This window comes from Pezoporus occidentalis, unplaced genomic scaffold, assembly GCF_034315485.1.
Source record: "Pezoporus occidentalis ecotype Australia unplaced genomic scaffold, CSIRO_AGI_Poc_V1 ctg86, whole genome shotgun sequence".
Lineage (NCBI taxonomy): Eukaryota > Metazoa > Chordata > Aves > Psittaciformes > Psittacidae > Pezoporus > Pezoporus occidentalis.
Genome location: NW_026916220.1, coordinates 881,377 through 1,025,555, shown reverse-complemented (window position 1 = coordinate 1,025,555; position 144,179 = coordinate 881,377). Strand labels below are relative to the sequence as shown.

The window sequence follows — 144,179 nt, the reverse complement described above, 5'->3', positions numbered from 1 at the left end:
ATCAGTGCAATGACTCTGTCATAGAAGGCCACTAGATTATTAGGCATGATTTGCTCTTGGTGAAGCCATCCTAGCTCTCTTCTCATCACCTCCCTGTTATCCGTATGCCTTGACAAAGAGATCCAGGAGGATCTGTTCCATTTTCCCTAAGTCAAGTCTGTTTTCGTCATGATGGTACTTGGTAAGTGATTGACCTGTCTTTATCTCAACTTACAAGCTTTTCTCTCTTTTTCTCGCTGGCCTGGTGAGGAGGGGGAGTGCGAGAGAAGCTGGGTGGGCATCTGGCAGCCAACCAAGTTTAACCCATGACAGCACCGTATTACAGAAAAATAAGGATTTTCTCATCATTTGAGAAGTAATGGAGAAATGGCTGTTTATTTTTACAACATTTTAGAATACTGAAAGCATAGAAAAATAGCCCACAAGAAATGTACGTGGTACCATAGTTTCATAGTAATTCAGTGTCTGTGAGATAAAACTGCAGGAACCCAGTACGTATTTCTATTAATGCCATCAGTACAGACTGTAGTGTATTAAGTTGAAACTGGTTTTTAGCTCCAACTTTAAGGCTAAACATTTGGGAGCACAGCTTATATTATATATGGACACTTTTTTATAAATAGCATATTTAGTGCATTTTGCTCTCTGGATATCCAGTTTTAAAAAAAATGGTCATGATTTTTTGTAGTATTGCAAGCTTATAGCTATCACCGATTCCAGTCGATATTGTTCAACTACCCACAATCCAAAAACTTTTGAAAATACATGCCTGAATTGCCTTACCTTTAAAAAGGAAACAAAGTTAGGTAACTATTCACATTGTACAGGCAATTGTGCATAAATTTACTAGGAGATATTATTTTTTACTTGTTTGGTATTTGCCGCAGAAAATATATGGACTCAGTCAGAGATCAATAGGATCAGACAAAAAGCTGTTTATTACAAAGCCTTAACCCCTTAAATACTATTTCTTACACGCACTTACAGTGATTTGGCATATTATGATTGGATACATGTCCTGAAGACCGTTTGCATCTAGCATATAACTGGTTAAGCACAGGTGTGGGAACTTGACCTCGAAAGCTTGCCAACAGTCCACAGTTCTCATTAACTCCGTGAAATCCAGCTTCTTCTTATCTTGCTTGTTTAGGCTTCTTCGGGCCTCTCATGACCTCATGTATCTTTCAGGATTTTCAGAGTTTATGTACCAATTATACATTCTCCTGTGAGAACACTGTCTCCGCATCTCCCCCTTTTTGTTTTATATATGGTTTGGATGACTCTACTTGAACAGGTGATTTGGCCTAGATCGTATCTCCAATATATGCCGACTACAGGCTGCTGGGCCTGCCCCTTTTTTCTGCTGTATGGCTCTCTGGTAACAGGGGAGGCCATCCTTCACATCAAGGTCTGGCATGGCATGTGTCCCCACTGCTCCATGCCTGCTGGGTTGCAGCCAACAGCGGAGCTAAAGGTTCTTGGTGGCAAACACAGAGGCCAACCCAGTCTTGCCCTTGATTGTGGTAGCAGGCATTTTGTTAGCCTCAGTCTTTGCACCTTGTTGTCAATGCAGAGTTTCACCTGCTTCATCCAGTAACAAGTCGCTACTACAGCAAGGCACACACAAATTTACATTAGCAGAGTAACTATTACAGGGTGCAGCAGCATGTTGAAGATGCTGATGGCAGTGAGGGACTAGCCAAAGAAATTTCTTATCAGAGGAATTCTCCCCCCTCTTAACTTGTTCCATTACCTGCTTTATAACACTACCATTGTATTAAAATCTTTCTAGCTTTTGCCTTAGCATTTTCTAGCAGCTACTGCAAATTTCCATACTCTAACATCTCTTTTACAAGTGACAAATCTATACAATACAAGGTGTAGTTTCTTATTAGCAACTAGCTAGTAAATACAGGTGGTTTTATACACAAAATCACAGCCTCTAATAATAGCTACTTTACAAGCACACACATTCAGGATGTTACTTTTCAGTTGTCCCCAAGTGATGTTTTGCAGTTATTTGTTTTTTCTCTTCCTCTATTGTAAGCGGCGAGGAGAAGCAGACAGGCCAACCCAATATGGGTGATAAGCAACTTCTACTTTATTTGTGACGCAGTTCACACATATATAGGAGTGGTATTCAGCCACTCCTTCTTGGCATAACAGTATTGGTTAGCCCCCACAGCTTCCTCCACATTCTCCTCCCAGGTCCGGTCTCCGGCCACCTGTGGGGGCCACCCCCTGCCTTGCTTGCACAGTCCTCCAGAACTCTATGGTTCTGCTCTTAGAGTCATTCTGCAACACTCTATCTCATTCTGCTTGGGGTATTCACGGTCAGCTCCTGTAGCTGAGGCATTAGATTTATCCATTCGTCTGTCCAGCTCATGGCAAGGCTTGACAGGCAATCGCCATGGACCTGTAGGCAGGAGGACACAAATATACCCCTCCTCCAGGTTATCAGTTCTTGAGAAGCAGACAGGTTAAACTGCACATTGTTAACTGTCGTGGAGTTTGCTGCATCTACTCTTTCCCCCCCCCCCTTTTTTTTTTTTTGATCCCTTCAAAAGCCTGCCTGCTCGGCAGCAGCTACTACAGCTGCCTGCCTGCTTCAGCAGCAACTATAAATACCTGCCGGCAGCCGCACTTTTACATTAACTCTTTCATGCCTGAAATGTTAAACAGCTACCCATTAAAAACTTTTACATGAACCCAACAATACGCAAAACACCGATTGCCCTCAACACCCACACACACACGTGTGGGATACCACAAGCACACTCCACACAACTACAGTATCTGAAGCACAAAATCCAGACAATCATTACTCCCACTACAGTCCCACGTACAGAACGTGGCATAAGGACCCTGTGGAGACTAACAGAAAAACAGCTTCTGTTAGCGTCGAGACAAACACATAACCACCGGGATGGTTATATGAGGTGCTTTTATTGAGGTGCCGGGAACCAGGGGTACGCACCCAAGTCTGATTCCGACTCCCATAATAGCGTGTTCGCAATTTATACACTAAAAATTTCGTAACTAATACATATTCAACACAGATTACATCGTTGACTAATAGATATGCATCAAGGATTGCTACATCAGTCTATTAGGACATCAGCCTCTTTTGCGCTTGCGCAGCCCCCTCTGGTGGTTGCCCTGATGAAGTAAGGAGTCTTCCTCAGATGAAGTAAGAAGTCTTCCTCAGGTTGTCCTCTTCACCTTTTCTCTACTTGGATAGGTCCCAGTCGTCTTGTGGACGTTAGCATTCTCTTATCTTCACCAGGATGCTTCTGGTATGCCCTTTTTGGCTATCTTAAAAGTTCTGCTTGGGTAGAGTTTTACAATACATACTTCCCTAAATACACCCATACTCCCCTCACCATATATAGTTATGTTAGCTCTTGCTACCAAGGCTACCATTGTAACATTTAGTTATAGAGTAACTATGATACAAAACGGCAAAGTTGCAATGTCTTCCAATATGCAAAGCTTCACTATTGATTTATAAATGTCTCAAATATCATTTTACTATTTTATATGATTATTTTATTGTAAAAACTTCACCATTTTCTAACACTCCGAGAAGCATCATTGCAGTGCAAGGTGGCAGGCTCAACCTTAGCGGGCGTCCCCGCAGAGGCTCTGCCTCCCCCACAGCGCATGAGGCTTGGGCTTTTATACTGACTAAATGCACACTCATTCCGACACAGGTGGCCAGCCTATGTTGGGAGAAGTGGCCAGCAATATCTACAAAGGTCTCCAAAGGTTGATAGAAACCTGGACATACTTATTTTTACCAACTTCTAGTTCATGAGTATCATAGAGAGACTGTATTAAATGAGTCACAGTATGCCCAATACCCCTGATAAGAACATATGAAAGACCTTCCCACCACCGAAAACGCACACAATATGCCTGTATCTCGTGTTTGTCTCGCTGTAGGTTCGGGAGGGTGGGTGGGGGGTGGTGGATTTTTTTTTTTGTTTTTTTTTGTTTGTTTTTTTTTTGTTTTTTACTTTAACATAAAAATGATTGCTCTCTTCACTATAAAAAGGACTGAAAAGATCCATAAAACAGAAGTCCTAAGCTGAAATTTCAATTAATTCAATCACTGACAAGGGGGGTTGTCCTGGGGTAGTACTGACTCTTTCCAGGGTTTCACCCATTGAGCTGGCATCCACCGCAGACCGGAATCTGTAATTATACACATATAACCTCAACCAGTTAGTTTTACTTCTGCAGGACCTTTCCAAATGCCGGTTTCCAAATCCTTGTACTGGACCAGAATACCCGGAGTTTTAGTCATATAACGTGAACCTAATGCCTGACCATGTATTATAGCAGGGGGGTCATTAAAGTCTCCTGTCAATTGCACAAAATTCATAACATATACAGCTTTCTGTATCCTTGCTACCGGTGTACATCCTTCTTCTCCCGTTTTTTGTTTTTCCAACAACTGTTTCAAAGTTTGATGTGTTCGTTCAATAACAGCTTGTCCTGTAAGAGAATAGTGTCAATAGTAACATGGACATATTTCAATTTCCCAAAAGAGGGTACATTAGTCACATCCATTTGCCAAAGCTGGAGGCCTCGAGGGTTGACTCCAAGGCCTATACCTACTGCTTGGCCTTGACAATCGGGACAAGACTAGTGATTTTTGTCATGATGTGATCTAAGGCCTCATACTGAGCTTTTGATAGAACTCTTTTGTTCTGTCTTTGACCCTTTAAAAGGGGCATGAGATTGGTCAGATCATCATTTGAGATTTGAGCTATTTTTGAATTTTCAGGGATGTTGACCGGAGGAGCATGTGTTTGCACCATGATCCCAATATTTCCAGTATAGTCAGCATCAATTACACCGGGTAATACAAAGATTCCTTTCCTTGATGTTGATGATCGTCCCAGTAGCAAAGCACATAACCCATGACCAAGAGGCCCATTTAATTTAGGTGGAATACAATGAACAGAAGTATCAGTTACGGTAAAATCTATTGCTGTTGCTGCGTCCACTCCGGCACTCCCTGCGGTGTTGGAGGGGATGCAGTCCAGACACCCTGATTTTGTGTCATCGCGCAGGGTGGCATTGCACTCACATTCAAGTTTCCCAACGGGGTTCTTTTTTAAACTTTGAACGACATTCAATTGTCTTGTGGCCAAATTTGTCACATTTAATACATTTGTCTGCAAAATCAGTAACACCACACTGAGGGGGGCAGGTTGCTGAACTGATTTTCTTTACAGTACACTGCTTTTTAAAATGCTCCATCCCTCCACAATTATAACATCTCATACCTTTACTACCCCCACGATCACCCTGACCTTGTTGTAGAAGGGGTTTAACAGCAGTGGCAAAGGCAGTAGCCATGTATCCAGCCTTTTCCTCTGCTGTGCCCACTTTAGAACATGCATCCATATTTCTTGAAGACAGCAGATTTTGGCAAAACCTACAAAATACGCTTACAAGCTGGGTTAGCATTTTCCATAGCCAGAGACATAAGCATGGATTCTTTAGCATTAGATGCCAGATCAATATTCTTTTCGATAGCCTCTGTCAATCTGTCAATAAATTGCATATATATGGCTCAGTAGGTCCCTGCTTTACTGATGTATATGAAGGATTAGGTTTTCCCACTTCCGGCACAGCTTTCAGAGCAGCTAAAGCCAATTGCTGTGCTTGCTGTAAAACTTCAGTTTTCATACAAGCTTGTACTCCATCAGGGTGAAACTGTCCCTTTCCCAGTAACATTTCAGATGAAACACTGTGATGTGGTTATGAGGATTACACTCTGAATTCTCATCTGCAGCTCTTGCAGCAAGCTCCTCAAACCCACTTTTAAAATGTAGGAGCTGTGAAGGAGTTAATAAAATTGCAGCCACTCTGAGACAATCATCTGGAGTTAGACTGTACTGTGCGCTAGTTTTTGGCCAGAATGTTTTATGCCTGAAGCAGACGACACTACCATGGCTGTAGCACCGGGAGCTGAATCTAATGTAGGTGCCGAGCCCTGCTGTTGTGAAGGCGAGTCAGAGAGAGCTGTAAAAATGGATTTTGCCGCCTGTTTCTCAGCCTTCATTGCGGCTAGAGTCCCTTTTAGTAGTAACCAGGGGGCAGCAAGAGACTTCGCCTCCTTAAACCCACAAGTAACTTGATCCCACAGGCGTGCCCCAATTTTTTTCCAAGTCCCGAGATCAAAAGCTTCATTAACCCCCTTGATCAGCTCTTTTTCTTTACTCCAGAGCAACAATCTTTTTAGCAGATTATCGTCATATTCTATCCCTCTCACTGAGAGGATATGCTGGAAGAGCTTAAGGATGACCATTTTTTCTTTACTTAATTGATTCCCCATCCTAACCCTCTTCCAGACCCCGTCGGCTGTTACCTTATTTGCATTGCGCAGTGTCTTCCGGGCTCACTAGGCTCCATTCCGAGGCGACTACCTCCCGATCCTGGTCCTGCCAGATCGAACCCAGCCGACGTCCCTGCGGCTCCGCGTTTTCCACTTTCTTCAGTGCCACGCGCTTTAATTCCTTCAGTTTCAATATGAAAAATATGGGGGGTCCCTGCTCGGGCGCCATTTGCCACAGAAAATATATGGACTCAGTCAGAGATCAATAGGATCAGACAAAAAGCCATTTATTACAAAGCCTTAACCCCTTAAATACTATTTCTTACACGCACTTACAGTGATTTGGCATATTATGATTGGATACATGTCCTGAAGACCCTTTGCATCTAGCATATAACTGGTTAAGCACAGGTGTGGGAACTTGACCTCGAAAGCTTGCCAACAGTCCACAGTTCTCATTAACTCCGTGAAATCCAGCTTCTTCTTATCTTGCTTGTTTAGGCTTCTTCGGGCCTCTCATGGCCTTGCTGTATCTTTCAGGATTTTCAGAGTTTATGTACCAATTATCCATTCCCCTGTGAGAACACTGTCTCCGCAGGTATTGTAATTGTTCCTAATGCCTTTTTGGATTGCTCATTTTCATATTTTGTATTATGCTGTCTTACACTACATCCATCTATGATGTGGCTGGAAGGATTTCTTCCCAGTAGTCTTAAGAGAAGGTTTCTAAAATTATGGTCCAACATTAGCTAAATTTGTAGGAATTGTTCCTAATATCACCCATGAATGGTGTTGCATTACAGCACTAGTTGTAACTGATTCAGAGGGTAAAGTATAATACATAATGAATAACCATTGAGATATCATTTTGTATTTGCATTTTTTTTCTGACATGTTTAAAAAAATCTGGCAATATGATCCTGCCTGAGGCTTAAAACAGTTCTATGTGGCACATCCTTCCTCACCAGTAAGGCAGAATTAAAGGCTTTCACCCTACTGAGGGACATGGAAGGAGGTAAGGAGGGAAGGAAGGAAGGGAGGAGGGAAGGAGGGAGAGAGGGAGGGAGGGGGGAGGGGAAGGAAGGAGGGAAGGAAGGAAAAAGGGAAGGAAGGATGGAAGGAAGGGAGGAAGGGAGGGAAGGAAAGAAGGAAGGAGGGAGGGAGGGAGGGAGGATGGAAGGAAGGAGGGAGGGATGGAGGGAGGGAGAGAAGGGGAGGGAGGGAGTGAAGGAGGGAGGGAGGGGAGAGCAGGAAGGAAGGAGGGAGGGAGGGAAGGAGGGAGAGGGAGGGGAAGGAAGGGAGGAAGGAAGGAGGGAGAGAAGGAGGGAGGGAGGGAGGCAAGGAAGGGAAGGAAGGGGAGGGAAGGGAGGAAGGAAGGAGGGAGGGAAGGAAAGAGGGAGGGAGGGAAGGAGTGAAGGAGGAAGGGGAGGGAGGGAAGGAAGGACGGAGGGAGGGAGGGAAGGAAGGACGGAGGGAGGGAAGGAAGGAGGGAGGGAAGGAAAGGGAGGGAGATGATTGATGAGAAGCTCAATATGAGCCAGCCTCAGTGTGTGCTTTCAGCCCAGAAAGTCAACAGTATGCTCGACTGCATCAACAGGAACATGGCCAGCAGGTCAATGGAGGTGATTTCCCTTTTCTAGTCATCTCTGGAGTACTGTGTTCAGCTCTGGGGCTCCTAACATAAGAAGGATGTGGACCTGTTGAAATGAGTCCAGAGGAGGGCCATGAAGATGACCAGAAGGCTGAAGCACCTCTGCTATGAAGAGAGGCTGAGAGAGTTGGGCTTGTTCAGCCTGGAGAAGACTCAGGGGAGACCTTAGAGCAGGCTGCTGTGATTTAAGGCGAGCCCGTAACTCAGAACCATGCAGCTGCTCACTCACTCCTCCTTCCTTCCTCCCCCTGCTCCCGCAGGGATGGGGAGGACAATTGAAAGAATGTAACTCCCACGGGTTGAGATAAGAACAGTCCAGTAACTAAGGTATAATACAAAACCACTACTGCTACAACCAATAACAATAATAAGGGAAATAACAAGGGGAGAGAATACAACCACTCACCACCCGCTGACCAATATCCAGCTTGACCTGGGCAGTGATCTAACCCTTCCAGGTAACTGCCCCCAGTTTATGTACTGGGCATGATGTGCTGTGGTATGGAATACCCCTCTGGCTAGTTTGGGTCAGGTGTCCTGTCTCTGCTTCCTCCTGGCTTCCTCTCCTCCCTGGCAGAGCATGAGACTCAGAACGTCCTTGGTCAGAGTAAACATTACTGAGCAACAACTAAAAGCATCAGTGTTATCAGTGTTGTTCCCAGGCTGAAAGTGAAAAACACAGCACTGCACCAGCTACTAAGAAGCAGAAAAATGACTGCTATAGCTGAACACAGGACACAGACTTCCAGTACCTAAAGGGTGTCTGCATGAAGGCTGCAGTGGGACTTTTTACAAGGGTATGTGGTAGTCAAACAAAAGGGGATGGACAGGGGTAGATTTAGATGGGATCTTATGAAAAGGTTCATTACTATGAGGGTAGTGAAGCATTGGAACATGTTGTCCAGAGAAGTCATGGATGCCCCATCCATGCAAGTGTTTAAGGACAGGTTGGATGGAGCTCTGAGCTACCTGGGGGTTGGAACTAGATGATCTTTAAGGTCACTTCCAACCAAAACCATTCTATGACTCTATGATTCCATGACTTGTAATGGTTTAATTATATGATTTAAAGGGTTATTTCCTCAGCTGTACTAAAATAGATTTTGATGCAGTTCAGACAAGGCACCAGTGAAGATATACATGTCCTCCTTCTGCTTTTTTTTGTGCAACTGATTTCCACCAGCTTTTAAAAACTCCTTATTGTCCATTAGCATAGAAGAGATCAGCCTGATCATAGCAGTTTTTCACATCTTTGCTGACACAACAGTATTCCTCTCAGGTTACAAGCAGTTCTGAGGAGACTGCTGAGAAGTCAGCTCAACTGACAACTTTGGATTAAGGAAACAAAGTAGTATATTTGTATGTGGGTCAGATTGCATAAACAGCCAAAGCCTGTGTTTGCTTTTTTATTTAAAGTAATGACATTCTGCCAACTTCCTGAAGTTTTATGATGTATAAGGATGATGTATTACAGGGATTCTCAAACTGGGCACGGTTTTTGCTGTCACGATAGAAATGACAGTACTACACATGCAATCACACAAGTTCCTGATTCTTTGCTGAGCCCCAGTCAAGCACAGCAGAAGACAATCCCCACCTTTCTCTCTCATGGTCTTAACAAGTCCAGGTTCTTTGCTGCCCTCTCTACATTCAGAAGAAAACTATAAAAGGCTCCTTGTGGTCCTGAAATTTTCGAACCTACAAGTGTACCTCAACCCCAATCTGCAATCTGCAAAGTGCAGCCAAGTAAGGCTTTCTCCTTCACAAACAGTGTGTGTTGCCAAGCTGCATGAACTTTAGAACAAATGAAAAATAACCAGTGTTGTTTATTTTCTCTGTTTGTAGGCACACATTTAAGGCAGCCAGGAATAGACTCTCTCCACTGCCTCTCCACACAGGGCTAAAAGTTTGCTAAACGCTGACTTATGATTCTATAGTTTAGTATTCTGCAATAATTTTTGTATCATACACTGGGAACTCTTGGTCTAGAACAAAAATATTAAGGTAGTCAAAATTCATTTTGGTGATCCAGAAGAAAGAATTTACTGCAGCAGCTTATATTGCTGCCTGTTTAGTTCTATTTTTAGGTGTTGAGATCTTCTTAGGCATGTGGATTAATTTACAGGATCCTGAATGGCAGAAATCTGAAAGGATTGTGCTCAAGATACCACAGTGAGAGCAATCATTATAAATGAGCTTGACTGGCTTAAGTCATATGACAGTGGAAAAAAGACCAATATCTAGAACTGAATATGAGTTTAAAACATCTAATGTTAGGAGGAATTCTATGATTATTTCTTCCACATGTGCAAAAAGAACAAAGATCTTAACAAACTGGAAGATGTTTTTAAGGGAAATCTGAACTGTAATACATAAAAAGCAGAAGTCATGCCTGTGGGGGTTTTTAGTGCAAGTTCTTAATTTACTAGTATCTAGTAATTAAATATATTAATATGGCATGGAGGAATGAGTTCAACGGGAAACACTGCATAAATGAAAATGTGTAGGCTTCTGTAAATGGCTTTTGAAATCTCAGTGCAAAATGATGAAAGTTGTAATTTTACAGGGAATGAAATATCTTGTCAATGTTATCAGAAAATGCTTCCTAAAAATAAAGAACTTTGAAAAGTTAAGAAGCATGGTATCTAGCAAGCTGTTATTTTGCTGTGTGTGCAGGAATTTTCAAAGGAGTCCATGACAGCAATAATGCTCAGTCCAGGATTAAACATTTGAAGTACTTTTTCCTCCATTTGGAACAGCATTCATGCATGTAGACTGCAGGGTACATCACATTTGTGCTGGTTTTGGCTGGGGCAGAGTTAATTTTCTTCATAGTAGCTAGTTACAGATTTCTGCTGAAAACAGTGTTGATAATACAGGGGTGGTTTTGTTATTGCTAAGTAGTGCTTACTTAGCGTACTTCAGCTTCTCACATCCCCTACCAGCAAGCAGACTGGAGGTGCAGAAGAAGCCTGGGGGAACAGCCAGGACAGCTGACCCTACACCATATGGTGTCCTGCTCAGCATATAAAGCAGGGGGAGGAAGAAGGAAGGCAGATATTCAAAGTGAGGTTGTTTGTCTACCCAAGTCACCATTACACATGATGGAGCACCACTTTCCCAGAGATGGCTAAACACCTGCCTGCCCATGAGAAGTGGTGAATGAATTCCTGGTTTTGCTTTGATTGCATGCACAGCTTTTGCTTCACTTACTGACCCACAAGTTTTCTCACTTTTCTGATTCTCTCCCTCATCCCACTAAGAGGTGGGCTAGGGGAGCAGCTCTGTGGGGCTTAGTTGCCAGCTGGGGTTAAACCACATTATAAAATCAAAGCCACCACACTGATTTTTTTGTTTTATGTACCTGACATACAGCATTGCTTATCTGTGTTGCTCACAATGAATAAGAGTAGAAACACATTTTACATGTAGCAGTCACCCACTTTCTTCACCACTGCAGCCTTCTCAGCACCCCAGAGATGCACTTTTTGTTTAAAATTCTGAGATTTGGAAGACATCTTTCAATTGTGCCTTATGTTCTTTACCTAAATCCTAGAATGATAGGTTATTAAGTAATCTGTTGAGCTGAACTAAAGGCCAAGGAATTGAATTTTTTTTTTTTAAAAAGTCAGAAACCATAACTTAACTGGAAAAATACCCTCCAGCTTTTATATAAAAGTAAGTCTCCACTTGTTATTATATTATGACTGCCTGTTTAGAAAAGGTTGAGGAAAGCATATGAGTATAATGAGAAAGAGTCCATTTCTGATTAAACTTGACAGAAAATTTGTCAACAGATTCTACAAATCTGGAACTGTAGTAATGCAAGACTTGTTTTTCTCTCTGCTTAATTGCTTGTAAAGGTGGATTGCTTATGTGTCTCACAGGATACTGCAATACTAATTGGAATTAAGTATATGCTTACTCTTTGATGAAACCACCTGCTACAGAGGGAAAACTTTAATGCAAAACAACACAAACCTGTCTGCATTGTTCCTACAACTTCCCACAAGGTCCTACAACTGGGTCGGGGCAATCCCAAGCACAGCTACAGGTTGGGCAGAGAAGTGCTTCAGAGCAGCTCTGGTTCTCCCAGGACTTGGGGATGTTGGTTGATGAGAAACGTAACATGACCCGGTTTCAGTGTGCACTCACAGCTCAGATATCAAACGTGTGCAGGGCTGCATCAAAAGGAGTGTGACCAGCAGATCAAAGAAGTTGATCCTACCCCTGCATTTTGCTTTCATGAGACCCCACTTGCAGTACTGTGTACAGTTCTAGTGTCTTCAACATAAGGAGGACATGGAGCTGTTGGAACAAGTCCAGAGGAGGGCCATGAGGATGATCAGGGACTGGAGCACCTCCTGTATGAAGAAAGGATGAGAGGATGAGAAAGTTGGGGCTGCTCAGCCTGGAGAAGAAAAGGCTGTGTGGAGAACAGCAGCGTTCCAGTACATGAAGGGGGCCTACAAGGATGTCAGAGAGGGACCCTGCATCAGGGACTGTAGCAACAGGACAAGAGGCAATAGGTTAAAATTTAAAAATGGGAGTCTTAGGTTAGCTATAAGGAAGAAGTTCTTTACTCTGAGGGTGGTGAGGCAATGGAACAGGCTGTCCAGGGAACATGTGGCTACCCCATCCCTGGAACTGTACAAGGCCAGGTTGGACAGGGCTTTCAGGAATCTGGTCTAGTGTGAGGTGTTCCTGCTTTAGTGGCCATGCTCTGGGCATAGCCTGCGGGGCTCTCTCCTGTGACGCTGTCCAACAGGCTGCCAGTGGCATCTCAGCAGGACCAAGAGTCCGGTCGCAGCCTGACCCTGGCAGGGGTTTCTCCTTCTGCACCATGACCAGCCAGGGGCTGGTCAGCTGAGGGCAGCGCTGCCTGTGCTCTCAACTTGGAGGAGTCCAGCGGACCCCTTTCTCCCTACGGCCAAGAGAGGGTCCCGCAGCCAGGGCTCAAGCACTCCTGCAAGCCATCCAAGGACTCCTGTGGGCAGAGGACGTCAGCCAAAGCCTTGGCAGTGTACAAGGCCAGGTTGAACAGGGCCTTGAGCAACCTGGTCTAGTGGGAGGTCTGCCCATGATCTTAAGGTCCTTTCCAACCCTAACCATTCTACAATTCTATGAAGTCCTTGCAGTCATCCCTGCTCTGCTCATCCCTTTTACAGAACCACAGAATCATTAAGATTGGAAAAGACTTTTACAATTGCCTAAAGGCAATTATCAGTAGGTTTAAGTAACAAGATTACCTTTAAAGATAAGCATATCTTTTTTAATGGGAGTATCATAGCACAGGCTGCCCATAGAGATTTTATGGCAAAAGTAATTAAATTTCAATTGAGACTAGGAAATACGTGTAGGAAAAACAGACTGAGAGAATGACTTCTGTAAAATCTCTTGTGGCTATATTAATACTTTGTCCTGGAAAGATTTCTAGAAAGCTCTGGAAAGATGCAAACTTTCATTAAAAAAATTATTTGGACAACCAATACTTAAATCTGTCAGAAGCTCCACGTTATTCTTTTCATGCTCTCCTCTGTATTTATAATCAGTGTAGAAACAAAGAGAAAAAAGCTGTTAATAAACTTTTAAAACTATTTTTAAGCTTTCGACTGGAACAGAAAAAAAAAACCAACCAAAAAAGCCAACCCACCCTTAAACCTTAGATCCTCAGTATATTAAATGCTACTCTTCCCTGCCCAGAGAACTACAAGATGTGTAACAGCATTGCTGAGAAACTACCAAACGTGAGCATTCCGGCACGGAAGGGTACTGGCGTTCAAAAGACTAGTGGAGAGGACATCAGAGGACTGTTTCCAGACGCACCAGCCTTTCCTCTACAAGGGAGTCAGCCGCGCCCGGTCACACGGCAGACTCTATACGCCGTTCCCACTTTAACCAGCTACCTTTGCCCCTGCTGAGGAGAGCGGCAAAGTGCAGCAGCTCACCGATGCTTAAGGAAAGGGACACGAACAGCTGCGGCGGGAAGACTCAGCGTGCGCCTCCTCTGGAAACGGACCTCGCAGTTGTGGGTGGACCAGCGAATCGACCGGCTGCGACGAGCTGCCTAAACCACAACCCCGACCCAAGGAGCACCCCAACTCCACCGCCACCGCGGACGTACTCCGGGTGCAAAGCGACCGTTACCCGTCCCTCCGCCCTAAGGCGGCACCCACCAGCCACACCGCCACGCCCGGCCTCTCCCTCATTGGTTACCTCCTCTGCCCACCAGCAAGCTCTGCCCTCTCCCGAGGCCTGGCCTGTGCTTCTCGCCTTCTGATTGGCCAGAATGATCTGTCAATCTCTCGCGAGAAGGGCTGGAGGCGCCGGTGGTTCTGGGCCTCATGATCCCCCTCCTCTCTCTCAGGAAGGCCCCGCCCACGCACACACGCGCCCCTCAGTATGCGGGCTGTAGCCGCGGTTGCCCCCTACCTAGGCGCGGCCCTCAGGGTGTGCTTTATCCGCAGGACCCATCTCTGAGCTCTGACGTTAGGGTAGGGAGCGGTGCCCACTCTGTGGCCGGACACAGAGGCCACCGAACCTCATCCCCGCCGTACGGTGCAGCCGGCTCCTCACGCTCCGCCATAGCAGTTGCCGGTAGGTCGCTGTCCTGGGCCGCCTTTCGGAGGGGCGTTGATCGCAGCATCCCCTTCAGCTGAGGCCTTTTAACTGGATCCCTTCCCCTCGCTTCGCTAGCCGGACTGGGGGCAGAGCCCCGTGTGTGCGGGCTGGTCTGAAGGACTGGCGAGGTGGCAGGAACGGCGCCGGCTGTACCGGAGCCAGCGCGAGTCCTCGCTGCACCCACTCCTTTAGGTGGGAGGACACTGGGTGAGTCGGCCGGGGGCACCGCCTCAGCGTGGGCCGTGACTGGCGGCGCGGAGCAGGGTGACAGCTCGCTGCGGGCGGTGGAACGGCTCCCCGCGTTCGTGTCGCTTCTCTCCTGGGTGGCTTCGGCTGCCTTCCCCTGAGGGAGTGTTGATCGCGGCGGGTTCGGTTTTTTGGCTGAAAGCCGATTTCGTCGCTGCTGACGGTGGTTAGTTCCACCAAGCAGTTAGTGGCGGTGTAGGTTCGTTTCACCGTTCTGCAGAAGCAGGTTGCTGGAGTGCATTTGTACTGGCTTGATTAGCAGATTAGAGGCAAACTAAGCTGCCAGTGCTTATTTATCTAAGTGTTATTTACAAACGCATTCTGAATATATGTTAGTTTTTAAAAATCTCAAGAGTGTTGTTTCAGGTGGTTTGCAATGAAACTTTTAGAAAGCTTATTTTCAGGCTTCCCTGGCAAACCCTTAATGGGTCTTAAAGTGATATGCTGTGTGTAAAGGGAGCTGAAATATAATCGAAGTTTTTTTTTCTTATACACATTTTGCATGTAAGATTTTTTGTAAATACATATTTGGTTAGAAATGTACACTGTGCGAAATTATGCTTTATTTTGGATGTTCTTAAGCGCGATCAGAAGTGAGGCACACTGTTAAGTGTATTAGGTGTTGCTACCTGCATTATGACTACTTGCAGGGGTAAGCAATTTATCTGGCCTGTACACTCACACGCCTTTTCTGAACGCTAATAAATTCCTGGCAGGCATATTTCATCCTGAACAGCGCTGGGATGTGATATTTCCTTTCAGAAGGAAAAGATGAGATTGAGGTTTCTTTGTGAACTATATTTCAGGAGAAGCCTTCTGCTGACCTAAGCATCCTTTTGTCAGTTTCTTTTGAACGGAGAAGTTTCAACAAGTGAAACAGTATTTGCAGTGGAAGTAAGAGGTATTTTATTGTGCTGGCCTGAATTAGAGGAATTATTTGGCCAACAGTAGACAAATTCATCAGCTGAAAATGACTTTCAGCTAATGAAATGAATCTTTTTGTCTTGTACTGTACTGTTATAAACAAATGCTTATAAAATGTAAATTAATTCCAGAATCTAGAATGCCAGATACATCATGTATCCTGAAGCGCTTTTTCCTGTATGATCAAGATAAAGGTATTCAAGGTTAGTTGATAAGATCCAACCTGTTTGGAAGACCTGTAGGCCCTGTATTAATGTTTTTTTGAAGATGTTATTCTCTTAAAAGTCCCTGAACCTGCAAGCAACATTTCCTCATCCAGTCTACTCATGTACAACTAGCAAGATTGAATTTACTTCTTGTCATTTTTCACTTTTTAATAGTCTTGTAACTAGATTAAATACATTTTTAAAGCTGACGCAGGGTATCAAAGTTTAGTGTCTCACTTGCATCTGCAGAGTGTCCCCTATGACAATAGGATTGTTTATGCTTCAGTTGTGACTATACTAAGTTGTTTCTGTGATTAGAAGTATCAAAGTTACATGTATTTGTAACATCTTTACTTTTGTCTTAAAATTGTGTTTTAATAAAATTTTAGGGAGTCTCCTGGTGTCATATCAAAGTCATAACTAAACGATACATTAAATATGAAGAAAAGGGAAGTGTCAGTAGTTCTTTTTTCCCAGTATCTTGTAGTTACATAAAAATTGACTATCTGAAGGAAAGGGTACTGATAGCTGTATTAACTAAGTTGTTTTGGTTTTTGTTTTTTCTTTTTAATAACTCATACTAGCTAATCAGTTTTTTTCAGTCTGTTGCAGACCAAACATATAGCTACTTCTTGATCCTTAGGTTTTTCTTTTTGATTTTAACTGATTGCTTTGGAATGGCATACACAAAAATAATAATGCGGTTAAAGGCACACAGAAAACGCAGGAAGAATGGAGTTGTAAACGAGTCTGGGTTGCTGCTGATTTACAGTTTCACTGATTCAACTGGAAACTAATAGCAAGAGTTTTCAGTCAGTCTTGTGTACCCCACCCCCAGCTGTTTGAGCAAAAGAGCTGTCAGTGTGCTTAGGGGAAGAGTGGGATAATGCTTTTCACGAGGAGGCTGTGGTTAGGTGATCTTAAACTGATTGTGATATCTAGAGGTTATTTATCAATGAAAATGGGATGATATACTCCCAAGGAGCAACTAATGTACCCTGTAAGAGTTGGCGAAAGTGTAAGAATTACATGTTTGCTTTGCTTCTGGACCTTTAACATTCTTTCAGAAATGTTTTGAGACTTCTATATAATTATTTTATCTAATCTATTAAAAAGTAAAAAAAGTAACTTATCTAATTGTCATATACTTTCTGGCAATCCTTAATTTGGTTATTTATTTTTTTTAATGCAGGCATTTTAATGCTTCCTCAATGCTGCTGCAGAACCAGTGCAGTGAAATTAAGCCTGCTGCTGTTGAGCTTCTGAGTGTAGTTCTGTGAGGCCTTCTAGACATTGTCACTGGGGCTCTAGGGTTTTATGGGGCCACAGCTGAAATAGTGCAGTGCACGTATGTATTTAAGCTAAGCAGTTATAAATAAAAGCACATTAGGAAGAAAGTAGTTACAAGCAAGACTGATGATCACAGATAAGACAGTGACTGGAACATCTGTCCCTCCCCTTGACCTTAGGTAAGCTGCTTGTAATTTCATGTCTCCTCTTCTGCACATGGAGAATATAGAAGAGGAAACATTACACACTGGTCTATGCTGTAGAACTGGTTTGCACTTTGGTTACTTAGCTTTTCAAAGCAGTACTTTCAAAGGAAATTCTGAAACTCTTAGTAAGTAATACTCAGCTTTGTTAAAAAAATACAGGTTAATTTGTTTTGATCAGATTTAGCTCACCTGTGTATTTAGTTCTAGGGTTCAATAGATATGTTCATTACCTTAAATGAATGAGTAGGTGGAGTCTAAGAAGATATGAAGAGAATATTTGTGAATATTATATGCAACACTTTCAGAATATTACACATCTGTGTTTATTAGTGCATTCTCCTAATGTACTTACTGAACTGCATTATCCTTTATCTGTTGCACAAAGCGACACATTTGAACTCATTTCATGGTACACGGTTCCCATTTCACATTTACCTTTCATCCACTCTTGTCCTCTTGTCTCCCTTATTTATTCCTTTAGCTGTTTTTGAGTGTATCTACATGTGAAAAAAAAGCTTAGCATGCAGTTTAGGAAACCTTTTTAATACAAGATAGATAATATCCACTTTTGGCTTTTTGGCTGTTCAGATAGGGGTATTTTATTCAATATTTGTGTACCCTATAAGTATGGAAAGATGACAATTTTTTTTTTTTTTTTTTTTTTTTGTTTGTGTGCCTATATCTTATTGCTGCCTTGTGCAGTGTAGTTAGGAATAGGAGAAGGCATATTGATCAGTTAGAACTGTCTTTGCAAAAAGCATTTACTCAGATAACTGTAGATCTTAGAAGACCATAACAGACATACAAATAAGACTTATATATTTCAGGTAGGTTTGAAGTATGGAATCAGACTCTACAACTCAGAGTTATAAAGCAGGTATGTTTACTACAGCGCCGGCTGCAAGGGGGATCGCGCCTCCTAACTTGCACACTGAGGAGTTAAGCAAGCAGATATTTATTACACAGAAACAGGCATATTCATTAGGTTCCCGAGAGATCGGCGGGGATATTACAATTAGCTTAGGTACTCATTATCGTAAGTCTTCTCCCTTTTGATGCTTGTGCACTGCCTTCCGATGGTCGTGGGCAGGGGTCTTCAGGATGAAGTAAGTAGTCTTCTCACAAATTAACTGAAACCAATCGTATCTGCAAGTTCCTGATAGATGGCAAAGATTTAGAAACAGTGTGACCTTCGTACAAAATTTATTGCAAGCAGAGCAGGATGGGCAGACAAGGAGTATCCTAAGCTAACAGATGTTTGGGAGTCACTGTCTCCAAACTAACTGATAATTAGAAGGATGGTAAGAAATAATTCACTCATTAGAAGGATGGAAAGAAAGAATTCATTTTTGTTAGTAAGACTGCTAAATTCTGTTATCACACACGTGGAATTTTCTCTGGGGGGAAAGAAGAAAAAAGGTGTTTTTTAGGGAGATAGATTTTTGTATCTGCAGGTCTCTCATCTGCTGCCTATACAAATGTGGAACATACTGGGCAGTTTTAACCAAGCTTAGATTTTTATGCCTCTGAAAATATGTACCTATAAGCTTCATAAAACCCAATTTAGGTTGTAGCAGATACTTGTCAACTATCCACAGTGAAGGATGGATGTTACCTTTTCTGTGGGTTAGTAGCTTGACAGCTGTTCAGCTTCCAACTTGTGATACTGGGCAAACTATAGTACATATCTCTTCTTTGCTGAAAGTGAAAGTAAGAATTTTATTGTGGGGGAAAAAGAGGGGTTTTGCAAAAAATAATGGTCAAGATGTAACACAGGGAGGCCTGGGAATTCTGTGGAAACATGGAAGATACCCAACAGGCTGAAGTTGCTGCAGTGAAGCTCTGTGGGTGTTGAACACTAATCTGTGGAGAGCTAAACTGTCCTAATGTTGCTTTTGAGAAACGATTTTCTTACTCTTCTGTTTCAGTCTCCCTAAGTAGTTAAATTAGGAGTTTAACTACACTGCCCTCATCAAGACACAGACATTTTCTCATTTTAGTGCATGGAAATTTTGTTTTAAATTAAAATTGGTGTAACTAGCTAATTTCTGTCAGACCCTGGCAAAACTGGAATCAGTAGAATAGAGGTTGTTTTGTTCTTGGAACTTTTAATTTACACCAGATATTTTCATGTTCAGTATTTTTTGTTTTTTGTAGAAAACTTTGCTAGACTTTTTTTTTTCCTCCCTCTCCACTCCCCCCCGATTTTGTAGGAAGTGATTCAGGAACAGTTGAGAGGGCAAGTAGGTTTTGATAAGATCAGGATGAGGAAAAGCAGAGGTACAAAAACATGTTTTCAGTAGTTCTGTGTTGTCAAAGCCTGTGAAATTTCAGTATATCCCTCTGGAGGTCTGGCCTCATAAAAAGGAATAATATTCAATACTGCTGGTATTACCATGACACATTCGTAGAATCATAGAATAGTTAGGGTTGGAAAGGATCTTAAGATCATCTAGTTCCAACCCCTCTGCTGTGGGCAGGGACACTTCACACTAAACCATGTCACCCAAGGCTCTTTCCAACCTGGCCTTGAACACTGCCAGGGATGGAGCATTCACAACTTCCCTGGGCAACCCATTCCAGTGCCTCACCAGCCTCACAGTAAAGAACTTCCTCCTTATATCTAATCTAAACTTCCCCTGTTTAAGTTTTAACCCATTACCCCTTGTTCTATCACTACAGTCCCTAATGAAGAGTCCCTTCCCAGCATTCTTATAGGTCCCATTCAGATACTGGAAGGCTGCTATGAGGTCTCCACGCAGCCTTCTCTTCTCCAGGCTGAACAGCTCCAACTTTCTCAGCCTGGCTGTGCTCCAGTCCTGTGATCATCCTCGTGGCTCTTCTCTGGACTTGTTCCAACAGTTCCATGTCCTTTTTATGTTGAGGACACCAGAACTGCACACAACATTCCAAATGAGGTCTCACAAGAGCAGAGTAGAGAGGCAGGATCACTTCCTTCGACCTGCTGGTCATGCTCCTTTTAATGCAGCCCAGGATACGGTTGGCTTTCTGGGCTGCAAGCGCACACTGCCGGCATTAAGTTTCTCATTGACTAACATCCCCAGGCCCTTCTCCTCAGGGCTGCTCTGAATCTCTTCTTTGCCCAACCTGTAGCTGTGCCTGGGATTGCTGTGACCCAGGTGTAGTACCTTGCACTTGGCATGGTTAAACTTCATGAGGTTGGCATCAGCCCACTTCACAAGTGTGTCAAGGTCCCCTGGATGGCATTCCTTCCCTCCAGCTTATCAATCGAACCACACAGCTTGGTGTCATCGGCAAACTTGCTGAGGCTGCATCAATCCCACTGTCCATGTCACCGACAAAGATGTTGAACAAGACTGCTCCCTAACACTGACCCCTGAGGGACACCACTCATTACTGGTCTCCAGCTGGATACTGAGCCATTGAGCACAACTCTTTGTGTGCGGCCATCCAGTCAGTTCATGGGATCCCATCATGATCTGTCAGGCATGAGTATGTGATGTCTTGTTTTCTATGCTTGTTTTTCAGGAGTGTAGCAGCATGGTAGTTAATGTGTGATGTGATTGAAGTTGCAAGTTGGAAGATTCCAGAGTTAAAATAACTTAACTTGAATTTGTCACTTCTTTAAATTCTTACAGTAGGATGTGACCATGTATTTAAAGATAAAGGTGAGAAAGAATTCATCTCAGTGAATTAAATATACTTTTAATTTTGAAAACTGGTGTTTACAATCACTTTGGAATGCTGAAGTGCACAATATATCTTATCCTGTCTAAATTCTAACCTGGAAACAGAATTATTGTCTTTTGCACTTTCAGATTTTTTTTTTTTTCTTTTTTTCTGCCATATAGTGCTGGAATGCTTCACTATTGTGCTTAATTTTGTCTTCAAACGTAATTGTGGTGTTAGATGGAATCTCATGCCATCCTTGCTTTGTTTTCTAACTTTCAGATGGGTTCAACTTTACAGTTTCTTTGGCCTAGCTTTAAGCTGATCTACACCTTTCAGTTGTTCTGCTATAACAGTTGAGTGCTGATGGTACAACGCTTAATGTAGAAAATTGAAGCATCCATTACGTAGTATTAGCTAGTACAGCATTAGCTTTGTGTCAGCTGCATACAGCATAGCCCGTTTCAGTGTGTGGGGGGTGGTGTCGGAGAAGTGAAAAAAATTACTGGAATGCTGCTTAATCATCGGTAACCTCCTTTCTGTGCTCTGTAGGAATTAAGCTTTAATGCTGTCATTATTAGATTTGTAAAAAGATATTGTGTTATACCATGCCTTTCTGAAAACTAACATTCAACTGTACTCTGAAGTGATGATTATGTGATCCTGTGAGAAGAATGCGTGCACAAAAATATGAACCATGTAAGTTCATTTGCTTGTGTGGAGTCCTAAATTGAAGTTGGTGGGATTTTGTGTTGAAAGCCTATAATGAAGTGTGATTTGTGGATTACGGCCAAACTTTTCTTCTAGGTTCATGAGAAAATATGAATATGTATGTACTGAACAGAAAATAGCAGTCTTCAGTTGTTAATACGTTTATAGAGATGAAGAGATTGCTCAGGGATCTTAGTTGTTACTTTGTAAGTTTGGTCTGTCATTTGGGGAAGAATTGTATTGAGGTAGGGTGACCTGAGTGCTGTACATGTCATAATGATGTGACAGTATTTTCACCAGAACTAGCAGCTGGGTTATGGAGAAGGCTGCATTACTGTTGGTTAGGTAGTAGTCATTTGAGTGGCAAAATTAAATGTACAGATCAGATGCTAAAGTTTGGATATTGATAGCTCTCAAATTTCTTCATGTGACTTTAAACTTGGTACAAGGAAAAATTACAGTACCTTGACTAGAATGGACTTTTTAAACAAGTTTCAATAAAGATGCGATGCATCTTGGTTAGTTTTTATAGTGTGGGAGAGTTTTTTAAATGTGTCAATAAAGGTGTTCTGTTCGATGTTGTGTAGTAAAGAAGGATTATACGTGGTCATATCATTGCTGATGAACTTTCTCTAGGGAAATAGCTATGTATGTGCAAATTTAAAAGTTTATTCTAGACTCTTGAACTAATTATGGACATTGAAAATAATTATGGCAGTTGATGCTGTAGAAGAGAAATGTAATTTTGGATTTTTTTAATATATACAGAACTTGACAGGAAAACCTGACTTTTTAGAAGGTTTGCTTCTGTAAATTTTCATTCATGAATAAATCATTTGGACTTACCTTTTCAATTATGCTGCTTCTTTGTGTGAACTCTCATTTATGTGTGTGTGTGGACTGAGGCTTGTGTATGTAGAATTTCATTCAATGCATGAAACTTAATGTTGTATGGGGAGAATTTTTCAAATCTGTAAAAGTGAACAAATAGATTTTTTTTAAAACACTGATCATTTTCAGGAATGCTGATAATCTCATTTGTATGCCCAAATTCATGAATTCTGTTCTTTTGCTTTGCAAAACTGTTCTGTTAATCTAAAATGGGTTAATATTATAGAAGGCTTGAGGGGTGAGAAAATCCTATGTATGAAAGTGGTAGGAGCCTGGGTGATTTTTTCTTAAATGCATTGTGCTTAAACCAGAGGTGTTTCTTTACCATCTTTCCTTTTGTTTCATGAATCTTTTCTTGTGCTACTGTATGCTTTTTCTAAAACTAGAGAAAAATGTTAGTATACTGATACTAGCAGTGATGTGGGATCTTGTAGTTAATGTGACTGATACTTAGGGGAGCAGTTACAGTTGCATGTTTCATTTAACTTTGTCACTTCTGGACAGTGGGATATTTTATTTAGCACATTTAACGTTGTCCTAATAGTTTTATTTCAAAGTAAATCTGGAACATGAAAGAGGAATGAAGTAGCTACTAAGTTTTTATTTTAAAGGTGACTTGCACATTAGAATGTTAATGTCAGAATATATAAACTTGCACATAATTACAGTGGTGGTGCTGCTGCAGGCTCAGTCATTTCAGAGTTGTATTAATAAGGTGCTTAAATGAGTTAATATTTTATCCTTACTTATATTGGGTTCTAGAAAATCTTCATCACACATCAGCAGAGTAGGGTGCTTATGTGGCATATGATCTGGTAGTGTTAATTGGGACGTTTTCAGCTGATGTCCAGAGAGAAGTGTAGATAGGTATCTTTGTATTTTAGAGATGTCTAAAATGTTACCTAGGTGGTGCTGCTTCCTGTGTGCCAATATTAGAATCTGAAATTTAGCAGCCTGCTGTTTTCTGGCAATAATCTTTGACTGTAAAGGAAACTTTGAAGGGAATATTTGTACATGAGTGTGGCTGTGCAAGAAATATGAGATACTGGTGTGCTGATAAAAGTAAACAGTGCTTTAAAATTGCCAGCCCAAATGGGGCTTTTTTTGTTTTTTTTTTTCACCAGCACATGTGAAAGTTTGTGTTTGAGTGGATAAGTATGATCTTTGGTAGTGATGCAACCTAAAGAACTGGCAGTTGTTACCAGGGCACTTGAAAAAGGAAAACTTTAATACAAATATGATTAGAAAATGTGATAGAACTTTCGGGACTTTTTGTAATTACCCTATTTTCTTATAGTTGGTGTTGCACTGCTCTGTTAGGTTTTGAATACTGAATCAAGGAGGAAAAGATTAAGAAGATTCAAAGGAAAATTTCTCCAGTGTCAGTTTAGGTAAAGATAGTTTTGCTTCATGGATTTTCTATAGCAGCATATGTTTCCTAAGTATATAATTTGTTCTTTTGGGTGATGTGTGAATTTGGAGCAATAGCAGCAAAGCTGTTGAATGTATGGAGTGTATAATAGAACAGAAAACAGAATAGAACCTGAATACGTTTTTCTCACCCATTTATTCACGATGTAGATAATATTACATTGTTTTTGTTAGTTCCTTCAGGCAGTTTTCCTTAGTTGTTTAAGTAAATATTCTTCAAGTATAAATCATTCAGAGATCATAATCTATTTGCTAGAGGAAAAAAAAAACTTAATTTTTCCTACAGTGAAATCATTTGGCAGAGAGATATTTGCTTGATTTTAATTTCTGTATGTTTAGTTCTGTATGTATTCTTACAGAGTTTTCAGTGTTCTGAGTTCTTCAGAATTACACAACTGCACAACATCAGTTTACACAAAAAATAGAGTATGGTGGTGAATTGAAAGATTGTTTTTGTTTACACACCTGTATAATTCCATTAAAACTCATTCGTCATGTAGAATTTTATGCAGCAGAGAGAGTACAAAACAAGCATTTCAAACAGGCTGGATTTTCCCAGTTGGAGTCTCCTCATCTATTAAGAAGGCAAGCTTCGTGTGCAAATTATTGATATGTAAAACCTGTTCTGTAGAGTAAAAATGTCCCTTCAAAGAAGTAGCTGTCCTTCTGTCTTCAAATATCACTAAATTGCTTATCAAACCATTATACAGTCTTAAGGGAATGGTCCCTTAAGTCCTTGCCTTGGCTTTGTTGAAGAAGTATCTAATCACTTATTGCAGTGCAGAATGAACATTAATGAAGTTGTGAGGTCAAGTGCACAAAAGTTTGAAAGGGGTAATGCTTGTAGGTTAATTATAGCATGTTCATTTAATGGAGCAGAGAACTGAGCAAACCCTGCTGAGCTAGGAGTAACTACTGTATTTCCAGAGGTAGCAGTTCAGTTACACCAATGTGTTGGTGAATCCAAGCTGGTAAGTTTTGCCTTTGACTTCTGTTGTGGTTTAAACCCAGCCAGACAGCTCGTTCACTCACTCCTCCCCCTTTTCCTTCCTCTTTCTTTCCTCCTGCCCCCCCCCCCCCCTTCCCTGCTCCTGGAGGGATGGGGAGGAGAATCGAAAGAATGTAACTCTCATGGGTTGAGACAAGAGCAGTCCAGCAACCAATGTACAACACAAATCACCACCACTACCACCACCGACAATGATAAGAGAAAATAACAAGGGAAGAGAATACGATACCACCCACTGAAAAACGAGTCCCACCCAGAAGACCCCGTGTCCTTCTGGGTAACTCCCAGTTACCCCCACAGGCATGACGTGTTGTGGTATGGAATACCTGTTTGGCTAGTTTGGGTCAGGTGTCGTGTCTCTGCTTCCTTGCGGCTTCCCCTCTTCCCTGGCAGAGCATGAGACTCACAAAGTCCAGGGTAAACATTACTTAGCAACAGCTAAAAACGTTGGTGTTATCAGCACTGTTCCCAGGCTGAAAGTCAAAACACAACGCTGCACCAGCTACCAAGAAGGAGAAAATTGACTGCTCCTGCTAAACCCAGGACAACTTCTTACATCAAATGTGGTAAAGCCAGTACTGGCAGAAATAGTTAATTCTGTATGGACCCAACAAATGCAGTTGTCCTCACATACTTCATTGCAAATTGGGAATTTGTTTTGGGATGGTATTACTATAGTCCTGTGGATAAGATTATATTTGTTTGGTTAATTTGGCTATATGTTCTGTATTTAAGTCATGTGTTGATGTGAACCAGTAGCCTGGCTGTCTTTTGTCATTGATTTTCATTTATATTTCTAAAACTGAGCAGGTGTTAGGTGCATAACTGCTCTAAGTCAACTGAAACATGTGTCTAGCTAATGTCTTCGCTCTTGCTCGTCTTCACCGGTCCTCTCCTTGCTTTTCAGGTAGTGTCTCTACAGTGGTTAGGAAAGTCTATTAAATTCCATCAAATAAGTAACACCTCTATTAGCTGCTGTTGATTTTTGCATCTCAGTTACTCTCACTGCTTCCTTGTGGCTCTTCTAGTCTGTTTCATCTTTTATCCTCAACCTATATGGGTTGTAGATCTAATTTCTAATTAAGATCTAATTACTTTTCTGGCTATGTAATCCAATAGTCTGCTTTTCCTCTAGAATATGACCATTATGGTGAAGAAAAGATACTGCCATCAACAGTATAACTCTGTCATAGGTAAGTGCAGTGTAAATAAATAAAACCATGAATGCCTTTGGTATTTCTAAAGTAAATACTTCATAAAATGTTGTACAGGAGCTGTACAGGAATATGAAGGCAGTCTTATGTGCTCTTGTAAGCTAAAATGCTAAGTTGTAAATGAAAACCTCTTCGTTAATTGTAAGCTAAGATGTTAGGTTGTAAATTGGGACAGCTCTGTTGATGAGCAAGATGGTAGGTTGTAAACTGGGACCGCTCTATTGAGAGCAAGATGAGCTGGTGCAGCCGTGCGGTATGAATAAAACAAGGGTAGCCTTTGAAGATAAGGAAGGAGTAACCAAGACAAATGGGGCCAGTTCACCCCCCTGTAGTAAGTGGGTGTGAAGATAAGAAAGGAATGACTAAGACAGATGGGGCCAGTTCCTTAAGATAAAGAAAGAAGGAGCAAATCAGAACAAACTGACCTAAAATGCAGACACAGATGTTAAGTAATTCACAAGAGTCTTTTCCACATGCACAAACACAGAGGTCAGTCAGTGGACACAGTGAGGAAGACTATCAGCAACCACCAAAGACCCCTCAAGACCACCACTCAGCAAGAAAGTGCATGTGTAATTAAAATGCACATGCACATTAAAATTAGTTCCAGGAAATCTAGTGAATATATAAAGCATTTCCTGGAAAGGTTGTAAATATGCATAAGTTCATTGGATATATGGATGCTACTTGTAGACTCCAGGCGTGCTCACCTTTGCAAAATGATTTTTGTGAGTGCCCAGCGCTGCAATAAAGAACGCCTGCTTTCTAGAACTCCAGATTGAGTCTCAGAGAGTATCTTCAACAGTCTGTTGCAGTAGTGCTCTAATTATTTCAAGTCGCTGGAGGTTATTTTGTTAGGAAGTATTGTAAAAGAATATTTGTGTCTTGGAGAAACTTGTGACAGCAATACTTGTGTGGCTTCTGACATGTAGCGTATGAAAAATACACTGTGCTTACAATGTTTGTTTAGCAGGAACGTGATAGAAGGTGCGAAGTTCAGTGCATATAAGAAAGCATACCTGTAGTGTAATTGATATATCTGTTGATTCAGCAGCAAAAGTGGGGAGGCATAGGTTACCATAAGCAGATTTGTCCATGTAATAGGTGCATTTTTGGAAACTGAAATGTACATTTTTAAGGTATTTGGTTTTATGCAGTGTAGTCTTAAATTTAAGTGAAGCAGTCAATAAAGTGGTACTTAAACAGATTTTTTTTTTTTAAAGAATTCAGTAATGAGTTTATTTACTACTTACTCTAAAGTATTTTATTGGGTTTTATTAGGGTGTTTTTTTCTGCTTTGTGGTTTGCTCTCAAAATGATAGTATTATTTGCAAAACTAAGCTACTTAGTGAATACTGAAGCTAATGCTTATGTTTATCCCTTGAATGCATTATAACATCTTTTCTATTACTGCATTCTCAGTTTTTAAAGTGCCACTTGGCTAGCAGCTTGTGATGGGTCTGAGTGCAGACACAAAAGTCCTGGAAGCAGTGGATACTTAAATTGAAAAGTGCATGGTAGGTTATTTCTTCTAAGGAAAGCACTTGTGGCTTTCAAAGAGCAGTTACAGGTTTTGAAACTTTACAAATTTGAAAGACGTGAGTTGTGAGTTTGTAAATCCATCAGCTGTCTGCACCCAGGTGCTGGTAGCGGGGCTTGCAGTGGCATCTGTGAGGAGAGGCCAGGGCTGTCCTGTGCTGGACATGCTGCAGGGCACAGCTAAGCCCAGGAGTGAAGGTGGTGGCATCTGCAGAAAAACATTTAAGAAAGGGTAAAAAAGGCTGCACAGCAGCTGGGAGAGAAAAGGTCCTGCAGACGCCAAGGCCAGTGCAGGAGAGGAAGAAGTGCTCCAGGCATGAGAGAAGAGATTCCCCTGCAGCCCATGGTGCAGACTATGGTGAAGCAGGCTGTATCCCTGCAGCCCATGGTGTTCCACGGTGGAGCAGATATTCACACTGCAGCCCATGGAGGACCCCACGCCAGAACAGGTGGATAGATCCTGAAGGAAGCTGCAGGCCATGGAAAGTCCCTGCCAGAGCAGCCTCCTGGCAGGAGCTATGGCTTGTGGAGAAGAGCCCACACTGAGCAGGTTTTCTGGTAGGAATTGTGCTGCATGGTGAGGACCCATGCTGAAGCAATTCTTGAAGGACTGTCTCCTGTGGAGGGACCCCAGGCTGGTGCAGGGGAACAGCATGAGGAGGAAGGAGCAGCAGAGAGGTGCTGTTATGGACTGACCATAACCTCCCATTTCCTGTCCCCTCTGCTACTTATAGAAGGGGATGTGGGTGTAGAGGAGTGGGAAATGAAGGAGTGAAGGGGAGCCAGGGAAGAAGGGGTGTGGGGAAAGGTGCTTTCAAACCTTTTTGTTTCTTACTATCTTACCTGATTTTAATTGGCAGTAAATGTTATCCAAGTCTAATCTGTTTTGCCTGTGACTAATTGGTGGGTGATCTCCCTGTCTTGATCTTGACCATGAGCTCTTTCATCTTATTTTCTTCTCTTTTTGAGGAGGTGGAATATCTTACTGGTTCTCCAGTGAGAAGGAGGAGTGAGAAAATGTCTGGATGGACACCTCACTAAAGATAAAGATTAAACAAAAGTGGGGGAAGTGCAAAAAGAGATTTGTCATAACTGAGCTCAGTTTTTGAAACTAAAACTTCCCTGCTGTATCTTCTGATTCAGAATGAAGACTGGAATTAAAAAAATACTGGCAATAGTTTCTTAGGATTCTGTTCCAAATTGGCTGTTTCAATTAATAAATTATCTTACCTTTTTCCACAATACAACAATTTGTATTTGAGTGTGCATGTAGGGTATTTTTAAAATGAAGATTCTAAATGTATTGCAAGTCTTCATCTCTGTCAACTTAATACTATTAAGGGGTGGGCTTGGTTATGGTTCATACTTTAGAAATTAAAGCTCTATGATTATAGATAGGTAAAAAAAAACTTGCGCAAATTAATATCTTACTGGCAAAGCTTCAGTGTCTTGACTGCTAGGGTTCTTCTGGACAGGCATGCACACGGAGCAGCTAATAATGCTTTGGATAAATACTAAATAATCTGGCCTTGAGTTTCTAGCTTGGCTACGTGAGCTGAAATAGTGTGAGATTGGAAGCTTTTCCAATGATAATAGACTTTCTCTGGTTTACAACTGCTTTAAGAGATCACTACTGCCTTAGTGCTGCTACTGGATTTCTCATGCCCTTTGTCCTCATGTTGCCTGTTTGCTAGTCCATGTTACTGATGACTTCTCAGCACCCTCAGCACCCAGCCTGTTATAGCAGTTGTCTGCTCAGTGAGCTACATGCTATGCTCAGGTGATAGTTAAATACAAAGACCAAAAGGGGAAATCTGAAATAAATGAGAAAACTAGGACTGTGTTATGCTTCTACGATGAAGTTGTTATGTGTTAGAAGAATACAGTTTTAAATTCATTTGGCATGTGATATTGTATATGTGCTTTCAGGTAAGCTAAGGAAAACTTAAAAGCTAAGAATCCTATTAGCTCACCCAGCCACCTCTGTAGTCCTTGTGTTCTGTTGTGGAGCCCATTGGTATGAACTCTTAGAGCCTTTCACTGTTCCAATGTGTCTTTCATTGTTTGGTGTTACGAAGATTTTGGTATGTGGAAAATAGTGACAGTTTGGCCTTCGACTGCTCCTGAGGTTACCAAAGCATTGTGTTAGTAACTCTGCTTTTTTTACCCTTTGGTGATGACACTAATATGCTGTGTTTAGATGCATTGCTTCTATTTGCCATGAAGCCTGTGTATTGGCACTAAAAATTCTAGGGTTGTGTACGTTGTTATTTCTCCCTGGAGAGCCAGTCAGATACAGAACATAAGTCTATTTTCTTTGGTACTTTGTGCATTCTGATGCATCAAAGGTACTGGCCTTCTTTCTAAGTACTAAATGGTGCTCTTGAAGTCCTACCTTAACACACTCCATTTCTAGTTTTCCTATTTCTTTCTTAGATTTTGTAGCATAGTGAATGAGAAAAAATTGCCTATTACCTCCCCCTGAGTATATTCGTCTAAGATCAGTGGTTTGGAAGGGGATTTTAGGGTATCTAGTGGTGGTGCTTGAACTGTCAAGATTGTGTTGTAGCCAAACATGCTTGTATTTTTATCTTAAATGCCTCTGTCTACACCATACCACACCACACCACTACATTTATGACTCTCTGCTGAAATCCTTTCCTTTGGATTAAGTCTGCTTGGGCTGGAACCTGTAATTATGTTTTTCAGTTGATTTCAAACCAAGTTTTAATTGTACAGGTTATATGTTGGTCGGCTGTTGATTTAGTGGTTTTAAAATATTGCCTAGTTATGACCCTGCTGTGAATATTAATGATTCAGAAGATGCAATTATTTTTATGGTTGTTCATATTCTTTGGTATCTTTGCTTTTTTTTAAATGTTGTAATAAATAAGCTATGATGGGAGTAATGACTTTATGAGAAATGGATTTAAGAAATGAAGGGGTCTTAAGATCAAAGGGTTTAAAATATGCTGCTGATTACTATCTTTAAAATAGGCATCACACAAATTACATTATTTTTAGAGGATTTTTTTTTTTTTTTACTGCAGTGTATTCTTGACATTGAAGCAAATGTAGCAAAATAGTTATGAACAGATATTTAACTTACCCTGAAATTTTGCCCATCTAGTAGCCAACTGTCTTCTTAATTTGGGGGTTTTAAACCACTGTTGGCAAATAGAAAGCAATATCTACTATTGTTATGGATAACACAAAAATAAAAGCTTTCTTGGGATTTCTTGGCATTCTTTATTGAAGTAGTAAGCTGATACTATGCTTTTGCTGAAATCTGTGTTGGAATTAGTGTCTAGGCAATGATGCCAAATGATGGACAAGGGGAGTGGGGAAGCAAATATATGACTTAATTAAGGGGGGCAAAGGACTGTAGGAGTTACTGAAAGAACTGAAATGTCCTTGTCATGAGTTCATAAATTGGGCATCTCCAAAATTATAATTCAGAAAAGATAGTGGAATTGCTTGAAGTTAGAATATCTTTCTGTATCTTCAATAACTGTGCAGCTTGAGCATTTCCTTAGATCAACAGATACTACTTGGGCAGGGGGAGGAACAAGAGATAAAATGCTTTCTTTCGTGGAGCTGGCATAAGATGTGATGAGTGTCTACATGTCAATTTTAAGTGTGTTTACTTACTCAGGAGGTAGTTTTGTAGGGTTTGTGTTTTATCATGGGGTTTTTCTTTGTGGTTTTATTTCATTTTTTTTCAATTGTTTCAGTAAGCCTTGAGAATTTTTAGTTCTCTTCAGTTATGCTAGTAGCTCTTGCTAGAAAGGTGGAGACTGTACATCAGGGATCAGAGACTTTAACCTTACAATAGTGCTTTTCATGAAGGATCTTCATACTTTTCATGAAGGTAAAGCAAATGGGTTATAGCTCAATTGTATGATTAGTTGAAGGGAGGTGTAATTTGTACAAGATTCTTACTGTACTGAACAACTGTGTTTTTCTTTTAACAGAATTCCTCTAAAAACTAGTAAATATTGCTGGTGGTGTGCATTCTGGAGATATGTTTTTAGTACAGATACTACCAAAGTTTTGTGAATGGGATGAGCACACTGCCTTTGACTGCTTACTGCCAGTAATCAGCTGGGCACTTCACATTAATCCTCACGTTGTCCAACCGCACTTTGCTTATACTGATTTTTAAAAGGAAGAAGAAATCAAGGTGGAGTGCCGTAAACTTGGCATGGACAATAAAAAGAAAGACAAGGACAAGCCAGATGAACGAATGGCACGGCCTGGTGGGAGATTAGGCCACAATTCACGTGGAACTGGTTCTTCGAATTCTGGAGTGTTAATGGTTGGCCCAAACTTCAGAGTTGGTAAAAAAATTGGATGTGGTAATTTTGGAGAACTACGGTTAGGTAAGATTCTTTTTTCTTTATTTCAGTTTACATTATTTGAGACCATTTTATGCAGTCCAGGCATGAAAATGTCTACATGAATACACCATATAGCTCTTCAAGCTACTTTCAGGCTTCAGATAGGTTAAATTTGCCTTGCAGATCTTTTCTGGCTTGACCTTGGCAAGGGCAAGTTCTATCACATAAGAATCTCTGTAGTGGTAGAATTTCTGGGACTAAAAATCTTCTGTAAATACGTGCTATGCTATTCTAAATTCAGTCAATTGCCTTTTTCAAGATGCTGGAAATTACTTCATGGTTAATGTGTTTTGCTACCTTTCCTGGCTCCTGAAGCAGTTTGTTTAGGTGTAGTTGGAGCTAGGTGTATGTGAAACACGTCCTCCTCCTGCAGGTCTCGCTTACAGAACTGTGGTTTGGAGGTCTCATGTAGGAGCTGCTACAGTGTTTTTAATAGCAGCAGGCATATGGATTGCTTGATTTCCTTTCCATCAGCAGCACTGTAGTGAGTCTGCAGAATGAGCTGCTGTTACACAGGGGTTCTGAGAATCCGTCTGTAGAGAGAATCTGGGAGATAGGTAATTCAGGCATTTAGTTCCCCATTGATTGATAAAATAGAGACTACATAGTGGGTGTGTGCTTTTGGAAGACTATATATTTAGTTTGGGGGGCTTAAATTCACATATGTTAGTATGATTAGCCAGGGTTTTCAAGAGCTGGGATTCTGGATGTGTTAGCAGATGTAACTTGACACTTAATGGAATAAATTTATTCCAGTATTCCTGGAAGTCTTGATTTAGTGCACTGCTTCAAGCTTTAAAGAGAGATGGATTAGAAAGTAGGGTGGAGGGGTGTGTAGCTGTTGTGTTTTTGTTGATTTTTCTGCTCTGGTAGAACTACTACTCATTGTCCTTCAGACAATGTTTTTAGTATAGTGCTTGCATAAAATGTAACGTGTTTTTAGTATAGTGCTTTCTGGGGGCCTTATCAAGTCTGACTCAGAATGTAAGCAAGTTTAGCTTATTAATACTGTAGAGAAGTGAAAGATAACATTGCTGGAGCTCTGACTGAGGACAGTGAATTTAACACAGTCTCAGTAAGAGGTACTCTTGTTATTCCTATTAATAGTTAAACAAGATTGATATATTTTGACCTTTACAGTGTTACGTGCCACTGTAGGTCACAAGTCAAGCTGAAATTGCCTTCAGCTTTCCCTAAACTTTTCTAAACCAGCTTTGAATGATAATTTTTCTTTTAAACCACTCCATAGACTAAACCAGTAATGTCACATTTACTACTGAAGGCAACTGTAAACTAATGAAGTTAAATTTTTTCCTGTCTGTTATCTTGGTCACAATGTACATGTGCAGAGTTGACTATCTATTTCAGATCAATATCAGATTAACTCATTTGCTTGCAGCAGATACAGTGAAATAATCTATTTCATTCTAAATACAATATTGAAGTAGTTAAGACTTAAAGGCTAATAGTACTGAAATAAAGTATGACAAACAAGTAAAAGAAATAGGAGGAAACTAATAGTGTAGTGTACTGTCCTGCATCAGCTACCAGGACAAGTGCAGCCTTTCTTTTTTTAATGTCTGCTTTATTTGCATATATAGTAGATATTTCAAATATGTACTGTTACTTGTGGGGCAAAATGTTTTAAATGTAAGTTTATGAAAGCAGGAGTTAAAATTGGTATTACAGATTCTGATTTAAGTTTATTTTTGCATTTACATTACTGTAGCAAGTAACTTAGAGTGGGCATCCTTCCTACAGAGATGTACACAAGCGCTTTGTTTTATGTACTCCAGCAAACAGGAGTATGTTTTGAGCATGTATTTTAGGGTTGAATCTTAAAAACTTAAAGGAGGAATAAAGTTGTAAAGCAGTGAAGATGTGCTTCAGACAAAGCACACTTTTTGTCGAAAATATAACTCAAATGACTATAAGAAATAGCTGAAGATGTCTGGATTGCCACTTGAGTCCGTGGGTAGGTCTTGGAATTATCCATGCTTTCAGTGGTCAGATTAGGGCATGCTGCCTATGCTGATACTGATGCGCGGATTGACTCCACAGCTCATTAAAGTTGTAAAGTAGGTATGCTTTTTATTCAGCGCTGAGACGCACGGGGATAATTCCTCAAAGTCATGCGTACCTCAGTGTTGTTTCCCTGTACATTTATTCTATAAAGTTATATATATTCATAAGGTTGCACAATACGCCTATACATATTCATGTCCTATCCCCGCTTCGTATTATAATGAGCCAGAAGGTCCTCTGCGCCTGCGCAGTGCCCCCTCTGGTCATGGGCAGGGGTCTCAAGATGAAGTAAATGAGTCTTCCTCCTCTGGGTAGGGGTCTTCAAGATGAAGTAAATGAGTCTTCCTCTTTTTGCACTTTTCACCTTTTTAGTCTTTATGTGTGGCCTTAGAGTTTGGTCAGTGTCCCAGCCGTAAATCCTCTACTTCTCCCCTTTATCAGTAGAGTTTGATCAGTGTCCCAGCCGTAAATCCTCTGCTTCTCCCCTTTATCAGTAGATTCAGGCGTCTGCTTATTAACAGGACCGGAGGTCTCTGTTCTGCTTAGCAGGCTTTTACAACAGATAGTCCTTTTGTTTAAACAAATTCCTTAACCCCCTTGTACAACCCCCCTGTACAACCCCCCTGTACAATGGTCAACCCTCTGTATCAATACTAAGTTTATTATTGTAGAGCCCTCAGGTAACTTTTGACTCAACCTGTAATGCCCCGTGAAGACAACCATCTAGTTATTCTTAGGATATTGCTCATTTACTATTGTTGGGTAAGCTGAGCCAGGGTTCTCAGCTGTGGGTACATCGAATTAGCATAATCAGAGAGACTCATACAACACATTCCATCAAACTCTTCACATCCATGTCCCTGTTCCAACAACAAAAGGTTCTGCAGTGTTGCATGTCTTACAGAGTCAACATTAAAACAAATCAGGAATTGCCTTCGATGTAGAATTGTCTGCTTAGCAACTCAGCAACCCAGTCTGCTTAGTTGAGCTGAAGCACTTACAGTGATTTGGCATATTATGATTGGATACATGTTTTGAAGACCCTTAGTGACTAACATATAATTGGTTAAACACAGGTGTGGGAACTCAACCTTGAAAGCTTGCCAACAGTCCACAGTTCTTATTAACTTGGTGAATTCCAGCCTCTTATCTTGCTTGCTTAAGCTTCTTCAGGCCTCCCATGGCCTTGCTGTATCTTTCAGGACTATTCAAAGTTTATGTACCAATTATGCATTCTCCTGTGAGAACACTGTCTCCACATCTCCCCCCTTTTGTTTTATCCAGTAACAAGTCGCTACTACAGCAAGGCACACACACATTTACATTAGCAGAGTAACTATTACAGGGTGCAGCAGCATGTTGAAGATGCTGATGGCAGTGAAGGACTAGCCAAAGAAATTTCTTACCAGTGGAATTCTCCCCCCCTCTTAAATTTGTTCCATCACCTGCTTTATAACACTACCATTGTATTAAAATCTTTCTAGCTTTTGCCTTAGCATTTGCTAGCAGCTACTGCAAATTTCCATACTCTAACATCTCTTTTACAAGTGACAAATCTATACAATACAAGGTGCAGTTTCTTAACTAGCTAGTAAATACAGGTGGTTTTATACACAAAATCACAGCCTCTAATCAGAGCTACTTTACAAGCACACATATTCAGGATGTTACTTTTCAGTTGCCCCCAAGTGATGTTTTGCAGTCATTCGTTTTTCTCTATCTCAGTCTGCTTGGGGTATTCACAGTCAGCTCCTGTAGCTGAGGCATTAGGTTTATCCATTCGTCTGTCCAGCTCATGGCAAGGCTTGACAAACTTTGCAGGCAGTCACCATGGACCTGTAGGCAGGACGACACAAATATACCCCCTCCCCCAGGTTATCAGTTCTTCAGTTCTTGAGAAGTAGACAGGTTAGGCAGGTTAAGTGCAGCATCATTACTCTCTCCCTCCCCCCCCCGCCCATTTTTTTTTTTTTTTTTTTTTTTTTTTTTTTAGACCCTGCAGAAGCCATCATTACTCCCACTACAGTCCCACGTACAGAATGTGGCACAAGGACCCTGTGGAGACTAACAGCAAACCAGCTCCGAGAAGCATCATTGCAGTGCGAGGTGGCAGGCTCAACCTTAGCGGGCGTCCCCGCAGAGGCTCTGCCTCCCCCACATCGTATGAGGCTTGGGCTTTTATACTGACCAAAATGCACACTCATTCCGACACAGGTGGCCAGCCTGTGCTGGAAGAAGTGGCCAGCAGTATCTACAGAGGTCTCCAAGGGTTGATAGAAACCTGGACATACTTTTATTTACCAACTTCTAATACATGAGTATCACAGAGAAACTGTATGGGCTCTCCCTGTCAATTGCAAGAAAAAATCATAACATATACAGCTTGAGTATAAGAGGATTTTAACGCATACGTGGTCACTGTTTGTCAGGCCTCCTTAACTATTTTGAGATCAAGAGCTTCCCACTCTTTAGCCCCCTGCTGTGTAGTAAACACAGGATATGCAGAGATGCCCATTGCAGAAAATTCCCCAGTAATGATCACATATTTGGTTACCCATTGTTACATCTGAGCGTCTCCAGGGCCAGTAAGTCTGAGCAGACCGACCCGGGAGACGAAGAGTCAGGGTCTGGAAGCAGAGGATATAAATCTGGCTCGGATTCAGGGGATTCGGGGGCTGATCCTGCGCCGAACTCAGGGTCTCCGTTGCTCGCAGCTGTGTCCTTCTTATCAGATGTATCTCTTTCGGTATGTAGCCATCTGCAGACCTGGCTCCTCCGTGACTGAGTTAAAAATTTTTTCACTCTAGGGCATAGTGGGTTGGAGAGGCTCGCGGTTCCTTTAAATCTCCCGCTCGCGCATGATCCCTATTTTCTACTGCGTGCTTCAAAGTGGTGCCGCAATCGATCCGGCGCCGAGGCACCGCCCGCTTTCTTTCGGATTTCTCGACATTTATCATGCGTATACCTTCTAATATACTTTCTCTGTCCTTTTCAAAGTCCCTACTTTCGGAACTGGGGTGGTGGGGGAGCAGGGGGTTACACCTCCTCCGCGGCATCTTCTGATGGAGGGGGAGAAAAGGGAGGGGGAGAAAAGGAAGGGGGGGGGGGGGGGGCAAAACCCTGTGCTCCCGCGAGTTGGGGAAGGGGTGAACGAGTTGTAATCTTCCCCCAGTTTCAAGCGACCGGGGACGTCTGTTCCTAGTTTCTCTGTTGCTACCGCGGCAGTTTTCTTTTCTGCCTTGTATCTTTTTATACAGTTCATTACTTCCCTCCGTGGTTTACCGAGTTTCTTTGCCTTTTTATAATCATTAAGCACTGAGTCAAATAGGTCATCACCAAACTTTCGCCACTCACTCTCCTCAAATATTGTATTAGGATCTGCAAAAAATCCCTTAGCCTTCCCTAGCCACTAGACCTGCTAGCTGCTTTAGAGTCTCAGGCTCAATTCCCCGCTTTTATAAAAAGCACTGTAAAAAGTTCAGGGCTCAGTTCCCCGCTTTTATAAAAAGCACTGTAATAAGTCCAGGGCTACCTCTCGGTCCATTTTCATGGCCAGCCTTTTCCGGATCGTCTTCTTCTGGGTCGTCCTGTAACCTCGGTCTCCGGATCGGCCTCCCGACGCAGCAGTGTCTGGTTCGCCCCAGCGGCGGATTCCTTTCGGTTAGTCCAAGCACCCGGGTCCGTCACGCCACCGCAGCAGCATTGACCGCGCTTCCCGGCCGCTGCCGCCGGCGCCGTTCACTCGCCGTTCCGGGTCCCCGTCGACCGGGGCCCTGTATCCGGGTCCCCGTTAAACCGGGGCCCTGTATCCCAGGTCCCCGTTAAACCGGGGCCCTGTATCCGGGTCCCCGTTAAACCGGGGCCCTGTATTCCGGGTCCCCGTTAAACCGGGGCCCTGTATCCGGGTCCCCGCTAGTCGGGGCCCTGTATTCCGGGTTCCCGCTAGTCGGAGCCCTGTAATCCGGGTCCCCAGCGACTAGGGCCCTGTAGTCCACGCCCCACGTTGGGCGCCATTTGTAAGCGGCGAGGAGAAGCAGACAGGCCAACCCAATATGGGTGATAAGCAAACTTCTACCTTATTTGTGACGCAGTTCACACATATATAGGAGTGGTATTCAGCCACTCCTTCTTGGCATAACAGTATTGGTTAGCCCCCACAGCTTCCTCCACATTCTCCTCCCAGGTCCGGTCTCCGGCCACCTGTGGGGGCCACCCCTTGCCTTGCTTGCACAGTCCTCCAGAACTCTATGGTCCTGCTCTTAGAGTCATTCTGCAACATATAGGAGGTTCCATGTGAACATCAGGAAACATTTCTTTACTGTGAGAGTGACAGATCACTGGAACAGGTTGCCCAGGGGGGTTGTGGAGTCTCCTACGTTGGAGATATTCAAGGCCTGCCTGGACAAGTTCCTGTGTGATGTACTCTAGGTTACCCTGCCCTTGCAGGAGGGTTGGACTAGATGATCTTTTGAGGTCCCTTCCAACCCTTAGGATTCTGTGATTCTGTGAAAAGTGTTAGAAGTGACAACTTATTTTTTTCTTTGCCTGCTGTTTGTTAATTCTGCACCTGTAAAGCTTGTGTGATACTTAGTCAGTGCATACAATTTGAAGTAATGCTTGTTGAAATATGCTTATCCAGTTACAGAATCACTTTAGGATCAGAAGATGCATTTTCCAAATGGTATAAGCATTTAACTCATTAATACCCTTGTCCTGTTTGTTGTAACTTTAAGCTTATTAAATACCAGAATTGAGGGAAAAAAAGAATCCTAGTTAATTCTAACTTTAATCAGTGTCTGGTGTTCCAAAACCATATGATAATTTAAAAATAAATGTTAAAACAGTTTTCAGCAATAAATATGGAAATGTAGAATATCACATTCTACTTATAGTAGTTTACCAATTTTCAACTCTTCTAGTGTATAAAAATTTTGCAAACTTTATGAAATAGCTGAAACTGCCACTTTTTACACTATTCAAGAATAAAGTTCTCTTCAAAGTATGGTATCTGGCTAATAAAGCCACATTTTTTTTTTTAAATCACTAGCAGGACACCTAGCACCTTCAATCAAAAATATTTCAAAGGCTTTCTCAAGGTTTTAGTGGCATTTTACTTGAAAAGGAAAGCCAATGTCTCACATTTTTGTTTTTTGTTCTTTTTTTTCAAGGAAAAAATCTATACACAAATGAATATGTGGCAATTAAAATGGTAAGTTTGTTTTTTTTATTTTTTTTTAAGTATTTCAGATAAGAAACTAATCATAATTTTCCTTTCATATTTAGTGGTTTGATTTCTTTAATTGAAATCCTTAATAGTCTTGTATGTTTTCAATTGACTAGATGAAAGCAGTTAATGATAGAAATTATATTCTTGGTCCACATTGAATAAAACCAGTGTTAATTGTCACTGTTCTCACAGCTATGTCTGTATTTGTGAAGTTGATGATTAACTGCTGCATCAAGGATGAGCTCAGCAGGTGTCTTAGTAGATTTCTTTTCTATGCAACAAGTAGAGGAACACCAAATTTAACGTGAATCTGACTAACTTCAGGTGACTACAGAGAAGCTCTGGAAATTCTGCAGACTGCCTGTTATTTTAATACCCTTATTCCTGCCCCAAAATATTTTTAATTTGTAATCACTGGAATTGTACATCTGTTTTGGTAGACATGTTTTATTTGCAATGATGGGTAAAATGCTTTCTTCACTTAAAGTCATGGTAAATATGAATACTTTGTTAATACGTCATTGTTCTTTTTATTCCGATGCTTTCATCCAGACTACTCAGTTTACTTCATGTTTTGCTCCTGGTTACTTTTTAACGTCTTGGTAAACGACTTTTTTTTTTGTAACCAATGTATTTCAGGGTGAAATTCAGTTGTTTACTTTCTGTTATTGAATGACTTTTAGGTCTCCCATTAATTTCCTTTTGCTGCAATAGAACAGAAAATTTTGCATAGAACAGTATGGTGAATTTCAGGTTCCATAAAGTGAGAGGTAAACTATGGAAACAGAAATACATGGCTTTAGATGGGGAATCTGAAAAGTGTTACAAATACATACCACAAACTCCTGAAAAATATTTGTAAATATTTTTCCAAGCAAGTGTAGCAATATCAGTTTTTATTTCAAAAGTAGTTAACAGATTTCAAGGCATTCAAGTTTACAGTTTGAAGGAGAAACAGTGGGTGCAGTTTTGAGGACGTGTATGTATGTGTTACACCAGATTTAAATTAATTTTGGTTTAAAATATCTTGAACTTATTCTGTATGTTTAGTAAAACTTGAAAATGGACTGAAAATTCTTCCAGTTAAAGGCTGTTTACTATAAAGCACATTCAGGCATAGTTTGCAAGGTAGTGATTTTTATTTAATCACTAATTACCTCCTTATGTGGAGCAAGAGAACTTTGGTCAGTGGGTTTTGGCGAAACCATTTCATTATATATGTAACTATTAAAAAACTCGGCTACTATTTCAACCCCTTTAAACATTCAAAGATGCTTTTCAGCTTTTACTTTGTTTTCAAACTACTCAATCTTGGAACTGTAGAAAAAGCTTGATGCATCATTATTGAATAATTTACTTCAAAGTCACTAAAGAACCAGTGTAGTAAAGTATGTCTGCAATTTATTACTAGTGCTTGAACTCTGAATATGTAGTTAATTTTTTGAGTTATCCTCTTACATTAGTGGCATGAAAAGCTGTAGTGTCTTTGCAATAAACAACAGATGGAAGGGATCACAGTGAAAATCATAGAATCATAGAATTGTTAGGGTTGGAAAGGACCTTAAGATCATCTAGTTCCAACCCCCCTGCCATGGGCAGGGACACCTTATGCTAAATCATATCACCCAAGGCCTCGTCCAGCCTGGCCTTGAACCCTGGCAGGGATGGAGCATTCACAACCTCCCTGGGCAGCCCATTCCAGTGCCTCACCACCCTAACAGGAAAGAATTTCCTTCTTGTATCCAACCTAAACTTCCCCTGTTTAAGTTTTAACCCGTTACCCCTTGTCCTGTCACTACAGTCTCTAATGAAGAGTCCCTCTCCAGCATCCCTATAGGCCCCCTTCAGATACTGGAAGGCTGCTATGAGTTCTCCACGCAGCCTTCTCTTCTCCAGGCTGAACAGCTCCAACTTTCTCAGCCTGGCTTCATACAGGAGGTGCTCCAGTCCCCTGATCATCCTCGTGGCCCTCCTCTGAACTTGTTCCAACAGTTCCATGTCCTTTTTATGTTGAGGACACCAGAACTGCACACAATACTCCAGGTGAGGTCTCACAAGAGCAGAGTAGAGGGGCAGGATCATCTCCTTCGACCTGCTGGTCACACTCCTTTTAATGCAGCCCAGGATACGGTTGGCTTTTTGGGCTGCAAGCGCACACTGCCGGCTCATGTTCATTTTCTCATCGACCAGCACCCCCAAGTCCTTCTCTGCAGGGCTGCTCTGAATCTCTTCTGTGCTCAACCTGTAGCTGTGCCTGGGATTGCTCCGACCCAGGTGTAGGACCTTGCATTTGCCATGGTTAAACCTCATGAGGTTGGCATCAGCCCACCTCACAAGTGTGTCAAGGTCACTCTGGATGGCATTCCCTCCCTCCAGGGTATCAACTGACCCACACAGCTTGGTGTCATCAGCAAACTTGCTGAGGGCACACTCAATCCCACTGTCCATGTCAGCGACAAAGATGTTAAACAAGACCGGTCCCAACACCGGTCCCTGAGGGACACCACTCGTTACTGATCTCCAGCCGGACATTGAGCCATTGATGACAAGTCTTTGTGTGCGGCCATCCAGCCAATTCTTTATCCACCGAGTGGTCCATCCATCAAATTGATGTCGCTCCAATTTAGAGACAAGGATGTCATGTGGGACAGTGTCGAATGCTTTGCACAAGTCCAGGTAGATGGCATCAGCTGCTCTACCCTGTCCATCAGTTCCATAGCCCCATCATAGAAGGCCACCAAATTGGTCAGGCAGGACTTCCCCTTAGTGAAGCCATGCTGGCTGTCACCAAGCACCTTGTTGATTTTCATGTGCCTTAGCATGCCTTCCAGGAGAATCTGCTCCACGATTTTGCCAGGCACAGAGCAAAATCAACACTGGAGCTTGCATCATCATTGTAAGTTAAAAATACATTTGCTAGCAGGTAGAACTAGTGGGTTCTTTTAATATGGTTCTTCCTCCTCTTTTTTTTTTTTTCTTTTTCTTATATCTTTCATCTCTACAAGGTTCAGCCTGTTAAAGGGAGCTGCATCAAATTGTAGGATTTAGTTGAATTTTGCTTTTTTTGCTGTTTTTTTTTTTTTTTCTCTCCTATTGGAGACAGTGCCAAGACTTTTTACTAACAGGTAGGTAGGTTGCATTTGCTTGTGGTGTACAGTCCTCTCCCTTTTAAAATGTAATCCTGGGCTTATTCCCTTTGTGCTTTGAGAGTAGTTAGGCCTATGTTCAATATTTGTTATTCTAAATGAGTCACTCTTAATTTCCTCTGTTCTATACCTCTATAGTTCAGGTTTAGACCTCTTGAATCGGTTACTTGAATTATGTATGTATTCTAGCTTGCAGAGTTACCCTTGGCATGTATGGCTGTGGTAATATCTGTCCTGCAGCATCCTAAAATAATATTCATCATGGTAGCATTCCATTGCCGACTTACTGTTTTCTTGTGAGCAGCAAGACATTTCCTATGCCAGATGTTTTGTGTATAAATGGTAACAGTGTAGTGCAGGAGGATTGTACAGGTTTCTCTCAAGAGCATGAGTTATAATGACTACATTTATACAGCATCTTGCAGGAGTGCTTCTGACGTTAAATGTAAGTGGGTTTTATAACTACTCTTTTGACTTAAACTTTACATTCTGTTAATATTTCCCCTATGGACAAATTATACCTGTGTGTTCCTGTTTATAATGCTTATGGCAACTTCATGACCTACTGGTTTAAGGAAATTGTTGAATCAGTTTTTTTTTTTTATATGAGGCCTGAGGGTCATACAATGTATGCATTTTAATATATAAGGTTTCTATGTAAAGGCATATATTTATTCTGGTAAAATGGTTTCAGTTTAAGGATCTTAATCTGGCTCTTTCATTATGGTCTGGGCAGATACTCAGCTTTGAAAGGCTGGAACAGAGTTTTTAAAGAACTGGAATGAACCCCTTAAGACCTGGACTTTATCAGCTGTGCACTGTCTAGTCGTGTTTGTATGTTTCTGCTGGTCTATTAATATACAAATTGGTTTCTTGTGATCAGGTAGCTCTTCAGCAATAAGGATTTGATATATGTGAATTATACCTTTCCTCCACTCCTCTTCATTTATTGTTAAATTTGCTTCCTCTATTATAAGACCCTCTACTTCACTTAAACCTCCTATTCTGTATTCAGCTCTTCCCTCTCCCTCATTCTTTTTCCCTTTCCCTTTGACAAATTTCTACATAGCCCAGACTTATCTCCTCTGCAGGAGGCTTAGCCACTACAGAAATACTAAATAAAGAAATTCTGCTTGATCTGCTTCTGGAAATAGGTCCCTTTTTCTTTCTGTCTTAATGTGAAAGATAGCAAGCATGAGGTACTGCTCATTAATCTGTAATCTTTAACTCACTGATTTGTTAATTATGTAACTGTTAACATTTTAGTCCTTAAAATTCTAAGTGGGGGGTGTGGAAAGAAGATAGTGGTTAGTTCCAAGGCTGGAATGCTTTCGTGGTGTTTTTTTTTTGTTTGTTTGTTTTGTTTTGTGTTTTATTTTTTATTTAGTCCTTTTTTTGTTGTAACAAAATCAGTGCAGTCTAGAATGATGGCATTTCAGAATATCTCTTGCAGGCTGTAGTAAATCTAAATCAAGTGTAAGTCTGTTTATTAAACTGATCTGTTCCTGTAACAAGAGCCCCGTCTCTTAAATATATTTTTCCTGGAAATAGCTTTTGTTTCCTGTTGCTTAAGAAAGTATGAAGTAGAGAGAGAAGATATACTGAGTTCTCATTGGATTACTAATAACAAAAAAAGTAAGTAATAACTGTGTTTATATTGTGCTTTGGGTTAATGCCAGAGCTCTTGAAAATTTCTAACCTTAAGGTCAGAGTAAGTAAACTGCCTCTTTTCTTAGAGCCCTTCAGCAGGGAAGTGGCATATCTTGAAAACTGTATAGTAGTTCGTTCCTTGTATTGGGCACAAAAATAACTGCGGGAAACCGCCACACATTATGAACTTGAAACAGATTTCACATTTCAGGTGTCTTTACCCTTTTGTTTGAATGCATCCTACAAAAGAAAAAAAAGCATAAACACTGGGTTCAAAAGAACCTTTCTGAGGAACTGAGGAGTTCTTGTTTTTGCTGCTCAAGTAGCTGGTGCTTAATAAATTATGTATCAGTTCTTTGAAGGCAGCAGAACCCTCAGTCCCTCATTAAGATGGAGAAATGCTGTTTTGCTGGGACAAAAGAAGCTATTTTTTTTTTTAATATAGAAACTGAAATTATTAGACTTGAATGTAAAAGTAGCGTAGTGGAGGTCGTGTGCAGAACATTACAGAAATCCTGGAACAGTTCTTTCTGGTTATTTCTGTAAGAAGACTTGAGGGTTTTTTTAAGTAAACAAAATACATTATTTCGGTATGAGGAAGAGTTGGCTTCTGAGTCCTCTGGGATTAACATGATGTTTGAGCAGTTACATGTTCCCAAACTTATTTTTAGATGCTAAAATTCTAATAAAAAGGAAAGATCCATTATTTGCCATTGTTCTAATTCTTCAGTAGCTTTTTAGACTTATTCATAAAAGTTTAGTTATGGTGGTGTATTCTTCACTCTTATGGTGGAAGATTACATTTAACTTACCTTTGTCTTGATCTATCCTTATCCATCTGTCTTCTCATTTATAAGTAGTTCCCTGCATACTGCAAAGTCAGATGTACCGGAACAAAACGAATTTTATGTGAAGAACTTACAGTGCTTGCCCTCTCACAAGTTGTGTTGAACATAAGGTTGTATTTCCTTAGTATGTTTGGAATTACTCAACAGTAAGGAAGACACCTAAGCCTCCTTACAAAAATAAGGTAATTCTAGAAGACTTTTAGCCAATAAGTGGACTACAGGTACACATTACCACATTTTTTCACCATTCCTGGAGGGAGTAGAAGTGTTGTCTCTCTGCTAGACAGGGTTTAACTTCAGCATTTGGCTGGTGTGCACTTGTCAAGTAGACAACTATTTTAAAACATTTGCCTTCTGGAGCCTTATCAGAACTGTTTCCTGCTGATGACTGGAACAGGTAGCATTGATTTGAAAATGTTTAGATGCGTATGTCAAAAATTGGAAGCTGCTTCCTTTCACTAGGATTTTTTTTTTTCTATTTAAATAGGTTTAATATCTACAAGCTATTTTTTCACCCTTATAGAGAGACCATCTTGTAACATTGAATGGCAATTAAGTTATTAATGTAATATCACTTGAAGGCAAAACTATACAATTGAATAAAGTCAAACTGCTGATAAGCCAGTGTCTTGTCTTAGTATATTCAGCAGACATGCAGCAGACAGGTTTATGGACTAAAATATTTTATTCTTAGCAGGCAGAATTGCAGGCTTTATTTAGAGACTGTGTAGAGAGTGGTATACAGATTTGTGTAATACTACTCAAGGCAAACTTGTAATTATGTTTGTGTGGTTTTGCAGTAGGTTAAAATGTTTCAGTAGGATGCTTCATAGTGGATTTACTTACACCTCTGAAAGCTGAGTACTAAAGATTAGGCCCATGTTTACAGTGAAGCATTTTGTTAAGGGATATCTGTCTTTAATACCTGGAGGTAAATATTGTGTGTTGTTATAAACTTCAAGCTTTTGGTGGCTCAGTTAGTCTTGCCTTAGTAATTGAGTTTGTGAAGGATCAGCACCTCTTTGTTTTAAAAAGTGCTTGCTCCTTTTTTGCAAAGAATTCCAGTGTTCAGCTAGAATGAATGCACTGGAGCACAAAAAGCATATGTTGCATTTTATTTACTTATTTATTTACTCTGTCTATCTATCTTAGAAACTGTTACATTGACACCTCTTTACTTCTGGGCCACAACCTTTGGCATCCTGGCAAAATCAAATGCATAAATGTACAGTAGCAGGGACTACTTGTACTACTTGTACTGCTTGGCTGTAATAGTAGTGCAGTTTGAAACACCTGCATGTTGGAAGGAGACGGGTTGAGGAGAAGGAGTAAGTTTCTCATGATTGCACATTGTCTTATGGTTTCTATGGCCTAGATGTGCCACTGGAAGACAACACCAGGCAATGAGCTGTTGGTTTCTAGAGAAGATGGTAAAAAAGATGAGCACCTTACTCAAACTTAATGATACGCTGTTAATGTCCGGATTATACTGATGCATTGGAAGATGTTACATATTGCAAGAAACCGGGCATATATTCTAAAAGATGATGTAGGAAACTGTTTTAAGAATCTTGTGATAAGTATCTTTGCTAAGGGAAATACTCAAGAAGTATTCAGTTAGGCTGGTTGTCTGTTAGTGTGCTTGATCTCAGTCACTTTATTCTGTGAGACTGTTACATCTGTGTATGTAGAACGCAGTATTAAGATTTCATTAACTTACCTAAATTATGTCGGGAGAAGAAAGCTTTAAACTAAAAACTTATTCTGACACATTTTTTGTTGGTTTGGATTTACAGCATACAATAATGCTACTTGATTTCTGCTAACTGTTACTCTTTGGTGAAAAGATTTGTTCCCCCCCCCCCCCCCCCCCCCCCCCCCAGGGTCCTAGAACAAAACTTCTTTTTTTCTTAAGATTTAGCTTTTGGTTCATGGAGAATATTTTTCATCTGTTAAGCTGCGTATCAGTGTCACCTTTTGAAAGCTGCATGACGCATCACCCATATGATTTGGAGAGATAGATTATTGTTTAACTATTCCATTGTGGGCCTGTGATTGGGTTTGCATGGTGGCCCCCAGTCCTGTGGAGCAGTACAAGATGTAGGTATTCCTGTATGCTCTAGTCTCACCTGACTGAGGTTTAGGTTTTTTACTTGCTTAATTTCCAGTAATTTTGGAAGAAATGTTCAGCCTTTCCATATGACTTGGAAGCCATAGGGTTAGTTTGGCTGGTAGGAGGCAACTGTATTAGTTTTCAGGCTTTGGCAGAGAGGCTTTGTTTTAAATGTTGTTTTTGTTTTTAAATCAGGAGCCAATGAAGTCGAGAGCACCACAGCTACATTTGGAATACAGATTCTACAAGCAGCTAGGATCTGGAGGTAAAAAGCAGTATCATGCATTTTACTGTGATGTAATCCAGGATCAGTTTTTGACAGTTTTCTGATTTAGGGGCATAAGTCTATTTAATAATATCATAGAACAGTTTGGGTTGGAAGGAACCTTAAAGCTCATCTAGTTCCAACCCCTCTGCCACAGGCAGGGACACTTTCCACTAGACTAGGTTGCTCCAAGCCCCATCCAGCCTGGCCTTGAACAATGCCAGGGATGGGGCAGCCACAGCTTCTCTGGGCAACATGTTCCAATTAAAGCAGAAGAAAGCCTCATGAGTCAGTGGATAATGTATATATTTTTCTAATATTGTAAGTATCTTTGTTCTACTCTTTAAAGTGTGTCTGTGAAATCCTAAGGCTTATTAAATAAGTCTAAAATATCGCAGGATGTGTGTGCATATGGGTATACCTAAAACTAAGCAGTCTTAGAATATTCCCAGTGTGGTCTCCTTCAATAAGCACTGTAAATGATCAAACTGCTAATCTACTAATCACACTTTTGTTTAAAGTGCTATGATATTTGAACACCTTCAGTCCCAGTTTTATTTACTTCCAGTATTTTCATACAGTATATGTTGCTGATTACTAATTTTAAGCATCTTAATACTTTTCTAAAAAGTTTAAATGCAGTGTAAGTTTTTAATTTCTCATTTCACTCCCCCTGGTGCCTTTACACCCAGAAGTATTCTTATAATGGTTGCCTCAAACCTTTTATCACCTTTTGCTTTTACATGTGAGCTATATCTAAAACTTCTCACATATTTTTGTACCTTTCACAAAATTGTATGCCATCGGTTAGGAGGATATGAAGCTTCTTAAACTATGAAAGTAAGTATGAATTTTCCCTAAACCAGTTATATCCTAGGAAAACAAAAAGTCTTGCATACTTTCCTTGAAAGTGTTCCTTTGATTCCTGGAATAGTTTTTCATAGTTCATGTAGTTAGTTATTTTTTCCATTTTTTAATAATGTAGAAATTGGTTATATAAAATGGAGTACTAATAGTTGATTTCTCTATCCACACTTCTATTTTTATTATCAAAGGCAAGTGGATTTTTTAACACTGATTTTAAAGTTATGCTTAAACTTACACTAAAATATTGTTTAAGCTGAAAAGTCATCTCTCTGAAAGCTGGGAAATACAAAATGAGCATGTCTGTACCACTTCATTTTGTTGCCTTGAAAGTGAGTGTTAGAATGAATTTTTATACTTTTTAAGTACTACCTTTACTTTTTTTACTTAAAATTCAGGATCGTATATTAATTGATGACAGACTGGAGAGTGTTTCCCTAGGTAGCTTTCAAAATTTTGTACTCTTCTCTTTAGGGAAACATACTTTCCCATACTCTGGATTTGTATAGATTTTTTTTTTCTTTTGGGTGATTTAGTAGGAATGCTCTGCAGCTGGGAGTCTTTAGAGATAACTCTTTGCAAGACATAACATTGTTTATTCCTGTTCACGGATGGAAAATCAAGTTGCAGAACAACTGTTGAGTCTTATATGCTTGCTAATTGGAGAAGGTCATCAGGATATATAATGTCTGGTTTTTGTAAGTAGTTGTACGAAGTCAGCATAGTCTAGACTAGCATTGTGAAATAATCAGTAAATGTAAATCAGGGATCTTAACTATTTAACTAATGAGAGATAGCAACCCATGAGTTAGGGACATTACCCAATTGTGAAAACCAAGTGTAGCCATATAAAATAGCAAAAGACATAGTAGGGGAAAGTGATAAATTCAGGAAGCAGCTAACACCTCCTATATAGAACAGGAGATTCTAAATGCAGATCTGCCCATATAGATAGTGTTGCTTTATAGGCAGTAGTTGTACTTTTGTAAGAGAGTAAACTGAAGAAAGTTTATGAAAAAGAAATTTCTTCCTGACAGCAAGTAAGGAAAATTTATTGAGCAGCAGATACCTTCTAAATGTTTACCTGCACATTGTGCAGGTGGCAGAAGAGTTCATTGTATGAGGTGTAAAACAGCTATTGATGGTGGAAGAAATTTGAAGTATGTTATTGTGAGCAGATAGGTTTCTCTGATAAATAATTACTCGCTGTGCTAGCAGTTCCAGTTGTCTGGAGCCTTTTAGCTTCTTAGCTTCTAGGCTTATAGAAATCTACATTTGTAGGCTTTCTTAATCATGGTGAAGTAGTCTTTTCCTTACCTGTCTTTGTTTATTCACACAAGATTTACTGTAGTTTGACTGATAGATTTATAGTTAAGTATGGACTTCATTATATTAAATAGCCTTCCCAGTTAGTCTTCTCATGTATATATGCGTACATGTGTATTAGTAGCAAGTAACTATTAAAAAATGGTTTCAGAAGCAACTTGTGAAAAGCAGATAGTACCCCCTTTTATTTCACTAATTTCTAAGCAGAGCCATTATTTCATGGAAGCAAAACTTCATTTTTCACAAATAAGAACTGTTAATTCCACAATTTATGCTACTATTCATGCTTAGTGTGAAATAACCTGAAGCCTAAGGAATGAAATACCTCTACCCCCTATGAAATACCAGTTTATTTGGGGGTGGCATGGGGAGGAAGCAGAGGCATTAACATGTGAATGAATAGTTCTAGAAGAAAATAAGGTTATTTTTCCAAAATATCTTCCTGACAGCAAGTAAATTTATTGAGCACACGTTATCTTAACTTTTAAATGTTTTCAACAGAGCATCTCAGTTCTTACTCTGATCTTTTGCGTGCCCTTGATGGAGCAAGTAGGCATTTGTCTACTACAAAGTATTTGCCTACTACAAGTTTACTTATTCTTACAGTGTCTGTTTTTCTTACTTTCTAATGATACTGTGACTTAGATTTTTTTTTTCCTTTTTTTTTAATTTTAAATTAATTTCTGTCATAAGAATCTTGTCATTCTGCATCTTGAATGACAGGAAGATGGGAGACATTCAATAGTGAAAAAAAAAAAAATTAGGGGATCTTTTAATACTTGTGCTGCCTGAAAGAAAAAGGGAAAAATACATGAAATATGATAGATGTGCAGTTTCTGTACACAGGACTTTTGAGCTAAGAGTATTAATTCTTTGTATTTAATAATAAAAAGTACTTTTTGACTTGTATGAGAACGCATTAACATTTCAAAACTGTTCCTTTGGGGAAAATCTACTCTTAAAGCAGGTTTATGATCTGTAACTTTACTCTCTAATATGCTTTTTAGTGAACATGCCTGTGCATGTGCAGTAACATGTAGGTATTAGGAAAAAAAAAAGTGAGGAATCTTAAACAAGGAAACATTTTATGTACTTCTGAGGCTTTTTTGAAACATTTTAAATTATCCAGGGGAATGGATCTAAAACCTGTTAATAAGGGTTCTTAAATTAGTTCAAATATGTGTCTTAGTTTAGTCATGTCATTATTTAGCTTTTGTTTAAGTTTTTGTTTAATATATCAATAGAGATTTTTATGCGTATTGCTGTCTTTTCTGCCATAATTTTGTTATTCAATAGCTGTGAGCATGCTCTCCTCATGAAGTTTGAGATCATTTAGTCAGTATGCAGAAATTTCTACTCAGCTGAATGAGAAACCTACAAATAAATTTTAAAACGACTGTAGTTCTAATAAAACTTTAGTTGAAAGTGTGTTTTCTTAACATCCAAGTACGAATTATAAGAAAAACTGATACATTATCATAAGTGCAGTATTTCAAATTAAACTATGTCTAAATTCTTACCAGAAATTACACTAAGACTTCTGAAATTAATAGAAACCAGTTTTGTATTTTTTATTGATTTTTCTTGTTCATCTTTTATGCTGTCAGTCTTTCTCCTCATGGTAAGAAGATGAGCTGTGAATGTACTTGATACAAAGTGCCTATAATTGAACTGCACCTATGTTCTGCGTGCTTTCCTACTAGGTACTAGGGAAGGACTGGGGAGGTGGGGAATCGGTAGCTGCTGACTGAATTTGAGTATTGAACAGTAAAGCTCAGTAATTTTTTTTTGAATTTTTCAGATTTAAAAACCTTATTAGTGAAACCTTCTAAAATACTTTATTTCTTTGACAGGCAGGTATTTGGTGTATGGTTCAATTGCCTTTTGCAATAAGGTGTCTGTGTAGACATTAAAGAAGATATGTATTGTTTTTGTTGAAGACTAAGAACTATTTAACTTTTATGGTCTGATTTTTATAACATCTCTCAATAACTCTGTAGGTCATTAATATTAATGTCTGGAAGTCTTTACACATGAATGAAGACTCTTGTACTTGCCCATCTGGAAAGCAGAACAAAAGAATGGCAGGCAGTTCTTGCTGCTTAACCTGCCTTAGTGCAGATTGTGTCTGAAATGCTGCTGTTTTACTAAGAACAGGCTGTTCCTATAGTACTTGTCTATAGCAACAAGGGGTGTATATTGTCAGATTTTATTTTTTCATTTGAGGTAATTTTTTGAAAGAAACAAAAGATCTGTTCAGCTGTGGATTATCTGACTTCTGAAACTGCTGCATTGTTTCAAAGAGGGCAGATGTTCAGTATTGTTAATGTTATCTAATTTCTTTTGTGCCTCTGTTTTTTTAGCTGAAGTTTGACTTCCAGTTTTAAAACTGGAAGTGTTAACTAGACATTTTTCTTGTTGCAGAGGTTACCCTTGTTACAGGGTAACTCTTAGCCAGTGCATGTATAAGTTATGTATTAGTACACTATGGAGAAAGGTGTTGATTTTAAAAGGTTATGGCTAGTGTGAAATGAGTACTACGTATTACATTCTCTACATGAGAATCTCCTTTGTGGTTGGTACTGTCAGTTGCATGGTAAATGTACTCTGCATTGCTATCTAAAATAAGTTGTTCCATTTTATGGTCATGAGGGCCTGCCTTAGACACAACAGAATTATACTAGTTAGTGGGAGAGAAGTAGTTATTGTTGGGTTAGAAGATACAAAAATTGTTACCGATACTTGGGTAATATCAGTAGTAAAGGCTGTTGGTATAAGAACAAGTCTGTACATAATCTTGAGAAGCTGCAGCCATGGAAAACATTTGTGCATGGTGGTCAAGTGCTGTTATAGAAGAGTGGAGTCAGGTCACTATTTCAGTAATAAAGTGTTTTGAGCATGTTAAGATTCTCCAGATTGGTGGGTTTTGTTGAGAATCTAGTCAAGTCAGTTTGAAATATTTTGAATTTCTGATTTGTTATGCAATGTACTATACACAGTTTTGTGTTGACTGTGTATAAAAGTAACATAGTTCGTGTTTTTTCCCCTTGTTTTCTGTGTTGAAGAAGGTATCTCGTGTTTAAGATAGTGGTAGGTGATTTTATTTATTTATTTATTTTTTAAATCTTTCACTGTGAACCGCTAAAAATACTACTTTTGTGTGGGAGAAGCCAGTGGGATTTCAGATTGCTATTGAGATCATCTCTAGCTCATCCCCTGCTTTCCACTTCAGCCTGTGGAAAAAAATGCAGCACAGCATAGTTTCATTGCAGTGTGTCAGCATCTGTTCTGATATAACTCTTCCCAAGATAAAATTATCATCACTGTATTATGATTTTTTAATTATTTTTTCAGTTGATAGATTGTAATTTATTTACTGGATTGATTTTTACAATATCATGCGGAAGCACATTAACAGCAATTCTGCTTGATTGTAGTGCTAGAAGTAAGTTGTAGCTAGATTAATGTGACAACTGATCATTTTTGTTCATGGGTCTTATAGAAACAATGTAAAATAACTTATGTCATTTTACAGTTTTTGAAATATTTTGGGATTGGCATCTTATACTTGCTGCTGTTGTAGGATTAAAATTAGGAAAGTTGCCAGTGTTTGAAGTGAGTTTGAAAAGAAGATTGTGATACTTGTGTGAACATATTAATTAATTGAACACTCCCAATATGTAATTAAATATACTTCAGTATATATTTCAGTATATTAAATATACTTCAGTAATAATTCAGTAGAATTTCAGATTTTAGAATATAATTTATTTTCTAAGTCAATTGCATTATGTGTCTAACAGTCAGTAATAATGAAAGTTGAAGACAAAATGCTGTTAGCAGAGTTAGCAAGTAACTCAGTTCAGGGTAATCTTAGTTTTCCATATGTAAATAATGTTTTATGAGTTCTTATTTGTGTGTCTGAGTTCTCTCACTACATAAGCTGTCCATATATGTTAACAGTCAGTCAGTATAAATGCAGAGTGAATTTTTTTTTTTTGTGATTTCACATGAATGTTTTTTTAAGCTATACTCTTACATAGGTAACTCAGAATTTTCTTTTAAATGGAAAACTGTTTTTTTTTTAATTTTTTTTTTTTAGTAATGCTATACTACTTTTTTTTTGTTCGACTTTGACTGGAGTTATGTAGGAGAATAAGCAATAAGCAGTTAGCTGAAGTATTTTTTAATCTCTATTAAATAAGTATGAATCTCTTGACTGAAGAGGTATCTGTTCACATGCATTGTTACTCTGTACTGATGACTGCTGTGGTTTTGTGGTGAGTTGTTTGGGGAAAAAGCTAAGTCAGCTACTGACACACTTTTAACAGGAAAGTTAAGCCGCTCAATTATTAATATGAAACTGACAATAGTTTGTGAATGATGATGATAACTTGATTTAATTTTTAAGTGTATTCCAACAAAAGCTAGAGGAAATGCTGCTGGCAGTCTCTTTTTTTATGCCAGTGCTTTCTAGCATTTGGCTTAAGGAAATATAAAGATTTTTCTCAATTTATATTTAAAGTACTTTTTTTTCCCTATAGTAAGTGAAAGGGATCTGGTAAGAATGGTAGATGCTTAAATTCAGATACAGCTTATATAGGTGCATGTTAATGTTTCTGAGAAACAATAATCATTGGCCATAGGTCTGGCAGAATGCAAAAATTTGTATTAATTTTTGAAAGTGACATCACATACAGATTTCAGAGCTCAATCAGTGTTTTTTGTATAAAATATAATAGGTAGCTGTAATTTTGAAGGAGGCTGTATTGTACGGTTCACGGGCCACAATGTTAGATGTGTATTTGATTTAATGAAATTTACAATAAAAGCGTATGACTAATTCTGTTTTAGTAATTTAAATAACCGGTTATATTAGATGTATTGTACTAGAAAAATCTTACTGTTACATTGCTGTTTTCTGTTTTTTGCAAACTTATTCCTATATTTGTAAATAAGAACTATAGTGTAAGTATTGTGTACATGCCTCAAGCATGGCATTTTAGCAGTGCTGAAGTCATACTTCTTACATGGCATCTTATTCCATGTTTCGAGTTTTACATTGCCATGAATCATCATGGTTTCATTAGCCATAAAGTGCTAAATTTCTGGAGATTGTATGGGCTTCTGTGTATGCTGCTTTCATTTTTTGTAAGCTTGGTTTTGTGTATGCTTTTAGAGTTCAAGTCACATATGGCACTGTGCTGGATTTTGCAGTCGGTTACTTTCAGAGGATTCAGGCTAGATTCTGCAGGCTTAGTAGGAATACTTGTGTTTGTGGCAAGTTGTTGAATTGTGTCCTTGCAGGGTACTGGTACAAATGTGCCATAAAAGATGACTGTTACAGCAAATCTTCAATCTGTTCAGTTTAGGTTTTTTTTTTTTGTTGTGTCCAATGAATTGCTACATCTGAAAATTAAAGCTAAAAATAAATCAGTGAATACAACAGTTTGTTCTGCAGGTGGAGTCTTGTGTATTTTACTGGCAATTATGGATCTGATTTAATAGACAATCTGAGCAATAAGACAGAACACAAATCACATCAATAGGTGTGCTTCTTGACTGGTTTAGACGAAACTCTGAAAGGAAACTAGTATTACAAGAACGCATTAAAAAGCTGCTTACTTGCTTAATAGCTTTACAAATTCAGGTTTTGTTTTGTAGAGATATTTTGTCAATATATGTTTCAAAAGTAAGTCAGTGGTAGATTTGGAACACAAGGTTAAGTACAAGTGGTATTGCCATTAACCTGTGTGTTTATGTGTTTCTTAAGCAGTCAGTCTCTGGTGTTTGTTTAGCAAGGTTTTTTCTTTTTTGTGGTTTTTTTTTTTTTTTTGTGTGTGTGTGTGTGTGTGTTTTGTGGGGTTTGTTGTTCTTTTTTTTCCTCCGTGCGTGAGAACACAAAAATACAGTAGTTGTGGCTGTATATCTGATACCTCTATTAAAGCAAAAAGCTTTAGCATGGGTCTGTGTGCATGCTAGTCATCGTGTGTATTGCATTAGATAATTGCAGTGAACAGCATGTTCAGCCTTAGGTTTAAATCGGGTTTGATGCTGAAGTTCTTGAAAAAGATGTCAGCCATGGTGGATAACAGTCACGAATTAGAAATAACTTCTACTGGATTTCTCTAAAGATGTTTGGCAGATACAGTTATAATCTACTAATAATGTTTTCTTTATTCTAATGTTTATATCTTGTCATGATTTTTAGAGGAAGTCAGCCCTGTCAGCTTTAAAAACTTTCTGGACATCATGTACGTAAACATGGTGGACTAAAGCATTTGCATGATAAACCCGTCTTGACAGACTGCTAAGCTGAAAACAGGAGAAAAGAGAACAACGCTTGCTTTCTGTTTCTACTTTCTGAATGTAAAGCAGAAGTCTGACTTACTAATTAATAGTAAAATACCATAGGGACTGCAAAGTATAGAGTTATGGACCAAATTACTAACTGGAGGCCCTTATTTTGTATTTTCATCATGATTTTCTATTTTGATAATATTTTTTTAATTTGATGCGCAGTTTTTTTTATCTTAACATGATAATTTATACACAGTCACATAAAGCATTGTAAATGGCTTTAGTAAATTGAGTCCATTAAAATTAAAATGTTTTACTTGTGAGCTAGTGTAAGTACCTTGAAATAAGCGGATGTGACTCAAATCTGAAAATAAGGACACTGTATTGAGTTGTAAACATAGAAAGGAATTAGGTGTTTTAGTAATGAAGTGGGAGTATGTGACACTGTTTTTTGGCCACAGGTAAGTTTCTTCATTGGTGAAAGAATAAGGAGTTACTTGTAACTTTGTAGTGACATCAATGTGACAAGTACTGAATTCTGCACATAATTTAGGTACCTCTTTTTTTAAAAAATCTGGTTTTGAGCAAGATATGCAAGAACACCGACTTCTGTAATTTCACAGAAGGATGGCTGGAATGTGTGATACAAGTTCCCACTATTTCCTTCTTATATTCTTACACCTGAGGGCTTCAGTGTTGAAGCCAGACTAATTAAAAATGGAAATAAAATACATGATTTTAATTGGTGATAAGTATTGCAATATCCTCTCAATAAAAGAGTTCTTCGTTTCCTTATTTAACCCATTTTTCTTAAAGACTTGTATAAAAGAGCTTACATTTGCATATTTATTGTTGGAAAAAAATACCTTAGATACACTTTTCCTAACGTTGCTTTCTGACTTCTGGCGATCTAGGGACGGGAAGAAAAAATGCAAGTAACAGAAGGATCTTACGTTATTGTTTTTAAGCAAAAGCAAAAAGACTATTTGATTAAAAAACAACATCACAAATCTCTAGTACTTTGAACTCTTAATATGAAATTATTTTATAAACATGGGGAACCTTAGACATAGTACTCTGTAGCTGCCTTGTGGAAGCTGGTAACAACAGTCTTCTGGCTTTTGTATTTTTGAAGTGTGTTTAGTATTTTAAAATGTTACAAAGAGGTACAGAGCAGATGCAGTTGTAATAGGGGAAACTGGTGTCTCTTGAGAATGATGTGGAGTTAATGTCTTTAAATGTGCAAATACAGGAGCAGAGATTCTCAGGTCATTATACCTCCTTCCAAATTCCCAGTGTTTTATTTCTCTTTATATGCTTAGGTGGTTTCTGGTGGGTTTTATTTGTTTGGGGTTTTGTTTTAGTTTTTTGACTGAAGTTTCTGTACATCTGTTGGATAACTTAATTTGTTGCTGCACATACATCCACATTTCCATGTGTAATTACACCGTGCCAGAAAGTAAAGGCAGAAAATTTGAATGCTAGAGTTATGGTATCCTCTTATGTGTACAAATATATTTTCTGATCCATTATCATTATGGATAATTATAATTAGGGATGATATTTTTAAAATTAAGAACACTACCTTGTACCATGTTCTGATGTGCAATGTGATCTGTGCTCTTTTGTTAGTAGTAATAGGCTACTCTTGTGCAGTCTTTCTGAAATGGTTATGATTGTGTGTGTTGAGTATATTATTATAGATATGGGTATGATTATACATATTTTAAAAATAAATGGAAGCTCTACTCTGCAGATAATTGAACAATTAAACTGGATTTTTAGGGCTTATGTTTTCATTATTCTCAATTCTAGGAAAAGAGTTTAGTGAATATGCTCTCAAAAATGCTGTGTTAATTTGCTTTTAGTTTGCTAAAACAGTAAGGGTTTGGGTTTTTCTGGTGTGTTTTTTTTTTGTTGTTGTTGGTTTTATTTTTTCTTTGTTTAACCCAGAGCTATTGTGGACACAATTATAAATCTGTGCCCTGAGTGTAAGTAGTACTGTAATAAGGTATGAAAAACTTGGGATTTTTGATGTACCTCAGAAACCACCCAGAGTTAGGGATGGTTTCATTTTTAAACTTGCATCTGATCTACAGAGAAGGAAAGTGAAATCCAGTGTTTCGTTAGGGGGTATTCTCAAAATAGATTTTTTAGTTCTGTGTAGTACAGTAATGTAACAATGAAGACCATAAAAAACCTCACATTGAAGGAAAAATGTGTTTCAGAGAACTGGATATTTAGAGTAAATGAGACACAGAGGATGTAGAGCAAAAAAAAAAAAAAATCTCAACTAACCAGCTTTAAGTGAAGAAAATTTATTCTACTGAATGAGGAAGAGGTCTTGTGCATATGAGGAAGTGCAAGATCAATAGAGACAATGATATCAAGTTATTTTGAATAATATAGTCACACAATCCATATATACAAAAAGGCAAAAGTGAAACTGGATCATAAGTCTTTGAATATTGATACTTTTGAACTTTGAGATTTCTAAAGGTAGGTGGTAATATGAAGCTATAAAGTACAGACTTAATGTCTCCTTAAACTTGAGGATTCAATAATCTTTTTTTTTTATTTTTAAATTATTTCTATAGATATGGTAGTTTTATTCCTGAATGTACATCTGTTGTAGCGTTAATTTAAAAAATTTAAATGTGGTATTTTTTGGTTTTTGGTTTTTGTTTTTTTTTTAGGAAGGATCTTATTTAAACCTCTCTTCATACCTTTTTAAAATCCTGCTTCAATTTACAGTTAACCTGAAACCTTCTGATTTTAATTTTTTAAGTCTTTCACAAGTCAAATGTGTAATACTCATAAAATATTCAATGAAACTGGTACTATTTCCATTACTCCTGTTTTATCTTTTACCTGTAGTTTTAATGAGGTTTTATTGTTGCTTTTGTGTGAAAAATGTATTTTTAGCTTCAGGTCAGCTTGAAATTAGGTAGGAATTTTGTTGGTATGTTCACTGATTTTATTTAATCCCTTATAATTACTTCCTATCTTTATTTTACAGATGGAATACCTCAGGTTTACTATTTTGGCCCATGTGGCAAATATAGTGCTATGGTGCTAGAACTACTCGGACCTAGTCTGGAAGATTTATTTGACTTGTGTGGTAGGACATTTTCTCTTAAAACCGTTCTTATGATAGCCATACAGTTGGTAAGTAGAATAGATCTTAATTTGAGTTTTCGTTAGAATAACTAAGTCAGTCTTCAGTGGATTAAATGCTTTTGTCATTTAAGAGACTTGCACTGCCCATGTTTAAAATTGGTGTTGCTGGCTTTTAAAGAGCCACCATACAATTTTAGTAGGAAGACTGTCATGTCACTTTCAGTTACTTTGTTCTAGTTACTTTGTTCAAGAACCATTGCATGAATGTAGTTTCATTGTGTCTTCTGATTTGTCATAATCACATCTGAAATAATGAATTTTAGCTTAATGAACTCAATTAGAAAAAAAAATAAATCCCAAATCTTTCTGAAGTAAAAATAATTTTAATTCACAAAAGGTGTTGGATGATGGGACTGCTAAAGTAGCATAAATATATTTCCTAGTCATTCTCAGAAAGAAGCCAAGCAAACAAAAAATCAAATCCACAAACCCATCCAGAAATACTAAAATAGTATAGGATTATTAAACAAAGAATTTTTTTTTTTCCCTGATTTGGTTCCCATCTGGTGATAGGTGGATGTGGAAAGAGAGAAAAGGGAAATAAGGCTTGCATTGTTTACTTTGATAGAATGCGTTTTAAATAAGTTCTTATGAAAAATTAATGATACTGAAGCTCCACTTCCCTAAATAGGTAGTTTTTTTACCAGGCAGGGTAAAAATAGCTGTTTAAAACATGACTGTAATTGTATAACAGTCCTGCAACTATAGACACATTCAGCTTATTTACAGGCAGAATGGCAAAGTTCATTTTTTAAAATGCTCAGATTATCACAGATTATCTTTATTCAGTACTTGCTGTTCTTCCTGAATATATACATTTTGGTAGAAAATGATCTGGCTAGAATTGAGGTTATATGCATACTGCTGAGCTCCCATTGCTTCTCTTGTTTATACCTTTAACATGTAATAGATCCAGATGGAACTTTGCTGCTCACTACTTGATGGCATAATTTTTTGTTTCAGTTTTAATGTGCACAAAATATGCTTGGTACCAGCTGTTCTTAAAGACGATAACTTCTATTTTATACTTGATTTGTATCTGATGTCCAGTGTGAAAGTTTCCAGTATACCATGTACTGTGTCTTCTTGTAAGAAAAACCTAGCCAATCTGTTTTAATTGATTTTTATTATAATTAATATCGAGAGACAATGAGCAAGCAGCACTGGGTGCGCCGGGAGTCTCTGCTCCGCCCGAGATGCACGAGGGGGATTTCTGGGGATAGTCTCTTATACTTTTTGGTTTCGCGGGCTTCTTGGGTTTCAGCCAATCCTGTTGTCTTCTTTTCCCGGGCTTCTTCAGCCAGTCCTGTTGTCTTCTTTTCCCGGGCTTCTTCAGCCAATCCTGTTGTCTTCTTTTCCAGGGCTTCTCCACCTGTTATTGGGGTCTTGTCTCCGGGTGAAGAAATATTATGTCTATCGCAAGTCTGACCGCCATCTTAGCCCCCATAAATTCCACTCCTTATGTGTTTATTTGTTCAGCGCACAGATTTTACAACGTTCTATAATAGGACATATCTCTAAGTTACCTACCCCCCCCCCCCCCCCAAGAACATTCATGCAATTTAAACAATGAACAAAACATTTCTTTGCACAATATTGCAGTTGACCCAGGGGAATTATTCCCTTGTTTCTTCTTCCTCCTCACTGTGGTATTGACAGGGACACTTATCATACCCTTTGCACATAGCACAATGATCACAAGGGATTCCATCTCCACACAAAGTGCAATGATCACTAGGACCCCTGAGTTGCTGACACGAATCACTCTGATGTAATTCACATTCTTAAAGGATGTGCACAATTTTCATTGACTTTAAAAGGGAAATACCTTGTTAAGAGCAGTAGCTCTTAGGTTTTCAGGTGATGGGAAGGGTGATTTCCTCTAAATATAAAGTCTATGTAAGTTATTTAGCTTCTGCCACAACTTAATGTGGCAGCCAGAAGCTTAAACTAAACTATCATTTCTTTCTTTTATTAGATTTCTCGCACGGAATATGTCCATTCAAAGAACTTGATATACAGAGATGTAAAACCTGAGAACTTCTTAATAGGACGACCTGGAAACAAAACACAGCAAATCATTCATATTATAGATTTTGGTTTGGCGAAGGAGTATATAGATCCAGAGACAAAGAAGCACGTACCATATCGGGAACACAAGAGCCTTACAGGAACAGCTAGATACATGAGTATAAATACACATTTAGGAAAAGGTATGTATGCTTTTTAAGTGCAGAAAGAATGCAACAGCTGTCATTTGTCAGAACTCATCATGTTTTCAAGTTGTAATTTTTCTCAGTGTATAGTCATAATAACTGCAAGTTTTGTGTACTGTGCAAAATTACAGTTTGTCCTTGCAGAAATACTGTTTATGGGAATATGAAGTTCTGAGTTGCTAATCGTCATGTTTATGTCTCAGCAAACAATAGTTATTTTTGTCAGATATCCATAAAAGAAAGATGATGTGTATCTTTCTGTATCATACCATCTTCACATTAGAAACATACCATAGCAGGTTGGGTGGGTGGCAGGTAGGTATGCTTATTAAAGATACCAAAGTGAAAAGATTGCAAGAACATATTTTTTCAATTCTACCGTGCCCGTTTTTTGAGCCCTTTGAAACGCACCAGGTACTGGAATAAAAGTAGTTTATATTTTATGCTGATTTCTTGATTTTCTTTTATGGTTTAAACCATAATGAAACCATTATGGTTTTTAATGTTTATACTGTTAATGAGGTTTTGTCAGACTAGTTAAAAGTTATGCGAGTATTGTGAATATGATGCACGAAAGAAATGGCAGGAGATATATATAGAGAAGTTGTTATTATTAAATAATAATGTGTGAGCACTCAAAGCAGTCTTTTTTTAGATTTGTTTATTCCAGTTATATAGAGGTTTTCTAGTGAAAACAGGTTTGACACCTTTGGATTTGTGTAAACAAGTTGCTTAACATTGCATGGTAACCACTAATTAGGTTGCTCTCACAGTTACTTTGCATTAATATGGCAAATGAGAAACCATTCACATTTTCTAAATAGTAATAAGGTGCTTTATCAATAAAGTCAGACTGTGGTAGTTTGTGGTTAACAGCTGTAGCTGGTGAATTGATGTTAACATGTAGAAACATAGAATCGTTTATGTTGGAAAATGCCCAACTGCTAACTACCCACCGTTTACGCTAAGCACTGCCAAGTCCACCATTAAACCATGTCCCTCAGTGCCACATCTACACGTCTTTCAAATATCTCTAGGGATGGTGACTACACCACTTCCCTGAGCAGCCTGATCCAGTGCTTGACAACCCTTTTGGTGAAGAATATTTTCCTTATAGCCAATCTAAATCTCGCTTGGTTCAACTTGAGGCCATTTCGTCTTGTCCTATCTCTTCTTACTTGAGGAAGAGACCAGCACCCACCTCGCTCCATCTCCTTTCAGGTAGCTGTAGAGAGCGATAAGGTCTCCTCTGAGCCTTCTTTTCTCCAGATTAAACAATCCTTCCCCCCCCCCCCCCCCCGTTTTTTTAGTTACTTCAGTGGAAATTGTAGAATTAATTAAAGTAATGGGTATTTGAGAGAGTTTCTGATAAGTATATGAAGCATTGGTGTATATTATTTTACTTACACATGAGGAATACTAAAATTTAAACAATATTTTTGTCAAAGAAACACATTTAATATCTAGTATTTAACCAGGTCTTGTGGAATGCAACAGTGCTTTCTGGAATGCAGCTTGCTTTGCTAAGCATAGTGAGTGGATTTATAGCCATTGAGCAGCTGAGAAACAATTACCCAGTTTGCTCTTCTGTTGCAATTTCAGGAAGGCCAAACTCAGCATCAAAACACCTGATACTCATCTTCTACAATCAGGGACCCGTAGCCTCCAAAAGTTGATTTTGTTAGCTGTCAGCTCTGAAGTAGCTAGTATCTATCTTTGCTTTCAACTGTATACCCACAAAAAAAGACTTGGGGTGCTGGTTGATGAGAAACAAAACATGAGCTGGCAATGCGCGCTTGCAGCCCTGAAAACAACCGTGTGCTGGGCTGTATCAAAAGGAGCGTGGCCAGCAGGTCAAGGGAGGTGATCCTGCCCCTCTTCTCCACTCTCATGACACCCTGCATTCAGCTTTGGGACCCCCAACAGAAGAGGGGTGTGGACCTGTTAGAGGGAGTCCAGAGTAAGGCCACATAGATGATTGAGAGGGCTGGAGCACCTCTCCTGTGAAGACAGGCTGAGAGAGCTGGGCTTCTCCAACCTGGAGAAGAGAAGGCTCAAGGGATACCTTACTGTGGCCTTTCAGTAGCTAAAGTCTGCAGGAAAGCTAGAGAGGGACTTTTTACAAGGGCGTGTAGTGATAGGACAAGGGGAAATGGCTTTAAGGTGACAGAGGGGAAATTTAGATTAGAACTTAGAAGTTCTTTACTGTGAGGGTGGTGAGGTTGCCCTGATAAGCTGCAACTGCTCCATCTCTGCAAGTGTTCAAGACCAGGTTAGACATGGCTTTGGGAAACCCTGCCCATCTCAGAGGGGCTGGAAGTAGATGATCTTTTAAGGTCCATTCTTACCCAAACCATTCTATGATTCTATGAAGCATGGAGAAATTTTGTCCCCGAGAGAAATTACCTTATAGAAGCAAGGACACCAGTCACATGCTAAGGGCTGCAGAATATTTGTATTTCCTTCAAACAGTGATCTGAATAAAGCCATTTCACATAAACAAAATTATTTCAGATACAGTTTCCCAGCTTGGCACAAAACAAACAGAAACCCTTGATTAGAAGTCAGTTTCTGGAACAAAAGATTATTGAATCTATTGTCTACACAAAGTTCAGTAACTCTGTGTCACCTTCTGTATACTCCTCAGAAGAGCGGACCTTGGCAATTTTGTGCAAGTTTTGATGGCATTCTATACATCCTGCTTCACAAATTAAAGAAATACTACATTTTTAGAGGGGAGTCACAAACATACAGCAAAACCAAACTCCACATGAAGGAGAGGCCATGAAAGTTAAGAGCTCCCATTCATAGTGTTCAGTGTTTGTTAGACCTCAGCGATCTTGATGATGAGTTGTCACCCAAGAAATGTCTGCAGAACAATCAGGTCAGAAACCACTGATCTGAGTGTGAACTGAAGCAGAGTCATTACATGAGGTCATGCTTCTCTGCATGGTTTACCAACATCACTGTAAAGATTTCAGAAAGGCACAGCACTGGTCTGAGCACCAACCCCTGAGGAGTGTCACTGGTCTCCACTTGAATAGCAAGCTTTTAACTGCAGCTCCTTGAGTCAAGCCAATTCCTTATCTACTGAGTGGTCCATCCATCAGATCCATATAGTTCTCCAATTTAGAGACAAGGTTGTCATGTGGGACAGTGTTGAATACTTTCCACAAGTACAGGTAGATGACATCAGTCACTCTTCCCATATCCACCAATGCTGTAGCTCCATCATAGAAGGCCACCACATTTGTCAGGCATGATTTGCCCTTAGTGAAGCCATGTTGGCTGTCATCAATGACCCCGTTATTGTCCAAGTGCCCTAGCATGGTTTCCAAGAGGATCTGCTCCATGACCTTGCAGGCACTGAAGTGAGACTGATTGGCCTGTTGTACCCTTCAGCTTCCTTTTATCCCGTTTTAAAAAAGGGTATTAAATTTTACCTTTTCCAGTCAGCAGGAATTTTTCTGGTCCCATGGACTTGTGCACCTTCACATTCCTTACATGATCTTGAACCTGATCTTCTCCTACAGCAGGTAGTTCTTCATTTTCCCCGTCCCTGCTTTTGCCTTCTCTGTCTTCGGCAGCATGACTGGAGCTCTTCTGTTGGAGACCAAGGCAAAAAAGTCATTGAGTATCTTTGCCTTCTCCATGTCCTAGGTGACTGTGTCACCCATTTCCTTCTGGAGAGGGCCTACATTTCCTCTAGCCTTCCTTTTATCACCAATATACCTACAGAAGCTCTTCTTGTTGCCCTTGATGTCCCTGGCCAGATTTAATTCTGTCAGGGCTTTAACTCCTGGCTGCTCTGACTATTTCTCTGCATTCCTCCCAGCCTACCTGTCCTTATTTCTACCCTCTGTAGGCCTCCTTTTTTATGCTGAAGTTTGTCCAGGAGCTCCTTGTTCATCCACACAGGCCTCTTGACATTCCCGCCTGACTTGCCAAAGAGGCCAGAATCAGTTCTCCTGAACTCAAGGGTAGCCAGGATACTGCACAGCGCCTCTCACAACTGGATTCTCACTTGAAAAAGGATGTTATCATCAAGGCATTCCAGGAACTTCCTGGATTGCTTGTGCCCTGTTGTGCTGTCCTTTCAACAGATACAGGAGTGGTTGAATTTTCCCATGAAGGCAGGGCTTGTGAATGTGAGGGTGCTCCTGTCTGCCTGTAGAGGGCCTTATCTGCTCATTCGCCCTGGTTGAGTGGCCTGTAGCAGACCCCCACTGTAATGTCCCCTCTCCCTGCCTTCCCTTTAATCCTGACCCATAAGCTCTTGACTGGCTCCTCATCCATCCCCAGGCAGAGCTCTGTGCACTCCAGCTGGTCATTGACATAGAGGATGACATCTGCTCCGTGTCTCCCCAGCCTGTCCTTCCTTATAGAGCCTATGTCCTTCTGTTCCAACACTCCAGTCATAGGAGCCATCTCACCACATGTTTGTGATGCCAGTAAGATTGTAGCCGTGCAGGCCTGTGCACGTATCTAACTCTTTTTAGTTTCCCATGCTGTATGTGTTTAAGTTGGGCCTCTTCATTTTCATGAAGGAAGAGAGGGATCCCAGAGAATGTAGGTTCTGACTGGAAGCTTAAGGAAGACAAAAATGTGCATCTGTAAAAGTCCTACAATTTCTGTATTTACTGGAAATCTAAGTTGTTGATAGTTTGGGGATTTCTCTAAATCCAGAAAAACAGTGTACTGAATTGTTGTCCAAGATACTTGGCTACAGAAATTATAGTCACATGAATTTGCTTTAATATGGCTATCTCTAATGGTCTCTGTGACAACCACTGTCCTTGGTTGTGTTGGTCTTTTCTTTGTGGTGCTAAGGCGCAAAGGTGAGTTATTTTACAATGGATCCCGAGACTCTTGGGAATGAAACAACTCAGCTCTTCTAATGCTTATTGAAAGGCCAAATGAAGTCAACTACTTTAAACAGTACTTTTGGTACAAAATCAAAAGAACCACAGCCTTAGCTTTATAGCAGATCTACTGTGTTATCAGAGCAGTCATGATTGAGATTTAACATCAGTTATCTAGGGGCCAGACTTCTTTGTAACCTAAACCAGCAAAAAATAATTCTACATTGGCTCGATTTTAATGCATTGTTTTATTATAAATAAATGCTTGCACCTGGAATTGTATTAGCCTAAATCACAGAGTTTTTCCAGAATCTTGGAGAAAAACTGTTTTTGCAGGTACAGGCTGTGCTTTGTGGTGATAGGCCTCCAGGAGTCCTAGCAATTTCTACATGTCACTGAGCCAGTGGTGCAGAGTGAAGTACTTTTCCAGATCTGTGACCCCCATGGGAAGTCCCCTCGTCTCCTTCTTGTACCTGTGGAGTTATCACTGGACCTGAGGGGCAGGAATTTAGCTGCTATAGACAAATACCTTTTTCTGTGTAAGCTAACCTTGTAAATCCATAATCACATGAAACAATGCTTCTAATGCAAACTGAGCTAAATAAATCTTTGCTTCCTTAATTTAGGATACAAATTATTATTTTTTCCTGTTATTCTTAACAGCATGGCATATGATGTGTCCTTATGATAAAATGGGTGTAGAACTTCATTTTTATATTTGAATTATTGACTTCAGGGTTCCTGATTTTATTTGGGAAGTGTCCTGGTTTCAGCAGTAGCAGTCATTTTTCTCCTTCTTAATAGCTGGTGCAGTGTTGTGTTTTTGACTCTCAGCCTGAGAACAACGCTGATAACACTGATGTTTTTAGTTGCTGCTCAGTAATGTTTACTCTGACCAAGGACTTTGTGAGTCTCATGCTCTGCCAGGAAGGAGGGGAAGCTGAGAGGAAGTAGAGGCCGGACACCTGACCCAAACCAGCCAAAGAGGTATTCCATATCACAGCACATCATGCCCAGTATATAAACCGGGGGCAGTTACCCAGAAGGGTTAGATCACTGCTCAGTCGGGCTGGGTATTGGTTGGCAGGTGGGGAGCAGTTGTATTCTCTTCCCTTGTTGTTTCCCTTATCATTATTATTATCGGTCGTAGCAGTAGTGGTTTTGTGTTATACCTTAGTTACTGGACTGTTCTTATCTCAGCCCATGGGAGTTACATTCTTTCGATTCTCCTCCCCATCCCTCTAGGAGCAGGGCGGGAAGAAGGGGGACAGTGAGAGAGTGGCTGCGTGGTTCTTAGTTATGGCTGGGCTTGATCCATGACAGGAATGAGTGCTATTCTTTCTCTCGAATTATATTATTGTATGGAATCATATTATTTTTAGTAAAACTGCAAATTCTGTAGGATAACTTTCAAATTTATTTTTGCTTAATTTTATAGGCTGACAGTTCAGGATGTGTAGACTTGCTGTCTACTTTGTGATTACAGTAATGAGTCTGTGTATCAAGCTGTGTAATCATCCAGGTAGCTAATAATATGTTTTCTGATCCAGATAATATGCTTCTATGCTTTCATCATTCCTATAGGAAGTATTAGAACTTTATTTGGAGTGGAATGGAGGGGAATGCAGTGTTTATAATGAATGACCAAATGTCTGTTGATGTGTGTTATGGTTACTTTACTGTGTATGCTTAAAAAAGGATAATTTCTGGAAATAGCATGCTAAATGAGGTTCTAGTTCTTACTAAAATCAACCCATTGTGATGATTTAATTTTTCTATAGCTTTTCAACTAAATATAAAGATATTAGTTTATTACTTATTTAGCTAGGTTCAGGTGACCTCCTTGAAAGAAAAAAGACTGTGTACACTGGAGTTTTATTGTGTGTTTGTCATCTTTTGATTGTGTTACCTTTTATAGAATCATAGAGTAATTGGGGTTGGAAAGGATCTTAAGGTCATCTAGTTCCAACCTCGCTGCTGTCGGCAGGGATGCCACGCAATAGGTCATGTCACTCAAAACTCCGTCCAACCTGGCATTGAAAACTGCCAGGGATGGAGATTTACCTCTTTTTAGGCAACCTCACCAGTGCCTCGCCAACTTCACAGTAAAGAACTTCTTCTTTATATCTAACCTGAACTTCCCCTATTTAAGTTTGAGCCCATTACCCCTTGTCCTGTCACTACAGTCCTTAATGAAGAGTCCCTCTCTGGCATCCTTGTAGTCCTCCTTCAAACGGTGGAAGACTACGAGTTCTCCACGCAGCCTTCTCTTCTTCAAGTTGAACAGCGCCAATTTTTTCAGCCTGTCTTCATATGGGAGCTGCTCCAGACCCCTGATCATCCTCATGGCCCTCCTCTAGACTTACTCCCAACAGCTCCATGTCTTTCTTATGCTGAGGACACCAGAACTGCATGCAGTACTCCAAGTGGGGTCTCAAAAGAGTAGGGCAGAGGGGCAGGATCACCTCCTTTGACCTGCTGGTCACACTCCTTTTGGTGCAGCCCAGGATACGGTTGACTTTCTGGGCTGAGAGCACACACTGAAGCTGGCCTGTGTTCAGTTTCTCATCTACCAACACCCCCAAGTCCTTCTCTGCAGGGCTGCTCTGAATCTCTCCTCTGACCAACCTATGGCTGTGCCTGGGATTGCCGTGACCCAGGTGAAGAACCTCTCACTTGGTTTGGTTGAACTTCATGAGGTTGCCACTGGCCCACCTCTCAAGTGTGTCAAAGTCCCTCTGGATCCCATCCCTTCCCTCCAGCATATCAACCGTGCCACACACCTTGGTGTCATCAGGAAACTTGCTGAGGCTGCATCAATCACACTGTCCATGTCACCAACAAAGGTGTTGAACAAGATCAGTCCCAACACTGACCCCTGATGAGCACCACACTCTCCGGTTGGACATTGAGCCGTTGACCACAACTCTTTGCGTGCTGCCATCCAGCCAGTTCTTTATCCACCAAGTGGTTCATCTATCAAATTGATGTCTCTCCAGTTTAGAGAGAAGGATGTCATGTGGGACAGTGTCAAATGTTTTGCACAAGTCCAGGTAGATAATGTCAACTGCTTTGCCCTTGTCCATCATTTCTGTAGTCCCATCCTAGTAAGGCCACCAAATTGATCAGATAAGATTTGCCCTCTGTGAAGCCATGTTGGCTATTATCAACCACCTCATTGTTTTTCATGTGCCCTACTTAGCATGCTTTCCAGGAGAACTGGATCCAAGATTTTGCCAAGTAAAGAGGTAAGACTGACTGGTTTGTAGTTTCATGGGTCTTCCATTTTCTCCTTCTTGAAAATGGAGTTATTTTTCCCATTTTCTAGTCATCAGGAATTTCACTGACTGCCATGATTTTGCAAATATGACGGACAGTGATTTAGCAACTTCGTTCGCCAGCTCCTTCAGGACCCGCGGATGGATTTCATCAGGTCCCATGGACTTGTGCATATTCAGGTTGCAAAGATGATCTTGAACCTGATTCTCTCCTACCACATGCTCTTAAGTCTTTATTGTCCCAGCCCCTACAGCTGCCTTCCAATACTTGAGCGTCATGGTCAGAGCATTTGCCAGTGAAGACTGAGGCAAAGAAATCATTGAGAAGCTCAGCCTTCTCCAAATGCAGGGTAGCTTCTGGAGAGAGCCCTGGTCTGTCTTTTGTCTGTTACGTACTTATAGAAGCCTTTCCTGTTATCTTTGACATCCCTTGCCAGACTCAACTCTGACTGGGCCTTAGCTTTCATGACATGGTCCCTAGGTTCCCGAACAGTGGCCCTGTATTCTTCCCAGGCTGCCTGTCCTCCCTTCCACCTTTTATCAACTTCTTTTTTCCTTCTAAGTTTTATCAACAGCAATTTATGCATCCATGGAGGCCTCTTGCCCCATTTCTTCTAGTCGGGATGCAACACTTCTGAGTTTGGAGCAGGTCATCCTTGAATATCAGCCAGCATTCTTTGCCCCCCTTGCCCTCTAGGACTTTAGGCCATGGAGCCTTACTAAGCAGGTTCCTGAAGAGGCCACAGTCTGCTCTCTTTAAGTCCAGGGTGATGAGCTTGCTGCATCCCCTTCTGACTGTCCTGAGGATCAGGAACTCAATCATCTCATGATCACTGCAGCCAAGGCCGCCTTCGATCATCACATTCCAGTCAGCCCCTCCCTGTCAGCGAGTACAAGGTCAAGCATGGCGCCTGTGCTTGTCGGCAAATCTGTTACTAGGTAGATGAAGTTGTCTTCCACACTATTAAGGAACTTCATGGATTGCTTGTGCAACAGAACCTCTCAATCTCATTAAATTGTGATGCACTAGTTTCAGCGTACATCAGCAGCCCTTTCTCCAGCTGATGCTTGAAATCCTTTTCTGTTTCACCAAGTCCCCTGTTGTTTTGTGGGTTTTCTTTTCAGAGGCCCTGCTTCCCACAGTGGCAATATAATCTTTGGGTTTATTGTTTCTCAGGTTTATCTTAAAGAAATCCATAATTCCATCCCTAGGAAAGGATATTTGATTCCTCCAAATTGATCAGTGAAGAACTCAAGTGGATTTAAATAACAATACCCTTTCCCCCAAATTAAAACAAACAACAAAATTCTTTCACATAGAGGAGTCTTAAGGGCATTGTGAATTCAGTGATGTATCCTACAAGCATTTCCCACAAAACTATCCTGCAGAAGTGTCTTCAGTGGTCCAAAGCTTATGAAAAAAAATTAAAAGATCTCCTTAATTAGAAATCATTTCAGGGTAAAGATTGAGAGTTTTATCATTTTGTAGAAAGGACTCCCAGTGAAGGAACAATTGCCTCAATAAGGGCTGGTTTATTTGGTGGTGGTGTTTTTTTTGAAGAAGAGGTTAATATTTTTATCAGTGTGACCTGTAGAAGTTAATGCAAAAGAGAGGAATTATTACCCCTTAGGAAAGACCAAATAGAACTTTGCAATACATTTTTGTGTTGTGTCCAGTACCTTAGTGTTGCCCATAGATGGGCCATATGTTACACACTAGTTACATTTTTGTATGCTTGATTTTTTTTTATTTTTATTTTGTATATAAAGCACACTGCATTGCATAAAACATTTATTGTGAACAGTACTTATGAAACACTCACTTCCTGTACAGCCTAACCCATAAAGAGTACAGGATTTATACTCTACTAGAATCAATGTTTCCTTGACTCCAGTTCATGAGAGACACGGAACTCTACTGCTTATTCCTGCATTCTTCTTAATCTATGTGGTTGCATCAGGATAGCATATGGACTAACACTGCTCTACTACAGATGAAAAATTGTACCTATGCTAAATGTCTTATGTAACTTAGCTTTTAACTCAGCTGGAGTGAGAGCAGGCTGTATGTACATGCCTCTCTCTGTGTTGCTTTCTGATTAAATAATAAAACTTTTGAGCCTTCTTCAGTCCACCTTTAGCTTACTCAGAAATTCCATAAGTGTCCCTGAGGAACAGACCATCTTTTTCATGATTTTCTAGAGGAAAGATGAGTTCATTTAAAGCTGTCTTACATTGTTTCAATTTCACAGCTAATGGGTAAAAAAAATATGAGTTAAAACCCAATTGTGTATGTAAAGGCTCAAAATACATTTTAAAATAAAAGAATTCATTTCAGCAAGATAATCCATTTCAAGTACTGTTGAGATTAATATATCTGCAGTCTGCAGCTGCTTTTTTTTTGTTTTAGCTATGTTCTTAAGGGGGTCCATAGTACACAAGAAGCCCCCATGCGCTCAGTTTGACTTCAATTATTTTGCACTCCCAATTATTTTTACATAATGTGGAAGCTGATTTTTTAAATCTAATGTAAAACTATGGAGATTGAATGTTCTAATAAGATTTGAATTTTGTTTCAGAGCAAAGTCGAAGAGATGATTTGGAAGCTTTAGGTCATATGTTTATGTATTTCCTCAGAGGAAGCCTTCCATGGCAAGGTTTAAAGGTAGTGGTTTTTGATATCTTCCTCTGTCCTGTTTTCAGATCATCATCTTATCTTACTATGATCTTTTTCTTTTTGAAAGTTTGCCTGCAAACTGTATACTTCAGAAGATTCTTTTGTTCTTGTGTCATAGGCCGATACATTAAAAGAACGCTACCAGAAAATTGGGGACACAAAACGAGCAACCCCTATAGAAGTATTGTGTGAAAGCTTCCCAGGTAATGCATACTGTTAATGAAAGTTAATGTCATGACATTGATTTAGAAAACAAAACTGGCATAGATAGTTGTTTAATATATGGTTTTAAAAATAAATATAATAATGCTTCCAAATATGTGTATTATGTACTATGGTAATAGATACAGGAATAATTCTTTGAAGTAGCAGTAAGCTAATGCTGGTGTTCTTCAAAGATAGCTTCTTCTAAAAGAAACATTAAAAAATTATACATACATTTATGATGATCAACTTGACTACACTTGTATCTTCACACGTAAAATTTTGCACCTCAAATTTGATAGCTTACCCATTTTTAAAACAAGCCGCATTAGGACCCGCTTGAAATAATATCTAAAGTAACTTGCAGGTAGTTTTAGGTGTCACTTCTAATTCAAGTGCATGAAGAATTGATGAGGTATTGGAAAATTGGAGAGAAACAAATTTGACATTTTTAAAAAGTTGGGTTAACCAGCTTGGCACGGGGGGACATGCACCTGACACCAACATGATTTTTCCAGAATAAACACTCTGAAAAGTAATTGCAATATCATTGATAGGCTGAGAATATCATTGGATTTGCTGAGAATACCTCTGAGTGGTTTGATTTCCTTTTGTTGAAGGAATTCCTGTTCACAGTGGGCCCTGTGGACAGGAGGCAGATGTTTAATGTCATAACATTAAACATTTGTTTTTGATGATCTTTTTAAATATCCTCAGAAGTAACCAAGATGAATCTACTATAGGAAGAAGAGTGTAAACCAATTTGAAATGAAGTACGTTGTTGCTGAATTGATATTGCATAGACATCTATGAAACATTAAATGGTATTGCATAGACATCTATGTTGTATCTGTTCAGTATCTGAGAACTTTGTGTAATTGAGAATGTTTGTTAAAATTGCATATGGTAAGTTTGAAATCTGTAGGCTTGACAGTGGGAATAGAATTGAAGGATCCTGACAGATTACAAATACAGCCTTAAAAATATAAGTACAATCCAGTAAATCATATTCAAGGTACTATATGAAGGTAAGATTGAATCCAGACTAAGAATTATTGGGTATAGAATGATTACTTAGGTAATGACTTAAAATCAGTTCCAAAGTAAGTGCAAGTGAACAGTATCATGCTTCTGTATTAAAAAAAGGGGGAAAAAAACCCAAAACTGTATACTAAATCAGATTATATGAACAGGGTATAGCCTGAGAGACACATGAATTGCCATTTCCACTCTACTTGATTCCACAAAGCATCAGCTAAAGAAGTGTGTTCAATTCTGGGGACTCTACTTGAAGAAAATAAGTCTTATTTTAAGGGTATCTCATAGAGAAGTGGGAGTTCTTATGTGCAATATTTGCTAGACTTATCAACAAAGACTTGAAGAAATAAAGATTGTTTTAGTCAAGATTGTGAGGGAAAGAAGTTCTTCTGTAACTTTTGGCTACTACAGACATGAAAGGGATCGCTTTGCTACGTCCACAGCAGCTCAACAATGTAATGGATGTAATTCAAAACAGTTTAGATTTGAACTCCTCCTGTGTTTCAGGTATAGTGTGAACACAAAGGGATTGCCATTACAAAGAAGACTGTGGAACTTCTTTCACTAGGCTGTGTGAAAACAAACCAGACAGACAAGGATGTGAGATAGGGTGATGTAGTTGATGACCTTTTGAGATTCTTTTCAACCCTGTGGTAAAAATGAGTCCACTATCAATTTTTCTTATGTTTTGCATTTCACTTTCTTCTGTGTATTAAAAAAAAAAAACAAATAAGTGAAATTGACTTTGGTTACAGAAATTAGAGCAAGTGTCTGAACATATGTTTGGTGAATTAGTGAAAGTTTAAATGCAGAGGGAAAAGCCTGTTCTGTAGTGTAAGTCACCTGCATCAGGAACGCATTCATGTCTTACATGTTGATTTTTACCTAGTTGCTAGAATCCTTTAAATATGTAATTTAAGGTGTATATGGTGCAATTCCTGGAAATAATAATGTCTGAGTAGCTCCATATATCTAGTGACTGTTTCCACCAAATTTAATCATGTACATGCTTGTTGACAGGATTGAAAATGAAACAGAGAAATGATATTTGACCTTGAAGAACACTAAAGATAAACTTCTTTGATAGCACATATGTACATTTTTATAATAAATATGTTCTTGTATGTGGAAGTTTTTGCATGTTAGGTATCTGAGGATTTTCCATATTTTCCTATCCGTCTTGTCACTCAAAACATAAAATAATTTCAGTTCTTTTCAGTCAGCCTGCAGATTGAGATAGCTGATTTATGTCCACAAAGCAAGAGAACACTAGCATCAGTGAAAGATAATTTGGTCTCTGTCACATGTATAATACCTACCATTTTAATCCTCTGTTCTGTGGAATTGTACTGTCTTTGAGTGTGCAACGCTGCTGCTGTTTAAAGCTTCATATAATATATGAGAAAGGATTTAAACTCTGGAGTTTCTGCATCCATTGCATGATTTGATTTTTGGAATCAGCCAGCTGTGACACATTCAGGTGAATTAAGTGTCTCTGATCCAACCTTCATTCCTCTGAAGACATGCCTTGCTTGCTTTTGTTTCCACTTTACATTGAGAAGGTATGGGTCCCTAGCAATGTCTCAATATTTCTCCTTGCCTTCTTGAAAAGCTGACCTCCTTGGCTAGAATTCCTGAAGAGTTTTGCTTGTATGCTGAAGTAGACCTTAGATGCCAAGGGATTCCTCCTAGCCAGTGCTCTGTCTGCTAAAAAATAGCACTTAATACTCTGTTTTTGTCAGAAATCAGTAATTTGGGTTTTCTTGGCACCCTGGTCCTGAGGTGCATTCTTGACAGCACCAACATGATGTTGCCTCACAACTTTTTATTATCAAGCTGGCCTCAAACCTTCACTTGTCCCTCTTTCAACCCCACTCTCTCTGAAGAAGTTCAACTTAGAATAGCTCTATCTTAGCACTGCCTCTGCACTTCTCAGCCATCTTCTGTCGGAAGATGGCTTTCTTACAGCACCTTGTTTGTACCATAAAATGTAGGGTTCTCCAAATTTACTGGAATGTGATGTGGGTGAGTGTACAGTGATGCTACTGGGCTGCTTCTGACATACATACCTCTTTCATAGGATCAGTGAGTTCATGTGGCATCTACTTTTGACCTCATTCATCTTGTGACTTTCTTGTCACATACAGGTGGCTTCTCATGTACTTTGGGACCATGCGAAAGCCTTTTTGACTTGAGAATGTGTTGTCATTTCTTTTCTCAGAATGGCTTGCCAGTGGGTGGTTTCCCACTCTTTTATGAGCTACAAAGCTTCCTAAACAAGTTAGATTTTAAGAGATTTGTCCACCTGGAAATAATGTCCCAGGGCTCAGGTCAAGTGCTTCACCTGATCCATATCAGATTGTGAGAAGCTTTTGCAGAACTCTGTTCCAAACCACTACAGTGTGAATATCTTCTGCAGTGGAAGGACCTGTAGAACTTGGTCTTTTGTGAAAGTTTATTAGCATTTATCTCTTATTACCATCTGCTGTTTTCTCAGACTTGTATTTCCACATTCCCCTAATTTCACTGGCTCCTGAAGGAGTTACTGAAAATGTACATTTGTCATATAGTATTGTACATAGTCACATATCTGAGCAGCTTCTGCATGGGATTTGAAGCTTGTGCTTCAGATATTCATGAGTCCTCCCTTTCAGCCCTTGGATTCTTGTATTATTCTGCCCGTTAGGATGCTTGTTCCTTACAGCTGTTTTCTCAGAAGCCTTTCATGGCTTAAACCCATTCTCAAGAATGGAACTTCTGTATGCTTTACTAACCTGCCAAGAAGTTTGTGCTGGAACTTCTGTCTTAGCTAGCCTGGTTAGTTCTGGCAGCTAGTGTGCAGTCTACTTCATACACTTTAATGACTAGGGAAGTTCTTTCCTGTTATCTTTACCGGTCCTGGCTCTTTCAGAATCTTCCTGGTTATCTCCACTACTGGGAGAATCTTATAATATCCATGTAACATCTCCCGGAATGCATCTCCATTTGTATGCTGACATGGTATTTAAACAGTGATATTAAACTGACATATCTGACCAGCTTTCTGCAAAAGCTCAGGTAACAGTAGTATTTCTCTGCAGTGTTTCTGTATAGGATAATTGCTATTTCTGCTCAACACCTTCACATAGCATGATGCTTGAAGCATTCAGCACTGTTTCAGCCTTCCATCGTCATACTACAGTTACAGCTCAACAGAGCCTATACTGAATTATTTGTGAGGGAAATTGGCGTTGCCCACTTGTGGTATATGTAGATCCTCTAAATAAAGAATGGTTAGATTCCAGTAGCAGATGTTCTTTGAGAGACGAGACTACCTTGTAGATTCGTATACCCCCTTCTTTCCTTTTCTTAGGCTTGTCTTTGTAAAATTAATCGGAAAAGAAAAATAAAATTGGAAAGTAGAGGTGATTCTCCACTTTTTGGCACACTGTGCATCAGGACTGGAAGGTTGAATGGAAGATCTTGACAGGTAAATTAGTGTAGGGGTTGCTTGGTAAGATATGTTTAGAATATGGCAATTTATTTTGAAGAATATTATTACTATTCTGTAACGTTTCTGGTAAGTCACAGATTCGTGGTGAACAACTGTTCAGATATTATGGTGAGAGATAGAAGTTACTTTAAAATGTAGTAGTAAGTTTTGATTTTTGAGTGCCTTTTAAACAGGTATGGCAATTATGTACATTTCTTATTTATGTAGAAGAAATGGCTACATACCTACGTTATGTAAGAAGGCTAGATTTTTTTGAAAAGCCAGACTATGACTACTTAAGGAAGCTCTTCACAGACTTACTTGATCGGAAAGGCTATGTGTTTGATTATGAATATGACTGGATTGGCAAACAGTTGGTGAGTACAGTATAAGGTACTAGTAATATACGAGGTTTTTTTGTGTGGTCAGTTTTGAGCCATTGTTAGTCTTGAGTTTCAGAATACTGTGCATTTCATGGCTGCTGTTATAGAGGTGAACAGCTGCTATGACAAACCCGTTTTCAGATGCATTTTCAAACATCATTATTCAGCTTGAGATGTTTCATATTGAGTCTCTTTTCAAACATACACTCTTTAACATCAAAGTATATCTGTTCAATCTGAAATGAGGTTATAGGAACTCAAGACTGGTTTTTGTGTTGAAGGAGTTTAAAGCAAAGGAGTTTAAAACTTTGTAGGTGATCGTTGTTATTGCATGCATTTTCCTGCCTTGGGGACTTCCTTGCTCCCAGTATTCTCAACATGTAGAGGAACCACTTCTCTGCACCTGAGGTATATATACTCCAGATATTTATCAGTTTGTTATGAAGAAATTGTCTATATGCATTGTTTTATTCAAATATGACGTAGAATATTGGTCTCCATCACAGTACATCTAAAGTTACAGAAAATGCAGTTTTTGTGGGTACAAGATTAATTTTGCAGCACCTCAGATTTTTCCTTATTTCTTTTTAATAAATAGGGAAGGGGGTTCTGTGTGTAAGTTCGACAATTTCAGATTAGACATTAGTTTAGTTCAAATTAGACATTAGACAAGTTTCTTGTGTAATTCTCTGAAAGCATCATAGTATTTTATTGCTAAATCTTTTTTCAGTGTTTAGCATTAAAAATCACTTCAAGCATTTCTTTCAGGCTTTTACCAGAATGTTGTAAGGGCTACCTGCAGAAAATAATCAGCCTAGAGTCTTTCAGAGAATTAACGTCTGATGTAGTCAGAATTGCTAATTCTAAAATTATGTAAGTCTTGGTTTGCCCTCTTTTTCTGACTGGTGTTGGCAAATACCTAGTAAAGATTTTGCTTTAATTTGATAATTTTAATTAATTTCTATTACAAACCAGTTACTTTAGGTAAGACTTAGAATTACCTTTTGCTATGTATTATTTATATTTGTAGCCTACTCCAGTGAGTTCAATACATTCAGACCCTGCACTGTCTTCAAACAGAGAAGTGTATCAACACAGAGATAAAATGCAACAATCTAAAAATCAGGTAAAGTATCTCATATAAGTATCAGCATTGCTTTGTCTTTTGCCTAACGATTTGTGGTATATTGTTGCTTTTGTTAAAACTCCAAAATAAAATTGACTCTTTGTCTTTGGTTTAAGTAGATCCTTATTAGTGTATTTCTACATCTCTAGACCTTAAAATGTCCTGAAAGGTTGCTTGTTTGGTGCTATGGTACAACATACTGATACTTCTTTCAGTTTTAATCACTGTCTCTTCCCTATATGCTGTATCATCTCTTGAGGTTCTAACATGCATGTAAAATGTTTACACTTTTGTTTTTTCTGTTGTTTTTTGTTTTTGTTTTTTTTTGTAGCCAGGGTAATGACCAAGGTGGTAAAAGCATTAGGAATTTAGATCTGTGTCCCTTTATTTAAGCTAAATAACAGGGTTGTGTTGGACTTCGTTTCTTAGTTTCAGCTACTTTGCTGCTGTGTGAAAATGCATGTGTAGGCATACATAAGTATGCATAAAATCTTGATGTACAGCATATAGAGGAATTAGTGTTTCTGTGCTTTTTAAAAATAATACATGTATAATTGTTAATTTTTTGATTTTTTTTTCTTTCTTTTTTTTCATATATTCCTCATGCATTGAAAAATGACAGTCAACAGATCATAGGGCAGCTTGGGACTCACAGCAAGCCAATCCACATCATTTAAGAACTCATCTAGGAGCTGACAGACATGGTGGTTCAGTACAGGTATTTTTCTTCTTCTTTGCATGACTTAATCAGTCAGCTTACATTATGTAATACTAGTTTCCTGTACTGCATGACAGGATTACTATTTTCATATTAAGCTCTCTTTCCGGTAATGTTCAGAATGTTCCTATTATTCCCTACTCCACAGTTGCCTAGCTGAAATAAAATCAGGTACAGAAAACTGTGTATCTTTATGTATGTGGAATTTCTGATATGTGTTTCTTAGTGACAGCTAAACCGACGGAGCTTTCTCTTTTTGAAGGAATATAGATTTAGATCAGGGCAAGCAACTGAAGTTTAGACTTTTGATGTGCTCTTTGGTTGTATTAACAACTAAACCACTGTTGACTGAATCCAGTGTTGTCCAGCCTTCCCCCACCCCTGCTATTGCAGGGTGTTGGAACTCCATGATCTTCCAACACAAACCATTTGTGGTTATGATTTTTGCTCTTTAGGCAAACCTCAAAGTGTTGAGTAGTGATTTTTGCTTAAACTCTGCTACTTTTGTTCAAACAATAGTTGACTAGAAGAATGTTTCACAGGGCAATACTTAACACTTATCAGTGGAAAATTAATAGAAACCAACAATTTTTTTTGTTGTTATTAGTGTTTTTCATCTTTAAAGAGCTCTTTTTCCTGGTTTGCTCAAAATTTTATTATTTGGTGTCTTGTTCTTTGAATATATTTAGGGGTAAGATGGTTGGAATAATATTTCAAGAAATAGAAGTTTTTTATAGAAGAATTCAAAATGCTAGCTGTGAAGTCTATATGAAGTTTTGGGGTTTCACTCCAAAATTAAAATTATTTAGCTTTGTAAAGTGTTATCTGGGGAAATGTCATGGTTTAACCACCTGGCAGCCAAGTACCGTGCAGCCACTCTCTCACACCGCCTTCCTCCCTTCTTGGGTAGGATGGGGAGGAGAATCCAAAGTATGTAAAACCCATGGTTGAGGTAAAAAACAGCTTAATAATAGAAATAAAGTGCAATGTAATACTAATAATGATAGGGGAAATAACAAGGAAAGGAATATAAAACTAAAACAGAAAAGGGAGAAAAAAAAACAATAAACAGCAGTGATGCACAATGCAATTGTTCACCACCCACTGATCAATACCCAGCCTGACCTGGGCAGTAATCTGGGCCTTCTGGGTAAGTCCTCCCATTATGTGCTGTGTTATGGAATACCCCTTGAGCTAGTTTTGGTCAGGTGCCCTGTCTCTGCTTCCTCCCGGCTTCTTGTGCCCCTCCTCACTGAGAGAATGAGATTGAAAAGTCCTTGATCAGGGTAGGTGCTACTGAGCAACACCTGAAACTTCAGTGTGTTACTGGCATTGCTCTCAGACTGAAGACAAAACAAGAATTGTGCTGGTTACTAGGAACAGAATTAACTCTATCGCAGAAGAAACCAGGACAGGAAAAAAATACTTTCTTTGTCTGCTGCATTGTTGATTCTGACAATCCTAAGTTACATATGTTTCTCATGAAGTTTTAACTTTGGATAAAAATTGACAATGCTTGAAGAAAAAATGAGAAATCCAGGGGTAAAGAAAACAGTGCTGTAGTCTCATCAGTGTGATAATTCCATATCTTTTAAATTCTTTGAAACCAAATTCAAACTTTACAGTTTCTAAACTTTGCTGCTTTAGAAACTGCTGTCATATAAGAAAATTATCAGATAATAATTAATCACCGTGTATCAGGAAAAATTTAAAAATTGTTCTGTTCTTGCCTTAAGGAGCTTTTTTAAAACTTTACCTGGATATTTAACTTGAAGTGCATTTGCTCCCTCAATAACATTAGTTTTAAAAGTAGTAATTTATCTTTTGAGAAGTGTATTAATTGAATCAAAACTAGATTCAAAATTGTGTCTTCCAAAATTATTAAATTGCTTATTTTTTTAATTTTTGGGTTAGAAAAATAGATATTTAACTTGTTAAATTCCAATTACTGGAACTTCCAAAGTTTATAACATATTGCTCTTTTGGCAGTTGGAGCACTTAAGAAACCTTTTATTTTTTCTCAGGTAGAATGTAACAGTTGCAGGAGAATTTATTCCATTGTAATGGATGTTAAACACTCTTTGGGAGTAGAAAAATATTTTCTAGGAAATACCAGTACTATTCCTTTATGTTAATATAATGTTCCTCCTTTCATTCTCAAAGAATGTGGGTGTTCTGAGATCAGATCCCTTAGATCACCTGAGACTAAGCAGTTGCCATGTAAAAAGTGCAGTTTTCGGAAGTGCAGCCACTTGGTCTGTCTTTGAAGATTAAGTCTATTTTCAAGACATCTTAATTGTGGAGCTGTCATGCTTCTCATTAAAGGCACTTACAAAACCACATAGTATCTTCAGTTTTGTTTTGAAGTTTGAGCCCTTGACTGTTGTCAAATACCCCTTTGTTGTAGTGGTTCTGACTGAATCATGCTGTTAAGTCGGACAATTAGCTGGGTAGTTTAGCTGAATTCCTAAGTGCCCCCAGGAAGACAAGTTCTAAAAGTGCCACAGATAATTGTTCAAAGGAAAGTTGAGTCTAAAGTATGAAATTCAAGTGTATTTTATTTTTTTTTTTCTGTAACATTAGTGAGTCAGTGCTCATCTTTGAGATCCATTGAATTATCCATTTTTCTGCAAGAAGAAAAAAAAACCTGGCAGGTAATTTGGAAGTGACAGAATGTTTTTCAGGTCTCTGCTACTAGTCATTTGCAATACCACTGCTGGTGTTGTCTCTAAGATCATTTTTTAGAAGGTTGTTAAAGTATGTTAGTGATACGAACCTGTTGGAGTGAGTCCAGAGTTGGGCCAAAAAATGGTCAGTGGGCTGGAGCACCTCTGCTGTGAATGTGGGCTGAGAGAGCTGGGCTTGTTCAGCCTGGAGAAGAGAAAGTTCAATGGAGATCTTCCAGTACCGAAACAGGGTCCACAAGAAACCTGGAGAGGGACTTTTTCCAAGGAAGGGCATATAGGGACAGGACAAGGGGGAATGATTTTAAACTGAAAGAGTGGAGATTTAGATAAGATATAAGGAAGAAATTCTTCAGAACTATAAGGGTAGTGAGTCACTGCAACAGGTTGCCCAAGGAAGCTGTGCTGTCCCATCCCTGGAAGTGTTCAAGGCCAGGTTGGACAGGGCTTGGAGTAACCTAGTCTAGTGGAAGGTGTCCCTGCCTGTAGCAGCAAGGTGTGAACTAGATGATCTTTAAGGTCCCTTCTAACTCAAACCATTCTATGATTCTTCACTGTGACATTTTAAATTGAAGTGAACTGAATGTTGGTATGTGTGTAGTATGCCAGCCCATTTTTCTGGTTGGTGTAGCCTTATTAATGAAAGCAGTTTGTACCTACCAGGAGTTTATTCAGTTACTTCCTGTGTCTGTCTTCTTGTAAACTTGGCTCAGTTCCCAAAAATGTCAGTTGCACAACACCAAATTGTTTCCTTCTCTGCATGAACTGCAAACTGCTTATGCACTCATAATGACTGTACTAATCTGTTCTTTTTTTTTTTTTTTTTCATGACTGGCTAGCTGGTCTCCTTTCTCTTATTCTTTCTCTTTCTGTTTTCCCATTTGGAAATTCTTTAAAAGGAGGTTAAATTAAAAGATCAGGTTAAAGAGTTCCCTGTGCAGTGCCACAGGGCTTGAAAGGCTCTTAGGAACTGCTTGAAAGGTTAGATATTTGATATAAATTGCAAGACATCTCTCCTTAAAGAAGTCAAGATAGCTGTGAATTAGATGAAACAAATCAATTTCCCTAAGCTTTTGTGAATTAAAAAAAGTTAATTCTAGTGTAACTATTTTTTTATTTTTTATTATTCTTTTTTGTCTTAATTGGAAACTTTTTGAAGGTAAAATGCAGCATTCTGTAGTATCACTAAAGAATTGCTTGGGCTTGAAGGCCAGCTTTATTATTTGAAGAGTAGATAATTCAGTGACTGAGATGGGTAATGAAAAAAAGGATTATATCTATGTCTTTTTCAAAGTACTGCAATTTTTTATTGTAATTTTAAGCATGAAAACCAGCAAAATTTTGGTTTATGAGAGACTTTTGGAGTTATTTTTCAACATAGCAAGTAAAAGATTAGTTTACATGCTAATCCAAAACAAAACATGGGACTAGCTAGATTTACTGTTACTATCTTGGGAACTGGTATTCAGGCTTGCCTCTGTTGTCTTTTAAGTGGCCCTTGTCAGGCTTCTGAAGGACCATATATTTAAGAAACTAACCTTTCCAACAATTGATATGACTTCTTATTAGGTAGCAGGGCTAGTATTCTGTTTGCCATATGCCTAAAGGATAGCAAGAAAGATGATGCATGTGCTTCTTCATGTGTGTGCTTTTCAAATTAAAGTTTTAAAGAACTGATTACATTTGAAGAAACTAAATTTAAACCATTATAAGATCTGTTATCAAAGTGCTTAAAGTTGTTTCATGTTTTTCAGTTTAGTGATTAATCTTCCATTTATATATAATTGGGTACCTTGAGTTAATCTTCAGCATTGAGGCACTTCTAATTTGAAACTTAGTTTGAAATATTAGTCTTCAGAAACTGAATTATGTGAAATTTGGTGACTTTTCATTGGAAAATGTTCATGTAGTTTTAGTCAACAAAATTTTTAGGTGCAGAAATATAGCTTCAATATCCGCATTTTTCTCGACAACTGTATATGAATCTATTAAGAGCTTAATTATGCCTCCCATCTTTTATTAGGCTGCTGAGGAAATCCAGTCCAACTCAAGTCATAAATAGAGAAATGAAATTAAAAGTTTCTGTTTAAGCAGTATTAGTTTTGTGTATTGGTTCTTCTCTCTCCTTTTCCAAAGTTACAGCTTTTTATGTAGATCCACTATGATGCATTTTGTTTGTACCTTGTTTATGGTACATCCTGGCTACAGAATTTGGTGTACCATACCTTCAGTGCAAACACTCTTCCAGGTGACTTACTCTGATTCAGTTTTGTTACATTCCCATATCTTTCCACCTGTGTCATGATAAGTTTTGAGATGAATGGCATGTAGTTAGAGAGAATTGTAATGGTTGGTCTAATTTAAACCTGTGTGCACCAAGTTCAGGCGTGTACAAGTGTTCTCACTGCTTCGTTTACCGTGCATTATCAGTCTATTACCAAATGCACTTTTTGGTCAAATTGCAAAATAGTTTACTGATGTCACAGGGAATTAACTTCTGGCATTGTAGGTTATTTTAGCAAATTACAGAATTTTCAGTTGTAAGATCATACAGTTGAACAATGTTACTGCTACAGGAACTAAAGCAGTGCTGCCTGCCTCTTGTTGTGCTTTTGAATGAATCTTTATTGTTTTTTAAAAAATGTAAATATTTTGCTCTGTTGCAGGTGTATTAATTTTTGGTTCTGCATCTTACTGAGACCATTCTTATAGTTCTTTTCAGCAGTAGTAGACTAGATTGAAACTCAGGCCATTTGTGATTCTGGAGAAGCTTGACTGATGCTGGTTTTCGGACTACCAGTAAATAATACCCTTTGGTTTGTTTACACTTTCAGAGGTCTCATCTCTTTCCAGAAGGATGAATGTCATTTCCTTTTATCTAAACTAAGCCATACAATAGGCAGTTATACTTGATTGTATTTGGTTGTGTATTTGGTGGATGTGTCAGGTGTTTGTATATGGGAAGGACAGAAGACTCCTTAATCTCTGTCTCCTTGACAGAGACAAACCAGGGGAAGGCAGGGCAGTCTTCTGCTCACTGATTCATTTATACAAAGTTTGTATCAAATATTCTTAGAGAAAACAGTCAAATTAATAAGAAAACACCTCTGGGGCAAATGCCTTGAAAAGAAAGACTTCTCCCACAATAATTTGCTAAAGTAGAATTCCTACCTGACACTGAATGTTTAGTGCTTCTGCCATCCCCAGTGATATGAAATTAAGCTTAAACCACCATATTGAACCTCTACTGACTTCCCTGGCATCATAGAAATAAAGTCCATTCTCCCAGAATTCTTCAGTTATATTGTCCAGGATTCAAATAACTAGTCTTGGAATCTCACATTTCCTTTTGCTATATCACTGGGCTGCTTGGGGGTTTTGGCAGTGTTTCCTATTTTAGTGAAACTTGAAAAAGAAGAAAACTCAGCCTGTTGTAGACATGTGGCATGAAAAATGGCTTAGGTTCAGCAATCTTTTGAAGCTCTGTACTTGGTTGCAATAGGAACCACAAAGCAAACCTCAATATGCAAGGCTCTGTTAGCTCAGGTTATAAATAGATAAGGCATAACTCCCACGTTAGGAGGAGAGCTTGGAAGGGTGAGGGGAATAGCAACATTATGATGATGATGACTTTCCTTCTCTTTGCTTTCTTCTACCTTAATCTCTGATAATGTCTTCCAGATGTTTTCTGAAGGCTTTTATATTCACCAGAACAATATTTTTGTGTAATGTTCCTTGGCCAGTAATTTTCTGATACTTTGTACCTAGTAGACTTCTTGGTACTCTAATGAGTCAGTTAGCACTGTCAACTGCCCTGACCAGATTTACACTTGTCTGTATCTACTTAACCATCTTCCTGGCAGATTCTGTGAGATGAATATGCAAGATGCCACTGGAATAGCTTCATGCAGAAAAGCTGAGAGAGAATGCTGGGTTACATTTAAAGTCAAAACAAACATTCCCAGAGAATCAGAGCTGTCCTGATGGCTCAAGAATTTACAAAGGAATTTGAGAATAAATGAATGGGAATTAAGATGAATCTAAATTTTTTTTTTTTTTTTTTTTTACGGCAGTAAATGTGCTCGTGCTCAGATAGTGAAAAACAAACACCACCAACACTCTTAGGTCTAGAAAATGTCTTAAATTTCCCTTCCTTTGGTGAGTACTCTTTGAAGTACAGCTGAAAAGGGCCACACAGAAAAGAAAACTAAGAACCTTAAATGCACTAAAGAAGCAGAGATAGGGTAAGACAAGACTGACTGAACTGATACCAGGAAAGAGGCTTGCACCTTCCCTTAAGGCTCTGAAGAGACATGAGGGAGATGAGCAAACCTGATAACAGAATTGCTTTGCTTAGTTCTTTCACTTTGAGTCTGCCATGTAGTTGTCAGTTCCACTGGTAGATACGAAACAAAAATGAAAGGAGTGCAGGGATGCAGGAATAGAATGTGGAAAAGATACTGTTACTGGAATAAAAAGAATTATGGAATAAACAAAAATGATCATTTTTTTGAAGATGTATCTATGGCATTAGCATAATTTCAGGTATTTCTTGTGATTTCAGGTAGTAAGCTCAACAAATGGAGAACTGAACACAGATGACCCAACTGCAGGCCGTTCAAATGCACCCATCACAGCTCCTGCAGAAGTAGAAGTACTGGATGAAACTAAGTATGTCCATCTTTTTATTTTCTTAGGATCTTGTGTGCTCAGCTGATTCAAAATTTTTATTGTATAGTAATTAAAAGATATTTAAAAAATACCACTGGTGGGTGGCAAAACTATAGTGCTATCCTCAATTTTGGCTTTAAATACTTAAATAATAGATTTTTTCTGCCTTGTGCTTTTTAGGCTAAGCCCTCAGTAACACATCTCTACACTAGAGAAGTGCATGTGTTTTTGATGTTTCAATTAATTTTGAAATAATTATTTTAAGATAGTTTTCTGACTATCAAATTACGTATGAAAGATGTAAAATTCTTCCTCTGTGTTCCTTCTGATTCTCTTGTTTTCCTCTTACACTCTTTCTGTATAGCTGCCAGAAAGTGTTGAACGTGTGGTGAGTTCTACAGCACATGCAGGCAAAAGTAGCCCTAGGGGCTTTGTTTTTGTTAGTTGGTTTACAGCTGATGTCAGAAATCTTTAAAATAACAAATCCACTTGAAAATCACATAATAAGTTTTATTAAAAAACTATTTTTACAGTTACACCTTCGGGAGCTATTTTGCCTGCTTCAAATCTTCCTTGCTTTTAAGTTGTGTAGTCTGTATTGTACTTTATTTAATACTCTTAAGTGAGTAGTAGAATACTTTCCTACTTGCTGTCCTGTTTTAGAGTGAAAAACATTCTTTCCAGATGTTGTAGCATTCAACTAGTATTTTAACATCTAGATAATAACTCATTTTTACAAGCAAGTAACAAATGCTAGAAAATACTTGAAATTTGCCCATTGTCTCTGAAGCATAGTATTTACCAGAGTATTAGTCTTTGACAACCTGCTAGCAAATTACTAAAACGTAACTTCAGGTTTCCTTAAAGTCACAGTGTAATGAAAATGGGAAAATATTAAGGTCTGTTAACATGGGATGAACAACTTACGCATATATGTTTGAGTGCTAAAGTCAGACTTGCAAAATATTCTTCATAGTTAAAGGCAGTATAACTTTCAAGATGTTTTTTTCTATAATATAGCTTGGAATAGGATTTTACAAAGGTATGGATCTAGTTTATCATGAAATAGAGGCACTCAAGTATGAGAGATAAGTCACTAGCATATCAATCCAGTAACCATTCATTAATAGCAATAAATTTTGTAGGAGCTATTTTCCCAAGTTTTAGATAAAGTGAAATATCTCAAAGTAAATTTTTTTCTTGAAGTTATTGTTCTGCAGATTCTGGTTTTTGTATATAAGATTTATGTGCATGTGTAGTTAAAAACTGTGAATGGAGGTGTCTCTTGTGCCACACTTGTGCACTAGCTTTCTGTGAGCACTGGTAAGACCACTTCTGTACCTGCCATCTTCAGTGTACTGTATTATTATTATTATGGCAGGAATTCACTTTTCTTATTTATATATATTTAAAGCAAAAAAATAAAAGACCCCAAAAAGCAAGGACGTTGATGGACTGCACATAGAGCAATCCCCTATCCCTTCCCTTTGGATAAATGCTGTGATAACCTTCCTTTTGTCCAGTTTATGTACACACAGGAAAAGATTGAATTTCTAAAGTTTTGAGTACTGCTTACCACAATTTAAATTTATACTTAGCTATCCACAGAAAGTAAGAGAATTCTCAGAAGCCAAGGTGCTGCAGCTGCTTTAAAAGCATAGAAGCTCATTTCCTCTGATAGGAATAACTGATAGACAAATATGCTATCCTTTATAGCATAGTCTTTACAGGTTTTGTTACAGACAGATACCTAGTTTCAGTATCCTACTCTTTAATCTTTTTCAATATGAAACACACAGATGAATTTTCCAGTGGTGTCTATGTAAACTGCAATTTCCTCATTCACTATTTTGGTTTGGTTTTTGTGTGGCTAGATTAGTTTTTATATTTTGGCAGTAATTAAAGAAATACACACACCCAGCATTGCTGTCAGACATCAGTGTACAGGTATACATCTTTTTATCAGTAATAGTACTTTAGAAGGTTTAAGTAATTTTACATTTTAATATTATAGTTAGAAACTTGATATCAAAAAGTATTGTGAGACATTTTAACATCTATTTGTAGATCTTACACTGCTGAAGATTATGAGGAAATTCAAGTATCAGTATTTTTTATGTCTGTGATATAGACATTTCTGTTTTAAGAAGATGTTGTATCAAAAGCCTCTCACTTTGTGCCTCTTCCATAATCTTTTCTCCATCTGAAAATATTAACAAAACTACCATCTCTAGCTGATACCTGATTTGTAACATTTCCTCATACTCAGAGGAGACGAGCATGGATATTTTTTAGAAACATTTCATTCTTTGCTCTAGATGTTTTCATAGTTTTAGAAGCTTAGCGTGGCTGTCTTCATTTAAAAGTCTGAAGAAATGGTGCCCTGTTGTGTGACTTTTAACTATGAAAACAAATATTGTTTAGCTGAATATTAGATCTTATGTTACAATTTCAGTGGGATGCTGTAAATCAGAAAGGATAAGGATTTTTTTTCAGTAAACATTTTATTGTTTTGGGACATTCACCCAAGCACTCGCAGCATATATTCTAAATCTTATGCTTCATGCATCTTTGCTGTTGCTGTGTATAAGTAGCAAGCATGACTTAACAGTGGGGGTTGGGCATTGGGTTTTTCAGTGGGCTGTGGGAGTTTTTTTGTGTGTGTGTGTTTGGTTTTTGGGTGGTTTTTTTTTTGTGTTGTTTTTGTCAAAAGTAGCTTTCATCCCTATTTCAGTTACTACTGAGTGTAACAACTAGGGTTGTAAAATAGGGAAAAGACTAACCTGATCACTGTTCTGAACTGATACTGATACTGAACAGATGGTCTTCCAGTTATCACTGATCAGTTAGCCTTCTTCCTTAACTCTTTGCTAGCCATCAGACCAGTTGCTTCTATGAAGCATGTGTGATTTGGATAAACAAAAGGCCCTCCCATGGGATGACAGAAATGGTCAAACAGGAAAAGATGGTTTGATCTGTCCTTTTTGCATTTTGCATTCTTTTTCTCACTTTACTGAAAGATTAAAGTTTGGGCATCTTGGACATGGGACCCAAGTTTGTAGGCCATGTCTACAGGGGGCTGGTGGAGCTGGTGTAAGGGGAAGAGCAGTTTTGGTAGGAGGCTTGCCAGACTGGTCAAGGAGGCTTTAAACTAGATGTGTTGGGGGAGGGGGGCATCATTCCATCCCAACAAACCCAGTGAGTTGCCGGCATCTATAATAAATGCTCGGCTCAGATGCAGAGATATTCCAGCCACTCCAGCCTTCAGGCTTCATTTGGAGCTCGGCTCAGATGCCTCTATACAAATGCCCATAGCATGGGGAACAAACAAGAGGAATCAGAGATGTGTGCACATCTATAGGGGTATGATATAATAGGCATCGCAGAAACATGGTGGGATGGCTCCTATGACTGGAGTGTTGGAATGGAAGATTACAGGCTCTTTAGAAAAGACAGGCCTGGCAGGCAGGGAGGGGGAGTTGCTATTTATGTTAGGGATAGGCTGGAGTGTATGGAACTCTGTCTGGGGACAGGTGATTCGTTAACAGAGAGTTTGTGGGTCAGGGTTAAAGGGAGAACAGCTATGGGAGACATTACTGTGGGGATCTGTTACAGACCGCCTGATCAAGGAGAACCTGCAGATGAAGCACTCCATAGACAGGTAGGAAAAGCCTCACGCTCACAGGCTCTTGTTCTCATGGGGGACTTCAACCACCCTGACATCTGTTGGAACAACAGTATGGCCTGGCACAAGTAATCCAGGAGGTTCCTCGATTGTGTGGAAGACAGCTTCCTTCTGTAATTAATAGAGGGGCCGACAAGGAGAGGTGCCATGCTTGACCTTGTGCTCACCAACAGGGAAGGGCTCGTTGGAAATGTGACGCTCCAGGGCAGCCTTGGATGCAGCGATCACGAGATGGTCGAATTCGAGATCCTCAGGACAGTGAGAAGAGTGTACAGCAAGCTCACTGCCCTGGACTTCAAAAGAGCAGGCTTTGGCCTCTTCAGGAACCTGCTTAGTAAGGTTCCATGGGATTCAGCCCTAGAGGGCAGGGGGCCCAAGACTCTCGGTTGATATTCAAGGATTATCTGCTACAACCTCAGGAGTGATGCATCTCAACTAGAATGAAGTGCAGCAGAAGGGCCAGGAGACCTCCTTGGATGGATAAGGAGCTGCTGAGGAAAATTCAAATGAAAAAAGAGGCTTATAAAAGGTGAAAGCAAGGGCAGGCAGCCTGGGAAGAGTACAGGGATGTTGTCTGGGAAGCTAGGGACCAGGTTAGGAAAGTTAAGGCCCAGTTAGCACTAAACTTGGCTAGGGATGTTAAGGGTAACAGGAAGGGATTCTACAGGTACGTAGCAAACAAAAAACTAGAGACAACGCAGGCCCCCTCAGGAAGCTCTCAGGAGAACTAGCTACACAGGAATTGAAGAAGGCTGAGGTTCTCAGTGACTTCTTTGCCTCGGTCTTCACTGGCAAAGGCTCTGACTTCACCACCCAAGTCTTGGAAGGCAGACGCAGGGACTGTGAGAATGAAGACCTTGCGCCCACTGTAGGAGAGGATCTGGTTTGAGACCATCTTAAAAACCTGAACGTGCACAAGTCCATGGGACCTGATGAAATCCATCTGCGGGTCCTGAAGGAACTGGCGAATGAAGTTGCTAAATCACTGTCCATCATATTTGCAAAATCATGGCAGTCAGTGAAGTTCCTGATGACTGGAAAAAGGGAAATATAACCCCCATTTTCATGGAGGCGAAAATGGATGACCCGGGGAGTTACAGACCAGTCAGTCTCACCTCTGTGCCCGGAAAAATCTTGGAGCAGATTCTCCTGGAAGGCATGCTAAGGCATATGAAAATCAACAAGGTGCTTGGTGACAGCCAGCATGGCTTCACTAAGGGGAAATCCTGCCTGAACCAATTTGGTGGCCTTCTATGATGGGGCTATGGAACTGATGGACAGGGGTAGAGCAGCTGACGTCATCTACCTGGACTTGTGCAAAGCGTTCGACACTGTCCCACATGACATCCTTGTCTCTAAATTGGAGAGACATCAGTTTGATGGATGGACCACTCCTTGGATAAAGAACTGGCTGGATGGCCGCACACAAAGAGTTGTGGTCAATGGCTCAATGTCCGGCTGGAGACCAGTAACGTGTGGTGTCCCTCAGGGATCGGTGTTGGGACCGGTCTTGTTCAACATCTTTGTCACTGACATGGACAGTGGGATTGAGTGTGCCCTCAGCAAGTTTGCCGATGACACCAAGCTGTGTGGTTCGGTTGATACGCTGGAGGGAAGGAATGCCATCCAGAGGGACCTCGACACACTTGTGAGTTGGGCTGACGCCAACCTTATGAAGTTTAACCATGGCAAATGCAAGGTCCTACACCTGAGTCAGAGCAATCCCAGGCACAGCTACAGGTTGGGCAAAGAAGAGATTCAGAGCAGCCCTGCAGAGAAGGACTTGGGAGTGCTGGTCAATGAGAAAATGAGCATGAACCGGCAGTGTGCGCTTGCAGCCCAGAAAGCCAACTGTATCCTGGGCTGCACCAAAAAGAGCGTGACCAGCAGGTCAAAGGAGGTGATCCTGCCCCTCTACTCTGCTCTTGTGAGACCTCACCTGGAGTATTGTGTGCAGTTCTGGTGTCTTCAACATAAAAAGGACATGGAACTGTTGGAACAAGTCCAGAGAAGGGCCATGAGGATGATCAGGGGACTGGAGCACCTCCCGTATGAAGGCAGGCTGAGAAAGTTGGGGCTGTTCAGCCTGGGGAAGAGAAGGCTGCGTGGAGACCTCATAGCAGCCTTCCAGTATCTGAAGGGGACCTATATGAATGCTGGAGAGGGACTCTTCATTAGAGACTGTAGTGATAGAACAAGGGGTAATGGGTTAAAACTTAAACAGGGAAAGTTTAGATTGGATATAAGAAGGAAATTCTTTCCTGTTAGGGTGGTGAGGCACTGGAATGGGTTGCCCAGGGAGGTTGTGAATGCTACATCCCTGCCAGGGTTCAAGGCCAGGTTGGACGAGGCCTTGGGTGAGATGGTTTAGTGTGAGGTATCCCTACCTGTGGCAGAGGGGTTGGAACTAGATGATCTTAAGGTCCTTTCCAACGCTAACTATTCTATGATTCTGTGATTCTGTGATTATTGATAGGTGTTTAAATTGCTGCCCCATTTAGGAGACAAATATGAAAACACAGCTATCTAAACACAAATGAGAACTGAAGCTGATTTAGCCTCTTGTGCCAAGAGACTGCTCAAGTGGTAGAGGGAAGGGTATTTAACAGAAAAAAGGCATGATAATGTAGTAGGACAAGAAATGTTCGTAACCATAATACTGAGATTGCTACCTTAGCTAATATCTGAAAAGTCACTTTAGATTCTACCAGAAAAGATGTTTTCTGAGTTTTATTAATTGATATTATACTTCCTGATATAGGAATGTTTTATATTATATAGAGGAAGAGGTGAGTGGTCATTAAATACTTTATTTAAAGAGAAATAAAAGAGCATTTCCTAGAAACAGAAATTTTCAAATCAAATCTGTTATGCATTTGGAATGCATATTGAATAATATGATAAATTTGTGCTTTAATACTCATTAATAATGCCTCTATCTGTAGTCTTAAGTATGGTTTCAAGCAATGTAATGAGTGTTGAAAGTGATAATGACACTCCCTCTAGTGACACTATTTTTGGGAACATGTCTGCGTTTCTATTGTAAATTATATTCTTCAAGAGATTATGCATATGGATCTCTAATATGAGGGTTACGTCTCTTCCATAAAATTTATTACCAGGCACTGTAGTCTGATCTGTCTTACTCCCGTGTTAATGTGTATATATTTTAAAGTGACATTTATTTGGCCTTGGATGGTTTGACAGGTCTAGCATTTCTAGGTTTTCACATTTCAGTAAGTTTCCAAGCCAGTCCTGTGGTTTGCAGTGCTCTGTGGAATTTGCATTCTTTTAACAATTTTTAGCTATAATATATATTAAGAAGGGATTTATTTTCTCACACCAAATACAGTCTTCAGCATTTAGTGAAATTCCCTGAACTAGAGTACAGTTGAGTAGTTGTTACACAAAACCAACCAAACAAACCACATAAACAAGTGAAAAAAAAACCAAACAAGCAAGAAACCACAAACCCAAAACAAAAAAAAAAACAACCAACAAAAAGAACAACTAACCAATAAGGTGACACAACTCTTAACAGAAATTATAGTATTATGCAAACACCAGAAGACCAGGAGATAAAAAAAAACAGTGCTTTATGTTGTTTAAAGATAGATCTCTTGAATTCTCCGTTGCATGATGCCCTTCTTCTCTGGTTGACAGAGAAGTAGCAAACTAAACTGGCTATGGAGAAGAATAAGGGAGAGTATCAGATTTGCAGCAGGGGTGGATCAAAATTTTCTGGGTAGGAAAGCAAGAAAACCTAAAATGTCCTTAACTTACCCAGCAGATCCACTCAGTCCTGAACATTTAAAAAGCGTGATCTGCTATTCTTTGAGACATGTTCCATATAAGCAAAATACAGTTAAACAGAGAAGAGTTAAAATTCTGGATTGTTTTTCTAAAATATAAATTAACTGTCTGCACACTTACATCTCCCTGCAGTTATTTGTAACCTGTGTTCTGTATATAGTAAAATTATGAATCAAGACAAAAATTTTCTGTAAGCTTTCTTTAAGGCTTGCTAATCAGAAATAGGTAGAAAATGGATTTAGCATCACAGTCCAAGGCAGGATTTCCTCTTTACAAGATCACAGGATAATTCACATTGAAAGGGAGGGGGTACTGTACTTCCTTTTATATATATATATATATTAATGTTTGTTATGTATACATACACAAAATACTTTGGAAAAGATTGGGTTGAAAGATGGATTAAACTAATTTGGACTCCATGCATGTGCATATAAATTCAAAGCTTAAGTGATAGTGTCTGTAGATAGAAGCTAGGAAAAAGGCTTAGTAGGGTGATATTTCAGTTGCAATTGGTGGTCTTGAAAAACAGTTATGACTGTGTCCTGGGTTCAGGAAGTCAAAACACTGCACTGCACCAGCTACCAAGAAGGAGAAACATGACTGCTACTGCTGAACCCAGGACAGACTGTCTTAGAAGTACTTTAAAGTTAATATGGTGTATTTCTGCTAGCTGTAAAAAAAAAATATGTATCTATGTAGTTTCCCCTTACTGAATTTTAATTTTGGGCTTTCTTTCCACCAATAACCAAATTTTTTTTTTCCTACTGAAAGTTATGTAACTCTCGAAGCAGCTCTGGTCTGCTTCTGCCCACTGCTACTTTTTCAGTGACTGAGCAACAGGGTGCCTTGGAGGTTTTGAGAAGGTAACTTCTGTGTCCCCTTACTTTGGATGTTGTTCTCATCCCTCGTAGAACTTTATTTTCAGACCCTTATTGTCCCTCATTTTCAAATGCTTTCCCCATTTGCCATATTCCAAACTAAATCAACAGGATTACTTTTGAATTTTAGCAACATAAAATGCCTGGTGAACTTAAGGACTCATAGATAGCTTATTCATGGTTTAACAAACTTGAGTGTATAGCGCCTGCAAGTGAGAATTCGGTAACCAAACTACAGAACTCCAATGGGCAACCTAAGGTAGACAGCTTGCATGTCTACTTTTGATTGAAAATTGTGAATACTTTCCCAAGTGGAATTTCTGTTTTTAAAGGTGGTGGTCAGGAGCTGGGTGTTGCATAAGAAGAAGTAAATAGGGCAAGAAGGCCATGAAGCTTCCATGGTTGGATAAGGAGCTGATGAGAAAAATTAGAAGTTAAAAAGAGGATTATAGAAGGTGGAAAGGAGGACGAGCAGCCTGAGAAGAATACAGGGACATTGTCCAGGAACCTAGGGACCAGGTCACGAAAGCTAAGGCCCAGTCAGAGTTAAGTCTGGCAAGGGATGTCAAAGATAACAGGAAAGGCTTCTATAAGTACGTAACAGACAAAAGACAGACTAGAGATAATGTGGGCTCTCTCTGAAAGCTACCAGGAGAGCTGGCTACACTGGATTTGGAGAAGGCTGAGCTTCTCAATGATTTCTTTGCCTCAGTCTTCACTGGCAAATGCTCTGACCATGACGCTCAAGTATTGGAAGGCAGCTGTAGGGGCTGGGACAATAAAGACTTAAGAGCATGTGGTAGGAGAGAATCAGGTTCAAGATCATCTTTGCAACCTGAATATGCACAAGTCCATGGGACCTGATGAAATCCATCCGCGGGTCCTGAAGGAGCTGGCGAACGAAGTTGCTAAATCACTGTCCGTCATATTTGCAAAATCATGGCAGTCAGTGAAATTCCTGATGACTAGAAAATGGGAAAAATAACTCCATTTTCAAGAAGGAGAAAATGGAAGACCCATGAAACTACAAACCAGTCAGTCTTACCTCTTTACTTGGCAAAATCTTGGATCCAGTTCTCCTGGAAAGCATGCTAAGTAGGGCACATGAAAAACAATGAGGTGGTTGATAATAGCCAACATGGCTTCACAGAGGGCAAATCTTATCTGATCAATTTGGTGGCCTTACTAGGATGGGACTACAGAAATGATGGACAAGGGCAAAGCAGTTGACATTATCTACCTGGACTTGTGCAAAACATTTGACACTGTCCCACATGACATCCTTCTCTCTAAACTGGAGAGACATCAATTTGATAGATGAACCACTTGGTGGATAAAGAACTGGCTGGATGGCAGCACGCAAAGAGTTGTGGTCAACGGCTCAATGTCCAACCGGAGAGTGTGGTGCTCATCAGGGGTCAGTGTTGGGACTGATCTTGTTCAACACCTTTGTTGGTGACATGGACAGTGTGATTGATGCAGCCTCAGCAAGTTTCCTGATGACACCAAGGTGTGTGGCACGGTTGATATGCTGGAGGGAAGGGATGGGATCCAGAGGGACTTTGACACACTTGAGAGGTGGGCCAGTGGCAACCTCATGAAGTTCAACCAAACCAAGTGAGAGGTTCTTCACCTGGGTCACGGCAATCCCAGGCACAGCCATAGGTTGGTCAGAGGAGAGATTCAGAGCAGCCCTGCAGAGAAGGACTTGGGGGTGTTGGTAGATGAGAAACTGAACACAGGCCAGCTTCAGTGTGTGCTCTCAGCCCAGAAAGTCAACCGTATCCTGGGCTGCACCAAAAGGAGTGTGACCAGCAGGTCAAAGGAGGTGATCCTGCCCCTCTGCCCTACTCTTTTGAGACCCCACTTGGAGTACTGCATGCAGTTCTGGTGTTCTCAATATAAGAAGTATATGGAGCTGTTGGGAGTAAGTCCAGAGGAGGGCCATGAGGATGATCAGGGGTCTGGAGCAGCTCCCGCATGAAAACAGGCTGAGAAGTTCAGGGCTGTTCAGCTTGGAGAAGAGAAAGCTGCTTGGAGAACTCAAGAGCAGCCTTCCAGTATCTGAAAGGGGCTTAAAAGGGTGCTGAAGAGGGACTCTTCATCAGGGACTGTAGCAACAGAACACAGGTGTGTGGGTTCAAACTTAAATAGGCGAAGTTCAGGTTAGATATAAGGAGGAAGTTCTTTACTGTGAAGTTTGTGAGGCAGTGGACCTGGTTGCCCAAGTAACTCTATCCCTGGCAGTGTTCAAGGCCATGTTGTATGGAGTCTTGGGCAGCATGGTCTAGTGTGAGGCAACCCTGCACGTGGCAGGCGGGTTGAAACTAGATGATCTTAAGGTCCTTTCCAACCTTACCCATTCTATGATTCTATGACCGAGTGATGTGTAGCTGGCCAGCTAATTGTGAGGCCGTTGCTGCACAGTAACTTCTAAATTATTTCATAGCAGATTAAAAATAGCAAAAATCTGTCTGGTCTAAAGCAGTGTATTTGTTCAAATCACTGCAATAAGGGAAATAGTTAAGGTCTCATTCCCTGTTATATTGCTCCAAAGGCTTAGGTATTTTCCTGTGGGAACTGTGCTGACTGGTGACTGTAAGTCAGCATCCCTGCCCATGGCAGAGGGGTTGGAACTACATAATCTTTAAGGTCCCTTTCAGCTCAATCCATTCTGTGATTCTGTAAGGCTAAAATTACATGTAAATGAAATAGTTTTCTTTGTGCATTTATTGTTTTCCTCTTTGTTTTCAAAAACACTTTCTGGACTTCTGCAATCATCCTCTGTATTATCTAACTCCAACTAATTCTTTTTCCTTTTATAGTGGTGTGGGTTTGTTTTCTGTTTTGTTTTTTCAGTTACTTTCAGATTGCCTCTATTTACTAAGTGAAATTTGCAGTTTGCCAATTTTAGCTTCATTCATGTGGTAATCAATAAGGCAGTAGAAATAATGTCAGTATATCTCAATATTCTTAAAGGTGCTATTTTTCACTGCAGTAGCATCATCACAGCACCGAGTCAGAACATTAATTATATTGTTATGAACATTTTCTTTTAAGTTATTTTGGGGAATAACCTTCAGGAAAGTTTTCCCAAGTTTTGGCTGATGAAGGGAGGTGAAATCGTTTTCTTGTATTAGCAACAGTAGTGTTAGAAGTGCACTTGGTTAGAACTCTGGTTCCGGTGATACAATCTGAAGCTCAGGCTTCCGTTTGGTGTATTACCAGTTAATGTGAAAGAGTACTGAGGTAATAGAAGATTCCTTATTCTCACAATTTTATGTCAGACTATAATGCTCATGCTTTTGATACCCTCACACAATTGTCTAAACTTAATATTAATTTCTGTTATAGCTTTTTTTATGCGATACTTTTTCCAAGTAAAGGTGAAATGTGTCAAAAAATATTTACACTTCAGTGTCTTTCACTAATAAATCAATCTCATACAATAGAGCTTAATGTGTTTCTTATGCTGGCTATACCTGAACCACATACTTCAACCGAAACAAATAAACAGTTTAGTTTTGTGATTTCTTTTTATGTCATATGTAATTCATGTCACATCTGCAGGTGCTGCTGTTTTTTCAAGCGGAGGAAAAGGAAAGCCATTCAGCGCCACAAATGACTAGAATCAGGCAGAACATGGGAAATGATTTATTTGTTCAACTGCTGTCTTGTGATGTTAAAAACAAAAAGATCCCACCAAACCTTTGTAATGACCACGTTTTCCAAGGCCTCCCTTAGAAACAATGTCATGCCTATGTGCTTTGATTTGGTTCTCCTGCATCCATCTTTTGTTTCTTTAATTCATGTTTTCTGAAAGCTTTAAGGTTTTGTCAAGTATGAATGCTTCTTTGACCATCAATAAATGGACCAATGAAATGGTACAAATGAACAGTATCTTCAGCAAAACTAAACTGGAAAAGTATTTATCCTGTCTTAGGAAGTACTAGCAATGTCTTAGCTGAAGGCAGGTGTCATAGATCTGTTACTTGCTTTTGTTATGCTGCTACAAACTCAATCTTAAGATTACTTTTCTGACACCTGCATTGATTTCTTTTTCTCCCAGTTATCCAGTACTGTGTAATCAGTTTGTATCTGCATTAAACCCTCTCTGTGATATCATGGTAAAGTCACTGTCTAAAGATACTGAGGAGGCTGATTTAACTGGTGATAGTTGTCTAAATACTATTGAAACTAATGAAAAGAAAGTATGTCTCTGGGTTTGAAAACTTGCTGCCATTATGCCTACAATAGAATTGCAGAAAAGTTCAAATAACAGGAGTTTTTATATAAAGAATACACGTTTGTATAATTTAAGTTGTTCTTCCAGTAATAATAGCAGAATTGAAGTACCTTGATAAGAAATCTACAGAGGAATTCTAACAGAAGAAAGATGAATCTGGTTTAAGTAGAATCAGTATTAGAGCCCATTCGTTCAATAAGGTAATTGATGATTGACAACATCTTTAAAATATGGATGTGCCATGTAATGTTAGACATCTGTTTGAAAATTATTCTATAATTTAGAAAACAAAGGCAATGGAAGTGAATTTGATTTTTTTATCTCTGAGTACTGGCCTATAGCACCAAAAATTTCACAAGATTTTTTTTCCTGGAAACTTCTTGTCTTTCAGTGTAGTGTAACTACTATAGTAGGATGGAAAACATGTGTCAGATACTTCCCCACTGTCCAGTGAAGAACTTGCAGTATGAAAGCAGCAGTTCTGTAGACAAGGCAGCTCATTCTGTATTTTCTTCTTCAGAAAATATGTGCTTCTTCTAAAGCCATAATGACAGAAGCGTACTTTTGTTTAGCTGCCAGTTTGTGGTAGTTTAAGCCCAGCTGGTAATTCAGAACCACACAGCCGCTCTCTCGCTCCTCCCCTTTCTTCCTCACCCCGCTCCCAGAGGGATGGGGAGGAGAATGCAAAGAGCGTAACTCCCATAGATTGAGATAAGAACAGTCCAGTAACTAAGGTATAACACAAAACCACTGCTGCTACCACCAGTAATAATAATAATTATAAGGGGAATAACAAGAGAAGAGAATACAACTGCTCACCACCCGCAGACCAATACCCAACCCCAGAAGCGATCTAGCCCTTCCAGGTAACTGCCCTCAGTTTATATACTGGGCATGACGTGCTGTGGTGTGGAATACCTCTTTGGTAGTCTGGGTTAGGTGTCCTGTCTCTGCTTCCCCCCAGCTTCCCCTCCTGCGTGGCAGCGCATGAGACTCAAAAAAGGCCTTGGTCAGAGTAAACATTACTTAGCAACAACTAAAAACATCTGTGTTATCAGCATTGTTCCTAGGCTGGAAGTCAAACCCACAGCACTACACTAGCTACTATGAAGGAGAAAAATGGCCGCTACAGCTGAACCCAGGACAGTTTCCACCCCTTATTCCATACCATTCATGTCATACTCAGATCTCAATTTTTTTCAATATACCATCACTCTTGTCTCATATATATATACATATATGGAACAGGCTGCCCAGGGAGGTTGTGGAGTCTCCTTCCCTGGAGACATTCAAAACTTGCCTGGGCACATTTCTGTGTAACATTATCTAGGTGTTCCTGCTCCGGCAGGGGGATTGGACTAGATGATCTTTTGAGGTTCCTTCCAATCTCTAGCATACTGTGTATGAAACTGTATATATATATATATATATATATACACACACACCCCCCCCACACACAAATAGAGAGATCATGGACCAGTCCCTAGAAAGCTGCTGAGTTCATCCAGTCCATGATATTGGCCAGGAGGAAGCAGAGACAGGACACCTGACCTAAACTAGCCGAAGGGGTATTCCATACCACAGCATGTCATGCCCAGTATATAAACTGAGGGCAGTTACCTGGGAAGGGCTAGATCACTGCTGGAGTTGTGCTGGGTATCGCTTCCGGGTGGTGAGCGGTTGTATTATCTTCCCTTGTTATTTCCCTTATCATTATTATTCTTGGTGGTAGCAGCAGTGGTTTTGTGTTATACCTTAGTTACTGGACTGTTCTTAGCCCGTGGGAGTTACATTCTTTTGATTCTTCTTCCCATCCCTTCAGTAGCTGGGGGAGAAAGAAGGAGGCAGAGTGAGTGAGCGGCTGTGTGGTTCTTGTTTACCAGCTGGGCTTAAACCATGACAGTTCTTTGTGCCACCTGACGTGGGGCTGATGTGCCATCTGATCCACACAGTCCAGTAAATCCGATTGTCCCTTACTTCCACCTGGCTAGAGGCAGGGCTCCTCTAATAGTGATCACAATATTGGTCTCTTACATTTTGTAGAAAGGGATTAGTCTTCTTTATCACAAAAGCTGGAGTAAAATCAGCTCTTCCTGAATCATCTGGGAGCCTGCTCACCAGAGACTGAAGCTGCATCTTGCATGGGATGATCAGCCTTGACCTTTGTTCTTCTCTTCAGTTTATGCACCTGTTCCTCCAGAGCTGAGGTAGGTTTTCCAACCTACTTCCTCATGTCTTCTCCGTGATCCTGCAGGTAAAACCATAGGGTGACCTGGGGCATGTACCTTCTATATCTTCTCTGTTGAGCAGTAGGACACCTTTTGTTAATAGCTGAAACATGGGTTGGTACACGTGAAGAGCTGGATAGATGGGATAGGTCGTCTCTCAATTGTTTGAACACCTGGGACAGTTTTTCCAGAGCTGAAATGATGGAAAGGGTGAGATTGGCTTTGAACTCTTGGAGTTGGCGAATCACTTCATCCGCTGTTGGTGGTACTACATCATGCCAGGTTATTGATACCAGTGAGTGGGCTCATGATGATGGTGCACTGCATGTAAATTTCCACCACATGGGTCATGTACATTCAACTTCATCTGGATCTATGGATGCATTCCCAGCATCTGGCCTATGATAGATCATCTCTACAATGGCTAATCCCCTCAGAGACTGGATGCCTTTCTCTAGTGTGGTCCAGTTGGCCAAACAACTCCTAACATCCTCCTTGCACGGAAACCTTTCTTTCACAGCTGCCAAGAGCCACCTCCAAAGGCTGAGGGTCCGTTTCTCTTTTGCAATTTCTTTGTCAATTCCCTAGCAGGTGATCCCAGCTGCTTGGCTTCCCTACCTTCTAGTTCATGACCGTCAGCCCCATTGTCCCAGCATCGGAGCAACCAGGCGATGATGTGCTCCCCTGGATGATGGGTGAAATCTTTTTTGCATATTCCATGGCTCGGTTGAAGTCCGGGGTCGAGAAGTTGCCTCTTCTTCTTCCTCTTACTCTGATTCACATAATAATAACTCTTGTTCAGATGCTGTCCTGCTTAGTAAGTGCATTGGTTCTTCATCTTTCTTCACTGTATGGGATGCTTTTTGTGTTTTTTCTTTGTTTTTTTTCATCCTTGTCTACAGGGGCAACCGATATTGGCACGAACTGCGCCTTTTGTTTAGCTGCAGTGGTTATCATTGTGGTTGGAGTGGCTGCAGTACCTGTTGTCGGGCGTGGTGCAGCTGGTGTGCTTGGGGGTTGAGCAGCACCAGCAGCTGTGCTGTCTGTTGCTGTTGGGGTTTGAATAGTTGCTGTACTTGTAACTGATGCTGGTGTAGCTGCTATACTTGGAGTAGCTGCTCTGTCTGTTGCTTTGTCATCAGATCCAGAGACATTTTTTTCCTTTGAAGGTGCTGGATAGTGTTGCACAGGGCTCTGTAAGCATAGGCCAGGCCCCAGCATGTTGCCATTTCTCCCTCTCTGGTATGACCAGGATGACAACGCACCTTTTAAGTGTTTTACTAATTTTTCTGGGTTTTGCACTTGTTCAGTGGTGAAGTTCCAAAGCAGTGGAGGGGCCCACTGGCCTAGATACTTGCCCATACTGTCCCACATACCCTGCCACTTGTGACTGTCTAGCCTCAGGGAAAATCTCTTGGACCTCCTATATTGTCATCTAACCCTAGACAAGACCCAGCCCCACCTCTGCTTAGCTTTTGAGATCAGACGAAATGGTCATGGGTAAAACACCCTCTGTATGTGTGCCAACATGGTGATCCCTGTCACAATCAACAAGCAGGTCTCAAGGGTACCCAAAGGCCATTCAAAACCTTCAGAACTCCCAAATGATGCTGTAAATAGTCTGGTGGGGGAGCTGGGGGTGTTAAGAGGAATGTCTCCTTCATAGGTTGACCACCCGAGGAGGGAAAATCAGATGTGTAATTGCTAAACACTTCCATTATATACCTCTCAAAGTATAGAGGTGATGACCACAGTAGGAATGCAGGCCAGATCAGTTTCATGATCAATAAGTCTATTGTATTACAAGTCATTACCATAAAGTACAGTGAAACAACAACCTTAGCCCAGGCCCCCCAGCTGATAAAACAGCAAATACCAGCTGTAAGTAAGGTACGGCATGCTGAAACTCTGAGATCAAGAGCAACAACTTTGAGAGTCAATAAATCAGCGTTGTGACGAGTGACTATTAATCCAAAACAATGAATGCTTATCACAGATACGATTAGACACACTCTGGTCACATCTGTCGTTATCTCAACCCTTCAGGCCCCATGTTGGTCTCCACAAAGAACTGTCATAGTTTAAGCCCAGCCGGTAACTCAGAACCGCGGAGCCCCTCTTTCTTCACTCCCCCCTCTTTCTTCCTCCCCCTGCTCCCAGAGGGATGGGGAGGAGAATCGAAAGAATGTAACTCCCCCAGGTTGAGATAAGAACAGTCCAGTAACTAAGGTATAACACAAAACCACTGCTGCTACCACCAGTAATAATAATAATTATAACGGAAATAACAAGGGAAGAGAATACAACTGCTCGCTACCTGCCGACCGATACCCAGCCCAACCCCAGCAGTGATCTAGCCCTTCCAAGTAGCTGCCCTCAGTTTATATACTGGGCATGACGTGCTGTGGTATGGAATACCTCTTCGGCTAGTTTGGGTCAGGTGTCCTGTCTCTGCTTCCCCCCAGCTTCCCCTCCTCCCTGGCCGCGCATGAGACTCAGTCCTCGGTCAGAGCAAACATTACTTAGCAACAGCTAAAACCGTTGGTGTTATCAGCATTGTTCCCAGGCTGAGAGTCAAAAACGAAGCACTGAACAGCTACCAAGAAGCAGAAAAATTACTGCTACTGCTGAACCCAGAGCACAGTTATTGAAGAAGGTGTGTGAAAGATAGAAGAGACTAGGTGTATTTGTTGACCAAAACTCAGATTATCTCAATTTTTTATAATTCTTTGAACTAAGTAGCTGGTTTTTGTTTTTAATCCACTCACACCTTTTGGCGTATATTAATCTGTTTTGTGGTAGCATTTAAAGTGTGTATTAAAATAAGGGCACGCCTTTGAATTCATTATTGCATTTACAAGGATTTTAATTGTATTTTTTAATTTATTTTTCCTTAGCAGCCAAAAGAGTATTATTTAGATTAAGCGCTCATATGTATACTTTGATCATTGTCATTATTACTGGTTTTGATCTGAACTTTGTCTTTAAAATACCCGAATGTGGCCAACAAAGATATTCGGTATAACAGGTTGTAAGTTTCCACTCCAACAGTTTGTGTTATTGTCTCAAAATCATGAAATTATTTCTATGTTTTTATTTGAGCAGAAAAGGTAGGTTACTTGACCATTATTATACAAAAACATATCCTTCTTTGTAGTACTTGACAAAATTTGTTGCTTTGTAAGATTTGATTTATAATTTTCTCACACACTTAATTTTGAGGGTTTTGATCTGTACAGTGTTTGTATGATCTGAACTCCATCCACATAATAAGAAAGTGTGTGTATTATGAACTTAAAATATTTGAATACATAAAAGCTGTTTTTTTTTTTCTGACATGACTAGTATCGAGGCACTTGCTTTTCAGGAATATTTTTTTAAGTGCTTGATTTTAATGCTGAAGAAGGGTTTCTTCTTGTAAAGCGGTCAGTACTAATGCAGGTATGTTCTGGTTATGCCAGTATGATCTGCAATTATATCTTTTTTTTTCCTCTCTAATAAAGTAAATATTGACTGGGTATCTAAAAAGGAATACATGTTTAAATGTAAGACAAAAAAATAAATACAGTTTTGTAAAACTTGCCTTTTTTCCCCCCTTTCCTACAGTCTTGGATGAGATAATGAAAGCTGTTAATTGCTATGAACAGTTTTAAAATTTTTGGACAGCAAGGAATTCAAAACCATGTTACTCAAAATGCTACCTCAAAATTACTGTTATGTCTGCTTAGTTAACTGGTGTTATTGTTACATGATTTAATATACCTAATGATGACAATAGAGTGAAGAGACATCAATGCACATGTTTGTAACTAGGAAATCTACTCAGGGTCTATGTGGATTAAAGTCTATGTTGTCTGTGCCAGATAGAATAAAAACCATTACAGATACTGTGACATACGCAATAAATGTGTCTTTAATTTTGCCAGGTATCTTTATCTATGAAAGGAAGACTGGTAATTACTTCTTCAGTCACAACCTTTTTTTCAGTGGAGATGATTGCTCACTTATATTATTTGATATGATATAAAAAGGGCATATTTACTTGAGAACAATGTTAATATGTAAAATCAGTTGCTAGGCTTCTAGTTAAGACTTAGGACTTTGCTTCATAAGCAAATATTTTCATTTGCTTGTACTTTTATGGATCTACAGAATTATTGCAAGTAATTTTTTGAGTTCATGGTGGATTTTTTTTTTTTATTCAAACTGAATTTTTCAGACTTTGAATTTTAACACCTGAATGCTTAAAAGTACACCACCATGTATTTTTTCAGTAGTTTTTCATGAGCTTTCAGTAGCTTTTTTGGACGATATTTCAAATATGAGGTTGCAGAATCATCATTGCAGAATCATTAATCAAGAATTAAGCCACACTGCACCTTCATTGATTGTTTTATCAAATTAAATAGTGTATTTTCTGAGCATATCTTTCACATTAAGTTTTCAGGATGAATGATAGTAACAGATTTTAAGGACATAATCAGTTCTCATATGCTTAATTTTTATTTTTCTTGGGATTAACTGGAGGGGCTGAGGTGGGAGATGCGGGGCTGAACAGGGCTGCTGGAGGTTCTCTGCTGCTATCTCAGCTCATGGCAGAGCCACCTTCAAATGGCAGTGATGCTGCAACCTTCCTTCAGGGAATGGAGAGAAGCTCCTGGGGAGGTGAGAAGTACACTGACACCTTGAGGTGCCCAATGCTGCCTTTTCACTGGATATTGTTGTATCAGAGCCAGCACCTTCCCAGTGCTTTGGAGCACCCACTGCTGTCCTGCAGGGCACAGGAAGGATTCTCGTCCCTAAGGCTGATCTGTGCAAGGGCTTTTTTGCCATTCTGGGATGCCCCTGAAGTGAATGCAAGTCAGGCAGTGGTGGTGTCCCTGGTAGGTGTGACCAGCCTGTGGGGCCAGGGGACGAGTCCTGCTCACATGCTTATGGAACAGCTGATCGCCAATTTGGAGTCAGGAAGTAGTTTTCCCCTGGGGCAGATTGGCACAGGTCCCCGGGTTTTTTTTGCCTTCCTGTGTAGCACTGAGCAGAGTCTCTTGCCAGGGCTCCTCTGGGCTGTTCTGGGCAAGTTCCTGCTGCTCTTGCAGGAATTAGATGTTGCTTCTGTGACCTGAAGACACCACTGGAGCCCTGGGTTTGCAGTCAGGAGGAGTTTTTCCCCCCATTGTCTGTGGTCCCTAGTCATGTTTTGCCTTGCTTGGCTGCCCTGAAGTCTGGGCCATGTTGGTAAGGTGCCTGCCCACTCTTCTTGCATCCCCAGACACACCATATGCCCTGCACCTCTAAGGGACTGCCGCTTTTCAGGTGTCCCTCTATTCAATAAAAGTGCAGTGCCGTCTTCGATTTGCATTCATGTCTGTGTGTTGGTATCAGCGGGAGCCTTCACCTGCAGCTGTGCTGTCTGCCCTGGCACATCCACTCCTGCCCATGGGCCTAGCAGCACCCTGGCACAGCGGGAGGGGTGGTTGATTGCCCAAGCCCAGCCTGAATCAAGGTGTCTCTGCAGCCAGAGTGCAAGGCATCTTCAGCCGCAGCTTCCTGGCCACTCGAGTTCGTCCTCAGGGATGCATCAAGAGCTGCCTCCAGCACCTGGTGCTCTGTGCATCTGTGATTCTTTCCATCCAGGTCTGCTTTGGCACTTGGATGATGCACCACAGGGGTGGGCAAAGTCCTTCTGCACATCACACACTCGCCGCCTGTTCTGCTCTCCCCTGCCAGCTTTGCCCTGAGATGCTCCTGTCCTTTGCTACTCACAGGTGGTGGGAGAGTAGAGAAGGAAACAAGGGGAGAGTGCCTTCTCATCCTCATGACTTCTCCACCTTACAGCACTCAAGATGGTGTTCTTGTAATGGGGACAAGAGGGGAGCCCCCATGAACATAAGCCTGACACCATCTTTGTCAATTGGTGCAAGGTGGTGGTCAGCAAAGGGTGCTTTCTCAGGGTGTTTTTTCTTCTCAAGGACCAAGGCCTCAGCGGGGTTCGCAGCTTAAAGCCTTGGTGACTTCAGACTGTGCATAAGGAAGGCATTTTTTATTATAAGGGTGGTGAGGCACTGGAACAGGTTGCCCGAGGATGCTGTGGATAACCCATTCCTAAAAATGTTCAAAATCAGGTTTGATGAGGCTTCAAGCAATCTGATCTTCTGAGAGATGCGCCTCCCCCTGGCAGGAGGGTTTGACTAGGTGATATTTAAAGGTCTTTTTCAATCTAAACCATTCTGTGGTTTTATGATAGATATGGCTCATAATTCTAGTTCACATCTGATGGCAGTTCAGGGACTGTGCTGCTGGGGTTCCTCCTGTCCAGTTTGCAAATAACAGGTAGGTGAGTATTCTAGAAAAAACCAAACGAACAAACAAACGAAAAACAAAACAAAAAGTATTCCTGTCTGAATTCTGGGGCATTTTTGTTTGTGATAAACTAATTTTAGATATCCTGTTTTCAGATATTTTGTAGTTATTCTTTTATGAGCTATATATATCTCTATTTATTTGCTTGATGCTGTTGTCTTTTGTTTTTTTTTCTGTTTTAGTTCACCTTTTAAGAATATATGGTATAACTTTTGAAACAATTACAATAACTATTGTGAAAGAGTACTTTGACATCAGAATGACAGGTGAGATTTCAGGTTTTGTAAATGCCACATTGTTTTACAAGGGAATTGCTAACTGCTTTTTTAAAAAACATCTGCCAATTTTGAGGAAACTGTCAATATGCCAGGTAGTTCCTCTTAGCAGATGTATTAACACAGGGTGCAATTTGCTGTGCAGATGAGCAATGCAAAGCTTTTTCTTTAATGTCATGGGGGCTGGATTCATGTTGAGTCTCATTTTGACTACATGGCACTCGATCTTTAGAGGTTTCTTGTCAGTGCTTACAAATCTGATGTGTTATGAGGACAGTACAGAGTAACTGGTCTCAGTTGGTTTGTTGTGTTGATAGGTGTTAAGAACTAGCAAGATAAACCTTCCAAAAAGATAAATGCAATGATTGGTACCAAGTCTTGTGATAAATGTCTAGTTTGCTCAGAGGACCATTGTATATACAATGGTTTTAAAACAAATCTTTCTGAGTAGTATTAATAGATTTTACTTGATAGCTATGGATAATTAAATCAAATTGAATGGAGACCAAAAACACAGTTATCTGACTGGATGTAAAACAGTTCCAAGAAAGATGATGCCAAAAATACAAAGTCAGCTTTTTTTTTTTACCGTTTTTCTCTTACTGTTTCTTGGCATAAGTTAAGAACTCTGCTATTGAAATGTGTGGTTATTTTCCTTCGGTAGGTATCACTTTGAACTCTTTATGGCCATATTAAAGAAAAATGGGGATTTTTTTTAGAGAAAACGTAGTAATTTCTGCTTAATTTTGCTATTACTCTGATTGGCCTCATTGATCAGATTGGGAAGTCCAATAATAATATTTACATAATATTATGTGGATAATTAAACAACAAGTGTGATGGACCTTTTAATACTTGTTTCTCCTTTTATTAGAGAAACTTGTATTAATAATTTTATCCCAAAGACTGCTGGAGTCCTAGACTCTTTCTCCTAACAGACATGTGTGCTCTTCACTTTTTAGGAAGAATGATATTTACGAAATTCAGTGCAAAAATTTAGACAATATGTATTGGTCTGAAGAAATGTTTCCCAGTAAGGATAGCATTCTGGAGAAGAGTGAGGAAGCTATGCTATTGAATTAGTACTTACCACATGTGTGGTAAGTAAGTACTGTGTAACTGCATTACACATCTTCCTGCACTGCACAAAACTACAGTTAAAAGTACAGTCTTAACTTTAACCTGATGAGAATGTTTAATGATTTGTTATGATCATTTTGGTAAATCTGATAGTTTAAATTTTTTTTATTCATCACCATAAACACACAAAATTTATATCTGAAAGTTTTACCTGATTAAGAAGTACATCTTGTCTGCATAGCAGATGAATTGGTAAATGTATGTAATTTCTGAGATCTGAATTATACTTCATCATTCCAGTACCTTATAAAGTGATGACTTCATAATATGGACTATAATTGTGATGACAGTTCATTCCAGTGCTACATTGCTGTTATACTTTAGAGATTAAGGCATCAAACATTTTTTGTGACCAAAGGCAGATTTTAAAATTCATATATATTTGTACACATAACACACACAGTTATTGCTGTTTCAAAGGCAAAACTCCTGCACTAAGATTGGGTGTGATTGTTGTATAAAACTAATTAAATTAAGCATACTGTCTGTAAAGGAATAGGAGGGGGAAAATTAAGAGGCAGTAGGTTAAAAGCCTACCAGACTTTGATATATTTAAAAAAAGAATATATCCAATCCTTATGTATGTTCTGTTTAAAAACAACACAATATTGCCTAGTGTTCATCTGGATGATCCAGAAAATGAAACCAATTCAATACTAATATTAAAGCTTAACCATTTTAGAGTGATTTCTATTGATTGGTAATTTTGTGTTCTGATAGAAATTATTTTATTCGGACTTTTGGCCACAAAGATTTTCTTTAGGGTATGCCTATCATAAATGAACTTGGGTGAGCTATTGGCACACTAGATAAATACGATCCGTGCAACTTCAACAGCTGATGTGGAAGTTTAATTAGTCGTATGCAACTGCTGTGTTTTTAATACAGGAAGCATATTAAAGGTACTTCACAGTGATATTTGATTTCATGTTGGAATTGCAGTCTAACAGGTCATCCATGCAAATGATAGCATATAGGTCACTGGTCTGCATTCTTCCAAAGTCAAATAATTTTTAAGGGATGTATTCTAGAGAAGAGGTATAACACTATGTAGGTGTTGAATTTGGTCCATGAGGCAGAATTTAACTTTGCCAAGAAGCATGTCAATAGCAACCAAACTGTTTTGGCTTTTGTGTAATCCTGTCTAGGAGCACTCTGTAACCATTCTGTAATACTGCTTCTCAATATTAAGTCTACAAATACCATACATAACAGTGAACATCCATGTCTTGGAAATATAGCATTCAGTATTACCATTTAGTTCCACAGTTAATATTCTAGCAGGTTTCTAGATGTATTTTGATGGGTGAGCTCAAAACTTGGGTTATGGGCTGAAGTACTATGCATTCATTTGAATTATGTATGTACGTATTAATACATATTGATCATTTAACTTATATACATATTAATACATATTTATATAGATGCTTATCAATGCATATTAATATTATATTACATATACATACTGATATATACATATTTGAAAAAATAATATTTTGAACTATCATAATTATAAGTTGCATATGAGTGCAACAGTGGGCAATGATGTACTTCAACTAATTGCAATTTGTGTATTTCTTGTCAAAATAATAGTAATGACCTCACCACCATCTTCATATAATGTTCTTTTTCGTCAGCATTGCTGGATTTCATTGGCTACAGCTGACATGCTTTGATTGGACTGCAGTTAGTTTTGAGGTTGTTTCCATCAAGTTCCGTGTTTTCACAAATACAGTGTTTGCCTCAGCTGATCCTTTTATGACAGTAACACCTTGACAACAAGCATTTGTACGACCACCCTCACCAGATACTCATGTTTCGCTCTCTTTCCCAAGCTAATTGCATGGCAGGTAGATTTCCAACTTCTTAGCAGGGTTAATTCCCTATGTGAAGGGAGGAATAAGGAGGTATTATTGTTGTGTCACAGGAGCTGGGCTGTCTAGGATAGGTGACATGGAGCTATTGAGGGAGAGAACCTGGACCAAAACATTTTGTGTTTTGCTGATCAAAACCACTTGTGCAGACACAAAACTAACATTTTTTGTTTGGTTTGTACATAATTCCTTCTATTCTGTAAAAAATGAAGGAAATTCCTTTATTTCAGCTGTGCTGCAATGCTGCCTTGTAGAGCGGACATTTGAAAGACTCAGTGTATGTGCTTTGTAACTGAAATAGTAAGTTATTTCCAAATAAAAGATGCCTTCTTAGGAACTGCAACCAGGAATGGAATAAAAGCTTTAGAAAATACTCCATTTTGTAGCTAAATTGTATTGCTTACAAAACCGTAAGCAACACACGCGCACAAAACATCAATCCAATTACTGATCTTGTGTTCAGTATGTTAAACTGCTGTAAATGTTGATACCCTAGGAACAGGCATTCAATAGGTGTCTCATGTAACTAGTCTACACAAAAAGGCTAAATTTGTTTTTTTAAAAACTATCTTACAAATATTTGTAAGGTTCACAACTCATTGAAATGGTATTACTTTAAACTGTACAGCAGAGCATTTTTGGTGAGCATGCAAGCATGCTTACAGAGCTCAAATAATGACATCTACGTATGTCTAAATGCATTTATCTGCTTAAAGAAAAAACATCTGATTTTTTAACTAGAAAAATGGGATCAAAATTTCAGTAGCTGTCTTTTTATGGTAGCAATATCTATTGCTCTGAGCCTTCTAATAACTTCGGAAATCTACTGTACAAGTGTGTAATCCAGGAATTAGCACAGTAGCTATGGCTGCTATGTAGAGACGCCCAGCTAGGAACTGAGGTACTAGTGTGCCGATAAACTGAATTAGAAATCAACCACATCTTTCATCCTGGAACTAGATTTGTGCAGTTATTCTTACTGATCTGGTTGAATAAGAACATGAAGCTTAAAAGTTTATAGATCTCTCTGGGTTCTTTTCTTTGAATGCTTAGTCTAGAAAGGTAAAATTATTTTGCCAGTGGGATAAGAATGCATGAATAGAACTCAGGCAATGCATTTGGGCTTTTTTTATTTCAGCTGTATTGCTCAGTAAGTTTTGAATCTGAATATTTGGTATTTTCTTTCTGTAGGCAGGGCAATATTGACAGTAATCTATATGCCTGATTTAAAAGACAAAAAAGGGAGCTGGGGAAAAAAAGCAGTTTTGGCCAACACTCTGCTATAGGTGATTATAATAAGTAATTTAAAATGTATGCCACAACTGAAAAACATGAAAAAGTACACTTCCTTTTATGTGAAGCTGGCATGACCTTCATTGTCAGAAATATCAGGAAATATTATTCCTACAGTAACTATACTACACTTTCAACCCCACAGCTGTTAAGCAGAAACCTTGGCATGAATAAATATAGATAGAAATAGTCAGGTCACATTTCAGTGAGAGTTCATGTTAAGCAGTAATATAAATGTGAGAGCATACAATGAAATGGAATTCATAATGTAAAGATCAAACCTGCCTATGAGAGTCTTTTAAGGAAAGCTGTTAGACTGAAAAGATTCCAATTTTGTTTTAATAGATGGTAATGTAGTACAACAAAACTAAGGCATTTCTGCTTGATAAAATGTGGTACGATTTAGGGCCCAATTCAACAAAAAATGTGCATCTGCTTCCATGTGGATGATCTTACCATGCAATAGAAACTGTCTTTCTTTTTAAAGAAAGTGTTTAAAATGATCAAAACAAAATAAAACAAAAGCACAGATAGCCAGCTGCTATAATTTTTAACTTATAAATACTCATACACTGAACTTTATGGTTGCTGAAGTGTCTTAGAGATTTAAATTTAAACATTGCTTATTAACATAAGTAAAACATCAGTTTTTTCACTGATGCTGTGTGATCATTAGTACTTCCCTTAGCAGGCATGATAACTAAGACCAGTGTAGTAGTGAGCTATCATAATCTACGGAAGAAGGTGCAGAGCTAAAGGCACAGAATCAGTTTGTGTGGAAACTCAGCTGATCAGTTCTAGTCAGTGTTTCGTGTGATGACACTGGTTGTCTGACTCAACAGCTGTGAAGCTTTTAGTGAAGTGTATTTAAATCAAGATGGCCACCAGAAACCATGAGCAGGTCTCAGGTGTTAGACAGGTAATTACAGGGACATTTCTAATGAATTTTTGTGACTTTTTCCAAATGTAGTTTTTCCAAATATGCTTAATTCAAATTAAGACTGAAGAGTGAAAACAGATAATGTTTTGAAAGTCACACTGCAAGAACAGCCCTGTTGCATCAGACTACCTGCGTATTTAGCAGAGTAGTCTGTCACTCTCAGTGATCATTATCAGGTACCTAAGAAAGAATGTCAGAAAATCATAGAATCATAGAATGGGTTGGGTGGAAAGCTTATAGTGATGCTTCCCCCAGTAGCTGCCTCTTTCAGCTTTCCACAGTTCAGACCCATTCTCAGTCACAAGCAGTATTTATCAGTTTAATGGCCTCAGTGAATTTTTTCTTCTGTTACGTTGCCTGATTGCTTTCTGAACTCCAACTTCTACATGTATCCAGAGCATCTTTGACTTCAGTTTTCCTATTCTACACTGGGTTAACTGTCATGTACTTCTTTTAGAAGTACATGCTTGGAAAATCTGCTGTTAACCTTCCTAGATTAGTTCAGCAGAGTTTATTCAAACCCTTGTCTCTCTATTTCTTTTCTTTTTTTTTTTTTTTTACTTCTGAAAATATGCATTAACCCTACTGTATTAAAAAACTTGTAATTCTGTGCAATAATAGTAGAATTTCAGAGGCTGGTACTCAAAATGCAAGATCATAAAATGCTGCCACTTGACTGGGGTAGTTTTGTTACCTGTAAAACATCCAACTACTTATCACAAGTTCAGCTCTTGCATAATAGCAGTGAAAGCTCTAAGGCACACAAAGCTTGTCAGGCCACACCTCAATACTGTGTTCAGTTTTGGTACCTGCTATACAAAAAAGATATCGGCATGCTGGAGAAGGTCCAGAGAAGGGCCACAGAGATGATCCAAGGGCTGGATCATCTCAAGTGGGAAGCCACATGAGAAAAGGCTGAGAGAGCTGGATTTGTTCAGCCTGAAGAAAAGAAGGGTCAGGGGAGACCTTATCACTGTGTTCCAGTATTTAAAGGCTGGATACAGAGAAGATGGAGACTCCCATTTTGCAAGGAGTCACATGGAAAAGATGAGGGGTGATGGGCACAAGTTACTCCTGGGGACATTTCAGTTGGATACAGAAGGAAAATTTTTTCACGCTGAGAGCAATCAGCCATTGGGATAGTCTCACCAGGGAAAAGGTGAATTCTGCATGTTGGACACTTTTAAGATTTGGCTGGCCACGGTGATGGGACATCTATCCTAGGTCATGCTTACCTAGAAAGGTTTGAGCAGATTATCCTTGAAGTAGCTTCCCACCTGGTATTCTATGCTTCTATGTTCTCTCCTCTATAGTGACATAGCAGTGGTAGGGAAATTCGTAAACAGCTGCAGCATTAGTTGAATTGGCAGGTTCTGATCATAGTCTTGGTTGCACTGGCATGTTAACCAGCCCTCACATTCAGTGCTGCATTCTTTTCCATATTTATTTTTGCTCTAGGGTTGTTGTTTTATTTTTGTTTTGGTTGGTTTGTTTGTTTGTTTTTTGTGGTTTTGTTTGTTTGTTTTTTTGTTTTTTTTTTTATTGCTGTTGATAATGCATTGCAGTATTTTACAATGTCAGGGAAAATAATCTGGAATGGACTATCTCTACCCTTTTTATATTTGGAATGTCTATTTTGACAACTTGCATATTTTATCTGTACTTAGTTTCTCATTTTTCACATCTGCTTACACTGCGCAAACCAGTTAGATTTGTCTTCAACTGGTCATTTTCTGGAACATTTAGTAAAGAGTGAAGGTCTTTGTTTCTGGTAAAATAAATTAATATTCAGTTGTCTTCTAATTAAATACTTCATTTAAAAGCACTTGAGGCAGAAATTCAAGATGTCAGTTATTCAAGTTGTGATCTTGGAATACATGAAAGGAGCAATACTAATGCTGCAGCATGTGCACTACATTCCAGGGGAGTTTGGTTGTTTTTGTAATGTTCATGGCCCATTTGGATACAGGGCTCCTAAAGTGAACTTTTCTTCAGGAGTCTTTCTTTTCTGTCAAAGTGAATTCCTGGCTGAAGTCTTGATAAAGATTTCTAAGTTGTTTTGTTTGTTTGCTGTTGTTTTTTTTTTTTTTGACCATCTGACAGTTATATCCTCTAATTCCTTTTAAAATACAGTGGAAATTTACACTGTAGTTATAGAAAGTGCTATTAACTACCATTATGCATATGTGTTTGTAACTAATTCTAACTATTTTGTTTGTTTTGTCTGTCTTCATGATGCTGTTTTCCCTTCTATTTCAGTACTCATTTTAGCCTGTGTATTCATTGACAGAGGCTTGCCTTCAGTTGCAAGGTGAAGTATTATGCTACAGCATTAATATTTATAGAGGAAATTGTCTTCTAACACTTTATGTAAGAATGCTCAATAGTAACAGAATACAAGTTTCTTGCCTGCTGTCTTAACACTATAACTTACGGATTATGAACTGTTTACAGTTAGGCATATGAAAGCAGAATTCTGGAATCATAATAACTGGTTTCAATAAACCCAGTCTTCTACTGTATCAGCAATTGGCCACTTTAAGCTTCTGGTTGTAAAACACTAGAGAGCACCTAATAATGCTGTAACTTCATAAAGGTTGTATTGGCTGCTAGCTTATTAAGCATTTGCCATTCACTCCGTATGACCCTTTTGTGGATAATGCCTTTAACAGTTTGGCTGGTGATGGGTTAGATTTGTAGGTGTATGTTAAATAGCTGGCTTAGATCATCCTTTCTTCATGAGGAAGATACACTTTATTTCAAGCTGTCCATGCAGAAATTATGCATGGAGGAAAAAGTCATTGAGCCCACTTAAATGAATCTAATTGTTTCACAGACAAACCAAATAAAGAAAACAAGTCTTTCCCCAAGTAACTTTTCTAGTAGAAAAATGGCTACTTTATTTCCCATATCTATGTATTTCTTATTAGGCAAAAGCTATAAAAATGGTTTTAAACACTCTTCAGCCACAAAATGTTTATTTAAGTTTATAGTCTAAGGAAAGCCTTATCACCTGTTCCAGTCAAACTCAATTTGTTTTGGGAAGGGAAACTGGACTTTGTATTTTGGATATCCTGTTCTACCTAGCTCACAGAAATGCCATAAACAGCCTTGTCTGTAAATATTTTGGAGATGGTCACACGATGAGGATTAAGGGTTCTTGTCTCTCTCTGACACCTGAAACTTGTGGACTATTATATAGCGCTTTAAATTATGGTCTCTGTACAACTGCAAAGCGTTTGCCTTTTTCCCCTGGATTGTGTGTGTAATCAAGTTTATTTCATAAAGCGACAAGAGCCTGTTCATTGGACAGGAGAATGGAATGTAATTACAGATGTTTTGAGTGACTTAGAATGTATGTACATAGATAATGGTCCAAGATACATTGATGGAACCAATAACCTTTTCTGGCCTGTCCAGACCTTGAGGGGAGGCCTGTCTGGTTTAAATTGTCACAGGGTACATGCTGCCTTTTGTTATGCTCCTGAACATGGTAGATGGTAATAGGCTGAGTTTCAGGTGCCCAGCGAAGCTGAGGATGTTTAGGCAACAGCAGTATCTGCACTCTTGAAGAGCTGCTTGGACCTTGGAATGCACAGGACATGCATGGAAACATACATGGCATTCATGGAGATATAAGTGCTTGCATGGAAAATACACTGGGATTTAAAAAATATATTGTACATTCTTCCAAATGCTTGTTTCTGAGTATCTCCAATTCTAAAGAAATAGTCAGTTTGATGAGAGCATTTTGCATCCCTGCCATCTTGTGTGTGTGCTAGCTGGGAAGCAAGAATGAGAGAGAAGCCCGAACTGAAAACTCTTCTTTTTCCCGTTTTTCCATGTGATGGCAGCATTGACTACGAGTTTGTACGGAGTTTTAACGTCCAAAGCTAGGTTGAGCTCTTGTTCAGCCTCGTTAAACATCAGTCGTGTAAAAGATTGATAGTAATGCAAATGTATTTATAACCACTAGAGATAGCCACCTTCCACCCCAATTAGCCTTTGAATTGATTTAGTGAGAATAACATCTATTATGGAATAAAAGTCTTAGAGATTAGTGTGCATTATTTCACTAAGTTTGAAATAGCTGCAGGTAAAAAGGCCTTACAGGCATCAATAAGCTTTAATATAAGAAAGTGCTTTTAGGCTACATCAGAAGCAAATTACAAGTCGAAGGTTTGTTTGCTGAGTAAATATAGCTACAGGTATGTTGGGTTATCCTGGGCTTCTGTGGCATTTACAAAATTTATCTTACAAACCTTTTTGTTGTTTTATTTTTAAAAGGGATTAGTTCATGAGAAGCTACTTACAGTAAAATAATTGATGACAAAAATGTGTTTATTTTTTCAGCGTAACAGAAATCAATTATGTTTTGAAATTGTCTATTCTTTTCTCTATTTTTTATATCTTCTTTTCCCAAATACAGTTTGCTGAAAAGATGCTGGAGTGAGAGGGGTGGTACTGGCTCATTGTGGAGTATCAGTCCTAAGTACATTCTGATGACTAACTGGTGCTGCTAGGAAAGGATCCAAGAAAGAAGAGAGTTCTTTACTTAACATGGAGCAAAAAGAAATTATTAGAAAAGGCTGGTATGGTTTAATGCTTCTAATTTAAAGACCTAATTTAGGTCACGTTGAGTTTTCATTGCACGTGAGAAATGCCATTTCTTTGACAGGCAAAATTTCCCTACTGTTTTACAATACTGTGCTGTTTTGTTACTTTGCAGCTATGATGTAAATAAGCTTTCTTGCTAAGTAGTATATGAATAGCTTTTGAAAGCAAAACTGGAGCTGTAGCTGGCTGCTTCCTGATTAAGATTCCCTTCCCCCCTTTTCTAGTGTAAAATCTGTGCAACTCTTTGCTTTCTATTTATGTATTCATTTGTGTTTATATAAAGGATGAAGCTTAATGAAGTCTATTCAGTCACAGCAGGATAAACCATTGCGAGATCAGATGAGGCCCTGTGCTGTGGGTGAGAGCAAGACCTTTGAGTTGTGAGTGTTCTCATTCTTTTCATTGTTCCTCAATCCATCTTTATGTAGTACGTAGCTTCTGTTGTTAGCACCATTTGAACATAAAAGGTAATTTCAAAGCACACTTCTTTTTACATTTATGGAAAAATTAGAAGTTATTGTGATTTTTCTGGCAATAGAAAAATATTTTATGCAATTCAGCATGCTCAGTTTGGGGGATGGGATTACAAAGATTCACTTCAACTCCCCACAAAAGCAGCTCCTGTGACTATTTCAAAGGCTAGTCTGAAATTTACCTGAATTCATGAAAAATACCTGTTTCCAGATGGCAAAATATTTTTTTATTGGTGCCAAACAAAAACATCCTCCTTGGTATGATAACTCTATTTGTAGTTTGCTTTCTAGCACTTATTCTATGAGTATGGGGACAAAGAAAAATGGTAAAATAAGAAAGAAACAAATCAGCGATGTTTGTTTTTCTTTGAAAGCACAACAGGACTGCTTGCTAAATATAGATTGCCCTTTAAAAATTGGAGGAAAAAAAGTAAAGTAAATAACTACTTTTATTTTATTTTGTAACCCTCTTTTGGACATCTGCGGTGCACTGCAGCATTGATACTGGATCATAAAATGGCATCCCACTTAGTCATTGTGAAGCATGCTCAACAATCAATCAAAAATCAGCTGAAAGTAAAATCTCCTGAAGGCAGCCTAGATCTGATTGGATTTGTCTTTATGTGTGTGTACATAGTTGTGAGGTATGGAAGTGTTAAATATAAATGGCATGCATACAAACTACACTAGGATTTAAAACATATATTGTACATTCTGCAAAGTGTTTGCTTCTGCATATCTCTTATTCTAAAGAAATAACCAGTTTGATAAAAATAGTTTCCAGAGAGCTAAAATTGTCATTGCTTTTTAATTTAAACAAAAGTTATTGCAAATATATATCATGTCAATTAAAGCAGTTTCATTGCTTACAGCATATAGGAAATAAAATTCCATAATTACATTGCCACGTGGATAGTAGCACAACTTCCAAGGTTCAAAGGTCACTGACAATTAGCATAAAATTTAAATTAAATTGCAATTAATATTTTTCACTTTTATTGCTTGAAAATTTGACAGGAGATTATGAATGTTAAATATACATAATATATTCTTACAGAAAAATCTTACAGATTTTAAACCAGGTGTTTGGATAGTAGTACATAGATTCAAAGAAGAGACACTATTTCAATTTTCTCTGTAGATGTAATTTGAATAGTTGTAGAATGGTTTCCACAGCAATATAAGGATATGAAGGCAGGAGCATGTCATGCAGATCCCACCTTAACTTAATTTTTTCTTGTGTCCTGATTGACAATCTCAGATGTGCTAAGAGGATCTGAACAGCCAGCTGAATTCTGAATCTATGTCCTTTATATGGCTGTGGAAAAGAAGTGGACCTTTTGTTGGAAGGCACTGCTAATGCTTCTTTAAATGAGGGCAAGTGGTTAGCTTTTCTCAGAGATGTGATGGCTCAGTCTCTCATCATCTGTGAAACAGTTGCTTGATGCTGATGTCCTTTTTAGATGTCTGTTTTCTGAGAGATTGGAAGATTTTAGTCTATGGTGTTTCCCCATGTGTTAGTAAAAGTTATTTATGTCTAGCGAAAACAGGGGCATGACTGGAAGTTAGCTGGCTAAAAAGGCACTTTTCAGAAAATTGAAATCTACAGCAGCTCACTTGAATGAACATGTTTTCAGACTATACACGAGACCATAAAAGGTACTTTGAGAGAAGGAGAAACACAAAACATGAAACCCATAAATAACTCAAAAAGCTTTTCCATTCTTAGCAGATGAGAATATGATCACAGATGTTCAATATTTCGCATATGCAAGATATTGGTTTAAACTTAAACATATTGGTTTAAACATTGGTTTAGGTATCGGTTAAATATTGGTTCAGATACTGGGTTAAACTTAAACATGTTGGTTTAAACTTAAAAATGCATAGGAATTTTCCATGTTACAGAATGTAATCAAGCCTTTAACTAAGGAAATAAGGCAACATACCTTATCTGGTTTAGTGTACTACAGATTTGTAGGATTATGCATAAGGAAAGTATTAATGAATTTCTTTTTTAACTCCTTATGTATCAGAATATGTCTTGTAACTGGCTGTTTGAAATCACTGCAAAAAGTTTCTGGATTAAATTTGTGGTAAAATTAACATGTTCTTATCTCAGCGGAGACATGATTTCTACTGAGAAAGTAAATGAGCTTGAAGTAGAGGTGAAGCAAACTCTCAAGAAACACAATAGAGATGCAGGGTGATGATTATAATATACTTGAAGGTCAGTTTGAGATAATTTCAGGACTGTAGTTCAAAAACAGAAGAAATTTGTTTGCTAGAAAATCAAAGGCTATGTTGGTCCTAGATGATTATTCTAAAATGACAAAATTAGCATTGTAAACTTGTATGTGTACTGATTGCTAGACATCAATTGCTATGGAAGATAGTGGGGCAAATTATTAATTCCTTGAATTGCTAAATTATATGACTATTAGTGTTGGGTCAGGTGCATGTGTGCACCCTATTGCTCTGGGAAAAAATGGTGTCAAAATCTAATTCGAAATTGTACAGTAGTTTTTTTATAAAAGCAAAGATCACTGAAGATTTTCTTCTTTTCAGCTTAACAGAAGATTGGGTGTTGAGTCTTCAGCCTCAGAGTAACAGAGTTACAGGCGACCATACTGTATGAGAAGAATGAACTCAAGAGGTACAATGCAGAGGTGCCTTAAAGATTTATAAAACAAGGAAGATTGAAACAGAGACTGATATTTTTTTTAATGAATCATGATTACTTTATACTTTTATACTTTTTTAGTAGGGAAAGAAACAAAATTATCTTACTCCCTGAAGCTTTGGCTGACATATAACGCACTTAGAATATTCTGGTTTATATGGTAATTTTTAATCAGTGTCCTTTATGCCGTATGTCTTGAGAAACATGCAATTCTCTATAGCTGCCTTTCCACTCTTTCCTTTAGTATCTATTATGTTTTTCTTTCATGATGCTAATATTTTTTTTACTAATAAGCTCTGTCACTGACTTTTCTTCAATGACCAGAGACAGTAACTAATCAGAAACTTGGAGAATGTCTTAAAGCTGCATGAACACATGAATATTTCTCATCTGAAAATGTTGAAACATACCTCTAAGTAAGAGAGGTAACTGTTTATCTTGTGCAGACAGTGCTAGGAAATTTGATTGAATTTGTGATTACAGTTGGTCTCTATGAAGCCAAAATAGCATATAGCATTTTGGCAGATTTGCATTTTTATACCAAAAGCAGCATATACCTTCTTGAATTTTGTTCGGGTAAAGTTTTCTAGAATCATAGAATCTTAGAATAGTTAGTATTGGAAAGGACCTTAAGATCATCTAGTTCCAACCCCCCCCTGGGCAGAGATTCCTCACACTAGACCATATCACCCAAGGCTCTGTCCAACCTGACCTTGAACACTAGCAGGGATGGAGCATTTACCACCTCTTTGGGCAACCTGTGCCACTGCCTCACCACCCTCACAGTAAAGAACTTCTTCCTTATATCTAACCTGAACTTCCCCTCTTTAAGTTTGAACCCGTTTTAGAACAAAAGAAGAATAAAACAATATTTAACAACGTTTGATTTTACTAACTGCCATTTATAAGAGTGATTTTAATTTCTAGAAATAGTTTCACTATTTGCATTGAAACAGCATGGGGGAGTAATACTGAGGGCTTAAGACCTGCCATTGTATCCATATTTATTTTTGAGGAGAAAGGGAATAAATCTGCCTCTAATGCACAATTTAAAGTGAACAAATTCAATCCCTGTAACGTTTATTACATTTTATTTTCAAAGAAAAAATGTAAGATTCTTTAGTTATCTGCTTCTTTCCGTGTAGCTTTATTGTTTTACAATTGAGACAGAAGAAAACACGTTTTATCAGAAACTTTCTAAACTGTGAAAAAGAAAGACTAATTAAAAAAAAAAAAAAGGCAGAAATGAGATTTCCCTTCCCCCTTCAGTGTATTTTTTCTGATGCAGGATAGAGCTGAAATATGTTCCAAAGATCTATTGACTCCTAGTCCACTCCTGATTTTAAACTTTTTCAGTTTATGTTACTCTTTCTTGTACAAGTTCAAAAATCCTGATGAATAACTTGCCATATTTTAAAGATCTTCTAGAAATGTCCACTGAAAAAAAATAAATGTGACAAACCTGAATACAACTATTCGACACTGTGTTTACGCATTTGGTTTAGGTTAAGAACAGTTACTGTCTGATGTACTTCAGTGTCATTAGTGCTTTGAAACTAGTTTATAATTGACAGGGATTCACATAGCATAGACCATTATCAGGACTGTCACATTCATTGGAATTCTCAGAAGACAAAATATTTAAATCAATATAGTGATTAAACAAGGTTAAAATGAATGAGAGGCATTAAGAGGATAAATGAGATGTCAAACTGAAGGGGAGTACAATGCCTTCCCCCCCCCCCCCCCCCCCCCCTTAGTTATTTTGAGAATATCATCCATAAGGAGGACATTTGGCAATCATTTTTCCATATTAGAGCTATTTCTGATTATTTTTATATCTTACAGGTAAATAAAGGACTCTTGGAGTAAAAAGAATTCCAGTACTAATTCATCCAATAGTACAAATTCCACGGACTTAAGTTTTTAACTAATCCCCAGTTGTGCATGTTCTTGGCTTCTAGCCCTTGTGTTTTGATCTTTCATGTGCTCTTAGGTCATGTATAATCTGAAATATATCAGACTTTATTATAAAATAGGTATCAGGAGATGCATCTCTTCACCTCTGTAGACGTAAGAGATGACCTTGGGAGTTACAGTTTCTTTGTGTTGCTCAAGGTCACAGATAAATGTCATGGAGTATAAACAGAGCACAATATGGCAATTGTATGATGTTGCATGATTAGGTAGCCATGCAGATAAACATTAAGCAGCACATTTCCCAAGTATTATCTGCTATTACAAGCATTGCCATCCCCATTTTAAGATAGGAAAAGAGCTGTGAGAGATTAAATCTTTCTGTAATTCTCTGATGTAGGAAACACTTAGATTGTATGCAGCTTGAATGTAACGCTTCAGCCAGCAGTTCTGCCTCCACTTAGGTTACAGGATAATTTGTGGTTTAGTAGCGCTTTTATCACACGTTAACAGTTCCAATGGCATGTTGTAAATACACTGTAAAAATACTTCTTTGGAAGAAACTGTGAATTGATTTATTTATTTATTTATTTAGATAGTCTTATGCGACATGCTGCTTTGGGTCCCTGAATAATTTGTTAATTGAATGTCACTCTCATTGCTCCTGACTGCTTGAAAGCTTAAAAGCCATTGTCATGATTCTACTTTGAAGAAGGCGTAGTTAGCAATGAGTTCATTTTTTTTTAGTTTTGTTTTGTTTTTAACTGGCTCTTCCAATTGTGGAAATGTAGAATTTGTTTCCATAGTAACTTTTAGACTTCAAGGCTTGTGGGCAGAAGATTGGTAAGTGTATGATTTAGATTATAGTTGCTGAGTTTTATTGTGTTTAAAATGTGGTTAAGTTGGAGCAATTTACACTAGTGAGATTTGGAAGGTCTGACTGAAATAGTTTGTTAGCATCTTTGTTATTCTGAGGCACAAAAAAATTGACTTAGACTAGGAAATTTTTTTTACTGAAGTGAGTTTGTTATGCAATAGTTGCATGTGTGGACTGAAAGGCTATTTGCATGTTGCTATTTCAGCAGAAACACATTCTTTTGGGAAATCTGAACTTTTTATAGGTAAGTATTCAACTTGAAAGCATAATTAAATTGTGTTGATGTTGGTACTTTTATATAGAAGACATTTGCTTCTTTATTACTAATTCAGTTGCCAGAATTACCAGAAAGACCCTCAATGTGAAAATAGTCAAAAGGAAGCTCTTGAAATAGTTCTTCAGATCTCGCCTATAGTCTGGTGATTTCAGTATTATCAGATCCAAATATGAACACATTTTGACTCAGCTTCAAACCAATGTGAATATCGTCACTATCTTTTTAAACTTGATTTTCTTTCCTGCAGACATTTTTAATACAAAAAAACACTTGTAGTCTTCAAGGTTATATGTGTACAGATGGTCTTCAAAGCAGGATTCGGTTAATCCAAGGAAACATCATACATCTGTAATGTTTCCATGTTAGAAAAAATTATGATAAATTTTGAGATCTGGCAGTGGTGTAGGGTCCAAAAAAGTTATGGAACACATGGTATATGCTAAGTGCCGGTTATTTTTTATGTCCTTTGATGTAAGATATTATCTCTGACCATGCAACTTGGTTGGACCCAAACACAACATCTGAACAGTCATAGTAAGAGAAATGCTTGTTTTTCTTTAGCTTACTTTTCTTTGGTTAAGCAATTTTTAAATGTTTTTCTTCAGCTTTCATAACAAAAACTTGCATTTAGATGCATCTGTTCATGGCATGGAAAACATTTATTTTTCATAATATCGGAAGCCTTATTAAAACTAAGAAAACATAACACAGTCAGATCATGGAAGATAAATCATTCAGCTGCAGAGGATTCAGCACTGCCTGAAGTTGGTGGGGCAATATAATCCAATTTTACCTCACAATTTATTTGGATCCTCTCTTTACTTTCCTTTTTTTTTTTTTTTTTGTGGGAGTTGAATGTGCATTTGAATCTGCAGAATGGTTACCAAATCATTCCATTTGCTACTGAAATGCTCAAGATTAGGATGACTACTTATATGGTATAAAGTATGCCTAATTGTATGTCATGGTGGGTTGACCCTGGCTGGAGGCCAGGTGTCCACTGAAGAGGCTGTGTAGGGGAGATTAAATATAACAAAAGGCATGTGAGTAGAGGTAAGGACAGGGTTACTCAGCAATTACATTCATGGGCAAAACAGACAAAAAAAAATTAATTTATTGCCAATCAAATCAGAGTATGGTAATAATAATTCTTCCTGAGCTCAACTTCAACTTCTTTCCCCCACAAGGCACAGGGGGATGAAGAATAGAGGTTATGGTCAGTTCATCACATGCTGTCTCTGCTGCTCCTTCCTTCTCAGGAGGGGACTCTTCACACTCTTCCCCTGCTCCAGCATGAGGTCCCTCCCATAGGAGGCAGTTCTCCATGAACTTCTCCAGTGTGAGTCTTTCCCACAGGCTGTCCTTCACTAACTTCTTCAGTGTGGGTCCCTTCCATGGGGTGCAGTCCTTCAGGAACAGACTTCTCCAGCATGGTTTCCCTGTGAGGTCACAAGTCCTGCAGCAAACCTGCTCTAGCATGGGCTTCTCTCTCCATGGGGTCACAGCTCCTGCCAGGACCTTGCTCCAGCGCAGGTGGCTCATGGGGTCACAGCCTTCTTCAGAACATATCCTCCTGTTCTGGTGTGGGGTCCTGCATGGGCTGCAGGTGGAATCTGCTCCACCATGGATGTCCCAGGGCTGCAGGGACACAGCTGCCTCACCATGGGCTGCACCATGGGCTGCAGAGGAACCTCTGCTCTGGTCCCTGGCGTACTTCCTCCCCACCTTCTGCACTGACCCGGGTATCTGCAGGGCTGTTTCTCTCACATACTCCACTTCCCCTCTCCCAGATGCTGTTGCACAGCAGTTTCTTTCCCTTCTTAAATATCTTACGCTAGAGGTGCCACCACTGTCGCTGATGGGCTTGTCCTTAGCTAGTTGTGGGTCTGTCTTGGAGCTATCTGGCACTGGTTCCACTGAACATGGAGAAAGATTCTAGCAGTTTCCTACGAAAACCACCCTGGTATCCCCCTGCTACCAAAATCTTACCATGCAAACCCAGTACATATGTGCTTGAAATTGTGATGCTTTTCCTCTCAGCTTTGCCAGTTCAGAGATTAAATAGAGACACTTTGTCGTATCTTTCTTTTGATCATTTTTTTGTTGTTCTGCTTCCTTTCCAACTTAAATACATGATCTATATCTGCTAACAATTTTTCAGATAGTGCTATTCTTGAGACTTTCTTCTCCAAAGCATGTTCTTTGAATATATCAAATATATTAAGAACACCTGCACATGTAGTACTATACACATATTTTGAAACCTAGAAAGAAACATGGAATATTATTGTGCAAAGTAGTGGGTTTTTTGTTGGTTTTAATGCAATAATGCAGTTGGACCATGTTCCTTGGGTATCTGTATGCAGTTACAGTGGTGCTACTGCTCATAAATAAATTTTTGAAACAGAATGTCTGAGTTTGAATTAGAAGTCAGGACAAATTAGATTAATAACTTCCCCCCTTCAAGTAATGGTAGCAAAAATTGTATCTTTGAGTAGTCACCAGCCTAAGTACTTTGAGCACTCTAACAAACTGGGAAACCAATAATATATCAGCAAAATGCTAACATCCATAATTCTCCATCATTTCATTACATACATGAGTGAATGTTAAAAGACCTCGAAGATAAAAGGAAGCCATATTTTTGTCAGTTTCCTTCATGCCTTCCAAAAATTGGCCAGTTTCAAACAAATTTGAAAGAAAGATGTCTCAAAGATAATTACAGTATTTCAAGATTTATGAAAACTCAGACAGAGACCCCGTCCCAAACCGTGGCTGTTCAGGTCTCTGGGTGCAGGGAGTGCCAGAGCCTGCTGCTGCCGGGGGAGGGAGGACAGCATTCCACCTGCGTGAGGTGTGAGCAGGTAGAAGATCTGCTTAGCCTGGTGGCAAGACTTAAGGAGGAGGTTGAGACGCTGAGGACCATCAGGGAGTGTGAAAGGGAGATCGACTGGTGGAGTAACTCCCTGGCGTGCCAGTCGGAACGGTTCCAGGGAGATACCCCCCAGAAGGGGAAGGACCCCCTGCCTTCTCACACAGAGGGGGATGGCCCGAGACAGCCCCTGCCCTGTAGCTGTTGCGCAGAGGTAGGGGACCAAAAAGACGACGAGGGTTGGAAGCGAGTTCCAGTTCAGCATTGTGGGAAACCCTCCCCCCTTCCTGCCCTGCTTCCCCAGGTGTCCCTCCGTAATAGGTTCGAGGCCCTGGATCTTGAAGGAGAGGTAGGTGAGAATGTGGGGCAAGGCCAGCCCCCAAGGCCACATAGGAAAAGGGGGTCGACTTTGCACCTCAGGACTGCCTCTGTTAAGAAAGAAAGAAGGGTCATTGTAGTAGGGGATTCCCTTCTGAGAGGAACAGAGGGCCTGATATGCAGAGTTGACCCTCATCATAGGGAAGTGTGTAGTCTGCCTGGAGCCCGGATCAGGGACATCACTAGGGTGCTCCCCAACCTGGTGCACCCGACAGACTACTACCCGCTGCTGGTCTTCCAGACATGTGGGGAGGAAGCTGCTTCCCGCAGTCTGAGGAGGATGAAGAAAGACTGCAGGGCCTCGGGGCGGATGGTGAAAGAGTCTGGGGCTCAAGTGATCTTCTCCTCACTCCTTCCATCTTCCACTGATGATGTGGGAAGGAATGGGAAGATTCAGTTCATAAACAATTGGCTTCGAGACTGGTGCTACAGGCAGGGCTTTGGATTCTTTGATAACAGCTGGTTTTATAGGGCACCAGTCTGGACAATGACAAGTGAGAAAGGTTTGTCTCACAGAGGCAAAAGGATACTGGGGCACGAATTAGCAGGGCTCATTTGGAGAGCTTTAAACTAAATTCGAAGGGGGATGGGGTTGTAGCTGGGCTTGCCCCAGTGGGGCAGCACTCCAGAATTGATGAAGACTGGGAGGCCTCCTATAATCCTAGGGTGAAATCGGTGTGCTCAGCTCGCTCCCTGGAATGTCTGTACACCAATGCGCGCAGCATGGGAAATAAGCAGGAGGAGTTGGAAACCTGTGTTAAGTCAGGAGACTATGATCTGGTGGCAATTACAGAGACGTGGTGGGACAGCTCACATGACTGGAATATAGTCATGGAGGGCTATGTCCTTTTCAGGAAAGACAGGCCAGCCAGGAGGGGCGGTGGGGTTGCTCTTTATGTGCGGGAGCAACTACAGTGCACCGAGTTCTGTCTGGGGACAGATGACGAGCGAGTTGAGAGTCTGTGGGTGAGAATTAAGGGGCAGGCTGGCAGGGGCGATGCTGTTGTGGGTGTCTGTTACAGACCACCAGATCAGGGTGAGGAAGTTGACGAGGCCTTCTACAGGCAGCTGAGAGCGGCCTCACAGTCACAGGCCGTGGTCGTCGTGGGGGATTTTAACTTCCCTGATGTTTGCTGGAAGGACCACTCAGCAACCCAGCCGCAGTCCAGGAGGTTCCTCCAGTGTATGGATGATAACTTCCTCCTGCAAATGGTGGATGAGACAACCAGGAGAGGAGCGCTGCTGGATCTCATCCTCACTAACAAGGAGGGTCTGGTGGAAGCAGTAAGGGTTGAGGGCTGCCTTGGTTGCAGCGACCACGAGATGGTGGAGTTCAGGATCTTGTGTGGTAGGACCAGTAGAATAGCAAGTAGAATTGCAACCCTGGACTTTAGCAGGGCAAACTTTGGCCTTTTCAAGCAATTGCTAGGGGAAATCCCATGGGCAAGGCTGCTTGAAGGTAAAGGGGCCCAAGATAGTTGGTTGACATTCAAGGATTGCTTTTTCTGTGCTCAAGATCAGAGCATCCTGACATGTAGGAAGTCAAGGAAGAGGGCCAAGAGACCTACGTGGCTAAATAGGGAATTGCTGGGTATGCTCGAGTGGAAGAGGAGAGTTTACAGGTCATGGAAGGAGGGGCTGGCCACTTGGGAGGAATATAAGGCTGCTGCTAGAGGATGTAGGAAGGCAGCTAGGAGGACTAAGGCATCCTTAGAATTAAACCTGGCGAGAAGGGTCAAGGACAGCAAAAAGAGCTTTTTCAAATACATGGCAGATAAAACTAACACCAGAGGCAATGTAGGCCCACTGATGAACGGGATGGGTGCCCTGGTGACAGAAGATGCAGAGATGGCAGAGTTACTGAATGCATTCTTTGTCTCTGTCTACTCTGCTGCAGGCAGTCCTGAAGAGCCCTGTACCCCTGAGACCTTAGATGAAGTCAGGTCGACGGAGCGGTTTGCCTTAGTCGATGAGGAATGGGTTAGAGATCAGTTGAGCAATCTGGACATCCATAAATCCATGGGTCCAGATGGGATGCACCCGCGGGTGCTAAGGGAACTGGCGGAAGTCATTGCTAGACCACTCTCCATCATCTTTACCAAGTCTTGGGAAACGGGAGAGGTGCCTGAGGACTGGAGGAAAGCAAATGTCACTCCAGTCTTCAAAAAGGGCAATAAGGAGGACCCGGGTAACTATAGACCGGTCAGCCTCACCTCCATCCCTGGGAAAGTGATGGAACACCTTATCCTTGGTGCCATCTTAAGGCATATCAAGGATAAGAGGGTTATGAGGGGCAGTCAACATGGCTTCACAAGGGGGAAATCATGCTTGACCAATCTCATAGCCTTTTATGAGGAAATAACACGGTGGGTGGATAATGGCAGAGCGGTGGATGTGGTCTACCTTGACTTCAGCAAAGCATTTGACACAGTCTCCCACAGCATCCTCACAGCTAAATTGAGGAAGTGTGACCTGGATGATCAGGTAGTGAGGTGGACTGCGAACTGGCTGAAGGAGAGAAGCCAGACAGTTGTATTCTATGGGGCTGAGTCTAGTTGGAGGCCTGTAACTAGTGGAGTGCCTCAAGGGTCAGTACTGGGACCGGTATTATTTAATATATTCATCAACGATTTAGTTGGGGGAATTGAGTGTACTATCAGCAAGTTTGCTGATGACGCTAAGCTGGGAGGAGTGGCTGACACGCCAGAAGGCTGTGCTGCCATCCAGCGAGACCTCGACAGGCTGGAGAGTTGGGCAGGGAATAACTTGATGAAATATAACAAGGGAAAGTGTAGAGTCCTGCATCTGGGCAGGAACAACCCCAGGTTCCAGTATAGGTTGGGGAACGACCTGCTAGAGAGCAGTGTAGGGGAGAGGGACCTGGGGGTCCTAGTGGACGACAGGATGACCATGAGCCGACACTGTGCCCTTGTGGCCAAGAAGGCCAATGGCACCCTGGGGTGTATTAGAAGGGGGGTGGTTAGTAGGTCGAGAGAGGTCCTCCTTCCCCTCTACTCTGCCCTGGTGAGACCCCATCTGGAATATTGTGTCCAGTTCTGGGCCCCTCAGTTCAAGAAGGACAGGGAGCTGCTGGAGAGAGTCCAGCGCAGGGCAACGAAGATGATTAAGGGAGTGGAGCATCTCCCTTATGAGGAAAGACTGAGGGAGCTGGGTCTCTATAGTTTGGAGAAGAGGAGACTGAGGGGTGACCTTATTAGTGTCTATAAATATATAAAGGGGGAGTGTCACGAGGATGGAGCCAGGCTCTACTCAGTGGCAAACAGTGATAGGACAAGGGGTAATGGGTACAAACTGGAACACAAGAGGTTCCACTTAAATTTAAGAAGAAACTTCTTCTCAGTGAGGGTGACGGAACACTGGAACAGGCTGCCCAGGGAGGTTGTGGAGTCTCCTTCCCTGGAGACATTCAAAACCCGCCTGGACCCATTCCTGTGTAACATTATCTAGGTGTTCCTGCTCCGGCAGGGGGATTGGACTAGATGATCTTTCGAGGTCCTTTCCAATCTCTAGCATACTGTGATACTGTGATACTGTGAAAATCAATGGGAAGAGAGTGGTGGCAGAAACAGTATGCAGAGCTAGAACATTAGCTATTCATCCTCAGTTTCAGCAAGCACTCGCTCCTCACTACTGGAAATAAAATGTAGTGACTATAAAGAAGATCAGGGCTGTAAGTAAAGAAAGATCAGAGGAAACAGTAGGAAATAATCTCAAAAGTTTTGGTCTTTAAAGGGCTACTTGTAGCTACAAGACTATTTGTTAGCTTATGGCTAACCAATGACCATTTAAAAATATTCCCCATAACATCACAGATATGAGTGAGTCAACATCTGCAGGTCTCTGAATTTTCAGGTCTTTTCTAGGCCACTGCTATTTCTTTTATGCCCCCTTCTTTTTTTCTCTCACCTCAGTATAACATTAAATTTTGATGCACTACTTTTCATTTTACATTTCAAGGAGATGGAAAAAACAGCTACAATAAATTCATGGTTAGCTATTGTAACAATGATGTAATTGTCCAACTTGTTTCTTTTGTGTCATTTGCTAAGTCTAGAAGCAAAAATACACATGCAATTAGGAAAAGGAGGCTGCGGCAGAGATGAGTATCCCAGCTATGGCTAGTTAGAGAGACTTCTTATTTTCACATCAGTGAATAATATTATTTTATGGTTATGGACAATGCTGTTGGATAATGATTTTTGAGGTGGATAGTCATATGTTAATTTATTGAACACTTAAGGGAAAATCAGAGGCAAACATCAGTTCTGGAGGGTTGTTTTTTTTTTTGCGCTGATGTCATATTTTTATTGATGGATTACATTTCTGGGAAAAAGGAGGTTTCAAGGTAAGTCACACATTCTTTCAAATTGAAAAATATGAAATGTGGTAAGAGTTCCTGTGAATAATCAGTCGTAGGAGCTTTGCCTGTCTGTAAGACCTAGCTTTGCTTCCCTGTAAGAATCTGTTGGTCCTTAGGCCCTAAAAAGAAGCAAATGTTGACAGCAGCACTTAAATCAGTGTGGTGTTTTTTACTGCAGGCATTTTTTCGTTCTGCAGAAGAGTAATGGTCGTGCTGTTGTATGGGTTTTTTCTCATCATACATTAGATTTTCCAGGTTAATAGGACTTCAAGTACTCACCTGACATGGCAGTCCTCCAAGAATATATGTAAACAAGTTAGAATAGTTTTTGAACATTACAAAATAAAATCACTTTCTCAACAAAAAACTTGCCAGCAGTAAATGCCTCCAAGCCATTGTTGCATGAACAGTAATGGATTATGCTATTCAAGTTTGTGTCATGTCGGTGGCAGATAGTGCAAAATAAAGAACCCGCTGTTTTGATTCCTCTGTGCTTTGATTGTTTGTCCGAATGAGCAATAGATGTGGATTATGTTTAGGCCCCAAAATATCTTGGGTGAGTGGCTGTACTTGTTCTGCTGAAGTGTGTATTCTGGATGCTTGTTTTCCTATCATAAACAAACCACAAAACAACTATACCCCTGGAATGGCTGTGATAGTTGGCTCTCTGACCAATACACAGTATATTTTGGTATGTGCTGATAAAGCATTCAGTGCCATCTGTTACAAGGAGACTCTTTTTGCTTAGTCTGCTATTTTGCTTTTTTTTTAACTCATTCATGCTTTCCACATCAATCAGGGAAAAAAATTCCTTTTATGTTTGTTCTTGCTAAAATAATAACCAAATCTATGTTTTAAAATGTCTTTGTATCATCCTGATCCATTCTTTTTCTCTTTCTTCTGCTTTATTCCAAAATCAATTCATAGGGAAATTTAACTGGACTATTATTTGACTACAGGATAAAAAATTACTTTGTGGTAGGCAGTTCCAATTGGTGCTGATGTGTTTGCCATTGCTGATGTGAAATTGCCATTGCTATAGCTACACTGACTGATGTCTTGATCTTAAAATGAACTTCAAGTGAGAGCAGAGGCTTATGCTTGTCTTGTCACTGGCATTTTCACACCCTGTTTAAATCAGCTGGCGAAACAGTTGGGTATGAGCAGGAAAGATTGCTGCTCACAAACACTTTAGTGTTAATCTCTCTGCACCAAGGTCAGCAGAAGACTTTTTAGGAATAATTTTCTAACAATTTTAGAAATTCAGTTATGGTTGAATAGAGAGTTGGTAATGGGTTGGTGTTTTTTTTATGTAATAAGGAGTGACTGCATGATAAATAAGACAAAGGCTTTTTCCTAACGTGAATGAGCAAGGCTTTTGAAATCTATTGATTCTTACTGACTTCAGCTGACCATTGATCAGGCCTTCACCATAGCAGATGTACTTCTATTCTTTTCCTGAGTCGCTGTCACAGGATGCATGGTCCTTCTCACTGAATATTTAGCGCTCTCTGCTAGAGCAAGTTCAGCTCAGTGTTACCTGACAAGAATGGTGAGATGTCAGATAAATATGATGAATAAATAAGAGAATTAGAATCTGTCAGGAGTTGGAGGGAAGAAAGGCCTTTGAAGAGTCTCTTAGGAGGGTTTCTAGAGAAGACAGTTATTGTCTGGGAACCTATCACTTGTTCTGAACTGTCACAGGAGATCTTGTATGTTCTGTGTTAGCATTTGATATTGAAAACTGTATATAGGAACCACTGAAAACGGAACAGTAAGAATTTAAACAATCATTTAATATATATGAATAACCATTATAGGCTGATTAGGTCAATTTAGCTTTGCTTAGATTAAGTGAAGGCAAAATTACCACAATGTGAGGTAAGAGAGAAAAGCTGCAGCTTTGCACAGACAAAGATGACAAAAACCAACTTCCATGTGAAGTTGACAATAAGATTCAATTTTTGGGTCTTATTTGGCTTAAAAGATGACAACCAGAAATCTGATTACCTTAAGTAGATAATGGACATCTTTTAATACAATAGGGAGGGACTCAATTTTTCAAACAATGTTACTTCAAAAAGCCCGCTTGAGCAGCATGAGAATGAAGTGAGATGATTCCTCCAAATAAAGAATCGGGGTAGCTCCTGCTTATGAGAGCATTGGCTGAAGGAGAAGAACTGGTAGACAAGCTATGGTAAATGTGTGTATATACTGCATATTTGTGACTCTGAGGTTATGATACCCAGTTCAGTGTGGTGTTATGCAAAGATAATTGAGCTAATCAAAGCCCTGAAAGCTGTATAGCAGCATCAGTACTATTTAATCAGTACTATTGACTCAGTTAATCCTGTTTCTCAGGGTGAATACCACTATACTTCTGCAAACTGAGCTACCTTCTCTGCATAGCTTTATTCTCTGCCTTGTAGATCTGTAGGCTGTAATTTCTGTAGCTTTTGCATTGTTTAAACTGGCCTGATAAGGAGAAAAAGATCAAGTCAAGAGTCTGAATGTTAAGAACTTAAACTGTGTTTTTCTTACTGAAGCTACTGTAAGACTAGGAAAGCACTGGGCAAAGTCCTCAAGGTGCTCAGAAAAGAGAGAATGCAGAGACACCTGTAGATCCCCTTTCTGTAGAACCCCTAGCTCTGAAGAGATGAGGAAGGAGAGGGGTTTTTGTACTGCTGAACTGAAGAGAGGTTCTTCTATCACATCAAAGAACTTGTTTTCTGTTAGCAGATGCTCCTAAGAGGTGATATATGTGTTTCAAAAAATTGATTTGTTTCCTGTTTTCTGACCATTTAACTCTAATGCAAGCACTTTCATTTTTTTTTCATGTGACTGAAATAATCTCCTTTTAATTTAAGCTTTGCAATTCATGAGCTTGTTAACCAGATTTACTTACCTGAAAATTTCCAATTTGACTCAAATAAGCATCACTGTTTGAAGTAATGTTGATAGTGCATATGAAATGACATTTTTAGATGTCTCAAATGAATTGGAAGTTTTATTGTTAAATGACTTCTTAGCAGAATGTCTTGTTAACTGGTTTATAGTTGCTTGTAATGCTTTTAGAATTCCAGACAATTTATAGCTTATACTATTAATAATATGCAGAAGAAAAGAATGCAAAAACTGTAAGTTATTTCTGAAGTAGTTGAAGAAGTGATGACAAACTGATAGCAAGTTGTCACTGTTTCTCAATTGAAAAAAAGTTTCTTTAAAAGGCAGTTCTTTCACCATTATCTAGAAAATAGCACTTTTGTCTTCTAGGCATCAATATTAATCTTTCTGTATATGAATACAGCAAAGTGCTTACTGGGAGTAACAATGGGTCGAGGGATTAACTATAAATGAAAGGAAATATTTCAAACTTTTCAAATAAAATACCCTAATGGTCTTTGACAACACTGGTCTTTGAGATTGTGCATGGTGTCAGAATCTCTTTAGTTTGAAGCCAACATTAATTGACTTTCTCTGTTCAGTACTAAAGTGATATTTATTCAGAAAGGCTGAAATCTTTCTTGATTTCAGGCTTAGTTGTTCTACTCTGTTCGAGTGCATCAACTTTGAGATGAAACTTCATGCTTTTCCCTTTGTTGAGGTGGCATCATGTAAGTCTCCTGTGCTCAGGTAACAGTAATGGGGAGAGGAAGCCTTCTGTACCTAAAGCTTCTTATGTGGTTTGGCACCATCAGCGTTCTTTGCAAACAGTGAACAGAGTGACCAAACTACCTCTACTGACTGAAGTCTTTTGCTCAACTGAAGGAGTAGGAAAATAGATTAACACAAGGGAAGTCAGTGTTATTTGGAAAACGATGAGCATAGGTGTCCCCTAAACAGGAGTCCTGCAACTTTCACATTGAGAACTGAGATGAATGCCCACTCTTCTGGTTAGTCTTAGCTTCAGAAGGCTGGATTTGGGCCTATTTATTTTCTCTATCCCTTCTAAAGTCTGGTTAATTTTTAACACAGGCAAATATACTTTGTTAACTCAGGGATTTTCCACCTTTTTTGTGTGGTTGATTAAAACTTACAGAAAGTATTCAACGGAAAGCTGAACCAGACCTTTCAAAGTCAAGGAAGGCTCCTTATCCTATTGCATGTTGTAAGCATTTAGCAGAGAGATGGGAAGACTCTTTTTGAAGCAATTGGAAACAACTTGTCAAGATGATTTCCATAAGTTTTTTTTGGTTTAGTACAGCAATTTGACAACAGCAAGGTTAGGTACACTAACAATGCCTTGCCAAGTGGCTCTGCATCTACTGTGGTTGAAAATAAATGGCAAATTGTGGAAGTTAGTATGCAAAACCTGATGTTCTTGGTGTGTAAATATAGTTCTTTTCAAGACAAGACAGGATGTGAATATACAATGTAAAACTAGGTCAAACTGAATAGAAACCCAGAAGTTTAGTTTGGAGGATTAGAAGGAAAGTTTAGGAAGGAATGGAAAATCAAGCATTGTTTGGTATCATACAGTGCAACAAAACAATGTATATCTTATTCATATTTGTGACTGTAAATGCTGTTCAGTTCTGAAGCTTATGATAAGTTTTTTTTCTGCTATATTGTTGTCATAGAATCATAGAATAGTTAGCGTTGGAAAGGACCTTAAGATCATCTAGTTCCAGCCCCCTGCCATGGGCAGGGACACGACGCACTAGACCATGTCACCCAAGGCTCTGTCCAACCTGGCCTTGAATGCTGCCAGGGATGGAGCATTTTCCACTTTTTTGGACAACCCATTCCAGTGCCTCACCACCCTCACAGTAAAGAACTTCTTCCTTACATCTATCCTGAACTTCCCCTGTTTAAGTTTGAACCCACACACCTGTGTTCTGTTGCTACAGTCCCTGATGAAGAGTCCCTCTTCAGTACCCTTTTAAGCCCCTTTCAGATACTGGAAGGCTGCTCTTGAGTTCTCCAAGCAGCCTTCTCTTCTCCAAGCTGAACAGCCCTGAACTTCTCAGCCTGTTTTCATGCGGGAGCTGCTCCAGACCCCTGATCATCCTCATGGCCCTCCTCTGGACTTGTTCCAACAGCTCCATATACTTCTTATATTGAGAACACCAGAACTGCATGCAGTGCTCCAAGTGATGTCTCACGAGAGTAGAGCAGAAGGGCAAGATTGCCTCCTTTGACCTGCTGGTCACACTCCTTTTGATGCAGCCCAGGATACCGTTGACTTTCTGGGCTGTGAGTACACACTGAAGCTGGCCTGTGTTCAGTTTCTCATCTACCAACACCTCCAAGTCCTTCTCTGCAGGGCTGCTCTGAATCTCTCCTCTGACCAACCTATGGCTGTGCCTGGGATTGCCGTGACCCAGGTGAAGAACCCCTTACTTGGTTTGGTTGAACTTCATGAGGTTGGCACTGGCCCACCTCTCAAGCATGTCAAGGCTGTCCTTTATTTTCTCGGTATTTTAAACATAGAAAAGTTTAATTTAAATCTTGTCAGTAATGATTTCAAATAGTAGGTTTTTTTCTATGATGTTGGTTTAGTCTAAGAACTTCTTTCAAATCACCAGTCTTTGTTATTTCTGTATTTCTTTTGAATTTCAGTTGTCAAAATGCAAGTGTATTCATAGTCTTATTTTCAGTTCAACACACAAATTGCTAAAATCATTTAGGAAGAAGAAAATAAAAAAATCACATAAACAGTTGTTATTATGCATGTGTATTTTCAATACCTAATTTTCAGCATAACCTTAGATTACAATGTGGGTTAAATTTTCCTTGCTGATTTGTAAGTATAATGTAAACTCTAGGCTCAGCTAATGATATTGAATATAAAACCGTTCTGTTGCAAAGTAAAGACCTTGCTTAGCACTGCAAAGCTCTGGGTGCATTTCAATGTGATCAGTCAGGCACCATGGAGGGATTATGCTTTTATGGTATATTTTTTTTATGAATACATGAATGAATAATAAGTTCAACAAACAAGAGTTCCCCACTGGCCATGTCAAAGAAATAACATTGTAAGATATTCTGAATTTCAATCAATCATCCTCAATACTCCTTCTCTTGCTGAGGTGTATGTATTAACAAAGTCAGCATTTTGGAACTACTGTAAATGGCCTTAAGTATTGAGCAGAATGTCCTAAGACTGGGAAGTTGAAGAGAAGTGTGAGAGAGGAAGCATCTTTTGTGTATTCATGTATATTTCGGTTGTACCTACCTCTTCACACTACAAGCATTGCATGTGTTGTATTTGCATGTCCAGAAAATGTGTTTTTTTTTGTGTCTTCACTTTCAATAAGTTATTTCCCTTAACGGGAATTTTAAAAGTACTCCAGCCAAAAATATATAAAAATGAATATACACACACACAAATGACTGAGATTCAGCAAATGCAGGATGGAAGAGCACAAAGAATGAGGACTTTATGTAGAACACTATGGTTTTATTCTGTCTCTGGAATTTTATGAGTGTAATGGTAAAACACTAGTTCATTAGAAGTGTGACAGGAAATAAAAACACATTGATAAGAAGGCCAAAACTTTGCAATATTTGCGTGTAGGATGGCATCAGTATCAAATTAACGTGTCTAATGTGTTTGTGCCCTTTACAATAAATAGAAATAGATACATAGTACAGGATATCACAATACATTTTATGCCCTGTTTCTGGGGCTACATGTCTTGTGGATATATCAATTAAGAATTAAAAAAAAAGGGAAGTTTTTGAAGATTTCCCAAAGGAGATATGGGTGCCAGAAAGCAAAGATATATTCTAATGGAATCCATGGTCTAGTACAAGATGTTAAATTCTGGATCTTGCCCTGTTTTCATCCCTACTCTTTGGACAAGAACAAGGCTTTCTGACCTTCTATTCCCTACACTCCCCCTGCCTTTCCTATCGCAGACTATTGCTGGGGTCTTTTTCTTGGTGTTTATTGTTTCTGGATAAAATCAAAACATATCCATACACTATAGTTTTGATTAAATATATATCTACAAATTTTTAATATCTGTTATTCAACAAAAACATACTATTTAACCACTGAGTTTTAACTGTGGAAGTTGAAAATGATGATTGGATATACTGCACAGAAGCTAACCCTTGTTATATTTTTTACATTTGCTAGTAGATAACTGTTCAGCAATAAACTCTCCAAGGATGCAGATTCCGTATAATCTCCACCCCACTCCCTTCGACATTCCTCCAGGATGTGCTGCTATCATCTTGCCCTTTAAATTTGCCAGAGACAAGTAGTTATGCCAACAAGTATAGTTATTTGGCAAATTACTGCTGGTTACAGGATTTTTCCTACCCTCAACTGGTAAATATGGCTCTTATGCCTCCTCTTTTATCACAGATGTAAGTACACCCTCACAGCACAGTTCTCAGATTGTTTTAAGGGACTTTACAGAATTTTGCAGTTTTGCAGGATGTCTATTTTTTTCAACTGAACATTTTTATAGAGTCATAGAACCACAGAATTGTTTAGGTGGGAAAAGACCTTTAAGATCCTTGAGTCCAACTGCTAGCCTAGCACTGCCATATCCATCACTTAAACATGTCCTATATCTACATGTGCTATATCTACATATCTTTCAAATACTTCCAGGGATGGTGACTCCAAGTAGCCTGTAACCCAAGTGCATGACCTGGCAATAAGCCTTATTGAACCTCATACAACTGGCCTTGACTCATCGATCCAGCCTATCCAGATCCCTCTGTAGAGCCTTTCTTGCTTCAAGCAGATCAACGCTCCCTCCCAGCGTGATGTTGTCTGCAAACTTACTAAGAGTACACTCAAATCCCCTTATCCAGATCATCGACAGGGAGATTAAACAGAACTGGCCCCAGTACTGAGAGCTGGGAAACACCATTTGTGACCACCCGCTAACTGGATTTAACTCCATTTACCATCAGTCTTTGAACCTGGCCATCTAGACCTTTTTCTATCCAGCAAAGAGTACATCTATTCATGCCATGACCCATCAGTTTCTTCTCCAGGAGAATGCTGTGGGAAATGGTGTCAAAGGCTTTATTAAAAGGTATGACAACACCCAAAGTCTTTTCCTTATCCACTAAGAGGGTCACCTTGTCATAGAAGGAGATCAGGTTGCTCAAGAAGGACCCATCTTTCGTAAACCCAAGCTGACTGGACCCAATAAACTTATTGTTCTGTATATGCTGTGTGATGCCACTCAAGATGATCTGCACCATGACTTTCCCCAGCACCGAGTTCAGACTGACACGCCTGTAGTTCCCTGGATCCTCCTTCTGGCCCTTCTTGTAGAAGGGAGTCACATTTGCTAATTTTCAGTCAACTGCGACCTCCCCACTTCACCAGTACTGCTGATAAATGATTGAAAGTGGCTTGGTGGAGGACTTCCACCAGTTTCCTCACGACCATTTATGTTGGAGAGGTCAGTTAAACTGAATGGTAAAAATGTTGACTTGATTTCCAGTCTGTCTAACCCTGTGCATGAATGAGAAGACTGTAAAAGGTCACTTGAAAACTGTTTCACCTTTATAAATACTAACTTAAAGTTCACTGCCTACACTTTTGTTTAAGTACTAAAATATACAGTAAATTGGAGGATGGCCTTAAGATCCAGTCCTAAAGTTTTGGTTATTATGTGTAAATGCTACTAGTTTTTTGTGTTCTCTTGTTTCATCTTAGACACTTCAAAAAACTTGGGTTTTACATTAAAATGATCTGGAAGCTAAAGAATTAAATCCAATGTTTTGGCTGCATATGTTTGAGCCCACTCTGAAGTATTTGGAAAGTGGGGTCTACAGATGATACAGTCATACTGACTGAATAATAAGTAGTTTGCTGTCCTCATATGAGTTCTTATTTTTCTTGCTTATGTTACAGAATTGAGGTTTTGGTAGCTAGATGGCTGAGAGCAATATGGAATTGCCAATGTAAATCAAATAGAATTTTTTTTATTGGTATGTTGACTAATTTAATTTCGTCAGAACTGTCAAATCCCCTTCAAAGTGATTGTCACTACTTCTTTGCTTTGGCACTCTGTTCCATATACAACCACTGTTCATGCAAATTAAGTCAGATGGGGCTTTTTCGCCTCTCCCATTTAAGTGCGAAAGGACTACTTCTGCTTACTTAGTGATCTGACCAGTCTTACAGGTTTGCCTCAAGAAGTTTGTCATTAGTCTCTTAATTTTAGATGCCAACTTGTATCCTCCTTGAATAATTTTGGGAGATGTTTGCAATGTTGTTGTTATTCTCTTTGTAATAATTTGACCAAAATTAATAAAGTATATAAAGTGAAGTCTCATTAATGCTAGAACACAGCAACCATATTTGGATTTTATTCAAATGCTGTCTTTCCCTTTGGTAATTTTTTAGTCTTGTTCACTGATAAACTTTTGTCTGTTCAAATTCAATGCAGTAAGAACATTTCTTTCCACTAAGGGACTATGATGATTTATGCTAGTACGTAATAAGCTTGGATTTTATAAAAATCTGCACACATGCCTGTTTGGTGCATTGTGATTAACCTCATTAGAAACAGCTTCTTATTTAACGGGGCTTGTAGTACTCCACAGTACTGGAGGAAGAAATACTAAACTTAAGGACTACCTTTTTTTATTTATTTTTCTTCTATGCAAACTGTCTGCAAACAACCACATCTTAACACTAGTAATTATTTCTAAAATCCCCAGCTAGTCACATAAATCGTTGAAGAGTTGGGCCTTTCTCTCCATAAAAATTTCATTTGCCCCAGAACATTTGTTCAGAGTTTTCTCATGTGCTTTGAGACTAGAACATCTTAGTGCATGGAAAGCTGGTTAATATTGCTTGTGGTTTTTGTGTTTAGTGATGTCTCAGTACCTTAGATAAAAGGCAACTGCAACTGCATTGTGCTCTGCAAAAAGAGTTGCTGTGTTAAAGAGCTCACAGTCTTATGCTCATGACATTGAACATAGTGGAAGAATTATCATTATATGGAGGAAGTAGGAAGAAAAAAAGGTGATTAAGTGACTCACAGGAAATAGGTAATAAAATTGTTTGGGAAAAAGTCCTTTCTGAATATGATAATCTTAAAGGCCAGAATGTGCTTCAAACTATTTTCCCTTAGAAAAAGTAACCAAGTAATTGTTTTCTACAGGTTGCCCTTTCAAACATTTACTGTAACCATTGCTTCCGGATAATGTCTTTGTGGATGCATACAGGTGACTCATTTTTCACAAGGTGCCCAGGGTATATTGCATTTATTTACCAGCATGGGAAGTTACACAGACAATGCACTGATAATTTTCCAACTCATCTTCAGGTTCAAGGAGTTATGTATTTGCTTGTTTTGGTGGTTTGAGAAATCCTATTTCTTTTTCATGTCTGAAATGGTTCATATTAAAGCTTTCATAATACCTTTCAGTTTCTGTGTTAAATTGATGTTTAAATTGGAATGAGAGTAGGAACCTTGGCAGTTTAGATAATTCACTTCATCTGGTGGCCAGCTATGTTAACAATCACATCATATGCCGGTGCTTACACTAGATGCAAGGATTCCCTGGGGCACTTGAACTGCATTTTAGAAGCAGACTGAAAATACAGTTATGGTCTTTGTTTCGTCATTTTGTTCTGTAAAATGTTAAATTATTTTAACTGGAATTTTACAGTGTTAAAAGAATAATTTAAAGGTTATGTTGAGGGCTATTTTGGGTGGATTAGCCTTGGAAGCTGAATGGCAATTGATCAGTATTCTGGACAGGAAGTGTTCAACACAATGTCAGCAAATTATGTCTTTTTATTCCAATGTATTGAGCACTTGAAGGAAATGGTATATTGTTAGCATATGAATAACATCAAAGACCCACACTGCAAGATGCATTCCAGTCTCCTGATATAAAATGCATGGTCTCCTCTTCATGCATTTAAGTGCCTCCCCTTTAATAAAGTGCATGCTTGAACCCAAAAGCTTTTTCTTGCCTAACATGGACAAACTGAATTTCAGGATTCAATTAGTGCATGACTGCACATTCCATCACTTAGCAAAAGACATTTGCAATAGCAAATTGGCTTCCTGCTTGAAAAATAAAGTGTATTTGATTAAAAATAAGATTCTTGTAGGAAAAGTGTTTTTTTTCTTTTTCATTTTCAAGAGCAGTTCTCACAGAATACACTTACGTCATCTCTATTTCCCTGATAATAGCAATGACTATAAATATCCTATGTGAAATCCCTGAGTTTAAACAGTTACTTACATCTCAGTTTATTCTGGTTTGGCCTTCATTTTTGTAAATTCAAATGTGATTACATTTCTAAAATTGAGCCAAATTAAAAAAGGAAAAAGTAGATCCCACAGATTTACTGAACTGCTGTCTTCTGCAATGAATATGCTTTTCCCCTTTTTCTTCTCCTCTACAAAGACAAGGAGACAAGGAAGCATTCTTTTAACTTTTTTGTTTGTTTGTTTGTTTATTTGTTTGGTTTTTGTTTCAGAGCTGGCACACTGTGAACAAAAAGAAATTCTTGTAACTTGAAAATCTCAGCTAGTCTGCATCTGTGGAATGAGAGCCTGTTTGACAGACTATCACAAAGTAATTTAATATGCTTAAACTATTCAGTCCATTAGTTCAAAGGCTATAGAGGTAAGAAAGTTTATTTGCAGTAACCAACAGCTACTTATTTGCAGATATGTTTGTTTGATGGAGATTTTGCTTATTTGCTATAGTAAATTTGTTTACTGGTAGAGTAGAAAACCAGTTTGAAGGTCTGTATAAGAAACTGAGAGTTGACATAAGTCAAATTAAAAACATTTAACACTAGTATGAAGCTAGTAGAAATTGGAGTCCCAGAACCTGTCAAGAAATTTTCTGTATTATGAACCTATCATCTCAGTTCACACCAAGGTTGAGTCTGTCTCAGATTTGTTTGTCAAATCAGCATTGGTTTCTCTGCTTTTTAACATTAGTTATTATAGAGTTTCTTTTATTTTAATTATTTTTTTTTAAATAACAAAGTGTTGTATTTTGTAATTCCCTTTGCATTTAAACTTATTATTAAAACTTCAAAAGCCATTGTTCCTGACAAAGTGTACTATTACTATTGCAGCATTTCCAGCAGTAGAGGCTCTGCTTGGCTGCCCTTGCTCAGTAGTACTCTTATCTACAGAAGCACTTAAGCACCTGTTTCATTATGGGCCCATGAATAATGCTGCTGAAGTCAAGGAGACTACAAATGTTTAAGTGCTTTGCTGGACAGGGGACAAAGGGTGTCCTTCACTTCAAATGACAATACAAATGGAGGAAGAGGGGGCTGATTTGTCTCATGGTTACTAGAAATGGTGTTGCTTATACTGTCATTTTATTACCAATATTAAATACCATTCAGACACTTGGGAAATAATTTTAAAAGTAAATTTTGAAAGA

The 144,179-nt window shown here is 39.3% G+C and overlaps 1 protein-coding gene and 1 long non-coding RNA gene across 8 annotated transcripts; both read left to right on the top strand.

Annotated features, from left to right (window-relative positions):
- The first annotated feature begins 24,910 nt into the window (after positions 1-24,910).
- Positions 24,911-99,995, top strand: CSNK1G3 (casein kinase 1 gamma 3). Of its 6 annotated transcripts, XM_062604528.1 has the most exons (15): positions 24,919-25,151; positions 26,325-26,382; positions 31,917-32,324; positions 39,536-39,576; positions 47,547-47,616; positions 59,126-59,274; positions 61,265-61,499; positions 72,222-72,307; positions 72,438-72,522; positions 77,262-77,410; positions 78,447-78,542; positions 79,165-79,260; positions 86,509-86,615; positions 86,980-87,003; positions 98,565-99,995. In XM_062604528.1, the coding sequence occupies exons 3-15, from the start codon at positions 32,147-32,149 to the stop codon at positions 98,617-98,619; spliced, it is 1,371 nt and encodes a 456-aa protein (XP_062460512.1). In that variant the 5' UTR covers positions 24,919-25,151; positions 26,325-26,382; positions 31,917-32,146; the 3' UTR covers positions 98,620-99,995. The 6 variants fall into 6 exon arrangements, with proteins under 6 accessions (XP_062460518.1, XP_062460512.1, XP_062460515.1 ...); XM_062604531.1 differs by lacking the exon at positions 79,165-79,260 and having other exon boundaries at positions 24,921-25,151; XM_062604529.1 differs by lacking the exon at positions 86,980-87,003 and having other exon boundaries at positions 24,922-25,151; positions 98,565-99,994.
- A 7,111-nt stretch (positions 99,996-107,106) lies between these two features.
- LOC134156393 (uncharacterized) lies at positions 107,107-119,407 on the top strand. 2 transcript variants are annotated; one of them, XR_009961895.1, is made up of 4 exons: positions 107,107-107,798; positions 115,610-115,661; positions 117,780-117,942; positions 118,251-119,407. It is a non-coding gene; the product is annotated as an uncharacterized LOC134156393 (long non-coding RNA). The 2 variants fall into 2 exon arrangements; XR_009961894.1 differs by lacking the exon at positions 118,251-119,407 and having other exon boundaries at positions 117,780-118,226.
- The last annotated feature ends 24,772 nt before the right edge of the window (positions 119,408-144,179 follow it).

Bases quoted from the DNA above. Each gene is read 5' to 3' on its own strand.
- CSNK1G3 (XM_062604528.1), top strand. From the start codon at position 32,147: ATGGACAATAAAAAGAAAGACAAGGACAAGCCAGATGAACGAATGGCA. The intron at 77,411-78,446 runs GTGAGTACAGTA...TTATATTTGTAG, and splicing joins ACTGGATTGGCAAACAGTTG to CCTACTCCAGTGAGTTCAAT. The intron at 79,261-86,508 runs GTATTTTTCTTC...TTGTGATTTCAG, and splicing joins GACATGGTGGTTCAGTACAG to GTAGTAAGCTCAACAAATGG.